The sequence below is a fragment of the Geotrypetes seraphini genome, chromosome 1 (genome assembly GCF_902459505.1).
Source record: "Geotrypetes seraphini chromosome 1, aGeoSer1.1, whole genome shotgun sequence".
Taxonomy (NCBI): domain Eukaryota; kingdom Metazoa; phylum Chordata; class Amphibia; order Gymnophiona; family Dermophiidae; genus Geotrypetes; species Geotrypetes seraphini.
In genome coordinates, this window is record NC_047084.1 from 258,819,838 (window position 1) to 258,955,063 (window position 135,226).

A 135,226-nucleotide genomic window follows, 5' to 3' on the forward strand; every position below is an offset into this window, starting at 1 on the left:
GGATTAATTCATCGAGGGCCCCTAGGCACACAAGTGCACTGGGCCCCCTGCCCCGCCCCACCCCACCATGCGCCCAGGTGGAAACAGGAAACTGCATCAGAGGGAAGCTTTGGGCAGGCAGCACCGCTTGCAAAAATTACAGTTCCCATTGCCTTTCTTACCCGCGTTGCTTGCTTGTCTTACTTTCCTTCGATGAGGGGGGGTCATGTTGCTGATGGGGGGGCTCGTGTTGCCGATCGATGCTGGAGGGGCCCATCGCTGGGTGGAAAAAACAATGTGGTTGCCCTCCTTCATCGAGCCCCCCTGACCATTTCGGGCCCTAGGCACGTGCCTACTTGGCCTATTGGTTAATCCTGCCCTGCTTTCACCAGTTCTCCTCCCCACACGCTTTCCTGCAGCTGGAGTTTGATGTTGGCAGGCAGACAATCTGCACTTGTTGACAGTGATTGATCACAGACAGGATTACTAAGAAAAGAGCTAAGAGGGAAAAAAACCCCCCAAAAACCCTAATTTTTGGATTAAGGCTATCAGTTAATAGTCAACTTTCTGTTATTCCAGAGAAGTGAGCTGCATTGTTCGATCAACAGGAAAGGTAAAAAGGTCAAACAGGAAGCAGAGTAGCTGTTCCCAGCCCAACAGAGCTGTGTGCACTTTGCCAGGAGAGCAACTTCAGCTCTCAGAACATGAAAACCACAACAGCAAAATGATCTGTGCTGTCGCCTGGAAGCTTTTCGTGACCTGTGTCTGAAAGTTGCACTTCGTGGACGCCCCAGGAAACTTTCTGGAACCAAAGACCAACGTTGCTAATGGGAGAGACGAACATCTATAAGGTTAATTTTCTTTTTCAGTTATCTACTGTGTATATGTATATAAATGCAGTGCACTGTATGTCAAGTAATATACTGTACAGTACGTTTGCAAAACTGAATATGATGACGAGTGTGTATTAATTCGGTAAATGAAAAAAAACCATTAACCTTGGGCTTTTCTCTACACTCCCCCATACTTTGTTATATTTTTATATAGCAATCATGATCAGACTCTAAAAGGGCTTTAAATGTGGTTTTCTTGTGGTTCTAATGAAAGCAGCCTCAGCTTAATAAAGCCTTCACTTTCAGCTCCAAGTACAGTAAAACCTTGGATTGTAAGTAATGTGGAATGCAAGTGTTTTGTAAGACAAGCAACACATTTTATTAAATTTTAACTTGGTAAACAAGCAAGGTCTTGCAATACAAGTACATACAGCATTTTGTATTAAAGGTTTTGGGTTGTGGAACTAATCGTCTGAGTTTCTATTATTTCTTATGGGGACATTTACTTTGATATATTAGTGCTTTGGATTACAAGCATGTTTTCGGAACGAATTATGCTCCTAAACCAAGGTTATACTGTACTGGTATTTTGACCTGATATCTTGCCACTGTAATGAAAACGTCATATGCATTAGAAAGAAAAATGGATTGGGATATAGAGACACCTTGTCCATAACTGTTAAGAAAATAAAGTTAGTCTTTTTGCAGAACATTGAAAATCCTACAGTAGAAGAGCCCTACAAGGTTCTGGAAAAGTTTAAAAAGCTCAATCAAGTTCTGACACGGAACAATAACCCAATAGGACATGTTAGCTCTCTTGTTGTTGAGGTCTCTTTGAATCTTAATCTGCCGCGAATTCCAGAATATAAGAAACAGACTAGAACCCCCCATATGTTATAAAGAGTGCTAAAAATTGGGCTTATGGGAGTAATTTAAATGCATGACAAAATTAGTTAATTGGTGCTACAATGGTGATAAGTACCATTAATTTGTGTCAACAACAAGTACTAATCAGCACTCATTTGTAGTTACATAAATGACTAATGCCATTCTGTACATTTAGGGGATTCAGTATAGGTCTCCCAAAGTTAGGCACTCAATTCCATATGCAAAATAGTTGGGCTAAATTGGTAGTAAACAATAAGTAATTGGTATTAACAAGCACTTAATTGGCAGGCATTAGAAGCTACCTGCAGATTTGCCCTATGCCCTATTCTGTAACATGCGTTATAGAATAGTTAAGCTCTGGAATGTGTTGCCAGAGGTTGTATTAAGGGCAGTTAATGCAGCTGGTTTTAAGAAAGCTTTGGACAATTTTCTGGAGGAAGACATGGGGGAAGCCACCGCTTGCCCTGGATCGGTAGCATAGAATGTTGCTACTATTGGGGTTTTTGCCAGGTTCTAGTGACCTGAATTGGCCACTATGAAGATGTGCTACTGGGCTAGATGGACCATTGGTCTGGCCTAGTAAAGCTATTCTTAAGTTTTTATGTTCTTAATGTGCAACTCCAATGGCATGAGAGGGGCATAGGTAGGACAGAAATTAGACGCAGTGTTATATTGAGCACTTCTATTTCTGCTCCTAATTGCCATTAGTTGGGTGAAAACTTTTGCACCTGACTTTTACAGGTATCAATGCTCACTCTCAAAGTTAGGTGTGATGCTTTGCTAAGCTAGTATTCTATGAAAGCCATTCCATGCAAAATGACCTTTAGAGAATTTGAGTCTCGGGGAAAGAAACTGAGGAGGACCAGTTAAATTCCAACAAGCTACAGAGGCGAATAAACCTACATAAAGCAATATTTATTAACAGACCAAAAAACAATGATGATAAAAATCTTCTAAAACCAATCAATTGTAAAACCAGATTGCCTGATTCAATTATATACAGAAAAAAGTTTGCAATGGTGCCCGGTTCATATGTATTGCAAACTTTTTTCTTATTTATTTATTCAATTTTCTATACTGTTCTCTCAGGGGGAGCTCAGAATGGTTTACATGAATTTATTCAGGTACTTGAGCATCTTTCCCTGTCTGTCCTGGTGGGCTCACAATCTATCTAACGTACCTGGGGCAATGGAGGGATTAAGTGACTTGCTCAGGGTCACAACCATCAGGGTGTAGTTTTAACCATTGTACCACACTCTCTCCCTTGCTTCATTTAGGGCTCCTTTCACTAAGGTGCGCTAGCGTTTTTAGCGCACGCAGATTAGCGTGTGCTATAGTGCGCACTAGCTGAGAAATTACCGCATGCCACAGAATACCGTCAGCTATACTTGTAGCTGCCAGAATTTGGTACAAGCTTTTACACCAGCTCGCGGCTACAGTTATAATAATAATAATAACTTTATTTTTCTATACCGCCATAATCTTGCGACTTCTAGGCGGTTCACAGAGAAGATTAGCTGTACAGCCAGCGAATTACAGTGTACAGATAAAGAAGAGATTACAGCGAATTACAGTGTACAAATTAAAGAAGAGATCACAGGGCGGTCAATGATTACATGGTGCAAATTGGCAAGAGGAAAGATATACATAAGCTACTATATAAATTTTTTTTTTTTTGACAACTTACATTGAAATGGTTGTAAAAAAGCCACAGCTGGATACAAATTATGAAGAGAGCATTGAACAGACAGTGAGTGCAGGGTGTCATAAATGAGGAAAAGAGGATTCAGTAAAATAAGCGGTAACTTTGAAAAGGGGGGAGGAAGTCTGGCTAGGAAATGAATTTATTGAATAGGGTGGTCTTTAGTCATAGCAGCAACACTGACGCCTAGCACCTGATTTTTGACGCTTAGGTTTTAGCACTGTTTTGCTGAATTGAGCCCTGGAGAGGGGGGTGGGGGGGGGGGCAGTTCAACTGGTCTCCTCCATTTAGGTTCCTGAGGAACCGACGGTTGGAAGCCTGATCTAAAACAGCCCAGATTCCCTAGTGCAGTGTCTCGCACGCTTCTGGAAGCCGCGACTGGAAGGCATCCGGAAATGCGCAGATGTTGACGCCATGACATCACGCGTATGTGTGACGTTATCATGTCGACGGCCATGCATGCGCGAAGGCCTCCAGACGGGGCCCTGATCGGCCAGCGGATGGGGGGAGGGGTGCTGCAAGAGGAGAAGTGCATAGAGGAAGAGAGGTACCGGCCCTGGCTGACTGCCTACAGAACGTGGCTCTTGCCGCGAGAAGCACGTCCTGTAGGCACTCAGCCAGCGCCTCTTCTCCTCGCTGGCGTCTCGCGGCACACCCAGAATCTCGCTGCAGCACACAAGTATTCCATGGCACAGTTTGCGATACACTGCCCTGGTACTGGCACACCTAACATTTACAAACAACCACACTCTCAAAATATTTGCAGCACAATAAACACACACGCCACGTGAATGCTGAGGAGTAATTCACACACAGTATCTCAAACCTTAAATAGAAACAAAATGGGGATTAGCAAGCACTGACCAACTGGCTTGGTATTGTGAAAATTATCACGAGGTAGGAAAAAGCCTCATATCCCCTCCTCCATCCCAACAATATATAAAAATTGTAGATGCATAGGAGGCTTTATAGGGGTTAGTATAATCACTGGCATAAAAAAACCTCCTCTATAATGTTTCACTAAATGGAAGCCTTGTGCAATGCAATAGAATCCCTAAGTTGTTTATACTACATTAAGAGACTAAAAAATGATAGAGCAACTAATGCTTCATCAGAGCAATCGTAAATAAATCTGGAAGAGATATACCACCCGTCGACGATGGCCAGCGTTTCGCTTCTGAAAAGCTGCCTCAGGACGTACAGGTAACCAATCTCTCAGTGAAGCTCCAAATCAAAAAACTTGGTGGCTTCTCACACCTAACATTTATACACCTGCAGTTACAGCAGCCATAGACCAGGAATAACTGGGGGTCACCTAAACCAGGTAGGGACATACATAACTTATAGTATTCTAAGCTTTGCTCCTCCTATGCATTACACCCCTGCTATATTTATTTATTCAGTTTTCTATACTGTGCTCCCACGGGAGCTCAGAATTTATTCAGTTACTCAAGCATTTTTCCCTGTACAGTATTTAATTTTAAAAAAGGATGGAAAGTAATTCACTGACCCTGCAAGAATTTGTATGAGTTGGCCAAACCTTTTTTTGAATAAACCTAATGCATATTTCCATGAATCAGCGAAGGCACCTCCATTGACTTAGGCAGGGTGAGAGGCGCCCCTCCCCCTGCCCTCATCTCTGCCACCCCGCTCCTTCCCCGATTCCCCCTATGCACCTCCACTCCTCTTCTCGCCATGCGCATGCCCCCTTCCCTCCCCCCCATATTCTCTAGTTTGCCATGGTGTTCAACAAGAACTTCAACGTGCTCCTCACGATCCTGTCGTCTCTCCTGATGATGTCACTTCCTATGCATGATACCCGGAAGTGACATCAGCGGGAGAGATGATGCGGTCGCCAAGAGCACATTAAAGTTGGTGCTCGCGGCGGTGAGCAACTAGAGATCTGGAGGAAGGGAAGGAGGTGCACACATGGCGAGGGAAGGAGGTGGGGCGGAGAGGAGGAGGGGTGCCGGCTCCCCCACCAACATGGCGCCCGGGGACGAACCGCCTCCCCACCCCCTTACTACGCCACTGAGCACCTCATATTTGAGTGGATTTATCAATAGTCTGTTATTGAGAAAGACATGGGGGAAGCCACTGCTTGCCTTGGATCGGTAGCATGGAATATTGCTACTCCTTGGGTTTTGGCCAGGTACTAGTGACCTGGAATGGTCACCATAAAGATGGGCTACTGGGCTTGATGGACCATTGGTCTGACCCAGTATGGCTATTCTTATGTTCTTATATGAGCCAAGTATAGGACATTTAAGCCACTGTAACATCACTGATGAGGTTGGCTCTGAGGCACTGTGGAATGAGGCATTATGGCATCACAATCTCAGCTCTGGAATGTTGCTCTGATTGGGGTTCCGGAGTCTTGCTATTCTTTGAGATGCTGAAATGTTGCTACTCCTTGGGTTTTGGCCAGGTACTAGGGACCTGGATTGGCCATCGTGAGAACAGACTACTGGGCTTGATGGACCATTGGTTTGACCCAGTAAGGCTGTTCTTATGTTCTGTAGTAGGCAGACCTCACTTGGATTCCTGCAGATTTGAAGAGAATTTCAGTAAATAAGCTTTTTGTGCAGATACTAAACTGTTGAATGGTAGCTATTGCTGAAAGTGCATTGATGAATTCAGGGACAAAGAACACATGGCATTATTATGATATCTGTGATTAGAGTTATAATTTAAGCATCTGGTCTTTCAGTTGCTGTGACAAATCACTCCTGCCTTTGAGCCAGAATTATTGGTTAATAATCTGGAAATCAACAGTAAACTGCGGTATGTAATGGGAAAAGACTGTGATGTCTGCTTACAGACCAGCACAACTTAATCACTCTTGAGGCACCAGGAAGAAGGTTCAAAGGCTTCAGCAAGCACAAAAAAAGGCCCAGCTTGAATTTATCAACACATGACAGCTTCTAATAGAAAACAAAAAAATCTCAGTTATTTTTCTTTTTGACATCCAATTATTGCCTTACCGCAGCCAGGATATTATTTTTCTGACTGCCTGACAATCAGACTCTTCCCTATGTGCACGATCTGTCCTTTTGGTAGTTCTGGGGTTACTCTTTCTCAGCAGGGTGGTGGATGTCATGAATACTCTTTTGGTGGAGGTGATGGGGACAAAAAAAGTGCCAGAATTCGAAAATGCATGGAATAAATATAGAGGGTCCCTATATAGGAAATTACCAAATATTCTGTATTGAGTACCTAGGCTTTCATTGTGCAAAGGTGTCATCTATGAATTAAAGTCAAATATTTCCTTATTGTTTTTTTCTTTTTTTTTGGCTAAAAGATAACAATAGAGGGAAAATGTATTCAGGGATACCAAAAATGGAGTTATCCCAAAAAATTCCCAAAAAGAATAAAGCAAAAATCTAAACCGTTATAATACATCATTGATTTCCAAACTTGTCTTGAGGGAACCTCAGCCAGTCAGATTTTCAGGATATCTACAATAAACAAATATGCATGAAATTGATTTGCACACTCTGCTCCCCTGACATGCAAATCTATTTCATGAATATTCATTGTGGATGTTCTAAAAAAAACTTGACTGGCTTGGGGGTTCCCTCAGGACAGGTTTGGAAATCAGATAAATTTTGATGGACAGTATATCAAAGAAATAATAAACTCGGATGATGTATGCAATACCTTATGTACTTGGAGTGTAAAGCGTTATAGCTGTTAGTGAAACAGAACCCCACCATTGTCAGGACTAGGTGGAGGACCTTCTGCTTCAGCTTAGAGGAAATAGTGATCTCAGGCATTACTACTACTACTACTTAGTGGCGTAGTAAGGTGGGGGGGACGCCTTCTTCATAGGGGGCACAGCACCCGTCCTCTTCTCTGCCCCCTGCTGCCGCACTTGTGCGCTGCTTCCCTTCCTCCATACCTCTTGGCATGAGCAGCAACCCCCAACCTGCTGTCGTGCATACGTCGGCTCTTCTTCTGACATCACTTCCTGGACCTACGCCTAGGAAGTGACATCAGAGGGAGAGCCCATGGGAGTGGCCTAAGGGATCTAGCCAATTGGAATTTTAGGCCACTCCCAGTGCATCCCAGAATGCACTGGGAGAGAGGTCTAAGATTCTGATCAGCAAAGGTGCCTAAACCTGGGCCTATCAGGGCCTTAGGCCCCTCCCCAGTGCATCCCATAATGCATTGGGAAGAGGAAAGTCCATCATTCATTGGAGGTGGGCCTGCCAGCCGGAGAGAGTAAGCATCCCTCCGGCCAGCCAACTAAAAATAGGTACTGGTGGGTCCGGGTGGGCTTGGGATGGGGTCGGGGGGAGGGATGCATGCTTCCGGGGGGGATGTCCAGCAGGAGGGACTGGGTATCCCTCCTGCCGATGATCTTAGGGGGGATGGGGGTGGGGTTCTGGTAGGAGGGACTGGGCATCCCTCCTACCAGGGAATGTTTTGGGGGCTGGGGATTCCAGCAGGAGGGATTGGGCATCCCTCCTGCTGGGGGATGTATCAGGGTGGTAGCAGTAGGAGGAATTTGGCACTCCTCCTATTATAGACATTCAGGGGTGGGGGAACTTCGGGAGTTCTGGCATGAGGGAGTGGGTATCCCTCCTGCTGGTCATCTTCGCAGGGGGACAGACGGACAAGTTCCATGCAGCAGCCTCTAAACTGATCGAAGCAAGGAGATTCCCTTGCTGCAATCAGCTCAGCAGCCACGTCTATTTGAAATGTAGACCAGCATTTTGCTGGCCTACATTTCAGGCACCTATCACGGCCCTAGGGAGATGACTAGAGCCACCTAAGCTTTCCTAAGGCCATAAGAACATAAGAACTGCCTTCTCCGGATCAGACCCATGGTCCATCGAGTCCGGCGATCCGCACACGCGGAGGCCCAGTCAGGTATACACCTGATGTAGTTTTAGTCACCCATACCCTCTATGCCTCTCGTAAGGAGATGTGCATCTAATTTGCCTTTGAATCCTAGCACAGTGGATTCCTTAATAACCTCCTTTGGGAGAGCATTCCAAGCGTCTACCACTTGCTGCGTGAAGCAGAACTTCCGGACATTTGTCCTAGACTTGTCCCCCCTTAGCTTCAAACCATGTCCTCTTGTCCTTGTCACATTGGACAATGTAAATAATTTATTTTCCTGCTCTATTTTATCGATGCCTTTCAGTATTTTGAACGTCTCGATCATGTCCCCTCGCAGCCTCCTCTTCTCAAGGGAGAACAGTCCCAGTTTCTTGAGTCGTTCCTCATATTCCAAGTTCTCCATACCTCTTATTAGCTTCGTTGCTCGTCTCTGCACCCTCTCCAGCAGTTTTATATCCTTTTTTAGGTTTGGAGACCAATGTCGGACACAGTATTCCAAGTGTGGTCTGACCATTGCTCTATAAAGCTGCATTATGACTTTCCTCGATCTACTCGTGATTCCTTTCTTTATCATGCCTAACATTCTGTTTGCTTTCTTTGCCGCTGCCGCGCATTGTGCTGATGTCTTCAGGGACCTATCTATCAGTACACCCAGGTCCTTTTCTTGTTCGCTCTTACCCAGAGTTGCGCCTGACATTCTATACTCGTGTTCCTTATTCTTACTACCTAAATGCATTACTTTGCATTTCTCCACGTTAAACTTCATCTGCCATTGCTCTGCCCATTTCTCTAACTGATACAAGTCGCTCTGGAGTTCCTCGCTATCCTCCTACAATCTGATTGCCCGGCATAGCTTTGTGTTGTCTGCAAACTTAATGATCTCACTGGATATTCCGTCTTCCAGGTCATTGATATAAATATTAAATAGGATCGGCCCAAGTACCGAGCCCTGGGGCACACCACTAGTCACTTTCTCCCAGTCTGAGAACTTCCCATTTATGCCCACTCTCTGCTTTCTGTTTTCCAGCCATTTGCCTATCCACCTTTGTATATCTCCCTCTATTCCATGGCTTTGTAGTTTCCTGAGAAGTCTTTCATGTGGAACCTTGTCGAATGCTTTCTGGAAGTCCAAATATATTATGTCCACCGGCATTCCACTATCAATTTGCTTGTTCACGGTCTCAAAAAATTGAAGTAAATTTGTTAAACATGATTTCCCTTTCCTGAACCCATGTTGACTGGGTTTCAGCAAATCGTGTGTATCTAAGTGCCGGACTATGCTATCCTTGATCAGTGCTTCAACCATCTTTCCAGGGACAGACGTAAGACTCACAGGTCTGTAGTTGCCCGGTTCTCCTCTCGATCCTTTTTTGAAAATAGGCGTGACATTCGCTATCTTCCAGTCATCTGGTATCTGTCCAGTTCTGATTGTCAGATTGGCGAGTTTTTGCAATAACTCTCCGATTTCAACCTTCAATTCCTTTAAGACTCTTGGGTGAATTCCATCCGGTCCAGGGGATTTGTCACTTTTAAGTTTGTCGATCTGGTAGTATATCTGGTCCAACTCCACTTCAACTGTGGTGAGGCTGTCTTCTATTACTCCACTAAACACTTTCACTGCTTCTGGTATTTTTGCGGTATCCTCATCCGTAAAGACAGACGCAAAGAAGGAATTTAGTTTGTCTGCAATTTGTTTATCTTCCTTAATGTACCCTTTTCTTTCCTGGTCGTCCAGGGGTCCCACCGCCTCTTTTGTGGGTTTTTTCCCTTTCACGTATCTAAAGAAGGGCTTGAGGTTTTTGGCCTCTTGCGCTATTTTTTCCTCATAGTCCTTTTTGGCATCCCTCACCGCCTTGTGACATTTCTTCTGATCATCTTTATGTTTTTTCCATGCTTCGGTTGTTTTCATGTGTTTCCATTTTTTGAAAGAGTCCTTCTTTTCTTTTATGGCTTCCCTCACCTGTCTGGTAAGCCATGCCGGTTCTCCCTTACCTTTTGTTCTCCCTTCTTTGGAGATCCTCGGAATGTGGAGATTTTGTGCTTCTGTGATAGTATTTTTCAGTAGGGACCATGCCTGGTCTACCGTTTCAAGTTTGTCCACCTTTTTCTTGAGTCGTTGTTTCACCATGGCTCTCATGCGATCGTATTTGCCCTTTTTAAAGTTAAAGGTTTTGGTTAAGGTTTTGGCACTTTTTCTATTCCCGATGTCAAGCTTAAAGTTGATCACATTGTGATCGCTCGTCCCCAGCGGTACCGTAACTTCTACTTCTTTTGTCGGTCCCGTGAGGCCATTTAGTACCAAGTCCAGGGTGGCGTTGCCTCTTGTCGGCTCTTTTACCATTTGTTCCAGGAAGCAATCCTCTAGCGCCTCCAGGAACTTGGCCTCCTTGCCGCAGTTGGAGGTTCCTAGTTTCCAGTCTATCCTCGGGAAATTGAAGTCTCCCAATATTATTACATTGCCCGTCTTGCATTCTTGTTTGATTTCCTCTATCATTTCTGAGTCAGTTTCCTCCGCCTGTCCTGGGGGACGATAGTAAAGGCCACTTCCAGGCGAAACCATGCCTAGCCTTGGGTGAGCTTAGGAAGCCCTACATGCCTCCCTAGGCTTGCGAAGATGCCTATAATGTAGGCAGCCTGCCTCGGGGGGTTTTCTAAAGTGTGCTACAGTTGGCTGGTTAGGCAATGGTAGGATGCCTAGTTTTGGTCATCCTGTAAACCTGGTGTCCTTGCACTATCCCTAAACTATTATACACCATAATTTTTTGTTTTGCAGATCTGACTATGCAAATCTTATAGTACTTGTGGGCACTACAAATGATGGAACTTTCTGCAGCTGAAGCAGTAGGATGCCAGGCTTTGACACTTAAACTGCATGCCATAAAGGAAGAGGAGGAGGACTGGGGGAGATCTGCACTTCCTCAGCTCAGATCACAGAAGCCATCTTCCAATACAAAACATAAATATGGAGTACGATGGGAAGAAAACAAACAGCAGGTGGGAGGAAATGAGTCCACATGTATGCCTACAGCAGCTGCTGCTACCAGTAGCATTAAGTCTAAGATGAAAGAGAAGATCTCTCCACAAATGCAAAATGGTAAGGCCTTTTGCTTGTTGTTTGGTTTTAAATTATAATTTATTTTATTTCTAGCTTATGGATGTGATAGAGGTTTAAGCTATTTTGGGTTGCCTCTGAATTCCAGAGGCTAGCCCTTAGTGCAGTGCCTTAGGCTGGGACACGGCAGAGCTCAGCTTGAAAGTATTACTGTACTGTTACTACTTATCTATATGGCTATCAGGTGTATGCAATATGTGTACACATAAGAGACACTTCCTGCTTCATGGAGTTTACAGTGTAGACCAGTGTTTTTCAACCTTTTTACACCTATGGACTGGCAGAAATAAAAGAATTATTCTGTGGACCGGTATCGGTCCGTGGACCAGCGGTTGAACAACACTGGGCTAAGTTGTGGGCCAGGCCCCGCCCATCTCTACCCAATCTCCACCCAAGACCCCGCCCCCATAATAGAACTAATTGCACCTTGCACGTCCTGTGCCTCATCTGGAAGCCTTCCCTCTGACGTTGGAACGTCGGAGAGAAGGCTTCCTGTTCAGGCACAGGATGCCCATAGGAGCCATTGCCCGTGGCTTTGTGCACTGAATCAGTTAGGAAGATGGAGCTGGCTCGAAGATAACGCCGCATCGATCGCACCGTGGACTGGCGGTTGAAGAACACTGTTTTGGGCCTGATGCACGTGCTGGCCCTGTGGACCGGCAGGAAATTTCTGTGGACCGGCACTGGTCCATGGACCAGTGGTTGAATACCACTGGTGTAGACAAGGCAAAGGCACATGAAAATGTTTGTATTATGTAGAAGTGATTAAGGTGTAAGCGCAACCTCAAAAAGACATGTATTTATTTTGAGTTTAAATATGGCCAGAAGAGAGCATGATATACTGATTTAGAAGATTGGTTCTAGGCCTACAATGCAGCAAAGTGGAAAGAGCAGAGTTGGAAGCTGGTAATGGAGAAGAGGAGCAGAGATAAGTGATTTGTCTGATGAATGGAATTCACAAGGAAGGGTTGATTTGATTTGAAATATTAAATTTGATATACATAACATAACATAAAAACTCTCTTCTATACCGCAATTACTGCTAAGTTCTCTGCGGTTCACAAAAGATTGTAAGTACAAAAGATGAAAATGGGAAACAAAGCTTGCCTAATTTCCAAAAGATTCTATGAAAAGGTACGCTTTTAAAGCATGTCGAAATTGTTGATAAGAGTCAACCGACATAATTAGGAAGTTCAAATCCTTATCCCATAATGCCGCTTGGAAGGACAGCAGCTGCTATTGAAATCTTTTAAATTTAGAACCCTTAGCGCAGGGGTGTCAAAGTCAGTCCTTGAGGGCCGCAATCCTGCTGGGTTTTTAGGATTTCCCCAATGAATATGCATGAAATCTATTTGCATGCACTGCTTTCATTGTATGCTAATAGATCTCATGCATATTCATTGGGGAAATCCTGAAAACCCGACTGGATTGCGGCCCTTGACGACCGACTTTGACACCTATGCCTTAGTGGATGGAAAAGAAAATAGTGTGTGAGATTTCCTGGAGTGCTTAGAGCTATTAATTGTAACTGATTCCAAGAGATATTCTGGGATTAAGCGGTTTACAATACTAATACATTAAAATGAGGTAATCCTCTCTGTCCCAGCGGGCTCACAATCTAAATTATAGTAAATATGGAAGTAAGAGAGAAGAAAAAGGGTGTAGAGAAAGCAGGGCTGTGGAGTCGGAAGCAATTTTGGATGGAGTCAGAAAGAGTAAACACGAAAAAGTCCAACAGGACAGAGAACCCACGGGTAGAAAACAGTACAAAAGGAAGTGGGAACGAACAATGAACACTCCACTGAAGATCACTGATGTAAAACCAACTTGTTTATTTCATAAAAGGACACAAGCAGAAGCTGTAGCCCCGACACAGCACTATGTTTCAGCATCTGAGGAACGCCTGCATCAGGGGTCACTAAACATAACATAACACATTAAATCACATCAGGCCTTAGGCATAGCGGGTCCGCCCATCCCTACTAAGCCTAAGCCTTGATTGGCCCAGGCTCTAGGCGCCTGAGCCAATTGGTCCAGGCTTCTAGAGCCTGGGCAAATTAGGCCTTAGGCTTAGCAGAGATGGGCCTGGAAGGGGCGGGTCCGCCTCATTTCGACGAAGCGTGCCTGCCGGCTGGATGGCAGCAGGACCCATCCGGCCAGCCAACAATTTAGAGGCTAGTTGGGGGTGAGGTTATTTGTGGGGGAGGTTAGGGGGAGTAATCGTAGGGGTGGTAGCGTGGGAGGGGCATTAGTGTGGGGGGTCCGGAGGGGGTCCGGCTTTCCAGCAGGAGGGGTTGGGCACCCTCCTGCTGGCAATCTGGAGTTTTGGGGGGAGGGCGGCGTTCCTGCAGGAGTGGTTGGGCACCCTCCTGCTGGCGATCGAGAGTTTCGGGGTGGGTCAGCATTCTGGCAGGAGGGGTTGGTGACTCTCCTGCCGGCGATTGGGAGTTTTGGGGGGGGGGGGCATGTTCCAGCAGGTGGGGTTGGGCACCCTCCTGCTGGCGATCGGACAGGCGGCCGCGGCCGCTATACTTATCGCGGCAGAGAGATCCCTTGCTGCGATAAGTATAGCGGCCGCATCTACTTACATTGTAGGCCAGCATTTTGCTGGCCTACATTGTAAGCGTCTCTTCCTCTAGTAGGAAGACACGTAGGGCCACCTAGGTTCGCCTAAGGCCCTTAGGAGAGCTTAGGTGGTCTTGCGGGCCTCCCTAGGCTCCCGGACGCGCCTTCAATATAGGCGGCCTGCCTGGGGAACATTTTTTTTAAAAACATGCATTCCGATTGGCTGATTAGACAGCTGTAGGATGCCTAGAACTGCCTAAAATCGGGACGCATTTTGCAGAATCAGGGCCTTAGTGCGCACTAAGTCAATATAGGCGAAGTCAATATAGGCGGCTTGCCTGGGGAGCATTTTTTAAAAAAACATGCATCCCGATTGGCTGATTAGACTGCTGTAGCTGCCTAAAATCGGGACGCATTTTGCAGAATCAGGGCCTTAGCGTGCCTTAGTAAAAGGACCCCTTGGTTCTTTGAAATGGGTGTATTTCCTCTACAATCTTAAGGTTCTTGAAGAAAACTAATCACAAATATATTTATTTGAAAATGGCTAATTCTGATTATTCCTTCTAGGACAAATATCGCTGCAGCATTTGGTTCTATCATAACCAAGAAATGATAATTGTATGTTTGTGTGAAAAGAGTTCTCTGGTATGAATTATGACCTCATATTAAACCTCTCCTTTTTTTGAGGAAGCTTATGGGAAACTATCAGTATCTCATGTTAAAAGAATGCCCAGGCCATGTGTTAATTGACCACTAACGCAATTGTCTAAGCTGTAATTGCTCAGCTGAGAAATGGCAAGGCTCTGCCATTTTAAAACTAAAGAGCAGATGAATAATAGAAAGGAAGCTGAATGTTCCATAATGTGAAACTTGTAGGATTAACTATTACCTACTTCTAAAACTCAGTGTAATGATTATGGAGAGTGGGTGTACTGCATGTGGCAGGGCTGCAGTCTCACCCAGAGGGACCAAAGCAAACTTTAAGGACAGCTGGAGTGATGAGCCATGATGTTGCAGAGATACTGGTGTGCATCCCCCAGTTCATAACAAAACCATAAAAAAGAGTGAACATAAACATTGCAGCGCCAGCAGAGTTCTTCAAGCCACAAATTGAATTAAATCATCTGTTTTCAGATTTGCCATTGGTTAGTATAACCCTTTTGAAGCTGTCTTAACCAGCTGAAGGAAGTTCACTAAAAGAGCTCTGTTTGGGCTCTGGAGTTCACGCATCTATGGGTATATTTCAGTGGTCTCAAACTCGCGGCCCGGGGGCCACATGCGGCCCGCCAGGTCCTATTTTGAGGCCCTTGGTAAGTTTATCATAATCACAAAAGTCAAATAAAAGAGTTTCTTGATCATATGTCTCTTTAGCTATAAATTACAATATTATGATTAAGACTTAGCCAAAAGGAAAGATTTATAAACTATAAAGAGTTTTACCTCATGCAAAATTGTCATTTCTTTAATAAGACATTAACTATTTTTTTCTGAGGCCCTCCAAGTACCTATAAATCGAAAATGTGGCCCTGCAAAGGGTTTGAGTTTGAGACCACTGGTATATTTGGAAGATATATGGGGCATTCAAAAAATATTCAGCATGATTTCAGAACAGAAATTGAATGCGAGCAGCAGGTGGAAACACCATGGATGCTTAATTAATGCTCTCCACTATGCCTACAAACTGAACAACAAATAGTTGCTCACTCCCAGTCTTTAGGCCCATTTTATTCACCTTGTAGAACTTGAATTGTAAGTAGGCGCTGGAAATGTGGGCCTGGGTTTTCCCTTTGATGTGAATTACGCTTCTGTAGGTGCTTTAGGCTGCCTAATGCCACTTCCAGCGTTAGCCACATCCACAGTGGTGTTAGGTGGCCTAAAGAGCCTACAGAGGTGTGATTTTGGTGCAGATTTCTTTAGGCGCCTTGAAACTCAGTTAAAAATGTTGTTTCAATGGCATTTTGTACTGAGCATGGATCATACTAAAAGTTCATCCTTGCTTTGCTGAAACACGTATATTTTTTGCCTTTGGGCGCAACAATAATCTGTGTGATTTGTTAAGCCCTAATGTTTTGAGATCTGCTCATGACAGGGGATAGTTGTCAGTGAGAGGCCACGTGGAAGGTGTTCCATGTGTCCCCTAATGTTAGAAACTCAGGACTTTGTGCATCCTAATACTCACCAGATATTTCCACTAATGAGTAACACCTCATGTCTGACAAAAGGGGTAATATACATGATTTAGTGCCCTTGCTTGTATCTTTATGTCGGGCAAACATCACGTATGTTTAAAACACGACTATTGGAGGACTGATCATGTCCCAGGGACACAAAGAAGTTGGAAGAGCACATTGTTTGGATACTTACCATGACTGTTCCTCTTTACGATTCTTGGTCCTTGAACGTTGTCCTCAGCCTATTCGAAGAGGTGACTGGTGGCGGCTACTTTAGCAGAAGGAACAGTGGTGGATTTTTCAGCTGCAATCGGAATACACCCAATGGATTTGAATGCCCAAACTGAATGGGCGGCTTTTTTTTATTGTGTTAGTGGATTGGCTGGTTTTGGAGGAGGGGCAGAGTCTGCTGTGGTATTATACAAGCTCTCTGGTTACATTTGCTACCTCCAGCACCATTTTGGTGGTTGTTTGAATGCCCTGCTAGCACAGAAGTGGTGATTAGTACCGGCAAACACGGTATCATGACACAGCCCTCAGCAAAACGGGGATTTCCCTATTGGGGCCTTGAAAACTGCAACATTCCTGAGCAACACTCCCAATTCCTTGTATGGATAATGGTATATTGTGAGCAGTTTTGATGAGAATGGATAGCAGCTAAGTCTTTTTTTCCTGGTACTCTGATCTGGGTTTTGGCATTTCATGGGCTTTGTTGAAGCTGTTCTTGAATTGTCTACATTGGAAGATATGGGGTGTTTCCTCCCTATGATAACAGTGTTGTTTTTCAACTCACTATCTCGCAGGAGTATAAGTGAATTGCGTAAGAAACTGTGAACTTTATTACAGTGGAGTTTTTTTAACCAATCAAGCACAACTGAGATTTTTTTTCTCCACTTCATTCCTTTTTGTTTCTTCTGTGCGATTGGATCTCTAGTAAGGTGTTTTGGTAGGAGAACAACAGTTAGGGGTAGGTTTCCTTGAGGTTTCATAATAGAGTATGCATTATTTATATTTATGATTTCAATTATCCTAACATTGACTGGATAAATGTTACATTAGGGTTTGCTAAGGAGGTAAAATTCCTAGATGTAATAAATGACTGCTTCTTGGAGAAACTGATCCAGGAACTGACAAGAGGGGGAGCTATTTTATATTTGGTTCTTAGTTGAATACTGGTAACCCTGTGTTGGGCCCACTGGGAAAAAGTGATCATAACGTGATCAAATTTGAACTGATATTTGGAGTGACATTGCTAAACAAATCTGATTTTGGAAAGGGTAGCTATGATAAAATAAGGAAAATAGTTATAAAGAAGTTAAAGGATTGGTGGAAAAGGTTAGGACTGTAAACCAGGCGTGGACATTATTGGAAGACTGGGCGTCCAAATGGCAGATGAAATTTAATGTGGACAAATGCAAAGTGATGCACATTGGGAAGAGCAACCCAAATTATAGTTACCAGATACTAGGATCCACCTTGGGGGTCAGCACCCAAGAAAAAGATCTGGATGTCATTGTTGATAATAAGCTGAAACCTTCTACCCAATGTGTAGCAGCAACCGAAAAAGCAACAAAATGCTAGGAATTATTAGAAAAATAATGGTAAATAAGTTTTAGAATGTTATAATGCCTCTGTATCACTCCATGGTACAACCTTACTTCGAATACTGTGCTCAATTCTGGTTGCCATATCTCAAAAAAGATAAGTGGCACTAGAAAAGGTTCAAAGAAGAGCGACCAAGATGATAAAGGGGATGGAACTCCTCTCATATGAGGAAAGGCTAAAGAGGTTAAGGCTCTTCAGCTTGGAAAAGAGAAGGCTGAGGGGAGATATGATTGAAGTCTACAAAATCCTGAGCAGTGTAGAATGGGTAAAAGTAAATCAATGTTTTACTCCATCAAAACTTACAATGACTAGGGGGGGGCAATTAAGGTATAGGGAAATACTTTTAAAACCAATAGAAGGAAATATTTTTTTTTCACTCGGAGAATAGTTAAGCTCTGGAATGCATTGTCAGAGGATGTGATAAGAGCAGTCAATGTAACTGATTTTAAAAAGGTTTGGGCAAGTTTCTGGAGGAAAAGTCCATAGTCTGTTATTGAGACAGACATGGGGGAAGAAGCCATTGCTTGCCCTGGGATCGGTAACATGGAATGTTGCTACTTGGGTTCAAACCCTGTGCTGCTCCCTGTGACCCTGGTCAAGCCACGTAATCCTCCACTGCCCCAGGTACATTAGATAGATTGTGAGCCCATGAGGACAGATAGAGAAGATGCTTGAAGTACCTGTATGTAAACTGCTTTGAGCGCAGTTGTAAAACTACAAAAAGGTGTTATATAAAAGTCTGAATCCCCTTCTCTATTGGGGTTTTACCAGCTACTTGTGACCTGGATTAGCCACTGTGTAAACAGAATACTGGGCTAGATGGACCGCTAGTCTGACTCAGTATGGCTAGACTTATGTTCTTTTAATAAAAATCACCCTATACCAGGGGTAGGCAATTCCGGTCCTTGAGAGCCAGAGCCAGGTCAGGTTTTCAGGATATCCACAATAAATATGCATGAGATAGATTTGCATCTCAAGGAGACAGTGCATGCAAATCCATCTCATATATATTCATTGTGGAGATCCTGAAAACCTGACCTGACTTCGGCTCTTGAGGACCGGAATTGCCTACCCCTGCCCTATACCAACCTTAAGGGAATTGCACTAATCCAGTGGTTCCCAACCCTGTCCTGGAGGACCACCAGGCCAATCGGGTTTTCAGGATAGCCCTAATGAATATGCATGGAGCAGATTTGCATGCCTGTCACTTCCATCATATGCAAATCTCTCTCATGCATATTCATTAGGGCTAGCCTGAAAGCCCGATTGGCCTGGTGGTCCTCCAGGACAGGGTTGGGAACCATTGCACTAATCTATCCAAATTGATAAGAAACAGTGAATAAGATATTGAAGGTCTTTCTTGTCCTGCATGAATTTTAAAAAGTGCAGATTTTCCTTAATGAGAAAAATGAGGAATGAACCGAGCAATATGTGTTTCTCAGACAAGAGATGTGAATCAGGTTTCTCTGCTAATAAGTTAAAGTATCATTAAGGACAATTGGGATGTCCCGAATTCTTGGAGCAAGACAAGGAGCCTTGTGGAAATCAAACAAATTCAAGCACGTATTTGAGGAGTACAAATTTAGACAACAAAACATCAGCAAAATCAATCAATCAATCAATCACACCTAAGTAAAAAGAGGGGAAAAATGATGTTAAACAAGACGGGACAGGAGTGAGAGCCCTGGTGCAGTCCATCAAGCAGCAGTTTATTTACTTGAGGAAGTGGCTGAGTTCCACTAATGCCCTGTGCAAGGTAAACCTAAATCTTCAAACATTAATAACAGCACAGAGACGTCGGAACGCTGCATGGTTTGAGGAGGGCTCAGGAGCTCTGTCCTAGCCCCGGTGGAACCCTATAATGTAGGCGCAGCCTCTTCCTATTTCCCAACTCCCCACCCAGCTTCTCCCGGCGTTATAATTGTAAGTCTTCAGGCAGCCACTGTGCAGCGTCAGCGAGCAGGCCTGCCCTGGAAGTAGAATGAAGTGCTCCAGGGCAGGCTTACTCATTGATGCGGCAGCTGCCTGAAGATTTAATTTAGAACATCAAGAAGCAGGAGGGTGGGCACCTCACGAAAACACCAACCTTTGGGGAGGCAATGGCCCCTGTGGCCTCCCCCGTTCCGACGCCTATGCAGCATTTTATGATTAATCATTTCAAATGCACTGAAAACCAATGATGCCATAATTGTGTATTTTTCCCGTTTCTGCATTAAGCATAATTTTATTTATCATTGTAACAAGAGAGATCTCAGTAATATAACCTACTTGAAAATCTGAATGATAGTGGTGGATGACGTTGGTTTTACTTAAAAATTCACAAGTTGCTGGTAGATATTCTTATCTCTCTTTTACAAGAAAGGTAGAATTAAACCTGGACTATAATCAACCATCATAGAGTAACCAGGACTGTACTTTTCTCTTAAAATGTGTTTATTCATCCATGAAAGGTGTTCGCTGCTGTGATTCCCCTTTGTAGAATATTCATGCCTAGAGCACAAAAAAAAAAAGGCCAGCCCCACTAAAAATAAACAACTTCAAAGATTAAATCTGTCATTACTAGTCAAGCTTCCCCTGAAATGTACTTATGTTTTGTTTTCACAGATGACAATTGTTTTAAATTAATTCCTTGTTCTTCCTTCCTACCAATGCCAGGAAATACTGTCTAATCCAATGCCTTAATTAGTCACTCTATATATACAGTATATGGTTAAGATTAGAAGGTAGAGAGGGAGGGCCGCTAAGAACTTCAAACTAACCTTGTTTCTAGGCTTTTCCTTTGAACTTCTAATTTTAAAGTTAAGGGAAAGAAACCCCGTCCAATAAAGAAACCTCAAACCTTCTGAAATTCCCTTCTAAAAATCAGACAAAAATAACCCAGCAACTGACAAGCAATTTAAAACACAAGGTCAGGAAAAATACCTCAGTTAGTTCTGAGTCCCTGTGAGAATTGTAGAGAATGAGATGTACAGTGTCGGCATCTATGAGGCAAACTTGGTTCTTTTTGTTGCATAGAACGTTTTGGACCCCTGTTCGTTAACAAAAGTTAGATAGCTCTAAGTCTAATAGATGCTGGCATTGTAATCTAGAAGCAGGGACTTTGGATCATTTACTTTACTATTGTCCCTGTATTAAGATTTTTTGGAATTCAATTTGGACCCAAGTAAATTGTCTATTAGAAAACCATGTTGCATTATCTTATGATACTATTCTGTTCGGCATGTCTATGAGGAAAAAAAGTCAAATATCATCACATAATAACAAACTTTTATTAATCATGACAGGGGTTGCCATTCAGCATATTACTAATAATTGGAAAAATTATACTAATCTTAATTATACTTTTTGGTGGAATTCACTATGTCATATTTTTAAGATGGAAAGAGCAATTGCTTTGCAGAAAGGGAATTATAATAATTTTATAAAGATCTGGGGGCCATTGGAAAGATATTGTAATGTGTAAACATCATTTTCCTTTGATAGATATATTTACATATAGGGGGGAGGGGGTGGTTATGGAAACTTTACTAAATAATGTGTTTAATTTATTTTTATGATATGTTTGATTGCATTCATTGCGGAAGGGTGGGTGGGACGGGTTATAATTTTTATGTTATTATGATTACAATAGAAAGAATTTCAAGTGTTATATTGTTCTTCTTAATGATATTTTCCTGTACACTTGCTGGAAGATTTTTAAAATGAATAAAGAATTAAAAAAAAAAAAAAGAATTGTAGAGATGTTTTGGCTCTGATGACTCTTATTCAGCCTTCTCAGCCCCTGATTCTTTAAGCAATTTAGGTAATTCCTCTACAAACCCAGCTAGACAGGTAACCTATCTGGCCTAGTCTGTATGCATCAACATGGACATTGCCTTAAATTAGGGTTACCAGACGTCCGCATTTACCCAGACATGTCTTCTTTTTAGAGGGCGTGTCCGGGTGTCTGGACGGCTTTTCAAAACCCTGCCCTTTGTCCGGGTTTTGAAAAGCCAGTTGCGTCGGAAGGGGCATCTGCACCTGCGCGGATGCAATGCGGTGACATCACACAAATGCGTGTGCGCACATGACGTCATTGTGTCACATGTGCGCATGCGCAGATACCCTCCCGACCGAGATGAGCAGGATGAGGGGGGCTGGGTTAGGGTGAGGCTGTGGCATGGTGTGGTCATAATAGGGCGGGGATAGGTAAAACTGGGTGGGCCTAGGGGGGTCTGGATTTTACATATGTACAATCTGGTAACCTTACCTTTAAATAGGTAAGAATTGCCATACTGGGACAGAACAAATGTCCATCAAGCCCAGTATCCTGTTTCCAACAGTGGCCAACCCAGGTCCCAAGTACCTGGCAAGATCCCAAGGAATAAAACAGATTTGATGCTGCTTATCCTAGGAATAAGCAGTGGATTTCCCCAAGCCATCTCAATAATGGCCTATAAACTTCTCTTTTAGGAAATTATCCAAGCCTTTTTTAAACCCCGCTAAGCTAACTGATTTCATCATATTCTTCGAATTCCAGAGTTTAATTACATATTGTGTGAAAAGATATTTTCTCTGGCTATAACACTGATATTTTGTTTTATTTACTTTTGGAATAGCTTTATGGTATGTGCAGTGGTCTGGGAAGCAGGGTTCAATTCCTACTGCATCTTCTTGTAACTTTGGACAGGTCACTTAACCCTCCATTGCTCCAAGTGCAAAATTAGCGCCTTTATATGATATGTAGACTAGAGAATGACACAGGGATAAATTTCCCCATCTTTGCGGGATCTTTCTCCATCCCCATCCTCATCCTGTGCCCGTGAGTTTTGTCCCTGTCCCATCTCTGCAATCTCTGTCTTCATCTGAACAAGCTTTAAACACTTTAAAATCATAAATGTTTGAGACTTGTGCAAATGAGGATAGAGCTTACAGGGATGGGACAGGGATAAAACTCACTAGCACAGGATTGGGTAGAGAAACATCCAGTAAGGATGGGGACATATTTGTCCCCGTGACAGTCTCTAATGTAGACCACTCTGATTTTAATCACTGATAGGCAGCATAGCAAATCCTATCCACATGTGCAAATAAATGACAAAACTCTGCATACTCATAAATATCAATAGGCTGGTATGATATAGCATGAAGATCAATCCAATATCAGTATACAGTACTCCCCTGATATTTGCGGGGATTCTGTTCCAGGAACCCCACTCGAATTTTGAAAAACTGCCAATACGGTTTTTTGCCTGTCAAAAGGCAGGAGAGGGCAGCTGGGGTGCCAGTGGGTGCAGAAAATCATTCGCGGTATGCTTTGACCGCCTCTTTCTGTTACTAAAGTCAGGCTACACCAATCAGGAACTTTGACACACCAGATAGCGTGTCAAAGCAGCTCCTGATTGGTATAACCATAACTTTAGTATAAGAAAGTGGCGGTCGGAAAATACAGCGAATTACTGAGTCTGCGATTCGTGAACTGCGATTTCGCGGGGGTTTACTGTATTGCTAACCAATTTCACAAATGTATAGGCATGTAGACATAAATTTCATATAACAAGCAGGCATAGGTTTCAAAATGGATCATCAGATAACTGTCAGAGTCAATAGCTCCATACAGCACAATTCCTCATTGATCCAAATTTTGTTAAATTTTGTTTAATTTTTCATATTTTTTTATATATTCAATGGAACTTCTGTGACTTCAAAGAAAAGAGCCATATTCACCATATTCTCACACCTTTATGTTTTTACCTCTTTCCTCTTCCCTATATCTAGACTTTTAACCAATCCACATTTTCTTTCCCTTCATGTTTCTTGATATGTTTGTTCAATAGTATTTGTAATCAGTTTGTGTTTGTCTCCCTCCCTTTTATATATGGGGTATATCAAATAAGTTGAACTTGAACTTTACTCCAGTAAGCCAGCAGAGAGACTCACCAGTTGCTGTACTTGATTTGCAGGAGTCTTTATTCTCAGCCACTAGTCCACTCAGGGTGAAAAATTGAGCTTCTTAACAGTTATTCTTTACACAAAAAAATATGTTACTCGCCAAGGAGCCCTTTATCTAAAGCAGGGATGTCATGCGGCCCCATGAAGTATTTTGTGCGGCCCCACTCGAGGGCGGTGCAGTGTTTTCCTCTGCTGCCCCTGGGTGTTTACCGTCTTGCCAGCTCCTTCCTGTTTTGCTGCAGCGTTTGAGCATTTGTGCGGCCCCAGAAACATTTTTTCCAGGCAATGCGGCCCAGGGAAGCCAAAAGGTTGGGCATCCCTGATCTAAAGCTTAGTGTGTGCTAATGAAATTATTGTGTGCTATATACTAAGAAGCCCATTTCATGTTTATGAACTTCTTAGCATTTAGGTCATGCTATTTCCATTAGTGCATGCTAAGCTTTAGTAAAAAGACCCCTGAGTCTTCAGTTGGTATGGGCTATCCTGTTCAGGTTTTCTTTTCCTGGCATGAAGGCTTAGAACAGAGAAATTTAATAGGTCAGGAGTCTTATGCAAATTTGTAGGGAATTTCTTTCAAACATAATTACACTTTAAAATACTTGCTTTCTTATAGGCCCCAATGTTGAAAGCTTAACTTGCCTGAAAGGTTTGGTATCAATTGGTGGTAGCCTGTCTAGCATGCAATTCATGTATTGTATGCATATGTGTCCTGCATTTAACAGATGCGTCCAAAATCATTGTGGAGAAAAAAAAAGCCTTCCAAAATGCTGCCATAGCAAGAAACTTCAGCTTCAACTTTGTTGTTGTTTTTTTTTTTTTTGCCTTGCATATTGCTCAGTTCTTGTGCGCACATACCAGGCATGTTCCTCCCCTTTTTACCGCAGATGCTCAACACTAAGCTGCGATAGTGGTTTTAGTGTGCGCTTAGCACATGCTAAATTTCCCCGCACGCTAGACGCTAATGCCAGCATTGAGCTGACGTTAGTTCTAGCCGCGTAGTGCGGGTTTAGCACGTGCGGCAATTCTGTGTGAGCTAAAAACGTTATCGCAGCTTAGTAAAAGGAGCCCTAACAGTAGAATATTTGCATGCTGTAGGTTTGAGCCTCGAACAGTACTTGAGAAACACTGTAAAAGCCGGTGTTTTCCCACACAGTGCTGGAGTTTTGTGCATTTGGCCCTCAATCTCTTTCTTTAACTTCATTTTAAAATAAATATTTTCAGTTCGATCATGTAACATGACAGTCTCTTCATTTAACTAAAATGAATTTTCAGCATCTACAGGGCTGGCTGATATAATTTAAAGCACTGCAGCATAGCTCTGAACAGCCATATCCCCAAGGATAGTTTTTAAAACCCACATACATCAGCAGTTACTATCCTTCTCCCCATGGCTGTTATACTTAAACTAACTAACCTCACCTAACTACTCTCCTTCAGGTTTTCAGTTTCTTCTTCTTATCAAGACAGGGCTGAGGTTCCAGTCCTTTCTGATTGGTTCCTTTCTAATACCCTGCAGCAGAACCTAAAGCTGTCAGTATCCAGAGTCAGATCAAGTTCACTGATTGAGATCCATGTGTCCAAAACAGCCATAGTCACCCTCTTCAGTTTTTCTCTTCAGAGAAGTGAGATCTTTTGTGTAGGGACGTGGTCAGGATCACACCAGGAAAGATTAGTGTGGGGATGGAAGGATTGATCTTCCCACCTGATTAAAAACAATTATTCATATAGGATAGGCAGGGAGAATAGTACCGTATATACTCGAATAGAAATTGATCCGACTATAAGTCGAGACCCCACTTTACCCCAAAAAGGAAGGAAAAAAAATAAAAAATTTTTTTAAAAAATGGTTGACTCAAATATAAGTCGGACGGCTTAATATTCAAGTGCCATGCCCTGTCAGGCTCTACACCCAGCATCTTGCCTTTCCTCCCTCCCCTGTCAGACTCTGCACCCAGCACCCTTCCTGCCAGGCACTGTACCCAGCACCCTTCCCTCCCTCCCCTGTCAGGTACTGTACCCAGCACCCTTCTTTCCTTCCCTCCTTCCCTCCCCTGTCAGGCTCTGTACCCAGCACCCTTCCTTCCCTCCCTCCCGTCAGGCCTTGCACCCAACATCCTTCCTTCCTTCCCTCCCTCCCTCCCCTGTCAGGCTGTGCACCCAGTACCTTTCCTTCCTTCCCCTGTCAGACTCTGCACCCTCCCTCCCAGAATCTGCCCTCTGTCCCCTCTCCCTGTCCTATCCTCATACCTTTGCCGATCCCTGGTGGAGGTGCAGCGGGCAGGAGCAAGCTTTCCAAACTCCTGCTCCGCTATTAACCGGCTGAGCGGCACGAGCAGGAGCGTGATTTGGCACTGCTGCTCAGCGCTGAGCAGCTTCCTTACTGGCTTCTGCAAATTTTCGCCAGTAAGGAAGCCACCATCTCTTTGCTATTGTGATTTTCCCTCATAGCTCTTCTGTTTTCCAGATTTTGTTGACATTAATGACTGCCTGAAGGACAATTCAGAGATATCTCTAGAGTCTGCAGACAGTTTTCCAACAGGTAAGCCTTGACACAGCACATTTTCTCTAGTTTGTTGCAGATTTCACTTTATTATTCACTTTTACCATATTATTACAACTAAATGAGCGATGGTGGTGATTAACAATGTAAGAAAAGGATAATGGAGGTACACTTCTACTTCACAAAATGTGTTATAACAAGGAAATGTATTTTACAGTCATGGAGGAATGAAGTTCATCAATTCCTCCTCTTTTACAAAGCCATGCTGCTGAGCAGCGCGAGATTGCTATATTCAAAATATGAGCTTCAAGGGAAGGAGTCTTATATTTATTTTTTATTTTTTAATATCTTTATTAATTTTAAAGCCAAATATAAGTGCAACATATTATACAATCACATTATACTATAATAGCACTTAAATTCAATCGAAATTATATTCTATGACAAATACATATATCACCCCTCATTTACATATTCAAAAATTGCATTCAGAATTAAAAATATATTCCGACCCCACTGGACGTGCATGATCAAGGGGCAAAATTAACAATCACTCTTTGCAAAATTTTGTCAATGGCTCCCAAATATCCAAAAACTTCTTATAATGTCCCTGTTGTATGGCCATCATACGTTCCATTTTAAAGATGTGACAAAGAGAATCCCACTAAAAGGTATAATTTAACCGATCCCAGTTTTTCCAGTTCCTCAGAATAAGTTGTATGGCAGCTCCTGTCATTATAAAGAGAAGTTTGTTATTGTGAGATGATATTTGACTTTTAGCTCTCATTAATGTGCCAAATAGCACAGGGTCGTACGTTAGTGCCACTGGATTTTCCAGTATTTTGTTTACCTGATCCCAAATGGATCTCCAAAATTTAAGTATCAAGGGACAATAGTACAATAGATGATCCAACGTTCCAGTTTCAAGATGACAGTGCCAGCATCTATTAGACTTGGAACTATCTAATATCTGTAATCGAACTGGGGTCTTATATTTCAATAAGTTAAACTATGGTTGGATTAGCAACCTAGTAATGTGCTTGTTACCTAGTGATTAATCCCAACATTTTGGGAGAGGAGGTATTGTGGGTATGGGAGATGGGTGGAGGAGGGAATCTTTCTTTGAAATTCTCTAATTAGTCACCGACAGGCCTAAGAGCCCAGGCGGAAGGTGACAATGAACGTTCAAGGTTTTTGGGGAGGTAGGAAAGGGGAGTTTAGTAGTGTATGAGGAGACAAGGGGACAAGGTTAAAATGTACAAGTATTGTGTTTGCTATTTGATTGTTATGTTTATGTTATAAGACTAATAAAAATTAAACTAAAGGAAGCTATTAGCCAGAAGGATAGGGACATCTGCGATTATTTGATACATGGATATAATGTGAACTAATCTGTTGGTCTGGTCTTGTTTGTTGCTCATTTATTCTTGTTCTTCTTGTTTTGGCTATTGCTATTTTTGCATTACATTACTTTCTGATTTATATTTCGCCAAAGCCCTTATGAGTTCATGGCAGATAACAATATATTTCTATTACTGGGAACAAACCCAGTTAACATAACTCAATGACAAATATTCAAATAGAACATTAACAGTAGAAGATGATAAATTTCAAGATAATTTTTTTAAAACAAGAATGTCTTTAAAAGTGTTCTAAAAATAGTATATTGACTTACTAATCTTATTAAAATTAGATCATTCCAAATTAAAGGAGCCTGATAAAAGAAGGATGCTTTCCATTGAACAAACGATTTAATTGTCTTTCTAGTGTCTTTCTTTTTGTAAACCAGTTTAGTATGTCTGGGGAAGTGTTTTAGAAATCTTTAAAATAATAATTTTTAAAAACCATGCAAAATGTTAGAAACACACTCTTCCCAGATCACATAAGCATCAACTGTTCTTAAATTCCCCACTCTAGCTTCCTTGTCTCTTACAGTCCTAACTTAACCTTCTAAGTCTTCACTAATCCCTAATTTTAATGCTAAGTTACAATATAGTGCATGGCCACAACTTACTAGCTATAGTATTGATAGTTAACAATTGTTTAAATTATGTTTGAAACAACATAATTGCCGACTAATTCAATTTACATACGTTCCTTTATTAGTTATTGCTTTTTAAAATGTGTCTGGATTGCACAATTTGCTAAACTGATGAGCTGTGTCCGATTAATAAAGCTTTATGGCTTATGAATAACAAAAGCCTCTGATGCCAGTTTTGAATGCCTTCACTGTTAAGTTTCAAGTTTCAAGTTTATTAGGATTTTATATACCGCCTATCAAGGTTATCTAAGCGGTTTTTTACAATCAGGTAACATGTGAAGGGCAATTCTCTAATGAAGACACATCTAGACATCAACCTCAAAATATGCTAATGTAGTCTACAAGGGGCCGCTGAAAAGTTCTCAGCCCAACCAAGAAGAGAACGATGTGGAGCTATGAAACTTATATGTAAACACCAAAAAGTCCAACAGGACAGAGAACCCACGGGTATAAAACAGTACAAAAGGAAGTGGGAACGGACAATGAACACTCCACTGAAGATCACTGATGTGGAGCCATGAACCATATAAGTTATTCCACACTTTCTTGACACTTTTCGTCTCAGTGATATGAAATAAAACAAAAACTGTTAAGAAAAGTATGGAATTAACTTATAAGTGGGAACGGACAATGAAGATCACTGATGTAAAACCAACTTGTTTATTTCAGAAAAGGACATAAGCAGAAGCTGTGGACCTGACATAGCACTGTGTTTCGGCGTCTGAGGAACGCCTGCATCAGGGGTCACTGTGGCGTATATGACAAGTTTGGGATAAAACAAAGTTCGGTCCAACTAACATGCCAGAGTAACCAAAATAACTGAAAAGCTATGGTTACTCTGGCATGTTAGTTGGACCGAGCTTTGTTTTATCCCAGACCTGTCATCTATGAACTTATACGCCACAGTGACACCTGATGCAGGCGTTCCTCAGACACCGAAACGCAGTGCTGTGTCGGGTCCACAGCTTCTGGCTTGTGTCCTTTTCTGAAATAAACAAGTTGGTTTTACATCAGTGATCTTCATTGTCCGTTCCCACTTATAAGTTAATTCCATACTTTTCTTGACATTTTTCGTTTCATTTCATATCACTGAAACGAAAAGTGTCAAGAAAGTGTGGAATAACTTATATGGTTCATGGCTCCACATCATTCTCTTCTTGGTTGAGCTGAGAAAACTTTCAGCGGCCCCTCATATAAAGGGCACACCTTTTATAGAATGTGTGTGCTTACTGTAATAATTGCAAATGCTTAGTTTGGTGGAGTGTCTCAATATGTATACTTTGGAGGAAAAGCAGGAGAGAGGATGATAGAGACGTTTAAACACCTATGTAGCATAAATGTGAATGAGAGAAATCTTTCACTTGAAAGAAAACTCCAGAATAAGAGGGTATAAAATGAAGTTAAGAATTGATAGGTTCAAGAGTAATCTAAGGAAATACTTTTTTACAGAAAGGGTGGTAGATGCATGGAATAGGCTTCCCGCTAGAGGTGGTGGAGACTGTGTCTGTCTGAATTCAAGAAAGCGTGGTTCAGGCAACTGGGATCTCTTAGGGAGAAGAGGAGATAGTGGATGCTATGGATGGGCAGACTGGGCTTTTTGGCCTTTATCTGTCATCTTATTTCTGTGTTTCTATGCATTTCATTACTTGTTCTGCCTAGCACATATCCACTCTCACTCCAAAACACCCTTGCACAGGGTGCATACATATAGATGACATGCTACACATACACGCACCTATTTTGCCATTATAAAAAACTAATGAGCATATTGCAGACTTTTGGGTGCCCTGATGTTGATTATACAGATGCTATTCCATTGCCTTCAATGTGTTGCTCGTAAGCCTGAGCACACATATTTATTGATTTATTCAATTTTCTATTCTGCTGTCCCAAGGGAGTTCAGAACGGTTTACATGAATTTATTCAGGTACTCAAGCATTTTTCCCTCTCTGTCCTGGTGGGCTCACAATTTATCTAATGTACCCGGGGGCAATGGGGGATTAAATGACTTGCCCAGGGTCACAAGGAACAGTGTGGGTTTGAACCTATAACCTTAGGGTGCTGAGGCTGTAGCTGTAACCACTGCGCCTACACTCATTTACCTTAGTTACAAAATATTTCACTCATGGAAATGTACAGAATACTGTATAATTTGAACTCAAGGGTACATAAGTCTAGGGAATCAGATTCTTATATTCACATGTACCTCATATTCCTTTGCATTCATGCTGTCAAGAGGATGATCCCAAGGGTGTGCATATGGGGGTAATTTTATTCATATGTAAATAGTCCAAAAAGGCACATATCTTAAACCTATGTTATAAAGACAGCATAGGTTCCTGTTTCTCTATAAAATAAACTCCCATAACCAGTTTCGATACTACTACTACAGCAAAAGAGGTGTAGCTGTGTGCATAAATATAAATGTATTTTGTAAAATGGGTGACGCATCAAACAATCGTGTGCAGGACATCAGCGTGCCAGATTTAAACTGAATTTGAAAGCGCTCCGAGGGGTGTGGGGGGAACACTTAGTCGTGTTGGTGCCACTGTTGGGGGTGAGGATGGGGGGGGAACCCCCCAACATTACAGAGGAAACTGAACTTTTTCTCTAAACAATAGGGAAAAAGTCTATTTCCTCTATAATGTGGGGCTCCCCCCAACAACCCCCCCCAGCCCCCACGGCAGCACGAACACGACTAAGTTAAATGTGGTGGTGTCCCCTCACAACCCCCCTTGGAGTGCTTTCAAATTGAGTTTAAATCCGGCGCACTGATGTCCTTTGTGCGATTGTTGGCCTGGCTTTGTCTGCGTGCGATTGTCTCGCGCGGTTTTAACTATGAACCGTAAAATGTACATGTACATACATCACAATGCCACCTCAAAAATTGTGCTCTAGGGAATGCCTGTGCTCAAATTAGCATTTTCCATGCACCTGCATTTTAGGCATGCATATGGCCTTTCAGGCCTTTCTGTGTGTAAAACAGATCGTACATGGGAGCAAGGCTTCATAAAGTTACCCCCTTAAGAAGAATCCACTCTCCCATGTAAGAATCCACCCTCCCTTACATGAAGTAGCAGTTGCAGCTGGTCAGCAGAGGCAGTGCTGAAAACAGTCTGCTTGCAGACAGCCTCGGTAGGGCCTTTCCTCTGATGCGTCACTTCTGCTGCAGCTGCTGCTGCTTCGGTAAGTGAGGGGGGTCCAGGAGTCCAGACTCGCGCAGTGGGGGGGGGGAGGGGATATGTTCATTCATTAAAGATGCTGTGTATAAAAGCCCTGTACCATAGGGCTCAAAAAAATCTGCAAAATACTGCCAAGATATTCTGAGGTAAAATTGATTAATCCATTTTAGTAGGAAAAAATAATGCATAGTAAACCACTGTGATAATGGAAGAAAATTGATCAGCACAAAGAGTGGTGGTCCCATGGGTGGTCCCATGAAGTGACTGAGTCATAATTTTTAGTTACTCATTTTCAGATATTTCCTTGACGCTTGTCATGGTCAGAAAAAAGAGCGGGCTTCCAGATCCATATCTACAGGGCAAGCTCAGAGCAAGGCTTCGTTTGCTGGAGAATGACAGCAAGGAGGTGATGGCAGTCTTTAGCGTGAGTCTAGCTCTCCTCTTATACATATTTTACTACTACTTATCATTTCTCTAGTGCTACTAGCAGTGGCATAGTGAGGGTAGGAGGTACTCGGAGCAGTGGCACCCCTGCTCCTTCCCCACCCTCCCACCTCGCCATGAGAGCGTCTTCCCTCTGTACCTGTAACTGTTCGCCGATGTAAGCAGAATCTCTAGTCTGCTGCTTGTGCGGGCCTCAGCTCTCCCTCTGATGTCACTTCCTGGTCCCTCGACCAGTTAGTGACATCAGAGGAAGAGCCGAGGCCAACGCGAACTTCTCCACCCCCAATTTTGGTTGTTTTATGGGGAAACATCCAAATTGGACTTAAGAGGGTATTTTTTCCGAAAATGACCCTCCACGTGTTATTAAAGAACAGCGTTAGTATGCACTAAGGGCTAGATTTTGTAATGGGCGCCTAAAGTTAAGTGCCTATTGCATGTCAATCATACATATGCGCCCATTACAGAATCACGCTTAGCAGCGCCTAACTTAAAACGTAGGCACCTGTAATGTAGCGTTCTCTGTTCCAGCGTAAGCGCAGCGCATATTTGTTTGCAATAGTTTGTCTGGACTTTTTTTGCGAGTTCACATAATTTGGCTAACTGTTCATCCTATTGAAATTGTATGGACCCCTGAAGCAGGCACTGTTTTGCTGAAACACGTCCCATGTCGGGTCATTCAGTAAAGTGAACTCTGTTATCTCAATCTATGCGGACCTTAGTAATCATTGTAATCTACTGTCTGGTGTGTACTTTGATACCCTTTTCTCGTTGCTCTTGTTCTAGGAACTGTCTGCCAGGCTGTTGTCCATTCACAGTGACCAAGATCTAATAATTGTGACATTTAAAACATATGAAGAAGTTTGGAAGTTTTCTACTTACTATTCTCTTGGTAAAATAATCTTCTTTTCAATAACTTTTCTTTTTTTTGAATGTCCTGATTGTTTCACACACATTTCAGTGGAGATTGTGACTATCGACATCTATTGCTAATATCGTGAAAAAGAATTCCACTCACTTAATCCATAACTCATTGACTTGTTTAACATTCATGCTGCTGACATCAGCTAAGACTCAAACCATAAAAGTTGGTGACGGGACTAAAGCATGCCTGACAATCACACGCGGACAAATGAGCTCAGACAAATGTGCGCAGGACGTCAGCACGCTGGATTAAAACTTACATTTAAAGCGCTCCGAGGGTGTGTGTGTGTGGGCTGTTTACTTAGAAGTGTTGGCGCTGCCGTTGGGGGTGGGGGTGGGGGTGGGGGAACCCTCCCCACACACACACACACTTACAGAGGAAAGTGTAATTTTTCCCTAAAACAGGGAAAAATTACACTTTTCTCTGTAATGAGGGAGGGGGTGTTCCCCCCCAAAAAAATAATTTCTCCCTCCCTCCAATATATATCATTATATTTTCAGATAATTTAAAATTAAACCCACCCTCCCCCCACCCTATACTTTAATAAATAAAAGGGGAAGAAATAAATTATTAATTATAATCAATCCATACAATATTTTGTTAATGGCTCCCAAACATCATTAAACTTTTTAAAACGTCCTTGCTGAATGGCTAATACTCTTTCCATTTTGAAAATATGACAAAATGAATTCCACCAAAAACTATAACTTAATCTATCATAATTTTTCCAAGTCTTTATAATATGTTGAATGGCAACTCCTGTCATTATGAGTAAAAGTTTATTATTTTTACAGATATTTGACTATTTGCCCTAATTGATGTTCCAAATAATATAGTATCACATGAGAGTGCTACTGGATTCTCAAGCAAATTATTAATTTGATTAATTAATGCTTTCATTAACATGTGTTTCATGTTGGTATTAATGCTAATGATTATATTGGTTACTACAGTATAGTGTTCACTTAATTTTTTTCCACAGGTTTTGTAAATCATTGCATGGAGAATTTGCTCCTAGACCAGGCTTTCTGGCTGTTCCCACCAGAGAAACAAGAAGAGGAAGAAACTGGGATCAATGTCTACATAAATGAGAAATCCCTAAATATGATGTATAAAGGTCTTCTGATGCAAGAAGGTAAGAAGGAACATTTTTTCTGCTTTCATAAAATACAGTATATCTACAAGGAAAACGGTGGCTATTACATTTTGGCCCCCTTTTACTGAACAGCGCTAGCGTTTTTTAGCGCCAGGAGCCACGCTGAATGCCCCGCATAGAGTTCCTATGAGTGTCGGCAGCTGTGTGCAACATTCAGTGCAGCTCCTGGCACTAAAAAACGCTAGCACGGTTTAGTAAAAGGGGACCCTTGTTTTTAAATGGTTTCAAGCTGATTTGTTTATCAAAAATGGTGATGATGTACCGTATTTACTTGTAAACAGCACATCTCTTAAAATAATACTGAATATCCAGGGAACACTTTTATAGTAAATGTGCCCTTCAGGTACTGCTCGGGAGAAGAGGTACTCACTCCTCATTTTATATACATGATTATTTAGGAAACCAGTGTACCTAGCCAGTGGCGTAGCGAGGGTGGGAGGTGCCCGAGGCAGTTGCGCCCTCCCACACCCTCTTCTCTGTCTCCTGGTCCTTCCCTGCTCCCACGATACACTTGCGCCCTCCCTTCCAACCCTCGTACCTCTTTACATCTTCACCAGCGTGAGCAGCTTCTCTGGCCTGCTGCTTGCGCTGGCATTGGCTTTCTCTCAGACTAGGGTTTCCAGAAGTCCGGATTACCCCGGACATGTCCTCCTTTTCGGGGACATGTCTGGGGGGTCCGGGAGGCTTTTCAAAACTCGGCACTTTGTCTGTGTTTTGAAAAGCATTCCAGGTAGCAGCGATGTCGGGACGGCATCTGCGCACACGCAGATGCAATGTGATGACATCACGCATATGTGTGCATGCATGCGACATCATCGAGTCACACCAGCACGTGCGCAGATGCCCTCCCAACAAGTGACAAGGTTGAGGGGGTGGGGCTGGGAGAGGATTGGGGCAGGACAGGGGACAGGGCCATGGGTCCAGATTTTCACTCCCGAAAATCTGGTAACCTTACCTCTGACGTCACTTCCTAGCCCCGTGACCTGGAAGTGATTTCAGAGGGAGCTAGGCCGGCACGACCAGCAGGCTAGAGCAGTTGCTCGCACTGGTGAAGATTTTAAAGAGGTACAGGGGTGGAGAAGGGAGGGCACGAGTGTGGCATGGGGGATGGAGAGGTGCTGGTGCCCCTACCAAGACGGCGCCCTGGGTTTTCTGCCCCCGCCCCATGCCACTCTACCAACCTACTGCAAAGGTGAATCAACACCTACATGGAAATTTCTGGCATTATCATGTGTACCAGAAAATACCCATTAAAAGACTAAATGGAAGGGAAAAAAACCTCAGAACTGTACTGTATATGGCACTAACCAAAAGAGTTCAGTCATCAGCTTAAAACAAACTTCCAAAACCAAGCCAATTTATGTAAAAAAATAATTTGTATGAATGAATCTTTTAGTGGATATAATTTACTGTGCATATTTTAATATTTCCAAAAAAATCAAGAAGACTTATTTTTTCAAAATCAGTATGAATGGAGTCTTGAAAAAAATGCCTAGCACTTAGCAGTTTCTTTAAAGCTCCTTAGTTTGTAGAGACTCTTAAGAAAGTGTTAGTTGCAGTAACTAGGTCTGGGTGCATTACTCTGGTAGGATGCTTCTCTGTAAGCCTATTTAAGTCTCCTGTAAGCTTCCTGTCTTGTTCTCTCTTGCTTCTCAAGTCTGGATCTTCTGTACTCTTTCAGTTCTCTTACTGTTCCACTTCTGTCCCCCTTTGCAGAATGTGGTGGTGGGTTGGTTTCTCATTTCAATTTATCAAGTGGCATTGCTCTACTCTGTCTTTCAAATGCAGTGGATGGACTAGTTAAAGGCCCTCTTCTCCTTGTGTGGTGCAGTGGATAGGGAAGAAGGAGCAAAAGACAAACAAATTCAAACTGAACTGTTTATACCAGCCACACTTTTTCTGCAATAGGGGTCTTCCTCTATCTGCATATTGGTCAGGAGAGACACCCCCTGTTTACAGAAACTGTGGAGATATTGAGAAGTCAAAGTCCTGTATCTTGGTAGAGCCACTAGAGCTGTGATTCTTAAGGGCACAGAATCCTAAATGTCTCTACACATGAAACTTCTATTAAGTTATTTGAATGTATTAGTACCTGCCCTAAGCACTTTTCATGTACAGTGTTCCCCTGCAAATTCGTAGTTCGCGAATTGCGGACTCGCTCATTCGCAGTCTGCTCCGACCACCTCTTCCTGTAATAAAGTCGGGCTACACCAATCAGGAGCTGCATGTCAAAGCAGCTCCTGATTGGTGTAGCCCGACTTTACTACAGGAAGAGGTGATCAGAACAGACCGCGAGTGATTTTCGTCACCCGCTGGCGCTCCAGCTGCCCTCTCCTGCCTCCCCTGCCTCCCCTGCCTTTTGACAGATGAAAAACTGCGTTCGCGGTTTTTCAAAATTCATGGGGATTTCTGGAACGGAACCCCTGCAAATTTGGGGGGAGTACTGTAAACCCTTTTCTGTGCACTAACATTGTTTCAGATCATTGATTGAAGCATCCACCAGACATTCTTTTCATACTAAAATAAGCACTTTTCAATTTGTTAAAATTTGGAAACATGGCTGCTAGTGATGCAATTTACCAGCTATTTTCCCAACTGGAGAAATAGGAGGAGAGGGATGCATATCAAAATTAACAAAAATTTCTAATATGGAAATCCTTGGATGAGGCTGAAACACTTAAAAGTTCCATAGATTCGTCAAAGCATCTCAAGAATCTTTTTAACATAACATAAAATTTTATTTGTAAACTGCTATGCACCAAACAGTTCGATGCAATTAACAATTCAAATATATTGAACATCCTCAGCACAAATACAGCAAAATAAATACAATATTTGTACAAATGAAGCAGTTGTTATCAAGATCCACAGGTATAACTATGTATCTGCATGTGGAAATTCCCAAAATTCACAGACAACCTCTCTAGGCAGACTGAGGCCCTCTTTTACTAAGGTAGTTAACTGATTAGCATGTGCTAATCGATTTAGCACATGATAATTGGTTTTCGCACCTTAGTAAAAGAGGGGGGTGAGTGCCACAAACTTTTCATGATTTAGCTCTTGTGGTTCAGCAGTGTTTTTCTAACCGGAGTCTGGATTAAATCCGTGAGGTTCAAATTCAAACCTGTCATGTCCCTAGCCACAGAGCCCAAAACGAAGGACTGCTGCTAAACATGAAGTGGAGACAATTACAAATTCCTGAAAAAGAAATATAAAATTGTAATTGGGGTTTGAAAGTGGGAAAGCATCAAATGATTTTCTAATCTGGATCATCTTTATAATGCATTTTCTACGTAGAAATGAATCCTACAGTAGTTTTTCCAACTAATAAAACCTTTCCTCTGTTTAAGGAACATTCTTTGTACTGTGTCATGACAACCATATTCGAGAGGCAGCTGTTGTAGATGGTGAGGTGAGGGTTTACCAACAGAGGGAGAATACCCTTGAAGACATCCCTGGAGGGTATGCTCAGGACATACAGGAATTGTTTAGTGACAAGAATGTCCTGCCCAGGTCTGCTTTGGAACCTGTCAGCCCCTTTCATCAGTAGGTATATTTTAAAATATACAGTAATTTTAACTTCTAATGTTATAGTTTCATAGTTTATTTAAATTTTGATTAAACGCTTATCCAAAGGTACAAACAGTACAGTTAGTGACTTTTCATAACATGAGTTTATGGTCAATCATTTTTATTAAATTTCAACCATAAAGAAAGAAAACAAAATACACAAAACCACCCCAGATCAGCAGTTGCCAAACCAAAACAAAAAGAAAAAACATCAAGTCAACAAACGACTGTGTGCTCTGTGTGTTAAAGTGGCACAAAAAGGTAGCAACAAATGATATATAAATTCATCTTTCTGGAGTCCAAAGGTCCAACAACCTGACGATCCATTCCAGCCAATTAGATCATCAAAATCCGCCAATGAGCGAAGGTGGGTGCAAGTGGTGTCAGCCAGCCTTGTAAAATTGTCTTAATACCCACATATATCGCTCTCTGGGTAAATGCAGAACAGCCCGAACGTCGCAGAACCATAAAGAAAGTCAAGGAGAACAGAGAGCTAGGGTGCAGGTTTTAAGTACAATTCCAAAGATGACCAATCCACTGGCAGAGATGATGCCAAAAAGGTAACATGACGGGGCAAGTCCAGAACATGTGACCTAGTGTGGCATGAGAGGTCGAACATTTAGGACAAGCATCTGAAGGGATTAAGTGTGCTTGGAATGCCCAATTAGGTGCAAAAAATGCTCGCAACACAAATTTGTAATAACGTTCCCTTTCCACAGCGGATATCAACAAAGCAGCACTCAGACGTAAACTCCTCTTCAACAAGTCGACAGTAATAGATATCTGAAGTTCTTAAGTCCATTTAGCAGCATAAGTGCCATAATCCAATTCCTTAGTAGCCTTCAAAAGATAATGGTGATGATAACGTTATGGCTCCATAAGCAGTATGAAAAAGTTACATGTTTGAACTTTTGCAATTTTTAAATATTTGGTTTCACTTAAAAGAATGGGGCTTGGACTGCTGTGTTACAAACTGTTTGCTCTAACAGAATTCATTAAAACCTCACTTTTTGTTTCTGGTGATAGAAACATAACATAGAAACATAGAAATAGACGGCAGATAAAGGCCACGGCCCATCAAGTCTGCCCACTCCAATAACCCTCCCTATCTATCTTTGCGGATAGATCCCACATGTCTGTCCCATCTTGCCTTAAAATCTGGCACGCTGCTGGCCTCAATAACCTGAAGTGGAAGACTATTCCAGCTATCAACCACCCTTTCAGTGAAGAAGAATTTCCTAGTGTCACCGTGCAGTTTCCCGCCCCTGATTTTCCACTGATGCCCCCTGTTGCCGCGGGACCCTTGAAGAAGAAGATATCCTCTTCCACCTCGATGCGACCTGTGAGGTACTTGAATGTCTCGATCATATCTCCCCTCTCTCTACGTTCCTCGAGTGAGTAGAGCTGCAACTTCCCTAACCGCTCTTCATACGGGAGCTCCTTGAGTCCCGAGACCATCCTGGTGGCCATTCTCTGGACCGATTCCAGTCTCAGCACATCCTTGCGGTAATGTGGCCTCCAAAATTGCACACAGTACTCCAGGTGCGGTCTCACCATGGATCTATACAGTGGCATAATGACTTCAGGTTTACGGCTGACGAAACTCCTACGTATGCAACCTATGATTTGCCTTGCTTTGGATGAAGTTTGCTCTACTTGATTTGCAGACTTCATGTCTTCCCTGACAATCACCCCTAAGTCTCTTTCTGCTTCAGTTTTTGTCAAGATCTCGCCATTTAGTGTGTAAATCCTGCATGGATTTCGGCTTCCCAGGTGCATGACTTTGCATTTTTTGGCATTGAAACTGAGTTGCCAGGACCTAGACCATCGTTCCAGTAGAAGTAGGTCATGCATCATATCGTCTGCCATTGAATTTTTGTCTGTGATATGTTATGTGTAGGTCATTGTAAAAAAAAAAACAACCCTTTTTTAATATATGTACACCACCTTGAAACTCTGTAAAGGCGATTTATCAAATTTTTAATAAACTTGAAACTTAACTACCTCTTCCCAGAGGTGTCACCTTTTTTTTAGCCTGTCCTCCCAAAGAAGCTCAGAACAGGTTACAAATCAGGTACTCAAGCATTTTCCCTATCTGTCCCAGTGGACTCAGGCTGTTTAATGTACCTGGGACAGTGGAAGATTAAGGGGTCCTTGTACTAAGGCGCGCGCTAAATGCTAACGCGTCCGTTATATTCTATGGACGTGTTAGCATTTTGCGCACGCTAAATCGGCTAGCGTGCCTTAGTAGAAGAGTGGGTAAGTGACTTACCCAGGATCACAAGGAGCCGCGTGAGGTTTGAACCCACAACCTCAGCGTGCTGAGGTCATAACTGTAACCATTACACCACACTCTCCATATAGCCCTAAAAAGGTCAAAATAAATTGCCAAACCTCTCTGAACATCTAGGGAAAAGCCCAAAAAGTCCCAAAATGTTTTGCTTACACAGCCCTAGTGACATTTCAGAGAAATGTAGTTTAGCTGTCGGGAAGGCTGTTGAGATTCATCAGTTCAGATCCTGCTCTTCCTCTGACTCTCACTATGAAATTAGTCAAAGTACCACTATGTGACAAGAGTTATGTAACTTGAATATAAATGAACTGCTGCAATGCAGTTAAGCACAGTGAGTGGCTCATTAATGTTATGGTTTGTAAAAAATATGCATGAGAAAAGCTTTGTGGGCCAGTTTTTGCCAAACCTTCTTCCCCCACCTAAAAAAAAAAACCCCCAAAACCAAAATTAAACTAAACAAAAAAAAACCCTTCACCTCAAGAATGTAATTGTTGTATAGCTTAGTTTTGTTTTTGTTTTTTTAAATATCTTTATTCATTTTAAAGCCCAAAATAAGTGCAACATATTATACAGACATTTTACACTTTAACAGCACTTAGGGGTCCTTTTATCAAGCTGCGGTAGGGGTTTAACGCATGTAATACCGTGCGTTAAACCGCCTGCCGCGCTAGCTATTAACGCATGCATTGAGCAGGCGTTAGTTTTTTAGCTGGCTGCGGAGGTTAGCGTGTGATGAAATGTTGGACGTGCTAACCCTGCTAGCGCGGCTTGATAAAAGGACCCCATAAATTCTATCAAATTATATTTTATGACAAATACATATATCATCCCCCCTTTCTAAATATCCAACAATTGCATTCAAATTAAAAGTATCTCCCCACCCACCCTGGACGTGTATGATCAAAGGGCAAAATCAACAATCACTTCTTACAGAATTTTGTCAATGGCTCCCAAACATCCATAAATTTTCTATAACGTCCCTGTTATATGGCCATCATATGTTCCATTTTAAAAGTGTGGCATGGAGATTCCCACCAGAAAGTATAATTTAACCGATTCCAGTTAATCCAATTCCTCAAAATAAGTTGTATGGCAACCCCTGTCATAATAAAGAGAAGTATAACTTAGTTTTAAGTGGTCAATGGCCTCCTGTCTGAGGGCCCAGCAGTGACGTTCAGATCCCTGAAACCTTTTAGCCTCTTGACTATCATAATGATCAAATTCCTGGTAGACTGGTGGCCCTTTAAGCATAACCTCCCAAGTACCAGTACAAAACAGGACTGCACACAACCTGCAAAAGCCCCACCTCTCCTAAATTGCACAAATCTTGCACCCAGGAAAGCTCTTGGCTCCTTCCTGAGCCAAGTTCCACCTCCAGATGTAACATTCCAGGTGGGATTACAGTGACGTAGCCACAAGTGGACTTGGGCCCATCTACATAAAGCTCAGGCCCACCCCAAAATCTCACACCCTTGTTATGGTTGGTGAGGATTCTCCGGCGGCAAGAACTCCTCCCTTTCCCACTTGCTCCAGCCCATAGCACTGTCCAAGCGCTGGCATCCCTCTGCCCTTGGGGGGCTCCACTGCACATGCTCAGTTTTGTGCATGTATGGAAACTGAACATGTGCAGGGATAGCGGCAGCTGCAGTGCATAGACAGAGCTGCAGGCTGGAACAAATGGGAGAGGGAAGAGTTCTTGCCACAAGAGGACCCTTACAGCTGGCGGGGCTTGGGAAACCCCACCAGCTCAGGTATTTTTTAATGCTTTGAGCTGGCCTGAGTGGGGGGGGTGGACCACATGTGCCCATCCAGTTTGCCCAGTGGCCCAACCAAAATTTGAAATCTGGCTATGACTCTGGTTGGGAACGAGAGCAGTCTTCCTTCTTCTGCTATGCCATCAACATCTTCAAAAGTGATAATGCCTGACCACTAATATACATTAATATTGACAAATAAAACTTGTTAAAATAGAAAAGTTCTCACAGAATGCCTCATTTCTTTCATTTTATATATTTTCTTTGATTCTTACATGAGTGATTAAGTAGTAATGGAGCAATTCCATAAACTAGGTGCTGTGATGCATACATGTTTAGAATAGTGAGGGTGGGAGGCATATGTCTTCGGGGGGAGGGGGTCCCAGCACAAGGGACTGGTTATTCCCCCTGCTGGTGATCTTCGGGGGGGGGGGGGGTAAGGGGTATGAGTGAGTTTCCGGCAGAAGGGACTGGGCCTACATTTCCAGCGCCTACTTTCGACAAGAATTGGATCCATAGAGGCACCTACTGGCGCCTACATCCAGTTCCAGTGTAAATCACGCCTACTTTTGACTTAGGGTCCGGAAGGTGCCTCTATGGATGGGAGATGGCTGCTGTTCTTTATAGGCACCTCCAGGCATCTACTTTTTGTTTTTACTAATGTGTTTTTAATTGGTAGTCAATTACTGGGCCGTTTATCACCAATTAAAACAATTAAGTTAGGTGGCGGTAGGATGCCAGCTGCCACCTAACTTAGAGTGCTGTTACGAGAATCAAGGTCTTAGTGCTCATTATGTTTGGCACCATTTACTGAATCTAGTCATATGAATGTCCAAGCAGTATATAGATTCTAACACTTACACCAGCTCTATGGAATGCGCTACCGGAGGAAGTGATCAGGCAGAGTACGGTACAAGGATTCAAACAGGGATTGGATGGATTCCTGAGGGATAAAGGGATCGTGGGATACTGAGGGAAAAGGAGATAGAGGGGTATTGATAGAGGATTACTGCGCAGGTCCTGGACCTGTTGGGCCGCCGCGTGAGCGGACTGCTGGGCACGATGGACCTCAGGTCTGACCCAGTGGAGGCATTGCTTATGTTCTTATGTTCTTATAATTGATCATGTCTAAATGTTAGGCACATTAATACCCTGCAATGCTAGCATTCTATAAAGTAACATAGGTGTCTACTTTCCTTTATAGAAAAGGCACCTACAAGGTACCCCCAAGGTGCCTAATTGTGGGCATCCTGTTTTAGAACTGCCCCCTGAATGATGAGATTTAGCTTTTTTATATCCTGGTGCTGGCTTTGGGGTTGAACATTTTCTAGATCTGTTTCTGTCACAGTTGTAATGGGCTGTGTGTTCTCATTGTCCCTATACAGATGGTTCCTGAAAGCACATTCCATTTTGGAATCTGTTGATGTTTTTCGTACGGTGCAAGGCACAATCAGCAATCAGATTGGTAAGAAGCTGCATTTCAAGATATAACGGTTCATAGTCTGTTGCGTGCGAGACACCAGCGCACCGACAATCCAGCGCTGACAAAACGGCGCAAGAAAGAAGCGTGCCGCAGAAAAACTTAATTTTAAAGAGCTCCAAAGCAGGATGTGAGTGGGGAGCCCCCCCACTTTACTGCATTATGTTCGTGCTGCTGTTAGGGGGGGGGGGTTGGGGGGTTGGAACCTTCCATTATAAAGAAAACGGAACTTTTCCTGATTTTTTCGGGAAAAGTTCCGTTTTCTCTATAATGTGGGGAGTTGCACCCCCTACACCCCCCCAATGGCAGCGTGAACATGATGCATTAAAGTGGGGGGGTTCCCCCCACTCCCCCCCGTCGGAGCTCTTTAAAATTAAGTTTTTCCACGGCACACTTCTTTCTTGCGCTGAATTGTCAGCGCTGAATTGTCGGCGTGCTGGTGTCTCGCGCACGATTATCCTATCACCGATATAACAGTAGTTCCAGAGCTGAGATTTAGAAATAATGCTGAGAAAATAAACTGGACTGACACTGCCACAGAAAAATCATAGTGGACCTCAGATTTCCTCAGTATTGCGCTGATATCACTGAGTAGGTTTTGCATTTTTCTTTGGATGTGCTCACCTTTGACACAATGAAAAGTGAATAAAATCATAACTCTTTTGGAGTCAAATTAGCATATCTTCCCAAGCTGCTGGTCTCTTTTCTTCATACTAGTAAAACAACTTCCAGTACAAGTATTCTAACCAATTAGGGGAGCTGCATTCAAAGGATTTTATAGTTTCATGCAAAAAGTGCATTTTTAAAGTAGTCTGCCCATATGTAAGTTAAAGTATGTCTGTTTCACATTCTGCATACTTTTCCATGTAGATAGAATGGGGAGTTAGGTCGGGGAACTGAACATTTGTACACGGGTTTCGTTTTCAAATCTCTGCAAATATTTTCAGGTCCGTGTTGTATACCTGTTTCCATCCTGGTGCAGAGGGCACAGGTAATACATACCTCCTGTGTTGTGCACGATTCATAGACATTTGCGCGCAAGACAATTGCACGCAAACACGTGCGGTCAGATGCACGCAAGTCTTTATAGCGCAAGGCAATAGCATGCAGGACTTTATAGCGCAAGACTATAGCGCACAAGTCATTATAGCGCAAGACAATAGCATGCAGGACTTTATAGCGCAAGACAGTGCACAATTCATAACGCAAGACAATAGCGTGCAGGACTTTATAGCGCAAGACAATAGCGTGCAAGTTATAGTGCAAGACAATAGCGCACAGGACTTTATAGCACAAGACAATAGCGCGCAAGTCATTATAGCGCAAGACAATAATGTGCAGGACATTATAGTGCAAGACAGTGCACAAGTCATAGCACAAGACAATAGCGTGCAGAACTTTATAGCGCAAGACAATAGCGTGCAAGTTATAGCGCAAGACAATAGCGCACAGGACTTTATAGCACAAGACAATAGCGCACAAGTCATTATAGCGCAAGACAATAGCACGCAGGACTTTATAGAGCATTACAGCATGCAAGTCTACGCTCAATTGTCTTCGCGCAAGTGTCCGCACGCTTTTGTCTTGCGCGCATTTGACTTCCCACCGTTATGCACACACCGGGGTCACTCTTTCTGGAGTTTTGCTTTGAGAATGAGTTTGTAGCCCTGCTCATGCAAAATACTGCTAGGGCTGCAAGATCTCCACAGGCTCCTTATTGCCTTCAGAGTCTTCAGATATGTAAATGGATTTTTAAAATTGCTTTGTAAAAAAAAAAAAGCCAGGTAGTTGTGTAAGAGTTAATCTAGAATAAGTACCTCATTTTATCCACTGTTTGTCTTTATCTCACTGTTGTCTTTAAGTATTTGTGGGAAGTACAGTCTTTTCATTTTGAATATGGTTGAAAGCATTGGCACAGAAGTACTGTTAATGTATTTTCACTGTTTACGTAAATGCTTGGAACATAAATGTCCACTATTTACAACTAGGTAGCCAGCTATGATTCTCACTAGTTATGAGAATATCAAATAATCACTTCTACATGCTGATACTTTGATATATCTCTAAATGTTTTCTTGCAGCTGTGGGATTTTCAGTTGCTGTGGCTGATTACAGAAGTGATATGCCTGAAGAGATTAGCTTTCAGTGTGGAGATAGGATTGAGATCATTGGCTCATTCATAGAATGTATGCAGTGGTTTGTTGGAAGACATGTACCTACTGGTCACACTGGCTTTGTGAAGACCTGCCATGTGAAGACTGACATCTCTGGAACTGAGTAAGGAACTGAAAATACAGTGCCAGTATCTTAATATGCTCTAAACATAACGTGACCATATATTTTTTTTCATCAAAAGGGGACATCTATTAATTGTCAATCCCGCCACCAATCCCGCCCTAGCCCCGCCCCAATCCTGCCCTAGCCCCGCCTCAACCCTGCCCTTCCCCCGTCCTCAATCCCGCCCCCAATTTCTTCCATTCATTTTTCATGTACACATAATATCTTCATACTAATTCATAATGGTAACCTTAAAATTAAAAAAAATGTTATCTCTAATGGAAAACTGCTGGATTTTACACAATTGCAACATAAATTTGGGCTTCATAAATCACAATGTTTTCGCTGGTTGCAATTGAAGCAGGCCATTCAGGCGGGGTTCCCTGAATGGAAAAATCTTAATACACAATCCAGTTTGGAATTCTTATGTTTTCAGGCGGACTTTCTGGGTCACCAGGCCGCACAGTGGTATAAATCTATTAGTGATTTGGTTAATAAAAAACCTAAAAATGGTCTGAGGGATATTTGGAGCATTGAGATTAAGCATCAGATTTCAGCATCTCAATGGCCACAAATTTGGTCTTGGAGAATGAGATGTACAATGTCAGCGTCTATGAGACAAACGTGGTTTTTTTTGTTACATAGAGCTTTCTGGACCCCAGTTAGATTACAAAAATTAAATAGTTCCTTGTCCAATAGGTGCTGGCATTGCAAATTAGAGATTGAGACTTTGGATCATCTTTTATTCTACTGTCCCCATATCTTAGCCTTTTGGAACTCAATCTGGGATCAAATAAATTGTTTATTGGAAAACCATGTAGCGTTATCATATGATACTGTGATATTTGGAATGTCTATGAGAAAAAAGAGTCAGATATCAGCGTGTAACAACAAACTTTTAATGATTTTGACTGGAGTTGCCATCCAACATATTACTAATAACTGGAAAGATCACAGTAGGCTTAATTTTAATTTTGGGTGGAACTCAGTATGACACATATATAGAATGGAAAGATCAATAGCGGTACAGAATGGAAATTATAAAAATTTTATTAAAATATGGGAGCCATTAACATCTTTCTGTCATGATTAAATGCCATTTTTCTATTAATTACATATCATTCAGTATTGGGTGGGGGGTGGGATTCAAATTATATGATCTTATAATGAATAGAGGGTTTTGAGGGAGGGTGGGATGAGGGGTAAATTTTTATTTATAAGATATAATGATAAGATGTTCAAGTGCTCAATGCTAAATGTGTTTATTATATAATATTTGTACACTTGATGAAAGTTTTAAAATGAATAAAGAATTAAAAAAAAAATAAAATTAAAAAAACTACAAAGCAAACTATACGCAGAGAAAATGTTAATTATCATTTGGGGTTTTCAAAGATGTCCAGGCAAATGACTTTAAAATATGCAATGTCACCTCAGTAACTATAGAAAAATAGACAAATATAGTGCAAAATATAGACAGCAGATATAAATTCTCAAAACTGATACGTTTTGATCACTAAATTGAAAATAAAATCATTTTTCCTATCTTTGCTGTCTGGTGATTTCATGAGTCTCTGGTTGTATTTCCTTCTTACTGTGTATCCTTTCTTTCATTTTTTTCTTTTTCTTTACTCAGGTCCAACTATTGTCCCTTTCTATTCCCTCCCTCCTTCTTTCCTATGTCCTTAGTGCCCCCCAGTGCCTCTGTCCTGTGTCCCTAATGCCCCCAGTGCCTCCTTCCCATGTCCATAGTGCCCCCAGTGCCTCTCCTGTGTCCTTAGTGCCCTCAGTGCCTCCTTCTCGTGTCCATAGTGCCCCCAATGCCTCCTTCCCATGTCCATAGTGCCCACATTGCCTCATTCCCTTGTCCATGGTGCCCCCCAGTGCCTCTGTCCTGTGCTCCTAGTGCCCCCAGTGCCTCCTTCCCATGTGCATAGTGCCCCCAATGCCTCCTTCCCATGTCCATAGTGCCCCCAGTGCCTGTCCTGTGTCCTTAGTGCCCCCAGTGCCTCCTTCCCATGTCCATAGTGCCCCACAGTGCCTCTGTCCTGAGTCCCTAGTGCCCCCAGTGCCTCCTTCCCATGTCCATAGTGCCCCCAATGCCTGTCCTGGGTCCTTAGTGCTCCCAGTACCTCTTGCCTTTTGCCTTTGTCCCTCCCCCGAAGCCAGCCTGCCAGCCTGCCTCCTTAACCTCTCTCCAGTGCTTGATTCACCACCCCCACCCGCAGATTCAACCCCCCCCCCGCATGATTCAATCCCCCCGCATGATTCACCCCCCCCCCCGCGTGATTTAAACCCCTCCCCCCCACCCGTGATTCAACCCCCTGCCCACCCACCAGCCCGTGTACCGCCGCTGCTTGCCTGTCTGCCTCCCTGCCGGGCTGATTGAAACGCTGGGCCGCAGCCACTGCTTCTTGGCTTCTTCCGACGAGAGGAAGTTCGGGCCAGTCAGGCAGCGATTGGCTGGCCCCGAAGTGGTGGGTCGGGACAACGGGACGGTCGGCCCGAAAATGGGACTGTCCCGTTGAAAATGGGACGTATGATCACCTTATCTATACATAGAGAGACAAAAATGAGTGTCTTGGAACTATACATTCACCGATCTTCTATATAATGAGTTCCAAGTTCTGTTATTCTAATCTTCTTTCACCTTGCTTATCACAATGCATAGAAATAATTATTTCCTGCCGCAGACCTCAGAAAACACCCTCCTCCGTCCCCTAATGGTGCATTCTCTTGACAGGGAGAATCATGTGTATCCTCCTCATTGGTCAAGGCTCATTTTCTAATTAATTTTATAAACTTTATGCTTTTTTATAGACTTTATATTTGTGTTACTCTTATGAACTCTATAAGTTGTACTTATTTTATTGTGCGATTAAGCGGTTGGACCCGACATGTTTCGCTTCCGCTTCATCAAGGATCCACACTATAATAAATCATAACATATTAGTTGAAATTTTAAAACTATATATCAAAACGTTATACTATTACCCACCTCTGTTATAACTTTCTTACCATTGCCGCTATCATCCACCCTGCATATCATTTCATTTGTAAGATGGCGTCGTCGTCTTTTAGAACCTTACTTATAGTGTATCACGAGACCCACCCCCCTACTCCCCTATGTTCCTTTCTGTTTAACCTATCACTAAGGACCCTACATACATTATTAAAAAGAACACCAATTAGGTCAACTGTGGCTGTTAATCTAGAAAATATGAATGAATGATTATGGCCTTTTGTTCATAAATGTGCTATGCTGAGTCAGACTAATAGTCCATTGAGTCTAGTATCCTGCCACCTGTAAAATGCCTGTAGAACAGTGGTGCCCAAAAGGTCAAGTGTGATCGGCCAGTAGATCGCGAAGGCAACGCGAGTCGATCGCGGAGCCTTCACATTCTACCTGCTTCCTGACGTGGTAAACAGAAGCGCCGGGCTGACCATCTTCCACCCCCACCCCCGCCCCCTTCGACGTCAATTTTGACGTCGGAGAGGAAGTTCCGAGCCAGCCAATCGCTGCCTGTCTGGCACGGAACTTCCTCTCTGACATCAGAATTGATGTTAAAGGGAAGGCTGGTCGGCCCGGCGCTTCTGTTTACTGCGTCAGGAAGCAAGGAGATCTTACAACTCGGCGGTGGGTGGCTTGGGGGAGGGCATGGAGAAAGAAAGACAAAGAAAGAAAGGGGGCAAGCAGGGAGACAGAAAGAAGGGAAACAGAAAGAAAGGGGGACAGAAAGAAAGAAAAGGGAGATAGAAAGAAAGAAAGGGGGCATGGAGAGAGAAAGACAAAAAGAAATGGGGCAGGGAGACAGAAAGAAAGAAGGGGGACAGGGAGAAAGAAAGAAAGGGGAGGGGCAAGGGAGAGAGGAAAAAAAAAGTTGGGGGAAGGAATGAGGTCTGGAGGACAGGAAGCATACAGGAGGCTGAAAGAAGGGAAGAAATATTGGATGCACAGTCAGAAGAAGAAAGTGCAACCAGAGACTCATGAAATCACCAGACAACAAAGGTAGGAAAAATGATTTTATTTTCAATTTAGTGATCAAAATGTGTCCGTTTTGAGAATTTATATCTGCTGTCTATATTTTGCACTATGAGCCTGATGATGTCATCAGGGACGCGGCAAAGAAATTAGGCCAGTAGAAGAGCCGAAGCAGCATGTTTAGTATGCCTGGGACACTGTTGGAGCTGCCAGGTTTGTCGGCAGTGTAGCAGTGGGAGGGTCAGCTGGGAGGGTCAACGGGGGTATCTGGTGTGGTGGGTAGGGTCGGCGGCCGGAGGGGGGGTGGAGGAGGGGGAGTCACGGTGTATTACCTGGCCGGTCCTTCAAAGCTTCTTGGCGGCCAACAGGCTTCGCATGTGCACTCCTACTTGCGGGTCCCTACAGCGTACGGAAAACTGGCGCATGCAGGTGGGAGTGCGCATGTGCGCTTAGGGCTTTATTATATTAGATTACATATCTAGAGTCAACCAAGAAAACACTGCAAAGGCTTCACCTGGTTCAAAATGCTGCTGTAACGTTTGATCTTTGGACTGAAAAAGTTTGACCATATAAGCCCTTTTTACATGCAACTCCATTGGCTCCCTTTTGAAGCTAGAGTCATTTTTAAATTCAGCTGCATTTGTTATAAAGCGCTTCTTGGATTACTACCATCATACTTATCCTCCCAATTAAATCTATTCACATCAAGGAAGAACACAAGAAACTCGGGCATGTTCATGTACCATACTCCGAAAGCCTGCCATTATAAAAGTTTTTTTAGACAAAACTCTAGCCTTTCAAACGAGAAGAATGAACTCTTGGATGTGTTCTTTGATTACCCACTCCCAATCTTACTATTAGTTTAGAAAATCTCTGAAAACCTTTCTGTTTGGTAAATTTATGCGATGACTTTGCTTTGTATCACTCAACATTGTATCATGTTGTATTTTATTGTATTGTATAGCATTGTATTCTACTGATTTCTACTATATCTTGCATCTTCACTGATATACTTCAGTTCTCTTGTTGTGAACTGCCCGGAACTTTATATAAGAAATAAAATTATTATTATGTTGTTGTTGTTGTTGTGTGGTCATACTATTTTCAGATTTTTCTAGATGTAGCTTGCATTACTCAATTGTTGAAGAAGGCTTTCCTGGCATGGAAGGGCCAAGTTTTGGCCCTGGGGCTACTTTTTTCAAACCTCTCATGTAAGTGTTTGGTAACATTTCAAGGACATCAATATATTGCCAACAGGACTTCAATATCGACCAAATTCAAGTCGGTTTAATCAGTTATTAAAGCAACATTTGTTTATTCAAGACAGATGATGTAAGAGATTTATGATCTGAAATCTCTATGGTATCTTTGATTGTTGTAATTTTATGTATATATTTGTCTTTACTGCTTTGGAATAAGGTGATCAATAAATTTTTAATAAATTAAATTAAAATGAAATTTTGGTCAGAGCATCAATAGCTAGGTAAATCTTGAGTAAAGGTGAGGTGGGATTGTCTAAGTTCTTTAGGTCTGTAATGTGGAAGGTTAATAACCTTCTAATTTTTCTAGTTTTAAAATTTCTTATGTTTGTCTTCTCCCTAGATATGGGCTGTATTTTGATATATAGTACTCCCCCGAAATTTGCAGGGGTTTCATTCCAGGAGCACCCGCGAATTTTGAAAAAACGCAAATGCATTTTAGGAGGGGATTGGAGGCGGAAGAGGCTGCAGGGACGGGTGTGGATACTAAAAAACAATATTTAGGCTGGCAGGCGGTTTGGCTGTGCAGAAGGCTGACAGGGGGGAGGAGAAGGAATCGGCTGTGCAGAAGGCTGATTGGCTGACCGGGGAGGAAGAGAAGGAGGAATCGGCTGTGCAGAAGGCTGATTGGCTGACCGGAGGGGGGGGAAAAGAGGAGGAATCGGCTGTGCAGAAGGCTGATTCACGGACTCAGTCATTCCCTGTATTTTCTGACCAGAAGAGGCAGTCAAAAAATACTGTGAATGACTGAGTCCCCGAGTCACGAACCACAAATTCGCGGTGGGTCTACTGTATATATTTTTAGTTCATTGTAATTATAGTATTTTCTTTTTGGATTAAATTACTGAAAGCACTTTTTATAAAGCTGTGCTAGTGATTCTGGCACAGCAAAATCCCAGATTTTATTATTTCTGACTGTTTGGGAGTATAATCTCTTACAATCAAATAAAATAAAAATGAAAAAAAAGATTGCGATCATGCAACCATTTGGTTCTACGAAGGAAAGCCAAAAATGGCCTCATCCGCTGTACTTTACCATTAGTGTTAAAATGAATATACACTCTTAATATTCACTGAAAAAATTACTCCACTTTTGCAAATTTTGTAGTAGAGCAGTGGGGGTATGCTTATTAGTTTCTGGTTTTGTTCAGATACAGTGGCGTGCCATCATTTTTGACACCCTTGCCATTATTTTTAGTAATGTTCCCTCAGGTGCAAGCCATGAGGGAGGTGTTCCCGGCCTGGGAGTCATGGTCCGGGAACTTACCTTCTCATTGCCCGGTGCCAAGGCTCTGGGTAGTCCCCGTGGCCCAGCATGTTCCCAGCCTTCTTTCCGGTCCGATTGCTGTCAGCCTCGGCAGTGATTCAGCTACTTTGCCCACAGCTCCCCTTCCGTGTCTGCCTCTGCCGTAATCCACCCAGGCAGAAACAGGAAGTTGCGTCATTGACAGACGCGAAAAGCAGGAAGAGAAGCCGTGGGCAACGTAGTTGAATCACTGCAGAAGTCGGCAGTTTTTTCAACTTCAAGGAAGGAAAAGGGCCATCGAACCGGACAGGCGAGAAGGCTGGGAACATGCTGGGCAACGGTGACTACCCAGAGCCTTGGGACCGGGCCTTGAGAAGGGAGGTTCTCGGATCATGACTCCAAGGCCGGGAACACCCCATCATGGCTTGCATCCGGGGCAGACCGCCCCCCCTTGGTACGCCACTGTTCAGATATTAATTGCCATATGCTGTCCAGTACTTCCCACTCTAACCAAACAGAAAGGATAAAGGGTATAGAAATTCTCTACAAGGAATACAAATTTAGGATGTAGGAGCTCCACATTATCACTGAGATTTTTCTTGTTCATTTTCTCATTTCAGGCGCCTATCGCGGCCCTAGGGAGACGCCTAGAACTGCTTAAGCTCGCCTAAGACCTCTTCTGGGTGAAACCACACCCATGCCCAGCCTTAGAGGGGCTTAAGCATCCATAGGTGCCTCCCTGCACCCGTGACAGACGCCTACAGTGTAAGTGGCCTGCCTTTGGTTGCTTTTTTGGTTTTTTTAGAAAACGTGCGTCCCGATTGGCTGGTTAGACAGTGGTAGGATGCCTACTGCTGTCAACAATTGGGATGCCATTTATAGAATTTGGCCTAAGTGTATAGCCCTCGATGGAGACTGCCCCAACTTTTTGTTGCATGGGCTGAGAATTTTCAGCGGCCTCTCATAGATTTGTAAGGCCTCATTTATATATGTTAACAGCTTAACACACATTAAGCCCAATTAATCTCAGCCTGATTTATTATGAGCCTAGTTCTAATTAATATACGGTATATTAATGTGCATTAGCGCATGTCAACTGATTAATGTTTGCTCCATAGTTTGTTAAGAGTACAGTACAAAATGCATCAAAGTTATTTATATTCTTTGAAATCCCAGTTTCAAAAAATGTACCAAAATATACTTTGTCCCTAACTCCTTTTTCTGTTAAAATAAGCCCGTAACTTGCCTGATGAAAATGGAAGGAACGTATAACATTAGTGCCACCTTTTGTAGATCAAGCTGTCTGGAATTTCTTGAGGAGGAGAAGACTTTTTTCATGAAAGAAACAAACTTTGATGAAGAAAAAGCAGTGCATTTACTGAAACAAATATCAAACAAGGATCTGTACACAATTTATAGAGTAGGTAAGGATCAACTTTTATGACATCCATTTGCTTTTCAATGATCAATTTTTCTTGAGCGGTTTGAGTAGCATTAAATCTAGGAAACAACGATTGAGAATACAGTTCCATTTTTCAACAAACCCACTGTCAGTAAAAATATTAGGAGCAATAGGCATTCTCATATCTCTTGGTATGATCTTTTTTTTTTAATAATAATCTTTTAATAATAATCTACTATCATTGCACCGTGTAATTCCAATTTAACATATACTTTCAATTGTTTCAAATATTCCAACCACAAAGGATTATTTAACTCTACTACTCCTTCCCTTGTTAATGCCGGAGCTTGTAAGATTTCCTGATGGCTACCAGAAAATTTTAAGCTACTACTCCAATTTTGAGCCATAGTTCAAAAAAGTTATCAAACTATTATAAATTTAAAAAACAAATTATGGGGTCACATTAACCGATTTAGCACACGCTAATCGATTTTGTGGGCACTAAAGATTAGCGTGCACTAAATGATAAGATGCCCATAGAATATAATGGGCGCCTTAGCATTTAATGCGCGCTAATCTTTAGCACGTGCTAAATTGGTTAGCGCGCCTTAGTAAAAGGATCCCTATATATATTTTAGCAAACTCAAATATAATAAAATTTATACAGTAATAGGAAAATTGCCAGAGGCTTACCAGCAACTCAAAATATCAAAGAATACATAGCAATAATATTGGAGAAAAAAGACCCCAGAGACTATGGGGCTCATAATCGAAAGAGAAAAACGTCCATAAACCGGTCTAAGTTGGCACTTGGACGAACATTTCCCAAAAACTTCCAAGTGCCAATACTAAATATGGGGTTTGGACGTATTTCTAAACGACCTAGGCCTACATAGTGCCGATGAACGACCAAAGCTAAACGGGGCGTATCGGGAGTAGTGTCGAGGGCGGGAGTTGGGCGGGACTTGGGCTGGCTTAGACTTAGTCGTACAGCATATATAACCGAAAGTTATAAAGCCCACGTTCGACGGAACTTGGATGTTGTGACTTAGATCATGTAAAACATGGTCTAAGTCACAAAAACCCACCTAAAGTCACCAGATAAGCACTGCAAACACATAAAACAGACTCCCATATACTACCCCAGTGATCACCGATCCCCCCACCCCCATAAAAATATTAATCACACCTTTAAAATTAGCCTCCAGACCATCATTACCTGGCCACCTGGCATAGGAAAGCCTAGTCGTCCAGCACAGAGGTGGCTTAATCCGTCTTGAGGGTGGGTTAGGGACTCATGCAGAGGAGGACCCATGCCCATAAGCCCCTGTAATCACTGCACTGATACTTAAACATGTGCACTCCCCTATACACCCCCCAAAACCCTTTTGTATTGGCATATAAGTGGCTCCTGCAGCCATAACGGCTATTGGGATGGTAGATAAATGGGTCTAGGGGATTCTGGAGGTGGTTTGGGGGGCTCACCATGACCTATAAGGGAGCTGTAGTGAGGAGAAGACATGGCACCCTTTTTGTGAAGTTCACAGCAGTGCCCTGTAAGGTACCCCACTATTTAGGTGGCATGTCTGGGTGTGCAGTCCATCACTTTGCAGACCCCTCCCACGTCCAACAGGGCTTGTTCTAGGCGTTTTGGATTTGGATGAAAAGTTGGATGAAAATGTGATATAAAGATGGACGATTTAGTGGCATGGACGATCAGATCGGCAGGACGTATAATTAGACGATTTTCGAAAGTAAAAAAAAGTTGGACGTATCTTTCGAAAATGTGTCTTAGGCTCTTTTTAACTTTGGACGACTTGCGAAATGGACGTAAACGGACTTAGATGTCCCTTTCGATTATGCCCCTCCACACTCCTAAATAGCATTAATTAGTACGGAGACATAGCATTATGGTGGTATTAAGTAAAAGTTCACGTCACAATTGATTTAGGAGGATTGTATGCACATTTCTATTTTGAAATAAAACTGATCATAGAAGACCTCAGCTGATGCAGTTGATGAATTGAGTGTATTGATTTCATGATTCAAACTGATGTTTCATGAAGAAATTACTTTATCTTCTTATTCAGATAAACTAGAAGAATTAGATTCTCCAACCCTTCAAGAAAAAGGTAAAGTTGTTTTTTTTAAATTCTTTATTCATTTTCAAAATTACATTAAGTGTTAAATATAATCATACACATTAACAATAAATACATCACTTAAAACCAATCATTGGTACATTACATAAATTTTTATCCCTTCCCCTTTCCCATCCCTCCCAACCTTATAAAAAGGTAAAGTTAATACATTGACTTAGATTTTTAGACCATATAAGTGCTACAGTATATAACTTTTTTGTTGTTGTTGTTGGCATACCTTACTGAGCTAATTCTGTGATTATAGTGCTTTTTAAATGCTTATATCTATTAAGTTTTGTTTTTCATAAAATAATATAACAGTGCAACAATGGATATAGAAATTATGAATACAAACGCTCCTATGGTACTTATTTGTGAAGTGCTGTTTATGTTTTAGATGTCCATAAATCAGTGTTTAAATGTTCAAAATGTATAAACATCTAAGTGGTATTCTTAAATGGGCTACCCTTAAGATATGCTATTTTATCACAGATCCCATTTTATGCAGTGAGACCTGGAGGGCCATTTTCGATAGGATGTCTAAGTCCAATCCAGGATGTCCAAAATATAGAGTCCATAATTAAAAGAAGTCCAGGAAGAGCAGGACATTTTGAAAACGAACTAGCTAAATGTCTGAAAAATCGGCATCCAAAGCCAGTTCTACTGGTCATCCAAGCATTTTGATAGTACAACCCACAAGACATCTAAAGTAGATGTTCCATTAGTTGTGCTAGAAAATGTCCCATATTATGTCAACTATTCCTTCAAAACCAGTAACAATTATAATTGAAGCCAACCCACAATCATATGCAGCCAAAAACACACATAGGTTGGAATGGTTATGCTCAAAAAAGAACTTTTATGAAATACCTCAGCCCCACCACTCCACCGCTATGAAAGTTTTTTAAGCGGGAGGTTTATGTGGTGCCTCATCATTGGTAGATCAATATTAAAGCGCCATGAGTATATATATTTTTTTTAAACTTTTCAAATTATTTAAGTTTTTTCGTTTTCGCATTAGTTTCACTACAAATAGATCAATAAATAAGCAGTTGTAAAAGTAGAATTCGTATACTTAGCTTCTACACACAGCTCAACCAGGGAGTACGACCCGACATGTTTCGCACCCTGCGGTGCTGTCTCAAGGGTCTCCCTAGGTGGCCGTAGTCATCCGACTCACAAGATTGAGGTCTTTCCACAGACCTCAATCTTGTGAGTCGGATGACTACGGCCACCTAGGGAGACCCTTGAGACAGCACCGCAGGGTGCGAAACATGTCGGGTCGTACTCCCTGGTTGAGCTGTGTGTAGAAGCTAAGTATACGAATTCTACTTTTACAACTGCTTATTTATTGATCTATTTGTAGTGAAACTAATGCGAAAACGAAAAAACTTAAATAATTTGAAAAGTTTAAAAAAAATATATATACTCATGGCGCTTTAATATTGATCTACCAATGATGAGGCACCACATAAACCTCCCGCTTAAAAAACTTTCATAGCGGTGGAGTGGTGGGGCTGAGGTATTTCATAAAAGTTCTTTTTTGAGCATAACCATTCCAACCTATGTGTGTTTTTGGCTCCATATTATGTCAAAACATCACCGTGATAGTAACAGGATGTTCCTGACATCTTGCATGTCTATATATATATAGCCATGAATGTGGAATGATGATTTTTTTGTGGGTGTAATGAGGAGTTTGGTGGTGGAGAGGGGAGAACAGTTTAGTGGTGGAGTGAGGAGAGTTATTGAAAAAAGAGTCGGGTGAGAGAGAGACAGAGAGAGTATGAGTGACAGAGAGAGTGTGAAAGAGATTGAAAGAGTGAGAGACAGAGTGAGAAAGGGTGTGAGAGGGCGTGACCCCCAGAGTTTGTGAGTGAGAGAGTGTGTAAGTGAGTGTGTGAGCGAAAGAGAGTATGATGAGGAAAGGCAGGAGCCAGATTACTTCCCATGGGAGATGGGGGGCTCTTGTGGAACTGTGCCTCTGTTATAGGAGGCACCTCTTTGAGTACCATGACTGCAGATCCCCCACAGTGTCTCCCTGAGGGCCTAGCAATTTATCTGCAGCACCCTTCAGAGGTGAGTGTCAGCCATTGGCCTCCACTATCCAAGCCCTATTCACAGTCAGCCTGTAATCCTTAGGGCCTTAACAGCTGTCAGGGGTCCACATAACACCAATGGCCTTCTAAAATGAAGGGTCCTAATGATGTCAGTTCCCACTAGCCCCCCCCCCTACTAGCCAGCCCCCACTAGCCCCCCTCCGACTGTCACAGAGACAGTCTGTTACTATATGTCTAAGGACATGTGTGAGCATTGCATAGCATGTCTCAAGTAACAATCATGTATGTGAAGCCAAGAAGGCCCATCACATGACCCCATTCTCCACCAGCTTGTGTCTGTCAGGCGCTTTGGGGTCCACAGGGACCTGGAATCCCTCAGGCACCGTTATATGCGGGTGCAGCATGACAACTTGGCATGTGCGTGACTTTGCATTTTCTCAGCTTCAATGCCAAAAAATGCAAAGTCATGCATCTGGGCAGCCAAAATCCATGCAAGACTTACACCCTTAATGGCGAGATCCTAACAAGAACTGAAGCAGAACGAGACTTAGGGGTGATCGTCAGTGAGAACATGAAGACTGCCAATCAAGGGAAGCAAGCTTCATCCAAGGCAAGGCAAATCATAGGCTGCATACGCAGGAGTTTCGTCAGCCGTAAGCCTGAAGTCATTATGCCATTGTATAGATCCATGGTGAGGCCCCACCTGGAATACTGTGTGCAATTCTGGAGGCCGCATTACCGTAAGGATGTGCTGAGACTGGAGTCAGTCCAGAGAATGGCCACCCGGATGGTCTCAGGACTCAAGGATCTCCCGTACGAGGAACGGCTGGATAAGTTGAGGCTGTACTCACTCGAGGAACGCAGAGAGAGGGGTGACATGATTGAGACATTCAAGTATCTCACAGGCCGCATCAAGGTGGAAGAAGATATCTTCTTTTTCAAGGTTCCCACGGCAACAAGGGGGCATCCGTGGAAAATCAGGGGCGGGAAACTGCACGGGAACACCAGGAAATTCTTTTTCACTGAAAGGGTGGTTGATCGCTGGAATAGTCTTCCACTTCAGGTTATTGAGGCCAGCAGGGTGCCTGATTTTAAGGCCAAATGGGATAGACATGTGGGATCTATTCACAGAGAAAGGTAGGGGAGGGTTATTGGGGTGGGCAGACTAGATGGGCCGTGGCCCTTATCTGCCGTCTATTTCTATGTTTCTATGTAGGAGGTAATTGTGTAAAGAGGGCATCCACAGTTAGGCACCAAGAACACACATGTGGATGTGAAGATATGCATATAATGCCAATAATCCAGCTGTGCCCTATTCTGTACAATGGCACCTAAATGCAATGGCATTTAAGTTGATGGTGGGTATACTCATGGGTGGATTCTAGGTGTAGCATGGGGTGAACCAAAGCAAAAGAAACTGTGGCGACAGATGTTCCAAAACGTATGGTTAGATAATCCACATGTATAAATGGAGAGGGGGACCCAACACAGTCTGTGTTTCAACTAACACGTCTTCCTCAGGGGTCATATGGAAATGAATGTGAGTGTGAGCGTTGAAAGTAAAAAGAGCCTCTTTTCTAGGCATATGTATTTTTTATCAATCATTTAATCCCATTTTAATCATGATTTTAACCTTTTACTTTTAATAAATGTATTATTTATATTGTTTCTATTTTTACTTTCAAGGGCTTTTGTCATAATATCCACATGCGCATTTTGATATATTTATATTGGGTATGTATGATTTATTTTTCACATCCCATCAGTCTTGCACTATTACTCTGCTTTTATTCAAGTTGGCCTGTATCACCTTCTTCTGATCCCTTGGCTCGGCATCGTCACATATCATTTTAGCACTATACGTCGCATTCATTCCAGCCAACTCATATTAATGTCTCTCAATTCTGGTTCAGTATTGTCACTGTCAACCCCCTGGTGGTGAAAGATGGTACTACAGTTGGTGCATTTAAAATTAATTTTTGTCACGAGTTTTTAGTTTCCCAGTTAAAATTTCAACAGCCAGCGTGTTGCACAAGAAAAATATATTTATTTGTACTAGTTGTTAAAGTTTCAAAATAATAAACACACACAAAATAATTATTATCATACAAAACAAATTCTATTGAAATAAGATTGCATTTTTCTAACAGAAACTCATTTTTTACATATTAGACGAGAATACTAACAGATTTCAAACAAATAAGAAATTATTCTCTCTGTTTTTTCAAACCTAGATTATTTTTTAAAGAATCTGTGACCTGGGTCAGTGTGCACACTTAAAAAAAAAATTGATTTCAATCACTTAGCTTTCTCCTCTTCCCAGAGCTTTCTTGAAAGTTGGGTACCTTTGTCTTTGCTTTCTGGTCACCACGGTCAGGAACCTCCAGCGTTGATCTCAGCAGCACACCTACTATCCTATCTGTACCAAATTAATAAAACAAATCTACTTCCCTAACAATATGTAATTCAGAGTATCCTGGCATTTTCTAAAATGTCAATGTGAGGGTTGCTTCAACATAACTGAATAAATAGCTAGCCCAACAAATAAAATTTAACAAAAACAGTCCCTGACTTTCCCACCCAGAAGCCCAAATCATAGCTTCCTCCCAACTGACTCTCATCACAACTGACTCTCTTCAGCAACTCAGCATCTAGAATGTTTACACACTGGTTACCAGGGCGACCAGCAAATACAATGCAAGTGCATGGCTGCATAGAATAACTTTGTCACCCCTTTACATCAGCTAGCACCATTTCTCACATTCATTCTAGTGTATTCATATCCACATTACACGCTATTTAAATTTCAAAACAATATTGCACATTTCCACCACCATTCACTACCATATTTTTCGCTCCATAAGACGCACCTGACCATAAGATGCACCCTAGATTTAGAGGAAGAAAACAAGAAATCAAACATTCTGAATCCAAGCTCTGCACCCAGCCCCCTCACTCCCTGCCAGACTCTGCACCCAACCCCACACTCCTTGCCAGGCTCTACACCCTGTCCCCCCCTCAGTATCTTTTAGAAACACCCCTCCCCCCCCTGAATTTGAACTTAGGGTGGATGTAATTTACAGATACATTAATCAACAGTGTCCAGTCTCACATGAGAAGACATTTGTTAGCTCTCCTTCAGCTTATTTGGATACAATAAAATGGAAGACAAGTGCTCATCTAAGGCAGGTACCAGAAAAGGAATAATAGAAACAATCTTATTTTCTGTACCTCCACAGTGCAGATCTTGACTCCTCCTGGCACAGACACTGTGGAGCAGAGACACCAGATAAACAGACAAACTTGAAGCCCCAGACATTCATCATTAGCACTGCCACAAACTAGTGCCTGAACCTGCAAAACAAATGCAACCCCATAATCATGGCACACACTATCTGATACAGTTCAAAGACCAGCAGGGCAGAGAGAGGTCAGTTAGCGGCCACCTCTTTAAAGATGAGCAGCAGCAGCAGCAAGCGACACACCTAGAGAGGAGGTACAACCTTCCTGTCAGGCAACTGCAACCCTGCACCTGATGCAGAGAATCCCCCTCCGCCCATGAGCAGCAGGACAAGGACAGAGACCTTGCCTGCCCCCACTCCCTCATACTATGTCCACTTTTCTAGTATCATCTGGTTAATGATGGGGAATCCGCAGCAGAGACCATCATGCACCACGCTCCATCTACAAATCCTTTCCCAGCCCCCCCCCCCCAGTGCGGATCCGCTCCGAGGACCTCCTTTGACGGCTCCTGTGCATGGGACTGCCCTCTCACACGCCTGTTTCGACTCCAGTGCCTTTATCGAGTTCTTTTCACCACCGCTATCTTTGGGTAATACACCCTTCCTACTCAAAAAAGAGTCAGTCATCTTTACTTATAGCTATCACTTTCCAGTCCTTTCGCAAAGATACCTAGGACAGATGAGACATACATTGGACAGCTAAAGCTGCCCATCCTTCCCTTCCAGAGCTGGAGGACCTTGTTAGCGTGGCGGTCCTTTCCACATAGGCTGTCAGGGTTGCCAAAAAGTAGCCCAATGTTGTTTTGAAAGGTACAATGGGGCGGGGGAGGTTGTTTTAAAAAGGTATGGGAGGTAGGTTTTTTTTTTAAAAGGTACTGGAGGAGGGGGGTAATATTTTTTATCTTTGCTGCATAAGACGCACCGACATTTCCACCCACTTTTGGGTGGAAGAAAAGTGCGTCTTATGGAGCGAAAAATACGGTAATCAGATCAAAAATAGGTTTTAATTCTTAATGTTCAAACTCACGTTCATTTCCATAGGACTCCTGAAGAAGACGTGTTAGTTGAAACACGGACTGTGTTAGATCCCCTACTCCATTTATACATGTGGTTTATCTTACCATATGTTCTGGAACATCTGTCTCCACAGTTTCTTTTGCTTTGGTTCGTCGCTTTTATTGGGTCTTCTTTTGGATGATGTAGCATGGGGTACACAGTTAACTTACTTAAACTATAGAATACTGTACTGTAATTTATACAGAGGTGTATTTTCAAAGTACTTAGAAACACAAAGTTCCATAGATTATTATGGTACCTTGTGTGTCTAAATGTGTTGAAAATGATAACCACTTTTGCAATCTAGGCAAGAGCACTTACACAGGCTTTATGGTGTAAGTGGTTACACCTAAATTATACATGCCTAGTGGTGTTGCTGCACTAGTATTCCATAAAGAAAAATGGGTGCCTTTATAAAATAGATGCCAAGTAGACATCTACCTATAGAGCTGCCCCTCATTATCTCTCTTCACTTATCTCCCTCTATGTCCCCCCTCCCCCTCCCTCGTGAGCTCCACTCAGCTGGTAAGTCCCTCCTATCTGTGCTCTTCTCTTCCTCTGCCAACTCCAGACTCCATCCCTTCTACCTTGCTGTGCCGTATGCTTGGAACAAGCTGCTTGAATCCCTAAGGCGGACTCTGTCTTTGGCAGGGTTCATGGCCCAGTTAAGAGCCCACCTCTTTGAGAGTGCTTTCGACTGCTAACTCCTCTCACCTTGGGTTTTGCATCTCCAACCCTATATGCCATGTCTGTCTGTCCAAGTTAGATTGTAAGCTCTTCTAAGCAGGGACCTTCTATTAAATGTCAAAACGTACAACGCTGTGTACGCCTTTCAGAGCTATATAAGTGATAAATAGTAGCAGTAGTAGTATTGCTCTCCCTATACATTGCAAATGTTTTTTATTCTCTGTTAACTTATGGAAAGATGCTCAGCATGCCCCCAGTAATTACTGCAGAGCCTTTGAAGTGATCATACTGTAATTTTTGCTACTAACACGCAAATTTTTACTGCACTGTAATAAAGGGCCCAATAGTATCATTTGATTGAATGAGAAGTTTCAGACATTGGCCCTCTTTTACAAAGGCGCGCTAAGCGTTTTAGCGTGGATTTAGCGCATGCTAAATCAATGCATGCACTAACCATTAATGTGTCCATAGGATAACATGCACGTGTTAGCGTTTAGCGTGTGTTTATCGTGTGCGCTAAAAAGCTTAGCACACCTTTGTAAAAGAGGGGGATTGTGTTAATGGAACTACTTGAGCAATTGATCTTGCGTTCCCGTGAAACTGAATTTAAATGATTCTGCTATCAAAACATGATATTGTTCTTATTGACATGAGGGTCTTATGGGAGGAAATGCAGAATTTGCTAAGTGTGAAGATTCTCCTACAGCAATGAGAAGGTCACAGGCATAAATGCTGCAGACATTTGACTGTTCATTACTCTGTGTGATTAACTTGCATAGTTTATCATATGTATTATTTTCCTCAAGCTGTAGAGCTGAAAAATTATTTTCATAATGAAGCATAAAAGTAAAATTCAGTTTGAGCTTGCTTGTGTGTATATTACGTATTCATTTTTTCAATTTACATACAAGGGGCTGCTGAAAGGTTCTCAGTCAAACCAACAAAGTTGAGGCAGTCTCCATTGAGGACTATTGTATACACGAGGTCCAGTGATTGTTTTATTTTTTTCATTCCATCAGAAAAATATGGAACGAAAAAAGTGGAAAATCGCTGGACTAACGGCCTCTTTTACAAAGTCGCGCGGCAACAGCCTCGAAGCCTTTTAAATCTCTATGGGCTTCGGGGCCGTTAGCACAGCGCAGCCAATAGCGCGGCTTTGTAAAAGAGGCCGTAAGTGTATAGCAGTCGATGGAGACTACCCCAACTTTGTTGGTTGGACTATGATCTTTTAAGAAGCCCTTCATACTATATATCTCTCTCTATATATTTATGCATGCATGCTTTTATATTTTATAATTCCTGATGTCTTTATTTTTTTTGTCATTCTGAATTGCAGAATGTTTATGGACACTACCAAATCTGGGATCGAGTATAATAAAGGGCAAAGTGAAAGAGGCTTTACTTAAGTGCCAAGATGATCAACTTCAGTTTGAGGAGACAGAAGGACCCAGAGAAGATGAGTCTTTGTGTGCCACCCATGAAACTAATTCCTCAGCTGGAGATTTTGGTAGATTACATGTGTACATACACCAAAAGGACGACAATGGTGGAACTGAAGCTCTTCATTCATTACTGTTGTTTTTAAATGATAAGGAGTATCAGACTCGCTTTAAAAATATATATGACTTATCCTGTTCATTTTTAGATGATAGCTTTCATGGCTATACTGAAGAGGAAGAACTGGTCAGATTTCTTGGCTTAGCAAGGGAAACAGCAAAGAAGGCAGATATGCCTTGGGCGTTGACTAGAATTTGCCTTCTTCTGGGTAGGTTATGTGCAAAAAAATTAAAGTTTTCACAAGCTAGGGTTTATTTTGAAGAAGCATTAGGAGTTCTAGGAGGGGACTTCAGTGACCTCTTTCTTGTAATGTCTGTTTATACTAACCTTACTGCTATCTACTTGAAACAGAAATACAAAAGGAAGTGGGCACCCATTCTGGACAAAGTAGCATCACTTCTTATGGGAATTCCAAACTACATCTGTAGCACAGAAATGGAGACGGATATTTTAAAATACGCTCTAAGGAAGGCGGTATTGAGTCAAGATACGCGTAGTGAAGCCAGAGCTTGCTTTCTATTGGCCAAATTTTATACAAATCTTAGACAACATGAGGAGGCATTACCGTTCATAGAAAGATTGCAGATTTTGAATAGTAGCTTACACTCTCAGAATAGTTTGTTGTCTGTGGATTGTTACTTCAAGCTTGGGGAGCTGTATAGTCAGAAATGCTTACCTCACATTGCACTAAGCTGTGTAATGGTTGCTGCTTTTCTGAAATCCAGCACATTCATGGACTCTTTAAAAAGTGTGGATTTGATCAAAAAAAATTATTGTAGGCTCTCTGGCTTGAGAGAAGTCAGCAAAATACTCCCTACCCAGACTGCACACTTCTTAAGGCAAGCACTTTCTTCAGCCATCACCAAGAAGGAGCAACAATGCTGCTGTAATATCAGTCTTTGCTTATCAGAATTATACGTTCATCACAGGGAGTATGAGCAAGCCATTGCTTACAGAATTAAGGCAGTAAGCGCCAGCCCCTCTGGGCATTCTAGAGATATTGTTGCCCTTGTACTTTCACTTGCATGGCTGTATATTCTCAGCAACCAAAACACAATGGCTTTGGATATTTTGAATTCCGTTTTGGACTCTGCACTATATACTTCTCCGCAGAGAGGAGTTATTTATAATATGAGTGGCATTGCTCTGAGAAGAATGAATGAGAAGAAGCCTGCAGCTGAGAACTTGTACAAAGCACTGCAAGTTGCAAAAGAAACACAGATGATGCAGAATCAGGCTGCTGTTCTGGCAAACCTTGGGATCTTATGTCTTCAGTCAAAGGCCTGCACCTTAGCAGAACACTACTTAGTCAGTGCTGTCAAGCTCTTCTCTGGGCTTCAGTACATGGAGTATGGCAGTGACTTTATTCAGGTCCTTCTTATACTGGGGAGCTATTATATTAATATGACCAACGCAGAAAAAGGGAGATTATATTATGAGTGGGCTCTTTTGGTGGCAATGGAAACAAACCATTTTGAAAGTAAGTAAATTCATATTTATTTCAATGTGGACTTGAGTATGCATTTTTGACAGCTTTTTGCCATTAATAGTTCTGTGTCTCAGAGATTCAATGCCACCTGCATTTATATTTAAGATGATTTTTTTATGGTATAACATTAAACAACACATTTGATTGACTGGAGCCCTTACCAATAACTTCTTTTTCTTTGCTGCCTCCTTTATAATTCATTATTTTTACAATGTTTACCATGGAATATACTTAATTAATGAAAAACTGTGGCAGATATATGAAACCTTAAATTGTCGTTTGAGCAGGAGATCTAAACACGCTAATGGTACTGCTTGTGGGTATCTAAACATTTGTTAGTGCCCAAACAATACTCTTGGGTAAGGGACTGACCTGAAGACAATGGGGTAGATTCAGTAAATGGCATTTAAAGTTGGTTGCCAGGATACACGGTGCTAAGGGTGAATTCTATGACATCAGTGCCATGCTGAACTGTCATTATAGAATACTAGCTTCGGTCCACTAACTTTAGGTGCGAGCACTTATACTAGCCAAAGACTGGCGTAGATGCTCAAGCCTAACTACTACAAATTCTTTTCAACCCCGGACCTCAGCGACACCACTCAGTGCTCACATAAGCTCATAGCAGTAAAGCTTTGTGTCAGATCGTCATTGGTCCAAATTTAGAAACCTAGATGACACTTAAGAACATAAGATGACACTTAAGAACATAAGAATAGCCTTACTGGGTCAGACCAATGGTCCATTAAGCCCAGTAGGCCTCTCTCCCAGTTCATTCTGGGATGCACTGGGAGTGGCCTAAGATTTCAATTGGCTAGTTCCCTTAGGCCAACCCCCAGGGGATGCCCGTACGTGATTCTTAAAAGATGTTAGGCAGCTGCTGAGTAGGCTTTCTATACAGAATCCAGCCCTTTATATCAAGTCTGTTTTATTGAAAAAGAACAATAGATCAGTACAAAAATATTGCTAGAGTCTCCAATATGCTTATTAGAACAAGTAGGATTAGATTCCTTAGAACCCCACTAATACAGGGCTCCTTTTACTAAGCTGCAATAGCGTTTTTAAGGCAAGCAGAATTTTAGCGTGCAGTAAACCCGCGTTACACAGCTAGAACTAACGCCAACTCAATGCTGGCGTTAGCGTCTAGCGTGAGCGGCAGCTTTGTAAAAGGAGCCCACAGTGTTACAATCACAAACGAGTAAGAAAACTTTCTCCTGTCATCAAATAGTGATAAAAAGACATTTTATGCAAAAAAAATCTAACAGTGTTTTATTAAATGAATCTTCAATATCTGCACTTTACTGTGGAAAATAATGGAAATTTAGCATACTATGGGGCTCATTTTCAAAAAAAATAAATGTCCAAAAGACAGCACTAGTCAAAACGTCCAAGTGGGCATTCTCAAAACAGACTTTTTTAGACATCTTTCTGGTTGTTTTGTCTCCAGTGCATCCAAACCTTAAGGGAGTTTTGGGCATTAAAATGTTTTGGGCAGGCTTAGGGCTTAGGACTTGGATGCTCATCAGGCATAATCAAACCTTTAACAAAAGGTCCTGGGCTTTTTTTTTTTAGACATTTGGAGCTAGCTAGATCTATTTTTAAAGTGTCTAAATGCTATAAAGGTGCCCAAACTGACCAGATGAGGGATTAAGACATGACCTCCCTTACTCCCCAGTGGTCACTAACCCCCTCCCACCACCTGAAGATGTTAACCCTCCCAGTATATTCTAGTCTGTATTATGAGGGTGCTGAAAAAATCCTCAGCCCAAGCAGCTTCAGATGTTAACACAGACGTTTGAGCCCAGAGAGCAGAGGTTAGTGCAGTGAATTTCACATTAAAAGTTCCAGCTACAGATGTCACCATATCTTGCTTATATTGTATGGGAGCCCTCAAAAACCTACTGTACCAACATTAAGATAACACTTGCAGACATAAGGGATATTGTTGTGGTGTACAGGTAAATACAGTAAGTTTTGGATGGGGTTTGGAGGGCTCACCATACAATATAAGCAATATATAGTACTTCTTAGAAGAGACTTTCTGCTATGCTCAGCTATCTGAACAGTTTACTAAAAATGTAGGCTGCCTAGAGGAAAACTTTTGTGTGTTTTTCATGTGGACATATTTTTATTCAAGAATGGCCAAAAAAGACAGACATACTACGGACCAAAATGTCTACATAAGTAATTTAAAAAACAAAACAAAAAAACAAAAACAGACGTCTTGCTGGACATCTTTCCCAAAATGTCCAAAGTCAAAGTGTTTCAACCACTTACCGATCGAAAGAGTTGGGTGTTATAGACACTATTATAAAAAGTTTTTTTCGGGTGGTTGTGAGGGTTTTATGACCTATGATGGAAATTCTGTCCTGCTGAAGAAACCCGTGCTTGAATTGACTATTCGGTGCATGGAGCAGGCTGCTGAGGTCTTTCCCTCCTGATAAGGTACAAGTCAATTGTATGTGGAACCTGTATTTATTATCTTGATTTGGAAGAGGTTCTTATCCATTTTTTTGGAGTAGTAGTAGTTTACCAAAGTCAGACTTAGACATCCTATCGAGAATGTCCCTCTTTGTTAATAGCTAAACACGTACACTTTGGTATAGTCATCTACCAGTGGCGTTCCAAATATTCAAGCATTCAATGGCTTCTAAGCGCAGCGTGAGGCCTTGTTGCAGGGAGCCATTCCTGGCTGGCTAAGTACTGCTGAATATCAGGGGGCATTTCTTTTTTCCCTTAATATGTGCACATCTCTAGATTCCTACTCTATTTTAAGGAATTATACTCTTGTGAAGACACTACATGATTGACAACTGCAGTCATTTCAGAGGTTCATTTAACCCAGTGATATGCTTTGGTGATAGTAAAGATATATTTTGAACATGTTTATCCTTTGCATCTAGGCCAGCTACAAGCAATTCAGCTGCTCTGTTGGTTTTACAGTACAGTTTCTGTAAATGAAGCCCAGTGTATCATCTACAATAAGCATCAACTGTTCTTAGCACAAAGAGTGTCAGACAAAGTGTCGGAGGGACAAATATTGGAAACAATTAGCCATCTGTATTTATCCTTAGGCACTGAAAGGTGAGAAACATTAAAATTATCCATTAGTTGGCTATTGTATAGAATTCCATTCTATTACAAATAGATTAGTGCACCTTTTATCTGGAATGGTGAGCTCTAGGCCTTTAAAGCAGTGTGTTGCAAACTGTGTGTCATGGCGAGGAGAAGAGGTGCTGGCACCAGCTGACTGTTTATAGGACATGCCTCTCATGGCGAGAGGCATGACCTGTAGGTAGTCAGCCAGTGCCTGTCCTCCTCGCCGGTGCCTCTCCTCCAGCACCCACCGGCGTAGTAATAGGCTCTGCACATATGCGGATGTCAACATGATGACATCACACATGCCGTGTGATGTCGTCGCATTGGCATCTTCACATTTCCGATTGCCCTCCAACCGCGGCACTGAGTTTAGTGTGCCGTGGCTTCAGAAAGTTTGCAGGACACTGCTTTAAAGGATAGTGGAGTTCACCTTTTTGTTGGCATCCTTCCCTTGGTTCCAAAAGCCCAATCTGCACTCCCCTTCTTTTTCTCTTGTGATCTGATCTGACCTCCTCTGTCATAGCCCTATCTAATCCAGCCCTTATGTAACCCACTCCTCTAGAAGCAAGGTACGGCTTGGTAGATTTCATCTAAGGCAGAGCTTTTCAAACTACGGGTCAGGACTCCAGATGGAATCACAAAACCTAGAGTTAACAGATGTCCGAGAAAACACAAACATGTCCTCTTTTTAGAGGACTGTCCGGGTACCTGGAGGAATTTCCAAAACCTGGCAGTTTGTCCGGGTTTTGGAAGTCCCCAAACTTGGGGCCGCGTCTGGAGGGCCTCTGCACAAATGTGGACATTGACATGATGACATCACACACACACACGTATGCATGCATGTGACATCATTATGTTGACATCTGCACATGTGCAAAGACCCTCCAATTGTGGCCCCAAGCTTGTGGAGATTTGTGTGGAGCGGAGCTGGAAGCAGAACGGGGCAAGGCTGGGGGCAGAACAGGGTGGGGCCAGGTGTCCTCTTTTTTTTTTTTTAAAAGAGGAAATCTGGTAACCCCAACAAAACCCATATTTAAGGTCACAACCTGAATGGGCTTTCCATAGGTGCATCATTATTCTGCACATTCGGGGGGGGGGGGAGGTGTCACACAATTTTATTCAGCCACAATCATTAGGTCACAGCCCAAAAAAGTTTGGAAAGCACTGATCTAAGGAGCAAAGCACAGTTCAAATAGGTGATTTGATACTGTGAACTGTACAGGTGGGAGACTGGTAGGAAATATATAAGTATCCAAAGGAGTGAGATACAGAAGAGCAGGACTGCTTGTAATTTTCTGAATCTTGGGAATTTATAAATGAGGGATGTCCAGATAAAAGGTGTTGTAATTTACTACTAGCACTAAGGGCTCCTTTTACGAAGCCGCATTAGCGGTTTAATGCGTGTAATAGCGTGCGCTAATTTGCTGGCCGTGCTAGCCGCTACCGCCTCCTCTTGAGCAGGTGGTAGTTTTTCGGCTAGCGCAGGGGTTAGCACGCGCTAAAAAAATGCGTGCGATAAAGTCACTAACGCGGCTTCGTAAAAGGAGCCCTAAGGGCCTCATTCTATAAATGGTGCCTAGGTTATTTATTTAGATTTCTATCCCATCCTCCCGTGAGCTCAGAACAGGTTACAAAAGGACATTCACAGTAATTTACATTAGACATTCATGGTTGCTTAAGGACATGACTGGTTGCAAAGGGACATTCATAGGAAATTACAAAGAGATGTTTACCATTAATAAAGGACATGACTGGTTGCATAACAGGCATTTAATGGAAAGAGTGTATATAAAGGGGACGACTCTCTGATGGTGGCCATTTAGATGAAGAGAAGGTCATCAGTGAGTTCTGTGATCTGATCTGTGCAGGCAGTTGGTTCCAGAGCCAAGGGACGAAGTGGCTGTAGGAGCGTTTACATGTGGTTTCCATCTGGAGAGTTCTTCTTGAGGGAATGCATAGCTGCCTCTATGCTTCAGAGCGGAGGGAGCGGGTGGGGATGTACTGATGTATAGTCATGTAAAAAAATTAAGACACCCCATGAAATAGTCAGTTCTTTCTTAAGAAATGTTCACATATCGATGTCAGATCTTTTTTCTTATTTATCTCTGGAAAAGAAAATGATGTATTGTAATTGCAGGTAAACAACAAAAATTTTCCTTGATTTACTCATTCTCTGTTTTAAAAGCGTTTCAATTCATTTGCTTACCACAGAAGTCAGATTAATGGGCTTGTAATTCCCTACTTCTTCCTTACATCCACTTTTGTATAGAGGGACCACATCTGCCCTTCAGTCATTCAGTACCACTCACGACTCTAAAGAAGTATTGAAAAGATCAGTCAGCAGAGCTACCAGAACTTCCCTGAGTTCCTTCAGCACCCTCGGATTTACAGCATACGGCCCCATCGCGTTGTCTACCTTTAATTTAGCTAGCTCCTCACGAACACAACCCTCTGAAAATCAATCAGGGTCTATAACTCCTCCATCCCTATTCACGTTTGTCTTCTGTGGTCCTGCTCCTGGTGCTCCAGCCGTGAACATAGAACAGAAATATTTGTTATGCAATTCGGCCTTTTCTTTATCAACTTCTACATATTTCTCCTCTTCACCTTTGAGTCTCACAATACCACTTTTGCACTTCTTCCTATCACTGATATATCTAAAAATTGTCTTATCTTCCCATTTTACCAGTCAGTAATTTTTTTCTTCCATTTGCATCTTTGCTTTCCTGACTACACCACCAGCCTCTCTTAACTTTTCCAGATATTTTGTCTGTCTTCCTCTTTCTGTGATCTTTTGTATTTTATGAAAGATAACCTCTTATTCCTTACCTTCTCAGCTAATACTTTTGAGAACCAAAGTGGCCTTCTTTTCCTCTTATTTTTACTTATTTGCCTCACAAAAAGGTTTGTTGCCCTTACAATCACTCCTTTCAGTTTTGCCCACAGCATTTCCACTTCTTCCAGATGTTCCCATCTAGACAATAATTCCTTGACGTAAACCCCATCCGAACAAAGTTAGTTTTTTTTAGAAGTCTAGAACCTTTGCTTTTGAATGAGCCCTCTCTATACCCGTCTTAATAGTTTCCAAATTTATTAAGAATTTGATATACCACCTTATCATATATTTCAAGGTGGTTGTACAATAAAAACAAGGTAATACAAATAGTTAGCCAGAAAACAGCTAACATAAAAGGACAACAAACAGGGCACCAAGACAGATAATAACGAGACTCGACAAACAGGTACAAAAGGAAATAGGGAGAATTACTATATAATTTTAAAGGCAAAGAAGATAACAGTACCATGCAGTGATCACTGGATGCCAGATGATCACCCACTGTAACATCAGAAACACTTTCACCGTTTGTAAGCACTAAGTCCAGTATGACCCCATCCCGCATGGGTTCCATTACCAACTGCTGGAACAGTTCTCCATGTAGAAAATCCAGGATCTCCCTACTTCTAGAAGACCCTGCAGCAGGGATACCCAAATCAACATCCGGCATGTTAAAATCACCTATTAGTAAAAGTTCCCCTGTTTTAGATATATTCTGAATGTCTACTATTAAATTTGTCCTCTTCTTCCGTCTGTGAAGGAGGCCTGTATATCACACCAATGTAAATGTATTTAATAATAATAATAATAATAAATTTATTTTGTATACCGCAATACCAGAAGCAGTTCAGAGCAGTTTACAGAGGAAGAGACTGTACATATACAGTGAAGTTACAGAGAATAATGTCAGAGGGGTGATTCGATTCCTTTAGTGAGTTGAGAATGGTTGGGTATTTCTAAATTGATCCACAGTGCCTCTTCCTTGCCCTGCAGATCCTGCAATTGTGTGGCTTTAATATGATCTGTAACATATAACCATATAACGCTACTCCCCCTCCTTTTCTCCTACCCTGTCTTTCCTGAACAGATTATATCCTGGTATAACTACATCCCAGTCATGGTTCTCCATGAACCATGTCTCTGGGATTGCCATTATATCCAACTCATCTTCTTCCATCACTGCTTCTAGATCCAGAATTTTGTTTCCCATACTTCGAGCATTAGTATACTGTATACTGCTTTCCAGACATTGTCCTCTTTTCCCATCCATGTAGAGGTATTCAGTGATTTACTTACCTGAGGGCTTATACTTACCTGGTGGCTTTGATCACCCTTCCCCATCACTTCTAGTTTAAAGCCCTCTTCAGTAGATTAGCCAGCCTGCCGCCGAAGACACTTCTTCCCTTCTTTGATAGTTGTATACCATCCCTGCTCAGCAGCCCTTGGAAAATCATTCCATGGTCCAGGAAGCCAAAATGCTCTCAACGACACCATCCACGTAGCCACACATTCATCTCCAGGATGTGTGCTTCTCTGATCTGGCCCTTACCCTCGACAGGGAGAATGGACGAGAATACCACCTGTGCACTTAACTGCTTCACCTTCTCTCCCAGAGCCACAAAGTCACTTTTGATATATTCGCAGTGATATTGCTGAAAGCCTGTCAGGTAAGATTTGCCTCGTTGCGGATGATATCAAATCTGCAATAGATTAGACACCCCTGATGGTGTGGAAAATATGAGGAAGGACTTAGTAAAGCTTGAAGAATGGTCTGAAATTTGGCAACTAATATTTAATGCTAAAAAATGCAAGGTCATGCATTTGTGCTGCAAAAACTTAAGGAATGGTACAGTTTATGGGGTAAAGAACTTTTGTGCACGAAAGAGGACCGAGAGTTAGGTGTGATAGTTTGTGATGATTTTAAGGTGATCAAACAGGTGAAAAGGCAATGGCAAAAGCCAGAAGGTTGCTTGGGTGGAATGGCCAGTAGGAAAAAGAAGGTATTGATGCCCCTATATAAGACTCTGGTGAGACCTCATTTAGAATATTGTGTACAATTCTGGAGACCACACTTTCAAAAAGATATAAACAGGATGGATTTGGTCCAGAGGAAGGCAACTAAAATGTGTCATAAAGTTTACAGGGACAGGCAAAGATCTCAATATGTATACTTTGGAGGAAAGGTGGGAGAGGGGACATATGCTAGAGATCTTTTTTTTATACCTGCATGGCATAAATGTGCATGGGCAAGTCTCTTTCAATTGAAAATCCAGAGTGAGGACATAGAATGAAGAGGTTATAGGCTCAAGAATAATCTAAGGAAATACATTTTTACAGAAAGGCTGGTAGATGCATAGAATAGTCTTCCAGTAGAGGTGGTTGAAGCAAAGACTATGTCTGAATTCAAGTAAGTGTAGGACAGGCACATGGGATCTCTTAGGGAGAGGAGGAGATAGTGGATGCTGTAGATGGGCAGACTGGATAGGCCATTTGGCCTTTATCTACTGTCAAGTTTCTATATTTCACAGCAATGCCCTCTAAGGTACCCCATTTCTCTGGTATGTCTGTGTGGCCAGTCAATTGCAATGCTGGCCCCTCCCATGTCCAAATGGCTTGTGTTTGGATGTTTTGAACTTAGATGTTTTTGTGGTTTAAAATGACCAAAAAAGTTAATTGTCCTAAGATTGGACATCCTGATGGCCAAGACAACCAAGTAGATGATATTCCCAAAAAATATTTAGACGTCTAGCGGTTTTGTCGGTTTTGAACATGGCCATTTCTCCACTCCCCCCCTTCCCTCCCCCGACTTTGGACATTTTGAAGGAAATGTCCAAAGTCATTCTTAGATGTCCTATCGAAAATTACCCTCTATGACAGGGGTCTCAAAGTCTCTCCTTGAGGGCCGCAATCCAGTCGGGTTTTCAGGATTTCCCCAATGAATATGCATGAGATCTATGTGCATGCACTGCTTTCAATGCATATTCATTGGGGAAATCCTGAAAACCCGACTGGATTGTGGCCCTCAAGGAGGGACTTTGAGATCCCTGCTCTATGCTATACTAAGTACTATTTTAATATTTTTTAGTGTTGTAATTATCTATTGCCTATGTTCAACCTAGTCTTGCTGTGCACTGCCTTGGGTGAATTTCTTTATAAATGTGGTAAATAAATCCTAATAAATAAAATTAGTTGCATTGTACGGTATTTAGTGATATACAATCAGAACTTGTACTGTGAAATGAGATGTTACAGTAAGGAAAAGACACTGCAGCAAAAAGTTGCCTTACCAAACCTTTTTGCAGGTCTTTCCAGGGTGCTAAGGGTAAATGGTCAATTTTCAGATTTTTACATTAATGGCTACATGCTAATTTCCCCATTAGTGCATGAGTCCCTACCACCATTTTGAAAGTGGAAGGGATTCATGTGCTCAACCTGTGGTAATAGTTTGGCACACAACAATGCCAATGCACCCACCTATTTGTGTAGACATGCCCTCTGTATTCCCCTCCCCCCTAGATATGCTACTGTGCAAAAAAATATATATATACAGTATATATTTTTAACAAGTAGGTAGTGTTCTTCAGTTAACACAAGTATTGGTAGGGTGCCTACTGGTGACTAAGTTTAGGCGCTGGTTTTAGAATTTACCCCAGATTGCCAAGGGATGCCAACACACATCCTGTGGTAAAACCTTTCTACATGCAGTTAATGCGTGCTGGCACATACCACTGTTTTTTCACATGTGGGGTTGTGTACCCCGGGTACATTTGAACATTGACTTTGCAAGCTATTATAGTGCTTTTTCACTCTACAGTTTTGTTTGTGTGGGAGTGCTTGTGAAGTGAAGTTTTTTTGCCAAATGAAGCAGAACTGAGGCTTTTTTCTCCACTTCTTTTGTTTTTTTGGTTTGTTTTGTTGTTCTCCTGCTGTGGTTGGCTGTATGAGTGTGTGTTAAGCCTTCTAGCGTTGCTGGGCATGTTCGTTTGTTCTATGTGGGGTTGTGTTTGAGATAAATATAAGGTTGTGCTTTCAAACCCACGCTGCTCCTTGTGACCCTGGGCAAGTCGCATAATCTCCCCATTGCCCCAGGTACATTAGGTAGATTGTGAAGTCTGCCGTCCGGGACAGACAGGGAAAAATGCCTGAGTACTTGAATAAACTCAAGTAAACTGTTCTGAGCTCTTCTGGGAGAACGGTATAGACAATTGAATAAACAAACAAATAATTGGCAGAATTCCAAAGAGTAGCAAGATTCCATGGTAACAATCTCAGGGCAAGCCATGGTTTTCCCCATGTCTATCTATCGTGAGTACCTTCCTTCTTCCCGACTCCCCAAATATACCTGATCTACTCTACTTTCACTGGAAATGACCAGAGATCTTCTTTTGGAACCCACCATCTGTAACTCTTTTGTAATCTGCCTTGAACCACAAGGTTGTTTTTTATTTTTTTAAATATTATCTTTATTAGCAATTGCAAAGGGATCATACAACCAGGATCACAACAAGCAGAACAAACAAGGTAATGGCGGAATAGAAATCTCTAATGTAATGTAATGTATTTAATGTTATGCAGACCAGCCAGAGTTTGTAGCATAAAATAAGCTTTTGCTACTTTTTAGGGCTTACAGATCAGCTCTGGAATACACGAAGAGAAGTCTTGGAATTTTTATAGATCTGCAGCAGAAGGAAAAAGAGGCATATGCATGGCTACGGGCTGGACGAATCTATCATATTTTAGGGCAAAAGGAACTTGTGGATCTTTATATTCAGGTACAGTGAACTGATTCAAATTATGAATAGACTACTAGACACTAAGGGAGGATTCAACAAAGGGCAAGTCACTTAATTCCCCCTTTGCCCCAGGTACATTAGATAGATAGAGCCCACCAGGGCAGATAGGGAAAAATGCTTGAGTACCAAAATAAATTCATATAACCTTTCTGAGCTCCCCTTGGAGAACAGTGTAAGTTTTTTAAAACCACCAGTAAAAAAAAAAAAATTAAGGCCCCCTTTTAAAAAGCTGCGGTAGAGTTTTCTATCACACAGACTGACAAGGTAAATGCTCTGATGCTCATAGGAATTCTATGTAAAAGTCAGCGTAAGAGAATAAACCTATTACATACAAACTAACAAAAATGTAAATGACTTACTCAAGATAAAAACACACATGTTTACAAGTAATACTTGATTTAAGACTCAATAATGTAATTGAGAGGTCTATAAGTTTGCTATCCATTCTGTAACGGGTGTGTCTGCCTGCCTACATTTTATAGAATATATACATATATTTTTATTTTATTTATTTTTATTCTACTTCATCTTCAATTCTGGGCAAAGTATAATAAATATCTATAAATGTATTAAAATTTATAACATCTACAGGGGTCCTTTTACTAAGGCGCACTAACCGATTTAATGCGTGCTAATTGATGTAGTGTGTGCTAAATGCTAAGGGGCTCATTAAAAAAAAAGTTCAAAACGTGGCCTAAATCGGTATTTGGACGATCAAAAAGACAGATCGTCCAAGTATGCATGTAAGCGGAGCTGTGTTGCTGGTTCCAGTTAACCTGGAAATCCATAGAAGAGGGAAATTGACAGCCAAGGTACTGCGCCTCGCATCTAAAAATCTTGCTTCAAAGACTCGATAACTCAGATTGTGCCTTCCATGGATAAAAATATTATACTGTTTCATTCTAGGAAGTTATTGTCTTCTAATACAGCAATTAAGTTACAAGCTCCTTCTCCTCTCCCCCTTTTGTTCTCTCCCTTTAGGTTGCCCAAGACACCGCTCTTTGTACTGGGGATCCACACTTGGGAATGGATTTGTTTGAAGCAGCAGGAGATGTGTTTTTCAATGGCACTACTGAGCGAGAGAAAGCAGCATCGTTTTACAGGGTGAGGGGCTCATTACTCTTATGATGTAGAAGCTGATTGCTTACAGAGTGAATTTCTATGAAGCAGGAGACATATGTAGTAGGACCATAGACATGTTCTCAGGAGCAAATTAACCTCTTAAAATGTATTCAACCTATTTCAGGACCGAGCCCTTCCTCTTGCTGTGAAAACTGGCAACATTATGGCTGAACTTCAACTCTGCAACAAACTGGTGGAACTACTGTTAAATCTAAAATGTTATGATGAGTCTCTGGAATATGCAAAAACATCACTTGCACTTAGCGTGAGTTTAGGTAATCTCCATGTTTTTCTTATTACCAATTTTCCCACTTACATTGACTTTTCAAGATGCTATAATTAGTTCAGAGATGTTGGAGAAATGGCCTTATGCCTTAGTCAGGGCTAGGTTAGGGTGGACAAATAAGACAATTTCCAGGGCCTCCGTTTTATAGGGGCCCCAGACCTGCCTGAAACTGAAAGAGGGACAGCCTACAAGCAAACTTTAGGCTCCCCTCCCTAGCATCTGTCCGGGGCCCCATCATGTCTAGCGCCAGTCCTGATCTTATAATCTAAACCATTCTGAGGCCTACCTTTGAAATTGAAAAGGTTGAAGTATTGTGCGCTGACATTGGGGAAGACTTCCGATTGGCTGTATGCTGCGGCAGAGCAGATAGGAAAAAGAAGACGAGCCTCACGACTCGAGTTGCATTGAACCCCGCAGGATCCTCGCGACCCTAGGAGGCATCCCCACGGGATCCCCGCAATCCGTGGAAAATCAGGGGCGGGAAACTGCACGGGGACACCAGGAAATTATTTTTCACTGAAAGGGTGGTTGATCGCTGGAATAGTCTTCCACTTCAGGTTATTGAGGCCAGCAGCGTGCCTGATTTTAAGGCCAAATGGGATAGACATGTGGGATCTATTCACAGAGAAAGGTAGGGGAGGGTCATTGGGGTGGGCAGACTAGATGGGCCGTGGCCCTTATCTGCCGTCTATTTCTATGTTTCTATGTAACCCTAGAGGGCGTCCCCAAAGGATCCCTGCGACCCTAGGGGGCGTCCCCACGGGATCCTCGTGACCCGAAGGGGAAACCCTCGGGATCCCCGTCGTCCCCGTTCCCATGCAGCTCTCTAGTGAGATGCCTACTGCCACCTACAATTGGGACGTCTTTTGTAGAATCAGCCCCTAATTGTCTCATCAGCCAATTTAATTGAGCACACATGTTGGATCGGTGCCCAATTTTGGATGCCATATAAATAATCTAGGGTAATTTACCAATATTAGACTCCATATTTTACCTTTTTTAATATATTTTCTCCTCAGGTAATCAACTGAATGAACGAGTTGCATATCACAGGCTAGCTGGCATATACCATCACCTGGGCCAGTGCGAACTTGCTGAACACTTTTACCTTAAGGCTCTCTCCCTTTGTTCCTCTCCTCTGGAGTTTGATGAGGAAGCCTTGTATTATGTGAAGGTCTACTTAACCCTTGGGGACATTATATTCTATGATCTTAAGGTAAGAACTATAGCCTGACGAGGTTCTACTTAGAATCTAGAGTTGTTGAAGTAGGGAATATTGCTGTAGAACCATGTGCCCTTTCTTATGTCTCCAGAAAGAGTAATGTTTTAGGACAAGCTTTTTTTTAGAGCAAGTTGTATTTAATTTTTGGATGTTTGCTGCCTTTGCTGATTACTGAAAAAATATTGATAATGCTGTTCATTACCATGTAACCATGTACTAACTGGAGGGACAATATATTTATTGATTTACTAATTCCCCCTTTAATAATGCTCTCCCCCCCCCCTTACTGTTCAGAATATTGGATATGAGAAAATATTCTAGGGTAAAATGAAAACCAGTTTTAGACCATAAAACATGGGCCAGGAACAATCTACAACATTTTCTGATTACTGTATATTGATTTTTTTTTAAAAATTTTCTAGGTGGTTAACATAACAGGAAGGCATGATACTAGTACAGTCAATGCTGGTATCAATTTCAAAAGACACTTTACCTAGAAGCTCTAAGCAGTTTTTACATATGATAGGAGAAGACGGGCAAAGATATGTTATTAGAACTCTATAAAAACTGCACATTCTTGCACTTTGGTAGATATTAGAATCATGGCAAAACTCTATCTTTCAGTATGTTTACAATACAGAGTACAGGTGCATGATCCTTAAGAACATAATAATTGCCACTGCAGGGTCAGGCCAGTGGTCCATCGTGCCCAGCAATCTGCTAACGCGGCGGCCCCCAGGTCAAAGACCAGTGCTCTAAATGAGTCCAGCCTTACCTGCGTACATTCAAGTTTAGCAGGAACTTGTCCAACTTTGTCTTGAATCCCTGGAGGGTGTTTTCCCTTATAACAGACTCCGGAAGAGCGTTCCAGTTTTTTACCACTCTCTGGTTGAAGAAGAACTTCCTTACGTTTCTATGGAATCTATCTCCTTTCAACTTTAGAGAGTGCCCTCTTGTTCTCCCTACCTTGGAGAGGGTGAACAATCTGTCTTTATCTGCTAAGTCTATTCCCTTCAGTATTTTGAATGTTTCAATCATGTCCCCTCTCAGTCTCCTCTTTTCAAGGGAGAAGAGGCCCAGTTTCTCCAGTCTTCACTGTCCGGCAACTTCTCCAGCCCCTTAACAATTTTTGTCGCTCTTCTCTGGACCCTTTCGAGTAGTACCTTGTCCTTCTTCCCAGCGGACTGCTGGGCACGATAGACCACTGGTCTGACCCTGCAGCAGCAATTCTTATGTTCTTAAGGATCATGCACCTGTACTCTGTAGTACCGTGTCCTTCTTCATGTATGGCGACCAGAGCTGAACGCATTACTCCAGGTGAGGGCGCACCATGGCCTGGTAAAGCGGCATGATAACCTTCTCCGATCTATTCGTGATCCCCTTCTTAATCATTCCTAGCATTCTGTTCGTCCTTTTCGCCACTGCACATTGCGCGGACGGCTTCATCGACTTGTCGATCAGAACTCCCAAGTCTCTTTTCTGTGAGGTCTCGAAATGCTTGGGACCAGACTTTTCAAATTTTCTGGTTTTTGGAATGAGGTATCAGCAATGGCCACAGTGATTCATATTTGTTGCTTGCCATGGCCCCGCAGGCTTCTCTCTGCTATGTCCTGCCTTGCTGACATCACTTCCTGTTTCCTTCCCGGCTGGAAGCAAACGGGAGAATCCTGTGTGGCTGCATCAAGCAATGAATATGAATCTCTGACCATAGGCAGCATCTCAGAGGTACACAAATATGAGGTAAGATGAATAATTGAACTAATATCAGTGAAGAGTTAATGCTTTAAGGTGACTTTGGAGCCAGGTTTCATTTTTGATGTTAAAAGTGAGCTTCTTTTGTACAAATTAGTAATGCATCAACATAACAAAAATATTTTCAGTTTTTAGAATTTTGGATAAAGGATCTTGAACCTGTATAAACTTGTTAAACCTCTATTAACCCTCCCAATGCCTCAAGTACACCCTTAGATTCTGAGCCCTTGAAGGACAGAAAAATATCTACTCTGCCTGAATGGACACCACTTCAAAGGCTAGCAAGCAGTATACAAGAAAAAAGAAATCTTTTTGGGACTTGATATAAGCTGGTTTTATGCTTAAGTGGAACTTCATTTCTAAACAAGCAACAAGGGTTACATGAATTTGGGGCACTCTGACAGAACCAGACAGTGCAAAAAGATCTAGAAAATTGTAAATGCCCTTGCGGTTTACTCAATGAAATTACTATGCAAAATCAAAGCTAGTTGCTCTGTGTGCTACATTAATGGGATAATTATCTCTTCTAGGATCCATTTGATGCCGCTGGATACTACCACTTGGCCCTTGCAGCTGCAATGGATCTAGGCAACAAAAAGGCTCAACTGAAGATTTACACAAGACTTGCCATAATCTATCACAACTTCTTGATGGATCGGGAACTGTCTCTCTTCTTCTACCAGAAAGCAAGAACTTTTGCATTGGAGCTTAATGTTCGAAGAATAAATCTAGCACCAGACCAGTTTTATCATACCACCTCATGGATTCCTTTCAAAATGATTACTGATAAATGAGACTTTCTAGAGAAAGAGAACATTTTCTTGGTGCTGCATGGTGGAATATCATGTATGTTGGAGCTCTCAACATCTCAGACAAGGGCTCAGGTCAAATCTATATTTTAAAAGTCAGAAAAAGAAAATGCAGGTGTCCAAATTTAGAAGAATTCTTCTTATTTTGAAAGCCAAAATAACCACAATGTAACACTTTTAGGTCAAAAAACAGTCTTTTAGAGGTCAACTGTTTCTTTGGGCAAGTATAAGCCTCTAAATGGAGGTTCTCAGAAATATTTTATCCCTGATTTTAAACATTTTGCCTGTTGGTAATTTTGTTGAAATTGATGCCATTTTGCCTGTTGGTAATTTTGTTGAAATTGATGCCATCTTCCAGACAAATCACAGAGTATACTAACAAACAAAACAGTCTAACAAATGTTAAAATCTTAAAATGTGTACTGCTACTTTTTTTTAAAAAAAAGTATTATTGTCAATTATTTCTTTAAAGATAAAATTTAAACAATGATGTTGCAAGTGATTTTGATTATTTTTGCATGCAGAGTGGTTAGAGCTACAGCCTCAGCACCCTGAGGTTGTGGGTTCCCTGTAACCCTGTGACTCTGGGTAAGCCACTTAATCCTCCACAGTCCCAGATACATTAGCTATACTGTGAACCTACCAGGACAGATAGGGAAAATGTTTGAAGTACCTCTATGTAAACCGCTTTGAGTGTGGTTGTATAACTACAAAAAGGCAGTTTACAAGTCCCTTTCCCTAATTGCTACATTTTTAGCAGCTTTTAGTGTAGGTGGAGTGGAGAAGTAGCCTAATGATTAGTGCAATGGACAGTGCTCAATTCCCACTTCAGCACCTTCTGACCTTGGATAAGTTACTTAATCCTCCATTATCCCAAGTGCAAAAACTTAGGTTGTGAGCCCAATGTTGTTATTGTTAGGTGCCATGGACTCGTGTTCGAGTCCTAGCAACTTGATGAATTGCAAATCTAAAAAGAAATCGGTTTTGTGCTGTTCCAGAAAGGTCCTTTAGTGTCATCCTCATGATTGTTTTCAACTTGTCCAGCCAACTGATTGCAGGTTGCCTTCTTCGCCTGGTTCCTTCGATCTTCCCAAAGATGATGTTCTTCTCCATTGATCTGTCTCTTCTGATGGTGTGACCAAAATAAGACTGTCGTAACTTTATCATTTGGGCTTTGAGTGACATAGCTGGTTTGATTTCTTCTAGAATCAATTTGTTAGTTCTTCTGGCGGCCCACAGCATGCCTAAAATCCTTCTCCAACACCAAAGTTCAAATGAGTAAATGGAAATATTCTGCAGAATAGCATTTGGTCGCTCTTCAATGAAGGCTCTTGACAAAGCATTCAAAGGCAAGGAAATAACACTCCAAACAAAGATCTGACTTGTCCATGCACTCATTTTCTCATTGGTCAGTTCCGGATGTGAAAGCTGGACACTTTGGAAACAAGACAGAAAGAAGATTGACTCATTTGAGCTTTGGTGAGCCCAATAGGGACAGCAAAAATACCTGCATATAGGGCCAGATTCTATTTAAGGCACTGAAAAAAATTACAATGCACCATTCCATAGAATAAATATTTGAGGGGCCGCTGAAAATTTCTCAGCTCAACCAAGAAGAGAATGATATGGAGTTATGAAACTTATAAGTTATTCTACATTTTTCTTGATACTTTTCATTTCAATGAATCCAAACAAATTGTTTAAAATTTCTGATGCAGGTAATTGCAGGTGTTTTAGGATTAATTTTTAAAAATAAGACAATTCTGCATTAATGAATGCAAAGAACAGGAGCTTTAGGCCCTCTTTTACAAAGGCGTGCAAAGCGTTTTAGTGTGGATTTAGCGCATGCTAAATCAACACATGCGCTAACCGCTAACGTGTCCATAGGATAACATGCACTTCTTAGCATTTAGCACGCACTAATATTTAGCGTGCGCTAAAAAGCTTAGCACATCTTTGTAAAAGAGGGGGTTAGTTTACCAATACAGAGCTGCTATCATAGCAGCATCAATAGTAAACCCAAACACTTTTCGTTTCATTTCATATCATTGAAATGAAAAGTGTCAAGAAAAGTGTGGAATAACTTGTTAGTTTCATGGCTCCACATCATTCTCTTCTTGGTTGGGCTGAGAACTTTTCAATGGCCCCTTGTAACAACCATACCCTCAACTAAAATTTAGGCACAGCCAATTATACAACTAGAATCTGGTGTAAATGCCCACCTCTAAATTTTGTGCTGATTGGGTGTATTTCTATAACAGTGCCATAATAAATAGGAATGTCCATGGCCTGCCCATAGCCACACCCTGTTTTCAGATCCGCACTTTAGAATTTTCATGCAACACTTTATGGAATATGCTTAGAAGCTGCATGTGTAAATTCTAATTAGTGGCCAGTGATCAGCACCGATTGGCTCATTAAACAAGTTGTGCGTATAATTTGGCTATGCAGCCAAATTTGCACGTACAATTTTAGTTGCCATAAAAAGAATTCAAGGGATAATATGTACAGCACTGCGTACGTCTAATAGAAATAGTAGTAGTAATAGTGGTGTAACTGGGAGGCCCAAATCACAAAACTCCTAAACTGCCTCTCGGAAATCAAAAACTGGATATCTGTCAACAAATTGCAAAAAAATGCCTCCACTATGGAACTACTTTTTTTTTTTTTTTAATACGTCTTTATTGATTTTCCTTTACTAACAAAAAGTTCAACACAATATCCATATCAGTAAAAAATAACAACAATATAAACCCTCCCCCAACCCACAATTACATCAATGAATCACACTAAAAATATATCCCTCCCCCCTGGATGTGTTTGAATTATACCAGCAAAAAGAAGGATAAAAGAACTATAAGAATTGTACAAAAGATGTCAATGGACCCCAAACTAAGTTAAATATCTTAAAATGTTCTAGTATGTCGGCATTCATTTTCTCATACCTAGAGCTTAAACATAAGCTCGCCCACCAAAAAGAAAAATTAAGTCGATCACAATTTTTCCAATTGCGAGTTATCATCTGCATGGCTACCCCAGTCATAATCAGAAAAAGCCGGCATTTATAGCGGTCCACGGGGGGGCTTAATACACAGTAATGTTCCACATATAACTACCTTATAAGTCAATGGAATTGTAGATTCCAATATGAGATAAATCTGTCCTCATATAGACTTCCAAAAGTTAAGTATCAAAGGACAATAGAACAACAGATGATCCAGTGTCCCAATGTCTAGATGACAGTGCCAACATCTATTAGATTTAGAACTGTCTAACTTTTGTAATCTAACAGGGGTCCAAAAAGAACTATGCAACAAGAAAAACCAGGATTGTCTCATAGATGCTGACGCTGTACATTTCATCCTCCAAGTCCAAATGGAACTACTTTGGATCCGCAAAGAATGCTGCAACCATAACTGTCCCTCGCTGCACTGGGATTTGACTACCATAACAGCAAAAGACCAAGTACGCAGCCTAGGAATACTCCTTGACTCCAACCTATCGCTCTCCGACCATATCTCTCAGGTGGTATCTTTCTCATTTTACTACTTGCGACAACCCTGAAAAATAAGGAACTACTTTTCAGAGTCTGACTTTATCCAACTACTGTATGCCTTAGTACTCTCCTGCATAGATTACTGCAATGCGCTATTCAACAGTCTCACGGCGATGAATATATGACTAGAGAATGACATGGTGGCACTTACCTGCCAAAACCGTGGGGGGGTGGGGGAAGTGCTCACTGCGGGCACGGGGACAAGACCATCCACTGCCCCATGGAGCGGTGAATTGGCTTGTCTCCGCAGTTAAGGGAGATAAGGTGCTTGGTCACTGATCGCGCGTGGACACCCTCCCTCCCTACGGCCAAATCTATCTCCCTCCCTTCCTTCCCCTTCCTTTCATGGCGCTTTTGTAAATAACTTAAGCCGGTGAAACCTCCCTGCCTGCAGACGCGTGTGTGTGGGCAAAAGCTTCTCTGACGTAACTTCTGGTTGCATCAGAGGAGAAGTTTCCGCTCACACATGCGACTGCAGGCAGGCTGGCAGGCTTCGCCGGCTTCATTAATATTTTTACAAAAGCGCCATGAAGGTAAGGGGGAGGGAGGGAGATAGATTTGGCCGTAAGTAGATAGGGAGGGGGCTGCACATGATCGGTGGCCACGCACCTTCCCTCCCTTATGTTACTAACGCGCCACAAAGGTAAAACGGAGGGAGGGAGATTCTTGGGCCACTGAAGGGCAGTGAGGTGGCGAGAGGGAAGAGTGGATGCTGCGGTGAAGGGGACGGTGGGGACGGGTGGTGAAGGGGACGGTGGTCCGGTGATGGGGCATTGACGGGGCCATATTTTTTCCCCGTGTCATTCTCTATGTATGACATCTCCAGCATCTACAAAACGTGGTAATCAGATTTCTAAGAAACCTCCATGCTTACGACCCTGTCTCCCAAGCTCTGTTGGTGGTTCACTGGCTGCCTGTAGCCAAACGTTGTGTCTTCAAGGTCCTGATGCTAGCGTTGAAATCCTGAAACCGTCTACTAATGCAAATCCTTCCCCAATATGTTATAGAGATCTTTCAAAAACATTTTTCTAGTGGCACATCATGAGCCATCAGAAGCAGCACCCCAAATACATCAAGTATTCATTCAAGGGGCTACAATGCCGCTAATGCTTCCTATTCGGCTCCTGTACCACAATAATAGTTTATAGAATTTTTATAGTTTTGCAGTGGCATACCTAGCATATGTACGCCCATCATTTTTTGGCAACTGCCCCCCATCTGTATGAAAAACATGATTTTTAGTAACAAGCCACATGTCGCACATGAGTACCTAGGAAAAGGCAGCATCTTACATATGCAGTGAGCAGTACAACATCAATACACCCGTTGTAAAACTAAACAAGCCAGACTAGTACAGATCAATCCTACACCGTCAATCCTAACAGAAAACCACACAGAACACAGAAAACACCTTCGCCTAGTATAGAATATGTCATCACAAACTAACCCCTCCCATTTTACAAAACTGTAGTGTGGATTTTAGCCACGGTGGTAACAGCTCTGATGCTCATAGAATTCTGAGCATCAGAGCTGCTACTACCACAGCTGGCGCTAAAAAATGCTCCACAGTTTGTAAAAGGGGGGATAAAATAGAAATACATAGAGAAAGGTTAAATTGAACCAGCAAGAAGCTGGACTCTGCATACAATGCAACACCACAGAAACAGTGACACATGTCTCCTAAAGCAATAAATAAATAGAAAATTTTTGTTTTACCTTTGTCTTCTCTGGTTTCTGCTTTCCTCATCTTCTTGTTACTCTCTTCCTTCCATCCACTGTCTCTCTTCTCTCTGCATCTTCCATTTGCTCTGTTACTGTGCCTCTCTCTTTCTCCCTCCTTCCAAATTGGTCTGGCACCCATATTCTTCCCTCCACTCCTCCCATAGTCTGGCATCTCTGTCTTCTTCCCTGCCAGCGTCTTCTCCCAACTCTCTCTTCTCCATTTTTCTTCAGCGTCTTCTCCCCACTCTTTCTTCCCCATTTTCCTGCAGCATCGTCTCCCCAATTTCTGTTCCTCATTTCCCTTCAGCATCTTCTCCCCACTCTCTGTTCCCCATTTCCATTCAGTATCTTTCCACTCTGTCTTCCCCATGTACTTTCAGCATCTTTCTCCCCCCTGTCTTCCCCATGTGCTTTCAGCGTCCTTCTCCCCCCCCCCTCTGTTTTACCCTGTTTTTCTCTCCACCCCACCTTTTCTTCCTTTCTCCCTCCCTGCCCCTTACCTTCATGGCACTTTTCCCCCCACCCCCGGCCCGGACAACAGTCCCGGTCCGACAAACCTCCCTGCCCTGTGGTCGGCGATGTCTAAACTGCCTTCTTACAGCAGTCGGAGCGTTGTAGTTGCATATGGCTGCCATAAAGGTTGTCTCTGATGCAACTTCCGGTTGCGTCAGAGATGACCTTTACGGCAGAAACATGCAGCTTCAACGCTCTAGCTCAGGGGTGCCCACACTTTTTGGGCTTGCGAGCTACTTTTAAAATGACCAAGTCAAAATGATCTATCAACAATAAAATTTAAAAAAAAACACAAAGCACACTGTACGCTGAGAAAATGTTAATTATCATTCCTATTCTGGGATTTTTTCAAAGAGGTCAAGGCAGATGACTCTATGCACTGTCACCTCAGTAACAACCATACAAAAATAGACAAACTCCCCCCTCCCTTTTTACTAAAGCACAATAGCAGTTTTTAGCGCAGGGAGCTGCTCTGAATGCCCAGGGCTGCTCTCAACGCTCATAGGCTCTTTGCGCTAAAAACCGCTATAGTGATTTAGTAAAAGGGGGGCCAGTGCAAAATATAGACAGCAGATATAAATTCAGACACATTTTGATCACTAAATTTAAAATAAAATCATTTTTTCTACCTTGTTGTCTGGTGATTTCATGAGTCTCTGGTTGCACTTTCTTCTTCTGACTGTGTATCCAATCTTTCTTCCCTTCTTTCAGCCTGTATGCTTCCTCTCCTCCAGACCTCATTCCCTCCCCCAACTTTTTCTTCCTCTCTCCCTGCCCTTTCTTTCTCCCTGCCTCCCTTTCTTTTTTTCTCTCTTCATGCCCCCTTTCTTTTTCTCTGTTTCCCTTCTTTACTTCTGTCTCCCTGTCTGCCCCCTTTCTTTCTTTCTCCCTGCCCTCCCCCAAGCAATAGCCGCCGCCATTGAGGAACAGCTCCCCAAATCACCGCCATCGGGTAACATGCCCCAAAGCTGCTGCCGCCCCAAGCTCTCCTTCCCTGTGTCTTCCCTACATTGGGCCGACCAGCATTCCTCTCCCCGATGTCAATTCTGCCGTCGGAGAGGAAGTTCCGCCCAGCTAGGCAGCGATTGGCTGGCCCGAACTTCCTCTCCGACGGCAGAATTGACGTCGGGGAGAGGCAGGCTGATCGGCCCGGTAGAATTAGCTAGTCTTGAGCATGTGCAGATGCATGCTCAAGACCCGGCAGAGGCAGGAAGTTCTTCATGCGGCACCGGCACGTCCTGTGGGGGGGGGGGGGGTAAGTTTCAAGTTCAGGTGGGGGGTGCCGGTTCGAGCGGAGGGCCTTTGCGAGCGGGAGGGGGGGAGCGATGCCGGTTCGAGCGGGGGGGAGGGGGTGCTCTCAAATTGAGTCAACACTCAGTTTGCGAGGCAAGTTTTATGAGAATGTTTTGCTCGTCTTACAAAACACTCGCATACCGAGGTTTGACTATATTTGTAAGTGCAGTGCAATAAAATATGTATTATCAAGATTTTATGAAAAAAAAAGATATCCCAAGACAGCAAGTAAAATTTCACTTACAAGTAATTCCATTTATTTCATGCATCATTCCCAGTTTCACAACTGCCCACTCATAAAATAGTAAAACAACATGTATTGAAACCCTATCAACCAACTCCACCCCGTCCCACAGAGACTTTCCCGGACCATAACCTCGCCCACATAGTTTCCAGGAAACAGAGACTCAGAAATGGAAATACAAATCAAGCAAGGTTCACCCTTGTTATCTTCGCTCAGAAAGAGCCATAATTTGACCTTTTTTTTTTTCCCCTGAAAACCATATACAGTACTGTAATTAGGCTCCTGGTGAATGCCTATTGGCATCAAATTTCATATTATTAGTCCTGTAACCAGAAATGCCCAGGCTCTATTTCTCACCTTAGCCATCTTCATAAATGTGGCATCCAGGAAAAATAGTCCACTTCAGTTCTGATACACTCCATTACAACTCTGTGCATATATATATATAAAAAGATTAAAAGCATCACTATGTGTTTTTGTCTTAAGTTCTCAAAAGGAAGTTCCAAAAAAGAAAATTGTATCCAATTTATTGTGCACTGAAAATTAAATTTATTTTGTAATAATATTGTCCCCCATACTAAAAGGATACAATCCACCTGATAGCCTGCCAAGAATGAGTCCTGGCTCACTAAATAGACTAAGTTGGTTAACCACTGATATTCAGCAGGAGATAGTTTTATATCTCCCACTGAATAGCCTGGTCATCAGCTATGTCAGCGCCAATATTCATTGGCTGATCAGCTAAGTCTAGTAGCCAGATCGACCTACCTTTAGTGGCAACCCGTCCCCCCCCAGCGAAGACTACCAGCAGGAGAGATGCCCAATTCCTCCTACCGGAACCCCCCCAAACCCTCTCCCCCTGAACATCGCCGGCAACTGCTGGAACCCCTCTCCCTAAAGATGGCCGGCAGGAGGGATGCCCAATCCCTCCTGCCGGAACCCCCCAAACATCGATTGATGCTGCTGGAACTCCCACCCCGGACCCCCCTTAGCTCCCCTTTCCACCCCCTTTACCCCATTCATTCCATTGTGTGTATTTCTATGCACACAGTAATAAGTGGAATACACATTCAAATATGCCCTTATAAAATTATCCCCGTCGTGGTCACTTTTACTTGATAGATGTTTAGATATTCCTGGGAGTGGAGAACAGGTGGAATGGGTCTGGGACTAGCATTTCTTTAGTATTTTATAAAATACCTGTGCATGCACCTATTCTTTCCAGTACATACACAAACATAATTATATCTGCCTTGGACATGTATACACTTAGGCCCTGATTCTATACAAGGTGCCTATTGATAGGCACCTAGATCGGATGCCTACCAATCTAGGCGCCTAGCTTACTTTTCTTATTGGCTTAATTGGAACTGATAATTAAATGTTAACCGATTTTTTAAAAAGTTATAAAATGATAGATTAAAAACCAATTTAAAAAATGACTAATCAGTGTGTTTTTCAAGCTGCGGCTATTGAGGAGGCTGTGTGATTATTTATCAGATAACAACTTTCGCACAGTTATTGCATTACTGATAACACCGTTGTTGGATTACTGCAACTATATTTATTAAGGGCTGCCTAAATGTGTTTTGCATGCCTTGCAGATGGCACAGAATGCCGCTGCTCGCCTTATTGCTCATGTGTCCAAATTTGATCATATATGTCCTATAGATGTTTGCTCACTCTTTCGATGGTATTCTCCTGCCCGTGAGTTACGATCTGCAGACATTTTGAGATTGGAAATTCCATCCTTAGTAACTGTGAAACTTGCTGGTAATCGGAATTCCATGTTGTCAGTTCGGGGCTCGGTCCTGTGGAATGCCCTGTCGGTTTCTGTGCGTCAGTTGACCATGCTTGTCAATTTAGAAAATAAGTAAAAACTATGCTATTTGCATGCGTTTTTGGCACCAGCTGTGTGGGTGTATGAGATTCTATCTTTCCATGTTAGGCTGTGGATGGTACTAGCTTTGATCTGCCTTTTTGAAGATGTATTTTATGATTGTGCAAAAGATGTTTGGATGTTTTATGGTTATTTTTTTTCAATGCATATTGCTATTGTTTCTTGTTGTTTGTCATTTGCTGATTTTGTATGTTTGCATTGTTCCCCACTTAGAATTGTAGATAGGAGGGCTACAAATAATTTTAAATGAATAAATAAAGATTAAAAACCAATTTAAAAAAAATTTTAATATCTGGTAGGCGCCTAACTCGGCAGGCACCTATCACCTTATGGTAGGTATCTATATCAAGGTGTCTACCCAGAATGTAGGTATGGTTAGGGGTGGAGTTTTGGTGCAGATTGAGTTAGGTACTGGTAAGCGTCTACCTTAGATGCGGGTTTATTAGGTCAAAAATCCCTGGCTTAATATACCAGTGACTAATCTTATGATGCCTACAAGTGCCTAGTTGATTTAGGTACTGTAGGAGTGATTCTACAAACAGTTCTTAACTTTGACATGTGGTAGGTGCTGCTTTTCTAGGCATCTACCATGTTAGGTGCCTTTAATGGAAATCTGACCCTTTATTTCTCTAGGGTAATTGTATAACAGCGCAAATGTATAAACAATGCTTTTATAAATTAGGTACAAATTATGACCCTATGTGCCTTACCTGCTTAGTTACCCTATTACAAAATTACTTTCCTTGCATGTAGGATTTATTTGTCTGCTAAGCCTGAGCTGGGGTATTTTTTCATTGATTTTTTACATTTTAACCACAAGATGGCGCTCTCATTTCAAAAATCGTAACTGTTTCTTAACTAAAGCAGTGTCACCTATAAAAATGATCTCACCCTCCACTAGAACCACAAAATTGTTGTACCTTCTTTTATATTCCCAGAACTTCAAAATATTTCTGAAGCTACTCGTACGATGATGGCCTCCCACTAAATTGTCTTACCGTAGAAGTAAGGGTTATTCAACCATTAAGCAAAACTAGGTGGTCGCCTAAGGCAGTAGCTTCTTGGGGGTAACTGCAGTCAAAGCAAATTAGTAGCTCCTAAGAGTCATGCAAACCCAAAGAACCACAAACCCATACTTTTTCTAGGATGTTTCTGCGATGATCATGATTGTTAATTTTAATTATGAGTGAAATGTTGTAGTGGGCATGTTAGTCCACTATTTAAGGTAGAAACAAAACAAAAACATAAAGGAAAAAAATAATACCTTTTTTATTGGTCTAACTTAATGTGGTTTATGAGTAGTTTTCAAAGGTAAACCCTTCTTCCTCAAATCAGAAATAAATTTAATTATAAAAGTATTATGATGGGGTGGGGGGGGGAGGGAATTGCTGGCTAGGAGACTGAAAGGTGATTGAGGGAGAAGGTTTGTTTACCTTACTCCTGCTCCGCTTAGATTTTCTTGAATTGCTTGACCCATTTTGTGAATTTTTGCCTGGGGTCGCAATCTTTGTTTATCAAATAACCATCATTACTTTACTTTATTGATGCACCATGTTTCTCTAATTCAAAACAAAGTATCATATTTTTCGCTCCATAAGACACACTTTTTTTCCACCCAAAATTGGGTGAAAATCTTGGTGCGTCTTACGAAGCGAAGGTACAAATATTGTTACCCAGCTGCACCATCTTTTTAAGCCGGCTCCAGTAACCAGTGAGACTCTAGCTTGTATCAGAAGTTCAGGAAGGGCTGTTATATTGCTAGTTTAGGTGGCGGTGGTAATCATGGTGTGTATAGGCTGTACAGCATTTGCTGGTGCTGTTTAGGAGGGGGGTAACCTTCGGAGGACGTTTGCTTTTCTGAAATATCCCCTTCTTCATGTGTAGACTAGCCCACCCGCCTGCTGCTGCCGCCAGTGCACCACCTTTTATAAAAAAAAACCCCCTTAATCGTTGTCCCCCCCTCATCGTCATCCTCCCTTTTGGTAGAGATCAGCAGCGCGGATCCCCGCCTTTGACTAGGGAGAGGAAGTCTACGCATGGGGCTGAAGGGCCAAGCCCCAGGAGGAGGAGTCCAGCGCGCAAAGAGCGGGAGACGGCCGTCGTTCCAGGGGCCCTCGTTTCTGCTTATGTGCGAGGGCCGCCTCTCTGATCCGCTTTTGCTTCTGCCCTCACAGCCCAGGAAAACAAGCGGTGGAGCGGGAAGCACCACCGCTGATGCTACTCAACATCCATTGCTGTGCGCCCTTCCGCTGACGCACTTTCACCCCACACCGCAAGGACCAGGTGGCTTGGGGCACGTGCGTGGAGAAACGTTGAGATCTCACATTCTGAAAGGCTGCGCGTGTTCGCCTGGAGTCCGTCTAGGCCTCACCATTTGCAACGGCTCTAGTACACGAAAAGCAGCTGCCCCTCCGTGCAGAATCACCCTCAAAATGGCAACCATTTGCTTCACTACTTCACATCAGCTACTCTTAGCTTTACCCTTCTCCTCCACTGCCAATTCCAGGCTTCCATCCTTTCATCCAGCTGCCCACTATGCCAGGAAGAAATGACCCATCAAGGCTGGGAAATGAGGAGCCCAGAAAAGTGAAGGCAGGGAGGGAGAGAAACTGGCTGGAGCTGCTGGGCAGAATTTAAAAAGGTACTGGGGGGGGGGGGGCTTGCCTGGGGCTGGCTGGTTGGCCTGGAGCTGGCTGGCTGATATGGTGCTGGCTAGCTGGTTTGGGGCTGGCTGGCTGGTTTGAAGCTGGCTGGTTTGGGGCTGGGGGCAGGCTGGCTTGGGGATGCCTACCATTAGACAAGCCCACCACTAGATGTGCCCTGTACCCTGTCCCAGCCTACCACTAGACCACCAGAGGGGGGACAGGGAACAGGGCAGACCATTTGGTTCAAAATTTATTTTTCTTGGTTGTTCCTACTCTAGAGATGGGTGCGTCTTATGGTCAGGTGCATCTTATAGAGCGAAAAATACGGTAGCTTTCAAGAAAGACGCAGGAGAGGTGAGGAAATAGCTACAGGTTGCAGGAGATCAGAGAGGAAGACTTATTTGAAGAGACTTATTTTTGTTTTGCATTTATATTTAAAACTAGCTGATGCCCCGGCGTTGCACGGGTATTTAATTATAGCAATAACACTGTAAATGGATTCAAATAAAGATACTTTATAGTGGTGAATGATATTATTTTTTTACAGCTTAATAAAAAGTACAATATTCAAATTATAATGTGAAATATTTGACAAAATGAATACAATACAACTAACGCAAAACGTGATTATAAACAACATTTTTAGTTTCACCTCCTGGAGCAAGAACATATAAATTCTTGGGTGAACCCACCCCTGAGCAAGCAACATAGAGTTGTGGGCTGCGAGACCCCCAGAACATATCACCCCAGGTAGTGAGGGATCTGCATACCAAGTTTCGTTCAAATCAGTCAAGCCGTTTTTGAATTACTGTGAGAATGGCAGCTTTTTACATTTTTTCCATTGACATGAATGGGTGAAATCTGATTGTCTGTTTGTAGCTCCGTCCACGTGTGCAGGTGGGCCGCGAGACCCCCAGAACATATCACTCCAGGTAGTGAGGGATCTGCATACCAAGTTTCGTTCAAATCGGTCAAGCCGTTTTTGAATTACTGTGAGAATGGCAGCTTTTTACATTTTTTCCATTGACATGAATGGGTGAAATCTGATTTTCTGTTTGTAGCTCCGCCCACGTGTGCAGGTGGGCCGCGAGACCCCCAGAACATATCACCCCAGGTAGTGAGGGATCTGCATACCAAGTTTCGTTCAAATCGGTCAAGCCGTTTTTGAATTACTGTGAGAATGGCAGCTTTTTACATTTTTTCCATTGACATGAATGGGTGAAATCTGATTTTCTGTTTGTAGCTCCGCCCATGTGTACAGGTGGGCTGCGAGACCCCCAGAACATATCACCCCAGGTAGTGAGGGATTTGCATACCAAGTTTCGTTCAAATCGGTCAAGCCGTTTTTGAATTACAGTGAGAATGGCAGCTTTTTACATTTTTTCCATTGACATGAATGGGTGAAATCTGATTTTATGTTTGTAGCTCCGCCCACGTGTGCAGGTGGGCCGCGAGACCCCCAGAACATATCATCCCAGGTAGTGAGGGATCTACATACCAAGTTTCGTTCAAATCGGTCAAGCCGTTTTTGCGTGATCGCGGCACATACACACACATATACATACACACATACATACCTCCGATTTTATATATATAGATAATGGAAAACAATTATACCCCCCCCCCCTTTTACTAAACTGGTTATTAGCGCAGGGAGCCACGCTGAATGCCCTACGCTGTTCCTGACACTCATGGGAACTCTATGAGCATCGGGAGCAGCGCAGAGCATTCAGCGTGGCCCCTGTGCTAATAACTACTATTGTGGTTTAGTAAAAAGGGGGGATAGTGATCGAGGAAGATGGAGGGGGAGGGGGACTATCCTGGAGGGCCTTGGGATTGAAATTGTGAAGGGACTCTTGGGGACTGAAAGTGAAAGTTCTCAAAGTGTGCTGCTCTCTGTTACAGCAGAACTCCTATTAGTCAGAACCTGAAATAATGGCAGCGCTCCTAAATCATTATTCCAGAACGGGTCTGAGATTCATTTACAGAAAACATTACTTGCCAGCTGTCTTGTGGGTATATTTAAATATCCACAGCTTTCGCAAATCTGAGCTGAGAATTAGGACTGATGCATTTCACAGCTCACATAATCACATGGAGAGTTCCGAGAAAGTAATGACTATGTCATCAAAATATTTTCTTGTACAGAAGGCACAAGGATGTGTTTATGTTTGTTTATTAAAATTCTTTATATACCTCTTAATTTGCCAAATAGGATTAAAGCGGTAAACAAAAATAAATAAAATCCAATGAAATAGAAAGGAACTCCATTAAAAATAGAAAAGGAAAGAAAACAAAACAAAGAATCAAACTATATAAAATAGCATAACTCATACTTACTCTACAATACGTCTATAATGTATGAATAAAATTATAATGTAATACAATATAATACAGATTGAAACACTGAAAATAATAGGCCTTTAGATGTCTTTTTAAAATGTATTACTCTTCTTTTCTCAACTCCAATGGTAGATTATTCCACAAAACTGGAACCAAATAAAAGAATGCATAATTTCTAGTTGAAGCAAGATGAGCCTTAGATATACGTATGAGGTACAGCTACTCTATTATCATTCAGTGATCTTAATAATCATCTAGGTGCATAAAATAACATTAAATTTGAAAGATATGGGGGGTTGTGGTTCAAATAATACTTTATGAGCTAACATCAAGATCTTAAACTTAATCCTACATTCTATCGATAGCCAATGAAATTTCAAAAATGTGCAGTGGTGAGGGGTGGGACCCAGCCGAGACACACAACATGGTTGAGGAAAGCCTCTGCACTGCAATGCTGAATTTCTGAGCTGTCACCAGAGGGAAGAAGCCAGGAGCTGTAAAGGGAGGTTTGAGGAGACTGTGGGGTAGTGGGGGGGGGGAGTACAAGTGGGATATAAGTTTTTTAAATAAATAAATTAGATGCTACGCTGGAAGGGAGAAGAGAGGAGAAGTTGGCTGGACTGGAAGAAGGGAGAAGAGAGAGAGAGGTAGAGATAACTGGCGTGAAAAAATTGGGGGAGAGAGGTGGAAATAGCTGGACTAGAAATGGTGGGTGTAGAAAGAATATAGAGATGGCTAGACTGGAAAGGTTGGAAGAGAGAGAACTGTAGATGGCTAGACTGGAAAGAGTGGGGAAGAGAGAGCTGGAGATGTCCGAACTGGAAGGGGGAAGTGAGAGAGAGGTAGAATTTGCTGGACTAGAAGGGGAGAAGAGAAGAAGTCTTTATTGATTACTTATTTATTTTTAGTTTTTTATACACCACATAGCCTAAGCGGTTTACATTCAGGTATTCAAATATTTCTCCCTATCTGTTCTGGTGGACTCACAATCTGATTAATGTACCTGGAGCAATGAAGTGTTAAGTGACTTGCCCAGGGTTGTAAGGAAGCTTGAAGGTAGGTGAAGATTATAATTGTTTTGGTAGAAAATTGCCATAGGAAGGCTCTGCTCCATCTGATCCCCCCCCCCCTGTAATGCCCTAACTATCTCTCTGGCCCTAACTCTGCCCCGACTCCACTTAGGTGTCCCAGATTTCCAAACCAAAAATCTGGTAACCTCAGATGTGAAGCACTGCTAGCAGACACCAGTTCGACATTGATGGGCAAAACAGTGAGTGGTAAGAAGCGTTTCTTTCTTGCCAAGAGAAAGAGGGAGATCTAGAAAAAGGAGTCTTGGACCCTGAGAAAATTTGAGGGGTGAGCAGCCTTTTTATAGGCAACAAAATCTTAAATTATGAACTTAGAGAGGGTGGCAGTACTGATCTGAGAAAAGACGCAAAACTTACAGTGCACTGTACAGTATACACAGAATATCACACTCCAGGCAAAAAATGGCAAAAGTAAATAGTCATTGCTAAATACTGCAGGAGAAATTCAAGATAGAGAAAGCACTCATCGGGGCCAGTTATTTCAGTCCCCGAGTTACAGACACCCGACTTAAATATGACTCGTGCGTAAGAACACAGTTGTGGCTTCATTTGATTTCACTGAACAGTTTTTCCATTGTCTGTGTGAAAGGAAACCTTATCAATTTAATGATGTGGCCACACTAGCAAATACATTAGGACTTAAAAGGAATTCATGCTTATAAAATAGCAGCAATTGATGCCATATCAATGACCTAAGCAGTTATCTGTCTTTTCTAGAAACATAGAAACAAGATAAAGGCCAAATGGCCCAATCACTTTGCCAAGTGTCTGTCCCATGCTTTCTTGAATTCAGACACAGTCTTTGTCTCCACAACATCTACTGGGAGACTATTCCATGCATCTATCATGCATTTCTGTAAAAAATAATTTCCTTAGCTTACTTCTGAACCTCTATTTAAATGTCTCTATCATATCTCCCCTCTCCCGCCTTCCTCCAGATTGTATATATTGAGATCTTTAAGTCTGTCCCCATACGCCTTAGGATGAAGACCACTGACCATTTTAGTAGCCTTTCTCTGGACAGACTCCATTCTGTTTATATCTTTTTGAGCGTGTGGTCTCCAGAATTGTATACGACATTCTAAATGAGGTCTCACCAGAGTCTTATACAGGGGCATCCATACCTCCTTTTTCCTACTGGCCTTACCTCTCCCTATGCTCTCTAGCATCCTTCTAGCTTATGCCGTCACTTTTTCAACCTGTTTGGCCACCTTAAGATCATCTTTCTAACATTACCAATGCTCCTAATTAGAATATTGAAAACTATTTTTAAAAATATAAATAGTGCTAATTTAGAGTAGATGGCTAATTTAGAGTAGACCTGAGTCTAAAGTAGGTGAGCAGAAAATTTCCACTCCCCTCCCCCCCAAAAAAAAATAAAGAAATACCTGAGCTGGTAGGAATTCACCAAGCCCTGCCTCAACTGCACTTGCTCCCTTGACTGCCTATTATGTTGCTTTATTTTATTGCATTGATTCCCTGTTTCCCTGAAAATAAGACCTATCCGATAAATAAGCCCTAGTTAAGATCAATCCCTGAAGCCCCCCGAATGTCCCCAATATTCCCTGACTCCATCCCTGCCTGAATGGGATGCTTCACGGCCTTCCCCGCTGGGGCCTTCCCTCTGAAGCATCACTGAGCGTTGTCGCTGCCGCTGTTTTTGGAGGTCTCAGAGCGGAGGTGTGCCAGTCTCACAGTGAGAGGGTCGGTGGGGTTCTTCTGCACAGGGGTATGGCAGGGAGGGATAGAAAGATGCTGCACAAGAAGATGGGTGAGAGGGAAGGAAAGATGTTGCATATGGGGGGGGGGGGAAGAAAGGAAAGAGGAAGAATTGTGGTAGAGGAGAGGAAGGGAGAGATGATTGTTATACATGAAAAAAAATAAGACATCCCCCCAAAATAAGCCCTAATGCATTTTTTGGACCCAAAATTAATATGACACTTGGGGGGAAACACAGTATTATGAACATTACATCTATGATACTTGATTGTTCTAACTCAGGGCTCCTTTTACTAAGCTGCAGTAGTGTTTTTAGCATGTGCTGCAGATTAGCGCGTGCTAACCCCCACGCTACATGGAAAAACTAATGCCAGCTCAATGGAGGAGTTAGCGTCTAGCGCACTTGGCATTGTAGCATGCACTAAGCATGCACTAAAACCATTAGCGCAGCTTAGTAAAAGGAGCCCTCAGTGTCTCTCAAACATTTTTAGCTCTGGCACACTAAATGGAGCAAATGTTTTTTGCAGTACATTACAATTGAAATTATAAAACTGCACAACCATGAAAAAATAAAATGTGAGACTTATTTATTTAAAGCTCTTTAGGCTATGTATGTGTAATTGTAACAACAGTGAAACTAAAGTAGATAGAATAGAATTGCTAGTCAATGCGATAGATGTGCTTGTTGTTGAATGCAAATTAACTCAAAATGCGACTCGATAGTTGACAAGCAAACACACATTTCATTATCCACCATCTGCAGTTCTCTTTTTTTCAATTTAATTTCTGTCAGAACTGAAAATCCAAGTTCGCAAAGATAAGAAGATCCAGATGGTAACACATGCCTTGATTGCTTCATTGCTCAAGTGAGGATAACTACTGCTTAAAAAATAAAAATAAAATTATTTACTGTTAGTTACATGCTGGGAGGTTGTATCCTTACGCACACAGATACTCATAACATTGACAGATTCTTGCGTGCGTGACGTACATGTCATCTATTCTAGGGTATACTTATGAAGGGAATGTTTAATAATAAAGTAAAATTCTGGAATCTCTTCGGGGCACACCATGTGCTGGGGCACACAGTTTGAGAGACACTGCTCTATCTCCTTCACTCTATTCAGGTGTAGCTATTTGTATTGTGTACACATGCTCCCCGATATCCAGCCGGCAGCGGTCAGCATGTTTTTACACGGTGATCACTGCCAGTTAAATTATCCAGTGATATTCATGCCAAACCATGTCCTGGCACCTGCACTGATTATCCCTGGATAATTCTGGGTAGCCTGACCACTCAGAACTTATGCAGTCCAGCTGATATTCAGCAATGGCCACATAAGAGTTATGCAGCTTCGGCTGAATATCGAGCTGGGCAGGTAAGTTGGGTTTTTTTTCTAAATAAAAGAAAATTTTAAAATGCCCCAACCACTCTTGCTCTCCCCTTCGCGACCCCCCCTCCCGAACATGTTTCCCCCCTGGCTGCAACAAGCACCCCCAACCCCCCCCCCCCGTCACTGTCTAGGTCCGTGATGGTCCAGCGGGGGTTGGTGGGGGTGCAGCCCCATCGCTCCTGCCCCTTGATGTGGCTCTGAAAAATGGCTGCCATGATCTCTTGTGGCAGTTTGCGGTACTACAGGAAGTATTGAAGAAAGTACCCTCTGTGCCTTTAAATAAAGTGTGTCTTTCAAAGAATCCTTAGGGCTCCTTTTACTATGCTGTGATAGCGGTATTAGCGCGTGCTAGATGCTAACGCCAGCATTAAGATGGCATTAGTTCTAGCCATGTAGCATGGGTTTAGCGCGTGCTAAAAACGCTATCACAGCATAGTAAAAGAAGAGAAAATAAAACCAAAGGTTGAGTGGGCTCTCTGGTATTGCAGCAAGTATGGCAAATGAACAAAATGAAGGCTCTTCCAGTCTTTATCTATTGTCATATTCTCAATTTCCATTTTTGTATTGTTTATTTATTTAAGAAAGGACTCTGCAGCCTCCTTTTTCAGCCATGAACTTCTGCATACTGTTAACTCTTGGACTTGTTCCAACATACCACCCAAGTGCAATTGTAAGAGAGACAATTTTCTGTGTTTTCATTCCACAGATGCATGTCTTATTTATTTTATAAGCTTTCGAACAGATTTTAGAGGTTTTTATGAGCCTGTGAACTCTCCAATATTTTAATCATAAACTGCAGCATTCTCCTCTGCTCGTTTCGCAACTGAAACTTTTACAGTGTCTCAGTATCCTGCACTATTCTCCAAGAAAGAAGTAAAGTCATACGTTGAAGCTTTTGCTCTGCGGTCTGGAAGAGACCAAACTATTTTTGTATAGGTTTGGTAATTAAAGATCTGTTTCATATCTGGGGGAGTGTGTGTTTGATTTCTTGGAATCTTGTGTGAAGGGACTACTGTGCCTATTTTGGTACCTGCAAATTCAAACTGTTTGGCAGATCGTCTACTGATACCCCCCCCCCCCAAAACACACACACACACTAAACCTATAAAACAGCTATCATTTAAGAATACCATCAGAGGCTAGTTCACCAATGGCTAAGGCCTATTATTTTTAAACAAGTAATCCTTGTGGAAGTTTGAGAAGACAACAGGAATTAGAATCTTTGGCTAATGATTCTTTGGAGATTGTGCTGATTGGAGAAGACATTGAACATGGTCATGGAAAAGAGTGATTCTACTGGTTGAACAGGCCATGGGTTCTAAGGAGTTATCAATGCGGGCTACTGAAAACTTCTCTTAAGAGTTTATTTCTCTCATATGGAGAAAAATTTCCCTAGGATAGGGTATAGGTTTTTCCTGATTTGTTTAACAGAGGAGGGGATTTCTGAACATTTTGAGCACATCACACCCTTACCCAGATGTGACACACCAGACACAAAATATTAGTAGAGCTCTTTTTGGACATGAGGCAAAAAGTGTTGGCACTGGGGCCAAAATTTTTCTTAGCTTATCCTTATAAATGTCATATAAAATATTTGGGTTTTACTTATGTCTATTTTCAGCTGGAACATTTGAGAGTGTTTATTGTTTTAGAAAAATTGTCCACCTGAAGTTCAAGTTAAGTTTAAGTTTGGATGGATATGTCTTTTACATGGTCTTTTACCTAGTTATTTTCTTGACCACTTTGAATTTGTTAATAGAAAACACCCTACATGGGGTTCGCGGATATTTGATTTTCCATCTATGAAGGGATTTTCTTTGGTAGAATTCTATCTTATCAGGGATCTTGGTTATTTTATATTAAGTTCCAACACATACCTGACATTTAGAAAATTGTTAAAAACTTAGGGCTCCTTTTACGAAGGTGCGCTACGAGTTTTACTGCATGCACCGGATTAGCGTGCGCTACAGCGTGCGCTAGCCAAAAATCTACCGCCTGCTCAAGAGGAGGCGGTAGCAGCTAGCACACGCAGCATTTTAGTGCATGCTATTCTGCACGTTAAGGCCCTAGCGTGCTTTTGTAAAAGGAGCCCTTACTTGTTTGGAAATTTTTTAACTAATGGATTGTAATTCACTGTGAATGTCCAGTATCTTTACTCTTTAAACCGCACAGAACTGAGAGGTAGCTGCAGTATACAAGCATATTGTTATGTTAAGTATGTTAATTGAGATTGCTAATGTAAAGAGTATAATGGAGCTTAATACATGTTAAAGCCTCTTCTTATATATCTTGTTTTCCTTTTTCTTTCTCCCTTTATCATTAGAAAGCCCCCCGTTTTTTTTTTTGCGGGGTGGGGGGGGGTCTAAGGAAGAACCTAAATTTCTTTCCTAATTGATTTTCTTGTTTTTATTTAGTTCTGTATTGCTTGAAGAAGTATGTACTTGTGAAATTTTTGAAGATTGTGATAAAAAATAAATACATTTTTATTTATTGAAATTTTATACATACTTCGCAAGATTAAACTCTTGTTTTAAGAAATACAGATAGTAAAAATAATAATACAAATCAGCAATTTCACTGCTAGACCAAAAAAGAGAGAACAATCTTTCTTAGACCACTAAATTAGGAAGAGGTAGGAAAAAAAAAGGAATGAAGAGAAACTCCAATAAAAGAAAAGATAGAAATATCAACACAAAGGCATAGGCTTAACAACCCAATCCCATTATTCTAATTGCCGCTCATTGAATCTTTCCAGCTGCCAAGTTTTTCAAGTCCAGAAAAGCTTGCAATTGGTCTGGGGTATAAAAGACATATCGTACTCCCAGATATTTTATCAGATATTTGCATGGATATGCAAGTAGGAACGTAGCTCCGAGAATCAATGTCTTAGCACGCATGACTAGAAATAACTTCCTCCACTCCTGTGTAATTCTTGTGACATCGGGGAATATTGAAACTTTTTCCCCATAATACTATGTCTGAGGGTTACGAAAGTACAGTGTCATAATAAGATTTACATCTTGTTCAAAGACAAGAGAAATAAGCAATGCAGCCCTTTCTGTAGATTCAGACAATGTTGTTTCTAGTAATTCTGTTACATTTAAAGACTTTTCTAATTGAGGGAGCATTTCTACTTCTGGTGTAGGACCATCTTTTTTTCTTAGCAGGCAAATAATAAATTCAGTTCACTGGCAGAATGTGTTGAGAGGAAATTTTTACAACTTCTATTAAGTATTGCTTCCACATATCTAAAGGCGCCACCCCAAAAGCCTTTGGAAATTTCAAAAAATAAAGAGTAGGGGTGTGGCTTGCTGGCAGCCAAGATGGTCGTGTGAGTTTACAGCTCCTCCTCCACTGACACCATTCAGAGGACTTTTAATAGTAATTTAGAAGAAATTTTATTTTGAACGAATGAATTTCATTGCTAAGTATAGCAGGCAGAGAATGGCTGGGAAACAGACAAAGCTCAGTGAGCTGCAGGAGGAAATCTGAAACAGCTCAAACATGATCTGCCCACTCCATCTAAAATACCCTTGCCTAAAGAGACATCAGAATTTGATCAACTAATGGATAAGCTTAACAGCCTGACAATTTTACTTCAAGACAATACTGTTAAACTGGATAAGATACAAGAAGTACACACTCTGTCTCAGCAGTTACAGGTATGTGAAAGGAAAACCGACCTTTTAGACACTGGGTAACTGAAGTTGAAAACTGTTTGATTCCAACTCAAACCATGCAAAAAGATATCATCCGTATATCACAAGATTTGGAAGATTTGGAGAACAGGGGTCAAAGGTGTAATGTAGAATTCTCTGTGTCCTTGGATGCAGAAAAGGCCTTTGATAGAGTGGAATGGACCTTCATGTATCAAGCAATGGATTGGTTTGGTATAGGATCTGGATTGATTCAAATGATTCAAACCTTTTATAGTTCCCCTTCTGCCAGATTATATATTAATAATACTTTTTTAGAACGTTTTTGTCTGGAGAGGGGAGTTAGACAAGGGTGTCCATTATTCCCTTTGCTTTTTGATATTGTTTTGGAACCCTTGCTATTGGCTATTCAACAAGTAAAGGAGATTGAGGGTATTCCTTATGCAGGTCAGGATGATATTTTGCTTCATTTGAGGAATCCGCAAACACATTCCACATTTATTAGATTTGATTGACAGATTTGGAAAATTTTCTGGATATAAAATAAATTGGAGTAAATTGGAGGTTCTTCCACTAAATGTACATTGTCCAAAAGGATTATTTGACACGCTCCCTTTTCTTTGGAAAGAAGAGGGTATAAAATATTTAGGTATTTGGATTTAAAAAACATTGGAAGACACGATGAAAGTAAATGAGAAATCTTTATTGCTAAAGGTCTCAGAAATGTGTGAGCAATGGAACCCCCAACATCTGTCTTGGTGGGGGAGAGTTCAAACAGTTAAGATGATGATTTTACTTGTAGTTTGCTACCAAATGGGTATGCTGCCAATTTATTTTCAGGGGTCCTTTTATAAGAAATTAAATAGTATTCTTATTAAATTTATTTGGCTGGGTAAGACTGCTCGAATTGCTTTAATATCTTTACAAAAACCAATTACAGTGGGTGGGGTAAATTTTCCCAATTTTTATAGGTACCATCAGGCCTATATACTGTATCAGGGTATGTATTGAATCCTTCCTGAGCTCATGGAACATCTCCCTGATTGGCTTTATTTAGAATGGCAACTCATGTCTCCAATGTGATTGGGCAATCAGCTGGCACCCCGCATGATATAACAAACAGTGGTTTGCAGATAAGTTCCTGTTTTTCAGCCATTTTATTAAGGGTTTAAAATTCACCAGGCTTTATATTTCTCAGGAGCTTTTTCACCAACGTAATTTAAAAGCATTGTTGAATTGTTGATTTATTTATTTCAATCCTATTTAAATTTAATTCTCCAGACTCTAGGGTTTTGGGTGATTGATAACAATTTTTGCATTCACTTAAAAAAAACTTTTGCACTATGAATTACAGATTTTTAGATTAGCCCACAGAGTGTTTTAAAATGATGTGAGTGGGTAATATCTGTCAAGCACGTTGGTGCATTTGGTGGTGTTGAACCCTGGTGAACTCGGATAAAACCTTCCACACGAGTTCCCACTTACTGATGTAACACTGTTTATAATTTCCAACCAAACATTTGGTATAAGGGGCTCAGTTAGCCCGAAACCCTTCAGGTGTCTGGAGAATAGAAAGCAGGTCTGGTTTTTGGAGTTCCAATGCGATTGTGTCATGTTTTAAGTATCAAGTTACCCAGATATTTTAAGGACAATAGTATTTTATTTGACACCTGGAAAACCTTGAAATTTATTAACAACTTAACAGAAGTTCCAGTAGAGAAGTCTACATGTCAATCCTTATGGCTAAACTCCAAGATTCAAATTGGGAAATGCTTGATTTTTCTTTTCTTTTCATCATAAATCTTTATTCATTTTTTTTAAACTCACAATAAGTATAACACAAAATATAATTTTATACTTTAACAATATTTATTATATCATCAAATTATATCTTTCATCAAATATCTCCCTCCCTTATATCCAACAATTAATCATAAACAAAAGAAATCATAAAATATTTCCACCCCCACCCCACCTTGGACTGTATGAACAAAAGGGAATTAATATTTATTCTATACACTAATTTCAATCTTTACGGTATCTTGTTAATGGCTCCCCAAATAACCTGAATTTTTTTTAAATTTCCCTGCTGTATAGTAATTATCTTTTCCATTTTGAATATGTGTTATAAAGAGTTCCACCAAAAGCTGCCTCTTCCAATTTTTCCAGTTATTCATAATCTGTTGTATGGCAACCCCTGTCATAATGAGCAGAAGCCTGTTATTATTAGAGGATATTTGGCTTTTAGCCCTCATTGACATGCCAAATAATACAGTGTCATAGGATAACGCCACTGGATTGTCTAAGAAATTATTTATTTGACCCCATATTGACTTCCAAAAAGCAAAAATGAATAGTATTCTTTGTGTCACATGAAAAACATTAAAATTCATTAACAATTTAACATCTATACCAGTACAACAATCCACGTGTCAATCCTCATGGTTGAATTCCAAGATTCAAATTGGTGAGTCTAAGATCCTCTGGAAACATTGGCTGCAGGCAGGTATATGTACTTTAGATAATGTATTATCAAATGGGAACATGCTTGATTTTTCATGACTGCAACAATCATTGGGCATAGCAAAATCTCAAGTTTATAAATGGTTGTAGTTGAAGCAAGCCATTCTGAAGGGGTTCCTTGATTGGCGAAATCTAAAAAATCAGTATAGCTTGCCAGTCCTATGCTTCCAGACAGATTTCCTAGGGCATCAGGCCGCCCAGTGGTATAAATTAATATCTGGTTATATAAATAAGAAAGCAAAAATGAGCCTTCAGGATATTTGGAGCATTGAGATTAAGCAACAGATTTCTGCTACGCAATGGCCCGAATTTGGTCTTGGAGGATGAGATGTACAGCGTCAATGAGACAAACTTGGTTTTTCTTGTTACATAGAAGCTTTTGGATCCCTGTTCGTTTACAGAAATTAGATAGTTCAAAATCCAATAGATGTTGGCACTGTCATCTGGACATAGGGACACTGGATCACCTACTATTCTATTGTCCTTTAATATTTACCTTCTGGAAATCTATTTGGGGACATATTAACTTGATTTTAGAGACTGTGATTCCGTTATCTTATGAAACAGTAATCTGTGGGTCATTATTATCCCTTAAACTACCAATAGAAACATAGAAACATAGAAGATGATGGCAGAAAAGTGCTACAGCCCATCAAGTCTGCCCACTCTGCTTACCTGTCTATGCCCTAATGACCCAATTTCCTTATCTTGACCCTCGTAGGGATCCCTCTGGGTATCCCATTTATTCTTAAAGTCTGGCACGCTGTCTGCCTCGATCACCTGCACTGGAAGCTTGTTCCAATGATCAACCACTCTCTCTGTGAAGAAATACTTTCTGGTGTCGCCATGAAATTTTCCGCCCCTGAGTTTGAAAAGGGTGAACAGAATGCTAGGAATGATTAAGAAGGGGATCACGAACAGATCTGAAAAGGTTATCATGCTGTTATACCAGGCAATGGTACGCCCCCACCTGGAATACTGCGTCCAACACTGATCACTGTACATGAAGAAGGACATAGTACTACTCAAAAGGGTCCAGAGAAGAGCGACAAAAATGGTTAAGGGATTGGGGGAGTTGCCGTACAACAAGAGGCTAGAGAAACTGGGCCTCTTCTCCCTTGAAAAGAGAAGACTGAGAGGGGACATGATTGAAACATTCAAGCTATTGAAGAGAATTGATTTAGTAGAGACAGAAATATTGTTCACCCTCTCCAAGGTGAAGAGAACAAGAGGACACTCACTAGAGTTAGAAGGGAAAAGATTCTGAACAAACATAATGAAGTTCTTCTTCACCCACAGAATGGTGGAGGTCTGGAACGTTCTCCTGGAGGCTGTTATAGGGGAAAGCACCCTTCAGGGATTCAAGACAAGGTTGGATAAGTTCCTACTGGAATAGAACATACGCAAGTAAGGCTAGACTTAAATAGGGAACTGGTCTTTGACCTAAGGGCCGCCGTTTGAACGGACTGCTGGTCTGACTCAGCAGCGACAAATCTTATGTTCTTATGAAATTGGTAATGTAAAAGACAATGTTGTTGGTATCCAAGCTGTGACTAAAAGCCTGGTTAAGGAAAGGTCTCTTTTGAATAGGAAAATTGAACAGATAGAGAACTATAACTGAAGATTTACTCTTCATTTTTTTTTTTTTTATAATTCTTTATTCATTTTGAAACATAAAATAGTGCATACATGAATACATTACAGAATATATTAAAAAATAGCACTTACAACTTTCAATAAAATATATAAATAATATTTTCACCTCTCCCCCCTCTTATTTCAATATAATCAAGAAAACAATCCCAATATAATATCTCACTCCCTCTCTCCCACCCCCCTCCCTGGATGTGTAAATTCTAATCAGGAGTAAAGGGAAACATCATTCAAGTAGTATCAATAAAGTTAGTCAATGGACCCCATACCCATTTAAACCATTTATTATCTCCTTGCATAAATATCATTTTCTCGTATCTATAAACTAGACATAATGAGTGCCACCAAAAAGTAAAATTCAAACAATCAAAATTTTTCCAATTTTTTGTGACCATTTGGACGGCTACCCCAGTCATAATACTCAACAGTCTGTTTCTATGTTTATCTATTCCAATGTTAAAACAGCCGACTCCAGACTGCCACCATCTTGATTCTCCCTCCACCCCATGGTATCCTGTAATAAAAATATAAAGAAAAAATAAAGGTGTGCCTAGCACTTATTTGTGCAATTTATACAATGCTATCAGTTATGCACCTAACTGATAGAAATTAGGTGGGAGTATTTACACAAGCTACTGTAGGTGCTTGCGCCTAAAGTTAGTTGCATAACTGTAGACTTAATGCTAGAATTAGATAACAGGAATTACATGTGTACCGTATTTTCACCCATATACCGCGCACCCGTGTAAAACGCGCACGGGTATAGCGTGCGGGGAACACAAATTTATGTTAAAAAAATGTAATATAGCGCACACACGCGTATACCGCGCATGCTAAAACCTCCTCCCGCCTACTCCGAACCGGCATCCTCCCCCCCGCTCGCTTACCCAAGTTTTACAACTTTTTTTTTCAATCCGATCCGGCATCCCCCCTGCGAACCGGCATCCTCCCCCCCCGCTCGCGTCACCCCCCTCCCCTGCGATCCTACATCCCCCCCAGCACCGCAAAACATCTCTTACCCGATTGGGCATTGGCATCGGCACCAGCACCAATGCACAGGATGTGCCAGTGCCAGTGCCCGAAGATCCTCCCTCGTTGGTTTGGGCTGGGCTGGGCTGGGCGGTGTGGTGCGGGAGAGATCCTCCTTCTTCCTGCACCGGGCTGGACTAGGCTTTGAGCATTTGCGCATGTTCAAAGCCTTCTGGTCTCGCTCTCTCCGAGATTGGCTTTGAGCATGCGCAAATGCTCAAAGCTTAGTCCAGCCCGGCGCAGAAAGAAGGAGGATCTCTCCCGCACCGCACCGCCCAGCCCAGCCCAGCGCAAACCAAACCAATGAGGGAGGATCTTCGGGCACTGGCACTGGCACGTCCTGTGCATTGGTGCTGGTGCCGGTGCCCAATCGGGTAAGAGATGTTTTGCGGTGCTGGGGGGGATATAGGATCGCGGGGGAGGGGGGGTGACGCGAGCGGGTGGGAGAATGCTGGTTCGCAGGGGGGTTGCCGATCGGAATTGAAAAAAAAAGTTGTAAAACGCGCTCACACGTATAACGCGCACGGTTATGCATGGTTTGTAAAATCGTGTATAATGCGCGCGTTATATGCATGAAAATATGGTAATTGCCAAAATTAAATTCAGGCTTAGTGCACATCATCCTGGCACCCAACATTAGAAGACCCATAATGAATTAAATCCTTAATGCGCTGCTGTTTTACTGTGGATCTTGATGATTATTTGATTTTGTCGATTGGTAGTTTATATATTCTGGCCCAGATTCTATAAATGGTACCTGAAGTTAGGTGCTTAGATCAGTGTGCCTAGCCAATCTAGGCACCTACCTTAATTTTTGTAATTGGCTTAATTGGCACCATTGATCAACACAATTAATTGAAAGCACCACTAAAAATGATTTAAAAAATTAATTAGCTGGCAGGCACCTAACTTAGTAGGCGCCTAATACTTGGAGGCAGATGTCTACACCAAGACTCTTACCAGCAAGTAGACATAGGGGCGGAAATGGGCAGATTTTGGGTATGTTTTGACTTAGGTGCACTCATTTAGGCCAAGAAATCCCTGGCTTAAATGGGAGCACGCCTAAGAGTTCAATGCCCACTGGCGCCTAAGGCTGCTTAGTACCGCTAGGTGAGAGTCTATAAACGTCGCCTAGTGAATGATGGACAGTCGCTCTCGTTAGGCGCTGTATATAGAATCTGAGCTTCTGTGTGTGTGTGTGTGTGACCCTGGAACCGCACTAAAGAGGCTTCATATCTATGTATATGTGGCATATACACTTTTGAAAAAAACCCAGATAATTAATTTATTTAAATGAACTGGGACCAATTTGCATTGATGTTTGCATAAATAGCATACATTTATTTAAAAAAAAAATTTTAAAAACCCTACTTACAGCTAGGTACATTTCATAGTCACATGCATATCGTTTGCTCTGAGGTAAGTGTGGAAGAGTGCTTCTGATCATGCAGCATTGAACAGACTAAAATAAAAATAAACAAGGAAAATCAGAAACTTATCAGGACAATAGATGGCATGGCTTCATGCCATGGCTTCATGCAGGCTTACAGAGGAATGATGGCATATGTCTGAGAGGCATAGGTACTGAAATTTTCAAAATGGCATTAGAGTAGGTAAATGAGACCTATGTCTCAAAAATGGATAGCTAATTGGGGGGAGCAAGGGACAAACAAAGAATTTTCACCTTTTAGCGAGTGATGATGTTGCAATATGATCAAAGCTACATCTTTAGGATTTACACAGAGATTGTTTACAAAATCATTTAGTCTAGAATGGCCATGATTAAGAACATAAGAAATGCCTCTGCTGGGTCAGACCACAGGTCCATCGCGCCTAGCAGTCCGCTCAGGCGGCAGCCCATCAGGTCCAGGACCTGTACAGTAATTCTCTCTCTGTACCCTTCAATCCCCTTTTCCTTCAGGAAATCATCTAATCCCTTCTTGAAACCCAATAGCGTACTTTGTCCTATCACACCCTCTGAAAGCGCATTCCAGGTGTCCACCACCCTTTGGGTGAAGAAGAACTTCCTAGCATTGGTTCTGAATCTGTCCCCTCTTAATTTTTCCAAATTCCCTCTCATTCTTGTAGTTTTCGAAAGTTTGAAGAATCTGTCCCTCTCCACTTTCTCTATGCCCTTCATGATCTTGTAAGCCTCTATCATGTCCCCTCTAAGCCTCCGCTTCTCCAGGGAAAAGAGCTCCAGTTTCTCTAATCTTTCAGCATATGAAAGGTTTTACATACCTTTTATCAATCATGTTGCTTTTTTCTGAACCCTCTCGAGTATTGCCATATCCTTCTTAAGGTACGGCGACCAATACTGGACGCAGTATTCCAGATGCAGGCGCACCATCGCCCAATATAACGGCAGGATAACATCCTTCATTCTGATTGTAATACCTTTCTTGATAATACCTAGCATTCTGTTCGCTTTCTTTGAGGCCACTGTGCACTGGGGTGACAGATTCATCGTCTTATCCACCAGTACCCCTAAGATTTCTCTAGGCTACTTTCACCCATTACCAGCCCTCCCATCGTATCTTTTTAAAATGGGTGGAAGGAACACAGCTGGGGATCACAGAATAGGCATTTTGTGGTGCTTGAAAACACCTAGCACACGGAGGTCTGGGAAGGCCCAGAATGGTTGGTCAGCTGGTCCCCTAATCAATAGTTGCATTTACATTGAGAAATATGATTTTTGTTGTGCTCTGAAACACATTATGGCTGACATTCAGACAGTGGCAGACAGTGTGGTTAAAGCCCGCTACCTGCACTGAACCCAGAAATTCAATGCTGCGCCTTATCCAGTAATCGGCATTGAATTTCCGGTTTCATTTTTGGCCACTGAAACTTGCTAAGTGGTTAAGTTCCTAGCATTGCCACGCCATACGCCCCCCACTCTTCCCCATTTCTTGAGTGCCCCTCTGCCCCCTCATGTACCTCTTGAAGTGTTCACCTACTACTTGCACCAGCCTCGGACTCCCTTATGATGTCAGGTCTTGGTCCCATCACCAGGAAGTGATGTCGGAAGGGAGCCGGGGCTGGCGTGAGCAGCAAGTGGAAGATGCTGTTCACACTTATAAACATTTAAAGAGGTATGTGGGGGTGGGGTGGGGGAAGGGCAGAGAGGAAGAAATGCACCGGCACTCCCCTCGAAGACGGTGCCCACCTCAGTCCACACTCCATGTCCCCTTACTTTGCCACTGGTTCTATTTAACCACTACAACCAGCACTGAATATTGGGTCTAACTGAATATTCAGCTGAGACAACCAGTTATCTCCTGCAGAATATTTACAGATAGCCAGTAAATGCTTTTAAAGAGGTTAGTAGCCATTGCTGACTGGTTAACTAGCACTGAATATTGGGGGATTATGCAGTCCATAAAAAGTAGAAAAGTGTACACTTGCATTGGGACACAATGGTGTATCTTCCTTTCTTCTACAGTATTCTCAGGTATGATGGTGAGAAACATGATAAAGCAGTGGTCTCAAACTCGTGGCCCGCCAGGTACTATTTTGAGGCCCTCGGTATTATAAAGAATGATTCTTTATGGAAAACTTGTACCTTACGTGTCCAGCGGTCATGTCCGGCGGTCGCATTCTGGAACGTTGCCCGCCTCACTGCTGTAACCTCACGCAAGCGCTTGCCTGCGTCTGTATGTGATTGTTCTCTCCACTCCACCTCACAATCACGTACAGATGCAGGAAAGCGCTTGTGTGAAGTTACAGCAGTGAGAGTGGGCAACGTTCCAGAACGTAAGGTAACCATTGGAGGCAGTGCAGCTTGTGCGTGTGTCCTGTGCTGGAGGAGGTGAGAGCTGAAGGCGGTTGCGTACACGACCAGCGGACACTTAAGCTACAAGTTTTCCATAAAGAATCATTCTACTGAGGGCCTCAAATAGTCGGTCCAAAATCTTGTCTCTTGCAATTGATACTTTGATAGTTTTTCACTTTCTGCATATTGCACTGCTTTCAGCTGTGTAGAGCTGAAATTATCAGAAGCAATTAAGGAAAGATTTATAAACTATAAATCTATATAAACTATATAAACTTTATAAACTATAGTTTATAAATCTTTCCTTAATTGCTCACTGCTAACCACTTCACCTCCTGGCTGCACTAAAGACCATTTTAACTGTATTTGTTTTATCTGTTTTATTTTTTAAAGCTTTTATTCATTGTTTTAATTTGTTCTTTGTAGCTTGTGTGCTCTGCTTACCTCTGCCGCCGCGAAGCGGCGGCTCGCCGGACTCCTCCCCCCAATCAGGTCAGCGCATGTGCTACTTAACCAGACCCTTTGCGGCGCACGCCGCGCCTGCTCCTTTGTTCGCTCCTTCGGTCGCCTCCCGAGGGCGCATCCAAAAACCGTCGCTCTAGTATCTTTTCAATACAGTTACCTCTTACTATTACACGCATTACTTACACAGCTTTGATACTTCTTTTCCTCTCTTTTCACATTTCAAAGCCCCTTATTCAAATAAAAGAACCCATAAATATGGATCATCAACCAATTCAAGTTCAACTGAATAATAGACCTATTTCTTATAAACTTCCCAGATCTATTCCATGTTCAATCCTACCTATTCCTACCTTCTTTCCTTTTTCAACTGACTTAACGCTAAAAACTAGTCCATCTCCTCAAATATTCAACCACATCAAATCCTTGAATCTAAAGTTAGGATTAATCAACACAAGATCATTAAAATCCAAATATCATCTTATTAAAGAGGCCATTCTTCAACATAACCTACATATTCTTTGTATTTCTGAAACATGGTTATCTGATGGAGAGGAAGCTTATCTTTCTTTTTGCTGTCCCCCTAATTATGATTTTATATGGAACCACCGCCATAAACGTAAGGGCGGTGGATTAGCCATAATCTTTCTTAAAGATCTAATTAAACCTCAGGATCAATCTGTTATTAATTCCACTATTGAATACCTTCATGTCAAAATAAACTCTACAAAAAATGACCTTCTTTTGCTATACATCCCCCCTCCAATAGACTACTCAAAATTATCATTACTTCATAATTTACTCTTTGAATTCTGCACAACCGCCAATTGTCCAATCATACTAGGTGATTTTAATATCCATTTTGATAATCTCAGTAACCCTCAAACTGTAGATACTATCAAGCTTTTTAATGATCTAGATCTGCAAACATTGATACACGAACCTACTCACCAAGCCAATCATATACTAGATATGATTCTAATCCCTTCCTCTCAATCGATATCCCACTCTACCCCAAATATTCTCTCAATTCCTTGGTCCGATCATTGTCTTATCTCATTAAATCTTCATTTTACCCAACAACTGATATTAAACCATTCCTGCAAAACTAAAACATTTTCATATAGGGATTTTTCTCAATTAGAAAGTTCAGATATTTCGTGTAAATTTAGCCCCTCCATCACTATTCCTCCATTTGAAACTATCGACGACCAACTTCAATATTGGAACTCAAACATAGAATCTATATTAAATACTAAAATACCATTAATTACTAAAACAATAATCACCAGAAAAAACAAAAATCCGTGGTATTCTAAAAAATTATCTCTAATAAAAACTCAGCTCCGAGCTTCAGAAAGAAAATGGCGTTCTTCTAAAACCCTTACTAATCTTCAAAAATTTAAGGATACTTCTCTTTATTATAAAAATGAAATTACTAAGGCAAAAAAAACCTACTATAATGACAAAATCCAAAAAGCAAAAAATACAGCCGTCCTCTTTAATATCTTAAAATCGGTAAATCCAGAAAAAAATAAAAATACATCTAAGCAAAAATCATTATTAAAATCACAAGATCTCGCAGATTTTTTCTGCCAAAAGATAGCTAAAATTAGACAAAAATTCTCAACTAACACTTCTTCCCCTTCAGCGTTAGAAATCACAACCACTAACAACTTTATTCCAACAGCCAAATGTATAAACTTCAGAATTCCAACCATAAACGACATCGAAAGACATCTTAAATCTATCAATTTAAAAGGTTCCTCTACCGAACCTATTCCGCCGTTTTATCTAAAAAAATACTTTTCTCATTTTGGTCCTTTTATCCAATCAATTATACAAAAAAGTTTCTCTTCTGCTACTGTTCCTTTCATTTGGAAATCCTCTATTGTCACACCATTATTAAAAGACTTCAAATCAAGTCCAGATGATTCATCCAATTACCGCCCCATTTCAAACTTACCATTTTTAATGAAACTGACTGAAAAACTAGTATTTGAACAGCTCTCAGAATTCATCGAATCATCTAACGCATTACATCCCAATCAAACAGGCTTCCGTAAGTATCATAGTACTGAATATTCTATGATCGGTCTCGTCACAAATATTCACTATTTTCTTGACCATCATAAATCTGTAGCTCTCTTTTCTCTAGACCTATCCGCAGCTTTCGATACTATAGATCACAAAATTCTTCTCAATCGTCTGCAATCTTTAGGGATAGAAGGTCAAGTCTTACAATGGTTAACTTCTTTTCTGTCGAATCGTACTTCGCGAGTCAAATTTAATGATTCATATTCTCAAAACTTCTCTTTATCTTCTGGAGTTCCTCAGGGATCAATATTATCTCCACTTCTATTTAACATTTTTCTTTCCCCGCTTATCACCATGTCACAATCTCTAGGTTTTACAACTTTCTCTTACGCTGACGACATTCAGCTCATGCATCCTCTTAATCCAGAAAATGCAGATGAAATAAAAACTATCAACGGTAAATTAGAAAAAATGAATAACTGGTTAAACAACAACAAACTGGTCCTGAACATCCAAAAAACAAAAACTATGCTTTTCAATTGGAAAGGAGATATATTTCAAAACATACCTTTCGTACTTAATAACACTCCCATAGAATCAGTATCAAAGCTGAAAATCCTTGGCGTAATAATAGATGTAGACCTATCTTTTCATGATCATATCAGTGAAATAGTAAGATCATGTTTTTATAGATTACGGCTCTTACGTTCAATTTCTACTTTCTTAGATGATAAATCACTCAATATTTTAGTTCACTCTCTTATCATCTCTAAACTGGACTACTGTAATTCTCTCCTAATCAACATAACTCAAAAAGAAAATAGACGTCTCCAAATCATCCAAAATACATCATGCAAATTAATTCACAAAGCAAAGAAATTCGATCATGTTACCCCCTTATTAATCAAATCACATTGGCTTCCCATAACTCATCGAATTACCTTCAAAATTTTATTTTTAGTTTACAAAACGCTGACCTTTAACGAACCCCAATTCATTGCAAAAATGATTGTCCCTTACAAATCCTCTCGTCCGTTAAGATCCTCAGCATTGCAATTGCTTTCAATCCCTTCGCTAAGAATCATTGGTACAAGACGAAATGATATGTTTTCTGTGAAAGCCCCTACATTATGGAATTCCCTTCCTAACTATATTAAAAGCGAAACAGATCTTGTCACGTTTAAGAAAATTTTAAAAACATATCTATTCCAAGATGCATACGACTCATAGAACATAACTTTTCAAGTTTTCACATTCTTATTAGATCTTCTTAACCCATTATTACCTAATGTGCTTTCCTTTTGATGTTAATTTCTATTGTAAAACAACATTGTAACTTTTTCCCTTTTTTTTCCCAACCCCTCGTGTTAGTCCTGTGTTGTCTGTCTTTTAATTGACTTTTGTTATCTAAATGTATTACCACAATCTGATGGTTTTTATATTGTACATCGCTTAGACATTATTATAAGCGATTTATCAAATAAAGATTAAACTTGAAACTTGAAACTTGAAACTTCTGATAATTTCAGATTTCAGATAATCCACATTTTGGATTTGTAGGTACTTGCCACATGCAAAGTTGTCATTTCTTTAATAAGACATTAACTATGTTTTCTGCGGCCCTCCAAGTACCTATAAATCCAAAACGTGGCCCTGCAAAGGGTTTGAGTTTGTCATAAAGTGTGTTTAAAAAGAACAGCAGGAATTGGGTTTGTTAGTGAAGTGGGATGCACATGGTGTCTGGCATTGCATATTAATTATATATAATAAATAGATGAATAAATAAATAGATAATTAAATAAAATGAGTTAGGACCCATTTGTACTGAAGGTGGACTGATCTTCCCCCAATAGGTGGTATGGCTTCAGCGAAACATGCCTAAAAATGAATAAATTGGGATTGTTTCAAACCAGTAATGGCTTACTCAAATGCTCCCAATGTATTCCTACCCTACCCACTTGTGCCGTGATTACAATGGAAGCCAATGGGCACAGCATGCTTTTAGAGCCCCATAAAAATTGCCATAAAGGGATAGACCAAAGGTCCATCAAGCCCAGTATCCTGGTTCCAACAGTTGCCAACCCAAATCCCAAGTACCTAGCTAGATCCCACGTAGTAAAACAGACTTTATTCTGCTTATCCTACGAATAAGCAGTGGATTTTCCCCAAGTCATCTCAATAATGGCCTCTGGACTTTTGTTCTAGGAAATTATCCAAACTTTTTTTTAAACCTTGCTAAGCTAACTGATTTCACCACATTCCCCAGCAATGAATTCTAGTTTCCCTTGTGCACATATCTGACTACAGCCTGGGAATAAATAGTACACATGGTTGCATTAAATCCAACTAGATAGCTTAGTTTCCTAGCAAGGATCAAAAACAGGGCAGGGAGAATATAACGGGCTTGGGGAGGAGAGGAACAGTCTGTGGATGCCTGATGTTTTAGATAATCAAATAAATCTTTTTGCTTTCATGCAGTCACAACTGATTTGATTCATTACTTTACTCATGCAATATCAGTGCTGTTGGTATCCTCCTCCCAAGGCTGTTTGGCAAGCTATTGCTTCACACCATCCATCTGTTCATTGTCCTGGAATGAATGTTGACAAAATACCCTCAGTGGATTCACATATTAGCTTTCCTAGCAAGACAACAATTTCCAGACGATTGAATCGCTGTTATTGTGCACTTAATTTATACCCTATTATGTGGTCTGTGATACCATTTGTGCTTTTCTTAAAATGCATTTGCTGCGATTAACACAGCCAAAAATAGATATCTCTTTATTTATTTATTTTCAGAAGCTACATTCAAACCTTTCTTCACACCCAGTATGATTAATTTGTTATGTTGATAACATTTAACCATTTACATATAGCAGAGGAAAGAGAAAGGTTGGAGGTAGATAAAAGCTTTAATTGGATAGCATTGAAATCCAGCACTGTTGAGGCAGTCCTATAACCTAGGCACTCATTTTTACAGGTGTGTCGCACACATAAATGCGTAAGGGTTGATACTGAAAGCGATTTAACCAGTCAGAAATGGCTCCTGACCAGCTAAATTGCAAGTAAGGGGCTCAAATAACACAAAAAGGGGATCCAACCAAACTGCAGTAGGCATAGAATAACATAACACCAAGGAAAAATGCTGCAGAAATGATGTACAAGATGATAAGTCTTTATTGCAAACAATAACCGTTGTAAAAAATGTGGTACACCTATGTAATGCAGGAACAGGGACCTGACACGGTCCATGTTTCGACTATCACGTCTTCCTCAGGAGTCCTATTGTGAGATATGGAACAGCATTACTCATGGATATGTCAAAACGTGTGAACGAAAATCAAGGAAATGTATAGGTGAATGTTCAAACCACAATGGTGCAGAACCATAGAATGCAAGGTGTAGCAGAATGTTGTGATCTAAGAGTATAATATGTAAAAGTGCAAATAACGTGGTATGTACTACCATGGTGTGTGAAACTACAGTGGTACCTTGGTTTACGAGCATAATTCGTTCCAGAAGCATGCTCGTAAACCAAAACACTCGTATATCAAAGCAACTTTTCCCATAAGAGTTAGTGTAAACTTGAACAATTCGTTCCACATCCCCAAAAACTTAATTACCATTAGGGACGCCTCCACTGCTGCCTCTGCCACAGACCTTTCCATGCGGCTCCTCCAGTTCTCCTCCTCTGCTGCTGTTCGCTGCCTCTCACTGTGGGTGGTGCTGGCTGTAAGCAAACCACCGCTGCTGCCGCCACAGAGCCCGACTGGACACTGTTGGCTCTGCCGCTCCCGGACACTGCCTCCCCCCGGATGCCACTACCCCCTCTGCTGGGACTTTCAGATGCTGGCTCACTCCTGTCGGACGCACCCTGACTCCCACCAGTGCTGCTATCGCCTCTTCCCCCCCCCCTCCCCGACTGGCCCTGTTCTTACCCTTGCACCGCCGGTGATAGAAATTGCCTGCCGCCGGTTTTCAGCTGAGCCTTGAGCATCTGCGCATGCTCAGGCCTTCTGGATCTCACCCTCTCCGAGATTCTCATGAGATTTCGAGTCTCATGAGAATCTCAGTGAGGATGAGATCCAGAAGCCCTTGAGCATGCACAGATGCTCAAGGCTCAGCAGCAGACTGGCGGCACACGGGTAAGGACAGGGCCGGTCAGTAGATGGAGAGAAGACAATCATGAAGGGAGGGAGCAGCGCCGATGGCCTCGGGGGGAACAATACTGTTGGTTCCCGCGGTCGGGTTGGGTTGGGAGGGGGCTCGCAAATCGAGTCAATGCTCGGTTTGCGAGTTACATTTGCTCGTCTTGCAAAACACTCACAAACCGGGTTGACTGTATTATTAAATCCTGAAGTAAGGGGCTCACCATTAATTTTCAGTGGCACTTAGCTAGTTAATGCCACTGAAAATAATCAGTTAGTGACAAAACGTAAAAACAACTATTTTGGGGGTGTTCTGGGGTGGAATCAGCACTTGGACTTGAAATCAGTACTTCATATTTTAGTTTGTTTATTTTATTTTATCTTTTTATTTTTTATTGAAGAATATTAAATATTTTGTATGATATTTAACATAACATAATTATTTATTTATATACCACATAAGCTTTACAGTTCTAAGCAGTTTACAAGGATATAGCAAATAAAATTAGTAACAGAATGAAAGAATAGAATAATTTTTAGTAACAGGAAAAGTTATTTTAAATTAGGATTGTTTATTTTGAGAAAAGAGATGTTTTGAAGGATTTTCTAAAATGCATATATGAGGTTGAGGAGCAAACTAAATGGCTCCAATCAGGTTCTTTTGAAGCCACTTGAAGGGCAATGAGTTTGGACACAAATCTTTTGTGAGTAATACCTTTAACTGGTGGAAAGGAAAAAAAATGAATGAGGTCATGTGGTTCGACCTGGTCTGGAGAAGCAAAATTAGTTAGTAAGGTCGGAGGGTAGTAATCCGTTGAGTGCTTTGTAAAAGAGACAGCCAAATTTGAAAAGAACTCGTTTTCCTGTTTCAGCCAATGAAGTTTGAGATAGTAAGGATATATGTGGTCAGATTTTTTTTTAAGTTGAATATTAGCCTGATGGTGGTGTTTTAGATTATGCTTAATTTATGAAAATGTTTGCAAAGCCCAGATAAGTATGTTTTCATTTTTAAAAATATTTTTATTTAAATTTTTACATAAGAAATATACATGAATAAATTAAAATCAAGGAGATTTTACAGTTAAAATGTTACTTACATACAAATCATAGATGCAATGAGGACTAAAAAGCATCTATGTTATGTAACCAATATACATATGAAGTCATTTATTCAAAGACAGTTCTAAATACTCCCATTTAGACCAGACACTAGATTAATTTTGATTTATGAGAGACCATTAAAGTTATTTTTATATATTATCCTCAATAATACCAGTTGGACTGTATCTATAAATTACATTACATTACATTACATTAGTGATTTCTATTCCGCTTGTGCCTTGCGGTTCTAAGCGGATTACAAGTTAGAGGACTGGACATTTCCAGTAGCATTGCAGTACATGTAATCAAGAGTGTGTCCAGTTACAATTGTTAGTCTGGACTTTTCCAGGAGAAATTGATAGCAGGAGGGATAGTGATAGGTTGTTTATACGAATAGAGATAATACTGTTCGGATTCAGGGTATTGCTGGTGGTGGTGATGGAGGTGGTCGTGAGAACATTTTCTAATACTTTTGTGAGGTTATGATGATGGGAAGTGTTTTTTGAAGAGATGAGTTTTGATTTCTTTTCGGAATACTTTAATGTCTGTAGATTTGGTCAGTAGATTGGTGATGGTAGTATCGATCTTTGCTGCCTGTGTCGCTAAAAGGCTGTCGTATAGTTTCTTTCGTCGTGTTCCTTTGAGAGGGGGGTGAGTGAATAGGCTCTGAGTTCTCCTTAGTCTGTGTGAGAGGTTACGGTGTAGTCTGTTATTTAGGTAGCTGGGGGCTGTTCCATGTATTACTTTGTATAGTAGACAATAGAATTTGAACTGGGATCTTGCTTTTATTGGTAGCCAGTGTGAGTCTAGGTATGCTTTGGTGATGTGGTCATATTTGCCGAGTGAGTAGATGATTCTGAGGGCTGTGTTCTGAACTGTCTGTAATTGTTTTATCATGTAGTTTGGGCATGATAGGTATAGGCTGTTACAGTAATCTACAATACTTAGTACTAGGGATTGTACTACTATCTTGTATTGATCTTTGTTGAAAAATTTTCTTATTTTTCTTAGGTTACGTATTGTGAAGAAAGCTCTTTGGATGATTTTGTGGATTTGAGACTGCATTGTGCAGTTTCTGTCTAGTTGTATTCCCAGGATCTTGAGTGTACTTTGGGTAAAGAAGAGATATTTGCTATCGGTGACCAAATTTTATTAGATTTAAAGCTTTTATTAGTAAGGGAATTGGCTTTATAGTCATATTTATGAATCATCACAATCGTTGCCCACCAGAATGATGTGTTTAATAATGCTGCAATAATCTAGGATGCTTAAAATTAGAGAATGGACTAAGGGATCCTTTTACGAAGGTGCGCTAGCGGTTTTATCGCATGCACCGGATTAGCGCATGCTATAGCGCGCTAGCCGAAAATCTACCGCTTGCTCAAAAGGAGGCGGTAGCGGCTAGCGTGCATGGCAATTTAGCGCGGGCTATTCCGCGCGTTAAGCCCCTAGCGCACCTTCGTAGAAGGAGCCCTAAGAGAATGAAAGGCACTTGGTCAAAAATTTTTCTAATAGATTTAAGCTTCCAGAGCATGCAAAATCCTTTCCGTGTGACTAGGCTGATGTGAGCTGACATGGACATTTGTCTGTCTAAGATTACTCCCAAAATTCTAATGGTCGAGGAGAATGGATAATTGATACCTTTTACGATTATAGAATTAATTGATGAGTAGGAGGGGGTGGCTAAGAAGAATGTGGTTTTCTCTGTGTTTAGCTGGTTTTTATGGCTAGACATCCAGTTTTCTATTGTGTTAAAGATGTCATCAAGAAACTACATTTCATGAGGAGTCAAGGTGGTGATAGGAATGATGACTGTGATGTCATCAGCATAGCTGTAATGAGAGATGTTGATATTGCTAAGCAGGACCCCTAAAGAGGAAAGGTAGACGTTGAAAAGCAGAGGGGACAATGGACAGCCCTGGGGGATACCACATTCACTGTTCAAGGGGGTGGATAAAGTGTTATTAAATTTAACTTGATAGCTTCAGGCCTTTAAGAAGCATTTAAACCTTTTCCTGATATGCCAAAGTCATCCAAACAATATAACAATATGTCAAGTTCTATCAGATCAAAAGCACTGCTGAGGTCAAACTTGAGCAACTTCTACAGGCTGCTTGTGCCAGTCTGACTCCCCTCTGAAATCATTTCCAGATCACAGATCCAGGAAGTGATGTCAGAGGGAAAGCCAATGCCAGCACGAGCAGCAAGTCGGAGAAGCTGCTCACGCTGGCAAAGATTTAAAGAGGTATGGGGGAAGGGAGGATGATACTGTGGTATTGGGGGACAGGGAAGGAGCAGTGGGGGCAGACAGGAGGGCGTAGGAGGCCCCACCGCTCTGGGTACCTCTTACCCTCATTATGCCACTGATATCAGACCCTTAGAATATTCGCATTTGTGTATGTACTGTATGTGTGCACATCTGCAAATACCCACATAACTTATATAGCATTTATTTGCAAAGGGAGCATAGATGTGGATAGAGCATGTGCAAGACATAGGTGGGACTCCCTCTCACATGCATCCCTGCTGCTCTTAGACATGTGCATTTATACCAGCTTTTCGTTACAGAATAGGCTCTTACTCAGTGCTGTAGCTATGACTGAATGGCTCCCATGCATAAAAAGTGATATGGGCCTCTTATGATGCCATCTTTTCCAAGGTGGTGGGGACGGGGGAAGGTCAAACACTTTCAGAGCTCCAGTAAACAAACCCTGCAAAAAGCAAACACATTCCATACCTATATATTTTTTTAAAACTGTCACAATAAAATAGTAAAAATTGAAATCCAAGTTATCAGAGATGAAAATTTCCCAAAGCTGACATATTACAATTAATAAATTCAGAAACAAAATATACTGTTTTTCTACCTTTGTTGTCTGAGCATTATTTTGGTCCCAGTGTCTCCTGTTCTTCTCGGCAGGGGGGGGAGGGGGGGTTGTTCTTAACTCTTTCCAGGATCTCCTGTCTTTTTGACATTTCTTCTCTCTCTTTGTCCATTATCCATTTGTCCTCTAAATCTCTATCCATACTGTCCACTGTCTTCCCTCTGTGTCTCTGTACCTAAGCTCCTTCTATGCCTAGCATCTCTTCTCTGCCTTATCCTTCCCCAGGTTCACTTTCTCTCTACTTTCCTTCCTCCTGTAATCCCAACCCCTGATCTCCTTCCTCCTCCATGGTCTTGCAAATCTTCTGTCTCTTCCTCCTTCCCACCTTGGTCCAGGGTCTCCCTCTCTCTTTTCAATTGGGGGGAGGGGGCACAAGTGACTTGAGGGATGAATCGTGGCTCGTCGTGGCTAGCGTGCTGTTTATGGGACGATATTGAGGTCAGAAGCATGATAGTGCAGTATTTTTGTAGCGCCAGTTTTTCGTATGATTCTGGGTAATTCTAGTTAGACAAACATCTGTGTTAGTTAAGGACTGTGCCCAAATAGAAGCATACGAAAAAACAGGTGAATAAAACATTTAAATATAATGTAGCTAAGGCCAGAAGAAAAAACACACTAAAGATTAATATAAGGAAAAGAATGGTGTTTTCTTGTGTACTTTGCTGTTGAGCTAAATCATGGTGGAAATCATGATTACATGATTACATGGAGCCCAGTTTAGGTTCTTTTGTATGTACTATGACTGTCCTGTCTTAGGCCAGCATCTTGTGCCAGTGAATAGTTTCTGTTCTTTGTTCAGCTTCCCGCCTTTAGCCTCGTGGTTCTAATTGTTAACAGATGTGCTCAGTCTAGTTAGGAAAAGCATATTAGATTCCATATTCCAAACTGAGATATAAAATGTATGAAGTATGAATGGCCAAGATATGAATGAAATTATGAATGTTTGGGGCCCCTGAATGTAATATGTGGTGATATGATTGTGGAAATATAAATGTTTTATAAGCAGAAACACTAAGAAAAAATCTTGAGCACAACATCTGGAAGTGATTAGAGTCAGTCTCAAGAATAGGGAGAAGGGGGGCATTGGAAGCCCACGCTTCAGGAAGAGGAGAGGGGGATTTAACCCCCCCCCCTTTTTCTCCTGAGTAAGATTTCTGTGTAAGGCTGTGCAATTTGAATCTGTCAGCTTAGGAGTTTTTTTTCCTTTAAGGCTCAGAACTTGTCAGCATGGAAGGACTGAGAATTTACCATGTTAATAATTGTGAATTCTTTTGAATGTTAATGTTAATTCAGAAATCATCTGAAACTTTGATTAACTTTTAAACATGGAGGAATGTTTCTTTGTCTAAACTTTAAGACCACCCATAGAAATGTTATTGGTCGTCAAACTTGATGATGTCACTAAACCAAAAGTTATATAATAGACTGTAATGAGATAGAAAGACGAGACCATTGTGAGAAGGCCAGTCTTTGGCCACGATGATGATTTCCCATGAGCGCAACGTAAGCAATTATGCTGTTCTTTTGATCTAATAATGGGAAAATAGAACCAATAATTCAATAAATCCTGGTTATAATTTTAAAACCTTGCGCTGGTGTCATTTTGCATGTAGAATTATTTTCAAACCTGAAGCTTTCACAAATGGCGTCAATGCCCCATGCTCAATTGGTGGCGAAACCCGGGAACTAACTAATTTGACGCCTTGAAAAAGCTTATAGGTTATTCATAGAAACTCTAGGAACTCTAGAGATTTCGCATGGTTGTGTAACAAAAGGTAGTCACAGGTTGACTGGCTGCGCAGGAATATGGCGGAAATTAGAGATAAAACGGGACCGGAAAACTGGAAAATTGTGAGTATTACGCCTGTTTAAAGAAAAAAAAATTAAAAAAAAAAAAAAAAAAAAAATTAATTAAAAATAATAATAAACAAAAAATTTTTTTATTTAACAATAAGGAGCATGCTGCTTGTATATATCTGTACATAATAAATTTGTGGGTAGAGGGATATGAAGTTAGTGGAAATTAAATATTAATGGAAAAAGAAAAAGAAAAAATTAGAAATAAAAGAGGAACAAAAGAAAGAAAAAAAATCCCTTGCAGTGCTAAAAAATTAAGATAGAAGTGCCCAGTAGAGAGCAGGTCTCCTCTGAGTTTGAAGAAAAAATATATATTCTCCGGCTGTGTGTCTAAGTTTTGTCTCTGAACTAACTCTTTCTCTCTGTGAAAAAGAAAACTGTCTGTTTTAATCTGACTTTGAAAAGTTTCCCTCATCCGTCTCTTTGTTTGAAAAAACGGGCTGAGGGTACCCCCTCCTTCTTTGTCTCCCTCTGCATTTTCAGTGCCTATCTGAAGTAACTACTTTGAAAAGAAAAAAAAGAAATTGTGTTTCTCAGCTTTGTCTTTCTAAACTCCAGTTCTGTCTCTCTCTGTCTTTTTTGCTCTGCCCTAACTGTTTCTCTTGTCTCTGGAAAAAGAAAAGAAAAGTTAATGGTATCTTACAAGAAGTCCTATCGCTCTATGCTGTTCCTTTGTTTGAAAGAGCGGGCTGCAAATGGGGGATTTTCACCCCCCACCTTTTTCCTCCATGCCTTCCACAGAGCTATCACGTGAGGAAAGAGGGGGAGGGAATAGCAGCAATGGAGTCCTTTGTCTCAGGGCTACAGATTTTCCAACAGGTATTTGCTTATATACTAGTCAGTTAATGAATTTGATTCTTCTTTTTTGAGAAGTCTCGGAGCAAGTCTGTTTTGCATATTAAAAGGGTTTATTGAGAACTGGTAGTTTAGCAAGACATGAGAATCCTATGTATCCGTGGCTTAAATTTGTTTCCGATGTAGTAGAAAAAAAGAAAAGCTTATGTAGTGTGAATATCAGAATTCAATGTGGTCTCTCTCTGATAAAACTTTACCAGCATGCTGTTTAGAGTTCCGGAAAGTTTGTGTATGTTGTTTTTGTAGTGTAGATCTGTGCTGTTAAGAACAATTGAGGTACTTTAGTAGCTTCAGAGCTGTTTGTAGCCTAGGGCTATGTCAAAGAATGCATTAAAAAGATGTTATGTAGCCTGTATGTTGTTTCTTTATATTTTAAAAAAGGTTATCAGAATATTGGAAGAACAGAACTGTAGGATCAGAAGGAATTGGAAAGTGATTTTTAAACAAGAAAGTGAAGTGAAAAGGAAAAGAAAGTTTGAATAGCTAGATCGTTTAAATGTTTGGCTGTTTCAAAGCAGGGAGATAGTTTGTAGAACGAATGTACAGGAATGTGGAAAGAAAGCTTGTGAAATGTGTTAATTAGAAGTTCGATAGGGAAGATGGGAGAAGAGAAAAGAATTCTGCTGGACTTGGGAATGTATTCAACAGTGAAAGGATAATTTTGTGGAAAAGAAAAAGATTTATTCCAAAAAACAGATACCATGCTTAAAAGCAGGCAAGTGTGCATAAGGGAAAAATAAAATCCCTGCCTTTATATTTTTATCTCAGGGTTCAAATTAGTTTTGAATATGAATTTTTGTGCCCCTGCATGGTTTATAAAGTATTTTTAAACTTGTGCATTGTCCGGAATGTATGATTAGGGAGTAATTAAATTTAAATGCATTTTAAAATTAAAATGGGAAGTTTAAAATAAAAAGATTAACAAAAGTAGAGGTTAAGTACCTATATTTTTTTGAAAATTGAAATAAATGTGAAACAAAGGGCTTGCTAACTTAGTTAACGGAAAAGAACAATTATAATAAACTTTTATGTAAGTGGATGAATTCGGAATTGAAATTTTGCTTACTTTTTACAAGTAAGCTCTTCAGGATAGGAACCTAATAAAAAATATGAAATTGAGAATAATTCCCTGATGTTAGAAAAAAAGAAAGTCTAATTTTACCATGTAGAGAATGTGTCTGCATGTTTAAATTTTCCTGTGGCCATATTTTGGTACTACAGGACCCTGAAAAAAGTCTATTTAATCTGTATGTTTTGTGTTTCAGTTAAGAACCTTCTTTGAATCCTTTCAACAATTCAACACAGAAACTGTAACTCTGCAATACAAGAATTAATACAGTTTGCAGAGGGGATAACGTGCCATGTGTTTCTCTTTTCTTTGTTCTTTTGTTAATGAACATGTGCTTTCCTTCCAGGATTTACACTGACCAGCAGTACCACATTCCACCACTCGAGCTGTGGAGAACACAGAGAAAAATTCCGATGCTGAATTTTCGGCGGGAATTTCAGTGTTCCTTTGTCTTCAACTAATGAGCTGTGCTTACCTTTCAGTTGTACCAGTACGGGTGTAAAGAAAAAGCAGTTCCATAGTTACAGAAAAGCCAAGCTTGAATTATGAAAACGTTGCAGCATGAACTTTTTAAAGCCATGATTTAAATTTCACTGAAATTAATTTAGAGACTCCGACCTTACAAGTTGCTAAAACTATTTGCAAAAGACATTTCTGAACTCATATAAAAAATTTTGAACGAAAAAACAGACTTTATCTTAAACCACGTTACTTTAAATCATTTCATTTGAATTAGGCTTCTGAACTTTAATTATGCTTTTGCATAATTTCATAGACTTATTCTGATATTGTATTAATAACTGTATTTTCTTTATCATTGTCTTCATGCATTGTTCTCAGAAAATATTTTGTTTATCCTGTATTTTAAATTTTATTTCATATGACTGTATTTCTATACACAGTGGCAGCTTCTAAGCTGTAACAGTGCCACAATATTGTTTAATTGGGTTTAACAGCTGATATCATCAGTCCTTTTAATGATTTTAATTTAAATTTGAGAAATGAGTTCCTGCAACACACACAGAAAAAGAAAACTTATATCTGATGTGCATGCATTATCTGCACATAAGTACATTTCCATATTAAGCATATATTTGGGTTTTCTTAACACTGTGCATTATTTTACACTTTATTGATAGAATTCCAAGATTTTATAACATAACACTTTTGAGCATAGGGACTAATTAAATTAGGTAATACTGAGGATCTCTTTATCTTAGGGAAATCTAGGGTTCTATTTTTCTTTAGCTATATTTTCTCTAAATTTTCTGACTTTTAAACTTTAAAAGTACTGGAGTTTCATGAATACCTCTATAAATAAAACAACAGACGTCTCTGCTCTAGGACTGTACTTGTACCTAGAACAGACACTGACTGTCTAGCTATCACTGGAATGGTAAGTTTCCTATATGATATGGTTTAGACAGCAACTTACATAAATGTACACTTGAATGGGTTTTATCTAGAATAGTGGATGGGATTTGCTTGCATTCTCACTAGAGAATTCAAGTAAGCTTTGGGTAAGATCTTCTAGGCACCTGCCGTTGCAGGCCTAGGTAGTACATTTTTCTGGCTTTTGCTATCTAATTGGCATTTACAAGAATATACTTGCACAGACACACTGATCCATAAGAAGAACCGTACCCTGAGTGAACCCCAGCGCCACAGATAAGACCACGAGCTCAATTATGAATATTACTTCATAAATTCAGTAATATCCAAGAGGGGACTGAATCGTGGCTCGTCGTGGCTAGCGTGCTGTTTATGGGACGATATTGAGGTCAGAAGCATGATAGTGCAGTATTTTTGTAGCGCCAGTTTTTCGTATGATTCTGGGTAATTCTAGTTAGACAAACATCTGTGTTAGTTAAGGACTGTGCCCAAATAGAAGCGTACGAAAAAAACAGGTGAATAAAACATTTAAATATAATGTAGCTAAGGCCAGAAGAAAAAACACACTAAAGATTAATATAAGGAAAAGAATGATGTTTTCTTGTGTACTTTGCTGTTGAGCTAAATCATGGTGGAAATCATGATTACATGATTACATGGAGCCCAGTTTAGGTTCTTTTGTATGTACTATGACTGTCCTGTCTTAGGCCAGCATCTTGTGCCAGTGAATAGTTTCTGTTCTTTGTTCAGCTTCCCGCCTTTAGCCTCGTGGTTCTAATTGTTAACAGATGTGCTCAGTCTAGTTAGGAAAAGCATATTAGATTCCATATTCCAAACTGAGATATAAAATGTATGAAGTATGAATGGCCAAGATATGAATGAAATTATGAATGTTTGGGGCCCCTGAATGTAATATGTGGTGATATGATTGTGGAAATATAAATGTTTTATAAGCAGAAACACTAAGAAAAAATCTTGAGCACAACATCTGGAAGTGATTAGAGTCAGTCTCAAGAATAGGGAGAAGGGGGGCATTGGAAGCCCACGCTTCAGGAAGAGGAGAGGGGGATTTAACCCCCCCCCCCTTTTTCTCCTGAGTAAGATTTCTGTGTAAGGCTGTGCAATTTGAATCTGTCAGCTTAGGAGTTTTTTTCCTTTAAGGCTCAGAACTTGTCAGCATGGAAGGACTGAGAATTTACCATGTTAATAATTGTGAATTCTTTTGAATGTTAATGTTAATTCAGAAATCATCTGAAACTTTGACTAACTTTTAAACATGGAGGAATGTTTCTTTGTCTAAACTTTAAGACCACCCATAGAAATGTTATTGGTCGTCAAACTTGATGATGTCACTAAACCAAAAGTTATATAATAGACTGTAATGAGATAGAAAGACGAGACCATTGTGAGAAGGCCAGTCTTTGGCCACGATGATGATCTCCCATGAGCGCAACGTAAGCAATTATGCTGTTCTTTTGATCTAATAATGGGAAAATAGAACCAATAATTCAATAAATCCTGGTTATAATTTTAAAACCTTGCGCTGGTGTCATTTTGCATGTAGAATTATTTTCAAACCTGAAGCTTTCACAAATGGCGTCAATGCCCCATGCTCAGGGACCAGGTCTCTGCAGGTGGGGACATAATAGCCTAGATAAACTCCTTTTCTATGGTGGTGGGGTCCAGCCGGGCATGATGTTTTTAATTTCAGTTTTGACTGAAACCGCATAGTGAATTTTGACCGCAGATTAGGTTTTTGATAAAAGCCATCACCACTGGTTTTGATCAGCCTCTATGGTAAAATCAGGACTGGCTCTATCCCTAATGACCTGGGAATGTCTGGACAGCTATTCTGGCTCCTAAATCAATCTTAGGTTTCAGAATCAACCCCTTTTACTACCTCCTTCCCCATTATCTGTTCATCTCCCTTTTTTCTTCGCTCCCCTTCTTCCCACTCACGTATTCAATATCATCAACTCTCTCTTTCTTCCCTCCCCTATCGGCTTTTCTCTTCTCACTCATCCAGCATCATCCTCTCTCTTTCCCTTCCCCCTGCTTCAACATTGCCTATATTCTGTGATTGTTACAGATCCCCTTCTGTCCACTGCTTCCTCAGTGTAGAGCCAGCATATTACCCCTCCTCTCCCTTGCTGAGCATACTGCAATTACCAGGCATTGGCTCTGTTATCACAGCAAACAAAACCACCAAATGAACATATATAAAAGAAGAAAAAATTGTACAGGCATAATTATTATTCCATCCAGTCTTCTTTTAGACATCAACCATTATTCAGCTTTAGGATTCAGTAAGAGAAACTGAAACAAATCATTGTAAACTGGAAGATGTAATAGGACAATTTGACAATCTGAAGAGCAACAAATTGCCTGGAACGGATGGCATACTTCACCGAGTATTGACAAAATGAACTTGCAGAGCTATTGTTAGCCATTTGTAATTCATCTTTAAAATCCAGCATGGAACGAGAAGCCTGGAGGGTGGCCAATGCAACTCCAATTTTGAAAAAGGCAAGTGAGATGATCTGGAAAATTATAGACAGGTGAGGCTGACGTCCATGCCGGGCAAAATCGTAGAGACTATTATAAAGAACAAAATTACAGAGTATATACATAAGCATGGATTACATGTAATGAGACAAAGCCAACATGGATTTAGAGAAGGGAAACCTTGCCTTATTAATCCACTACATTTCTTTGAAGGGGTAAAGGTGAGCCAGTTGATATTCTGTACCTGGATTTTCAAAAGGTATTTGATAAAGTACTTCATGAAAGACTCCTGAGGAAATTAGAAAGTGATGGCATAAGAGGTAATCTCCTATTATGGATTAAGAACTGGTTAAAAGATAGAAGACAGAGTGCAGGGTTATATAGTCAATACTAGTGTTTAAGCCCATTACATTAACAGGTGCTAGCAAAGCCTCCTTCCCTCACATGTCCCCTATTTTCAGTCCCGGCTCCAAACCCATTTTTACCCCCCTAGCCCCCTTCTTACAGCTTTTCCCTTTCAGCTTCCAGCCCCAGCCCCCTTTTCTTACCAGCAGCATTCCCCTCCCCCCCAATTCCCTGTGCAGCAGCATTCCCTCCCCCTCCACTTCCCTGTGCAGCAGTATTTCTGTTTGTTTCTGACCAGCTCCCTTACAGTCCCTTGCTGAAGTTATTTTTGAGTCAGAAGCCTTCTCTCTCTGCGTCAGAAGCCTTCTCTCTCATGTGACATCAGAGAGGCTTTTGACACGGGTGTGGCTCGTGAGAGGAGCCGCGGCGGCGGCTTTAAACTTAAAAATAACTTCGGCAAGGGATTGTAAGAGATCTGTCAAGACCACGGGCTGTGCTGTGTTAGACGGAGTGAGGGCGGGAGGGGGAGTCACCTCCATGTGTCCTTGCTTAAGGTGCCTCCGCATGCGCAGAAGAAACCACCGCTGACTCCTTCTACTGCACATGCGAAGCCACAGAGTTACAGAGCATGGATCACGCAGGTAGGAGTGCGCATGCACGCTTAGGGTTTTATTATTAGTGATTCTCAATGGAGAAGAGCAGATAATGGAGTTCCCAGGGATCTGTGATGGGACTGCTACTTTTTAGCATATATATCAGTGACCTAGAGATGGGAATAACTAGTGAGATAATTAAATATGCTGATGACTCAAAGTTGTTAAATTGCAAGAGGACCTTGAGAGACTGGGAGACTGGGCATTAATGCTGCCCGATTTACGATTTGAATCGATTCACCGATTCATTTCGGGTGAATCGGTTCGAATCAATTCAAAACAAAAAAAATCAGCCTCCCAATTCAGGGACTGAGCCTCCCCCCTTTGCCCCCTAAAGCAGGATCGGCAGCGCTGCCTCTTGCTGGCCTGCCACTGCTGCTCCTGCTTTAGAGGGCGAGTGGGGAGTATCAATCGGGAAGTGCTTCTGTCTGGCTTCCCCCCTGGCCTCTTGGGATCAATTTACCTAATTTCAGCAGCCTGCATAAGATCGCTAGTGCTAGCGATCTTTGCAAGCTGCCATAGGTCTTCCAAGCTACCTTCTCTCTGCCGCGGTCCCGCCCCTCCTCTGACATCAGAGGGGGACAAACCTTCAGGGGAATGGGCCCTGGTGTAGAAGTACACGGATGGAGGAAGGGAGGGAAGGGGGAGGGGTTCAAAGAGATGTGCATATGCCGGACTTTGGGGGAGAAGAAATAATGGGTCTAAAAATAGAGGAGAGGGAGAGAGATGATGGGCAATGGGATTTAGGGAGGGAAGGAACAGAAAGGGAGAGAAGTTGGACACAAGGGATGGTGTGGAGGGGGCAAAGAGATACTGGATAGGAGGGTAGTTGGGAAAAGAAAGGGAGAGATGGTGGACCCTGGGGTGGTGGGGAAGGAGAGAGAGATGCTGGATGAAAATGTAGTTGAGAAAAGGTGGATCTGTGGATGGAGACGATAAAAAGGAAAGATGCCAAACCTCCGGGGGAGGGAAGGGAAACGGAAGGGGAGGACAGAGATGGCAGATGGATGGTTAGCACGGAGAAAGAAGAAAGAAGGAGACTCTGGCAAGCAAGTTATCAGAAGACTACCAGAGCCTGGGACCAACAAGATTTGAATAATGGCCAGCCAACAAAAGATAGAAAAAATCATTTTATTTTCTTTTTTGTGATTACAATATGTCAGATTTGAAACGTGTATCCTGTCAGAGTTGGTGTTAGACTGCAAATGTGAGCTAGGATTTAACAGAGAGAGGAAAAGTCTTATTTGTTTGTTTACCCCATAGTGTCAGTGTAGTTAGGAGAAGGCAAAGGGTGTGAAGAGGCTATAAAAGGGGTGAAGAGGTTATGAAATAAACCCACCAGGATGTTTAAAAAAAAAATACCCAATTGGGCAGGAAAATCGAATCAAATTGAAAAATCGATTCAATAGACTGAATCGAATCAAATCGAAATTTTTTTTCTGAATTGGGCAGCACTACTGGTTATCAAAATGGCAAACAACGTTTAATGTGAGCAAGTACAAAGTGATGCATGTGGGAAAGAGAAACTCAAACTATAGGTATGTGATGAAGGGTTCTAGATTAGGAGTCACGGTCCAGGAATAGAATCTTGGTGTCATCATTATTGAAATCTTCTGCTTAGTGTGTGGAGGTGGCTAAGAAAGCAAATAGAATGTTAGGCATGATTAGTAAAAGGAATGGAAAACAAAAATGAGAATTAGGTGAAAGTCCATAAGCCATTATTAAGATGGACTTGGGACATCCACTGCTTAATCCTAGGATAAGCAGCATAAAATCTGCTTTATTCTTTAGGATCTTGCCAAGTGTTGTGATCTGATTAGGCCACTGTTAGAAACAGGATACTGGACTTGATGGACCTTTGGTCTGTCCCAATTATGGCAACTCTTATGTTTTTATGATTAAGAAAAATCTAAGCTGCTTAGGGTTGGTGAAGACATTATCTTCTGTTAACAGAGTTCAGTAGGCACTTGTACGAAAGATGAGAAAAAAAAACTGTGCTAGAGCCAAGCTTTCCTTGGAAATAACAAAGAACTGTCCTAATCTGAGTGCTCTTACAAACGTGGGAAAACTCAAGTTCTGTTTACCAAGAAACAGATAATTTCTGTGACAAAAAAAATAATTTCAATGTCCAGCAGACATCTGGTTCTAATACATGGGAAACCAGCAAATTCCTTGTCACCACTTCATCTTCTAGTGATTGATCTAAGTACCGAGTAAATTTCCAGTACTAGATCACCTTCCTGATACAAGATCCTCGATCTTTGTCCCATTAGGATAAAAACTTGTATTGAAAAATCTTGCACTGTAACTATGACTAATTTAACCTGTAAACTGTATAATATGGATTTTGGTGTTAAATCCCTAGTATGTGTCAAGTTAGGAGAAAAACTTGTACTGTAACTATGACAAATTGTAACCTGGTATCTGTATATTGTGTATGTTGACCTGTAACCCGTCCTGGGCTCTTTGGGGAGGATGGGATAGAAAACAAATTAAATAAATAAATAGATCACCTTCCCTCACAGAGGTTTCTTGTGCCTCCCTCTGCCAAGCATGTAAAAATCTGTCACAGTAGGGGAATCATGTTGACTGGCATCTCTAGCACTTCTATACAATAACTGAAGGAGAAAATATCAACTGACAAAGGAAATTTGAAAAAATCTCAACTTAAGTGATACTGATGGTTCTCGAGAGCCTCGATGTAGATTGTGTGCTAGAAAAACATTAATTCTCTAATCTGCTATTCCTTTTCATTACGTTGACCTGACTGAGATTCTTTTTTTTTTTTAATCTTTATTCATTTTCAAACTTACAATAAGTGTGACAATATGTTCAAACAAATTAACAATAAATATATCACTTAATAATCATCAATGATACAAATGATATGTTTTATCCCCCATCCGTCCCACTCTTTCCTATCATATAATCAAATACCTTATACAATTTGTAATAATAAAATTACCTCCCTCCCTCACAATTGAACTTATAAATTCAAGGGAAAAAATGTCCTCTAATCAGTGCAATATTTTGTTAATGGTTCCCACACATCTTGACATTTCTTAAAACACCCTCTCTGTATTGCAATAAATCTTTCCATTTTATATATGTGACATAGAGAATTCCACCAAAAATTATAATTTAGACCTGACTGAGATTCTATTGCTGACTGATTGCTCTGAAGAGAGTAATTCAGTCCAGACACATTCTAAGACAATAACTGCTGGATTTTACCAAAGTTGTCTCTTGCTGACCAAAGACTCCAAAGACTACAGAAACAAGGAATGCTGATCTGTGGCCAATGAAAGCTTAGATCAAAGATGGGCAACCTGTGGCCCACAAGACCATGGAAAATATAAGCTGAAAACCTCATTAACTAGAATTTCAGTGATTTTACAAATATTTTCAAAATGGTCACTCTAGCAGTCTGTTTCTATCATTTTAATTCAAATGTATTCTTATTTATCACAAAAGGTCTATGGAGCTCTGTGTATTTCCAGTTTCGACAATAAGTAATGACATGGCCAATCTGGGATAGTACTGACTTTCACATGGCCCTCTGCATATAAAGA

At 41.4% G+C, this 135,226-nt stretch overlaps 1 protein-coding gene across 2 annotated transcripts; it reads left to right on the top strand.

Annotated features, from left to right (window-relative positions):
* The first annotated feature begins 261 nt into the window (after positions 1 to 261).
* Positions 262 to 81,772, top strand: SH3TC1 (SH3 domain and tetratricopeptide repeats 1). 2 transcript variants are annotated; one of them, XM_033950077.1, is made up of 18 exons: positions 262 to 830; positions 11,024 to 11,344; positions 26,099 to 26,173; positions 31,654 to 31,781; positions 32,585 to 32,690; positions 33,706 to 33,858; positions 37,230 to 37,425; positions 42,882 to 42,961; positions 45,058 to 45,253; positions 53,034 to 53,164; positions 55,233 to 55,274; positions 63,665 to 65,365; positions 68,278 to 68,458; positions 75,931 to 76,081; positions 77,084 to 77,206; positions 77,349 to 77,499; positions 78,530 to 78,726; positions 81,015 to 81,772. In XM_033950077.1, exons 2-18 carry the CDS (start codon positions 11,065 to 11,067, stop codon positions 81,276 to 81,278), a joined length of 4,155 nt encoding a protein of 1,384 aa, XP_033805968.1. In that variant the 5' UTR covers positions 262 to 830; positions 11,024 to 11,064; the 3' UTR covers positions 81,279 to 81,772. The 2 variants fall into 2 exon arrangements, with proteins under 2 accessions (XP_033805968.1, XP_033805976.1); XM_033950085.1 differs by lacking the exon at positions 26,099 to 26,173.
* Positions 81,773 to 135,226: the final 53,454 nt, after the last annotated feature.

Excerpts from the sequence above, each read along its gene's own strand:
- SH3TC1 (XM_033950077.1), top strand. The coding sequence starts at position 11,065 with ATGATGGAACTTTCTGCAGCTGAAGCAGTAGGATGCCAGGCTTTGACA. Across the intron at positions 11,345-26,098 it reads CTCTCCACAAATGCAAAATG|ATTTTGTTGACATTAATGAC; the intron begins GTAAGGCCTTTT and ends TCTGTTTTCCAG. Across the intron at positions 37,426-42,881 it reads CCTGTCAGCCCCTTTCATCA|ATGGTTCCTGAAAGCACATT; the intron begins GTAGGTATATTT and ends GTCCCTATACAG.